We start from the raw sequence: 133,598 nt of genomic DNA, 5'->3' as shown, positions 1-133,598 counted from the left end.
CTCTAGAGGTGGGGGTGTGGGCGCTACAAACTCGTTCAGCTGCGCCCCTCCCTACCCAGGGCCCACCACTGCTCTCAGCAATCACCCCGGCTCCCGCCTCCCCCACCTTGGCTTAAAGGCTTCTAGAGCCCCAGTCCCAGCGTTGGGGCTCCGTCCAGGTCGTCAGCGTGACCCCGAGGGCAGCCCTGTCCAAGGCCCCCCAGTTCGCGCGGAACCCCCCTCCCCCGCCGTCGCCTTGGTGGGGGGGTCCCCGTGTTTGCTGGGTCTCCAGCTTTAACGTGAATAAGGGTAGAGTCGTTGCTGCCCCCTGGACCCCTGAAGACGCTGTGATCCTGCAGGTTTAGGGGGGCCAGGAATCAGCCTCTTGTGTGAGTTCCCTGTGAGGCCGATGTGGCCCCCAGACCGTGTTCAGCGGCACCACAGTGGAGAAAGCACACAGGAACACCTTCCACCCCCTCTCATGGCAGCACAACTGCTGTCTGCCCCCAGCGTCCCCAAGGGTCACAGGTTTTGCTGGCCCTTCCCGTGTCCACAGACTGGGGGTCATGTCTCCAGGCGGACCCAGGAGTCTGCGCTCACTGACCTGGGTTCACTGAGCTTCTATTATGTGCCCGCAAATGGCACATAGATGATGGGGGCGGGGTCAACCCCTGGGAGGGGGCACGGGCTGTCAGGAAGGAATCACGGATGGAGGATCTAGAAAGGCAGGTACACCCGGTGTCGAGTTTTCATAGCCTGTGTACAATTACTTTCTTTTGTAAAGGGTAGGTAAGTGTTGGGCCTCCCCGGTGACGCAGCGGTTGAGCACTGGATTGCGAAGTTGCCCGCAGCCTCTGCAGTGCCGGTTCAATCCCCGGCTGCTCCCTGGCCACCAGAGGAGGGTCCCACATGGCGCGCAGACCTCTCCTGCCGCCCGCTGCTCCCCTCAACAGTGTACCTCGGTCCTTCTGCCTGCTCTGCTCCCCGCTCTGGCTTTAGTGAATTCTCTCACCCTCCCGCGCTTCTGACTGTACCCAGTGCTTGTATAAATAAATAAATCTTTAAAAAAAGGGTAGGTAAGTGTTCAAGTTTATAAGCCAACAGTTTCCCTAACTGACATATTTGTTACATTACCATTAGTAATATAATTTCAATTTCCCTACATTCTGCTAAAATTATTACCAGGTTTTTTGGTGTGGCTTATGTTTTTGAACGCTTCTTGAAGGATGAAGTGGCATATTACTGTTTTTCCCAGGTATCTGGGAAAAATGAAGAAAATGTGAGCTCTATAGGTATATTATTCGGCCTTTAAGAAAATGGACGCCCTTCCAGTTGGGAAGAGGCAGCACCTGAAATCCTGTTCAGTGGAACAGGCCAACACCGAGATGCAAACACCGTATCATTACCCGTCAGCCCCACAGGGTGAACTGCATGATAGTGGAGCAGAAATGCCTCCCCAGGTGCTGGCTGTGAGACAGGAGGTGGGGTCAGGCAGAGGAAAGATGAGTGACTCGGGGTGACTCAGGTGTGGGGACCCAAAGTGCAGTAAGGGGACTTCAGCTAACTACAGCAGACATTACACCTGAGTGTAGCCCTTAGTGTTCCCCCCACAAAGCAAATAAACCGGCTCTATGTGAGGAGGTGGCTGTGTTCGTCAGCTTGTAGTAAACATTCACAAAGTAAAGTTTTATTTTTGGTAACTTTAGTTTCCAAAGTGGAAACCGTGCCTGCATAGAAAAGAGAGAGCTGGGTGGAAGGCTCTTGACGCAGGATTTAATAAAAAAGATGGAAATTAACACACCCAGCTACAGAGTCCTTTGCTCCCATTTATCTGCTTTTTCTGTTTTGGGGTTGTGAACACTAGCCTTGTAGAGGGGAGCACTCCCAAACTAATCCCCCTGATCTGGCCAGTGAAGGGAGAAGCCCTGATGGGATCAGACCTGGCCTCTGCCCCAGACGGGGAACTGGGTGGGGTGGAGGAGCTGATTTAGGGCTTCTGTCCCCCAACCCCCACCCCCAGCCTCTGGGTGCCTCCAATGCTCTTTCCCGCTGATGCCCACAAAAACTGCTCCTGGTGTTCACACATTGTCTTAATCTGTTTGGTGACATCTGTTCTCTTAATGCAAACAATTTAACATAAAGACAATCAGATTTTATGTGGTCTCCTGGCCCATCAAAACTCCTACAACAGAGAAAGGGAACCAGACCAAATGAACCCCAAGTCCCCCACACACAACCTCTTCCCTGCACAGACCCCACAATTCTGAGTCCAGTCATCTAACCATTTACTCCAGACAGAAGTGTCAGCTGAGAAACTAGGAAAACTATTGGGTTGTCGAAAAACTTTTTTTTCTGTTTTTCAAGAGTCATTTATTTATATAAAGGACAAAGATCAATCCATGACATATTGCCCATTTAGTTCAATAACCTTTTGCCATCTTTCAGTGAGCTTCATCATTCCTTGTTCATAGAAGGACTTGTCTTTATCGGCAAAAAACTGAACAAGGTGCTGATTTACAGCCTCATCAGAACTGAACGTTACACCGCGCAAGGAGTTCTGAAGGGAGCGAAACAAGTGGAAGTCTGACGGAGCAAGGTCAGGCGAGTATGGAGGATGTGGCAACACATCCCACCCAAGCTCCAGTAACTTCTGACAGGTGATCAAACTCGTGTGTGGTCCCGTGTTGCCATGATGGAACACGACTCCTTTATGATTAACTAGCTCTGGGCGTTTCTGGATAATGGATTCATTCAAACTGTCCAACTGCCGACAGTACACATTTGAATTGATTGTTTGGTCCCTTGGGAGGAGCTCAAAAAACACAACACCTTTAGAATCCCACCACACTGAGAGCATGAGCTTCCTCTGATGAACATCTGCTTTCGATGTCGTTTGTGGGGAACCATCATGTTGGGAACAAGACGGTTTGTGCACCACAGCGCTGTAAACAATCCACTTCTCATCACCAGTTATCAGTCGCTTCAAAAAAGGATCGTTTTCCTCACGTTTAATGAGCATATGGCAGATGTTTATACGTGCCGTCAAGTGAACTTCTTTGAGTTCATGAGGAACCCAAATATCGAGCTTGCTTACGTACCCCAGCTTTTTCAAGTGGTCATGAACACTTGAACGATGGATGTTCAATGTTTCTGCAATCTCTCGTGTCGTGTAACGTGGGTTTGACTCGATCAATGCCTTTATTTTGTCGTCATCAACCTCAGCGGGCCTCCCTGATCGAGGAGCATCACTGAGATCAAAATCACCAGCACGGAATTTCGTGAACCATCGCTGGCACTGACGTTCCTGCAGAGCACTGTAACCATACACTTTACGCAACTTTTCACAAGCTTGACGCGCGTTCTTCCCTTTACGGAAGTAAAACAGTAAAATATGGCGAAAATGCAGAGTTTGGTCCTCCATCTTCAACTCGGTGTCAAATCTCCAAAACAACCAAATTGCTCGATTTTTTTTTTTATTTTAGAATGAAGCTAGAACTGTCAACAGTCAAATGACTAGCAATAACATGGACGAGAATGACTCTAGTACTTCCAAAAATGAACTAGTGCAAGTGACACCTGTTCAAAAATGCGCCAAGACTTTTCCGACAACCCAGCAGACCCCAGTGAAAAAGGCCACCTGCCACACTGACCAAAACGCCCACTGGGCCCCGTGGGCTACAGGCAGTCGAGCAAGGAGGGTCCTGGGTCTTCCTGCTTCAAGGAAAACCCACCCTGTGTAGTTTTCATTCTAGGGAAGGGAGAACGGATGGTAAACACAGGAATCAACACATGTGGCTGTTGTTTAGGAGAAAAGCTAGTCGGCGTAGGGATGAACCACATGTTGAGTGCGCTTATTCACTGAGAAGGGGCAGCTTGGCAGAGACTCTAAGGAGGTGGGCTGTGATGAAGCCTCTTTGAAGAGCATCCTGGGTGAGGAATGGCAGGTCCCGAGCCTGAGGACAGGTGTGCTGGAGGGAAGGGAGAGAGAGAGGAGAATCAGATGATGTGGGGCCTGGCCTGTAGGGCCCTGGGGCCACCAAGTGTATGGTTACCCTGGGAGGGTCCTCAGCTGGAGAGGGAGGTGACCTGCTGAGGTGTTAAATGCACGGGGACATCTTCCTGGTTGGTGCAGGGGTTAAGTTGCAGTGCTATCAAGCTATCACCAGCCACTGCAGCACGAGTTCAATCCCCGGCCAGGGAGGTGGCCCACATGGCGCAGCAGACCTCTCCTGTCTCGCCCGCTGCTCCTCTCAGCAATATATTTCAGTCTGTCTGCCTGTCTGCTCCCCACTCTGTCTCTGGTGAGTCCTCTCACCCCCTTGCATCTCTGGCCTAAACCCCAGTTCTTGTATGCATAAATAAATTTTTAAAAGTTTTTAAGAAAAAGAATCCAGTGGACTCTTACCTGGAAACACTTACTGCAAAAAAATTTCGTTGGTGCACTGCTTTTTTTGTTTGAGAATTTAGTGGGTATTTGACCATGGCTGTCTTTTAGAACTTATGGAGAAAAGGGAGACACACAACTTGAGACCAGCTGAATTCAAAATTGCCTAGCAGCACAAGCCTCCAAGAGATGCTCACCGTAGAGGCAGCGAGAGCCCTGGACTGGCCACTGAGCTACAGCTGATGGGAGCCCACACCTGGCAACAATAAATTAGTTAGCCAAGTCCATTCTCCTTGCCTTCCTCAGTGTCTGAGGGATGAGAGAGAGAGAGAGAGAGAGAGAGAGAGAGAGAGAGAGAGAGAGAGAGAGAGAGAGAGAGAGAAAGTGTGTGTGTGTGTGTGTGTGTGTGTGTATGTGTGTGTAGCACTGGAGTGTAGGTCGGGTCGGAAAGGGGATGAGAGGTGTCACCAGAGACAGTGGGGTGCAGAACAGGCGGACTGACAGAAATATACTGCTGAGGGGAGCAGCGGGCGAAGGTCAGCTCTCTGGGGATGTCTGAGACTTAACCCCTAAGGGCACCAGGGAGGCCCCTCTTTTCATCCTTGACCAGAGGGTCTCCAGAGCCCATTCCCAGACTTGGGAGCGGGACCCCTCGGTCCACCGCTCCTACCCCCAGTGCGTGGAGCAGACGGTGGCGGCTGACTGTCCAGACATCAAAAGCAGAACGTGCACTGGACCGCCCTCTGCCAGGTACTGTGGCCTCAATATTCCGATCATCCATCTGACCCACCCAGATCCCTGGCTCCCACCTGCTCCCAGCTCCAGCATCCCGACACCCACCGGGCTTTCCTCTCCCTTGCCGCCCTTTGAACCCGCGTCGTGGGCTCTCCCGCGAAAGCCCCAGGTGCACTCAGGTCCCCCCACCCGTCACCGCCTTTTTCTGCGCTCCCGCCCTCCCGCGCCCAGTGCACAGGCTACTCTCGGGTCTCCTCACGCAGCTTTCCGCTCCCTCCGCGGTGTGGTCCAGCGCGGGGGGAGGGAGCCTCCTTCACCCCGCACCCACCTTAACCCCGACTCCGCAAGAGGAGCCCTGATTTACGGCGGAAGAGCCGCGGACTCCACAACTTCCTGGGGGAAACCGCAAAGGCCGGGCTGCACCTGCGCAGAAGGAATCTGGCCGCAGTCTTCCCAGAACCCCTTGCGGGAACCCCTACGCCGCACCGACTACATTTCCCACGAGCCTCTGCGCCGGTTCCCGCCGGCGCGAAAGGGGAAGTTTTGTTTACTGTGAGCCGGTCAACCTAGCGCTCTGTGGATCCGAGCTGACGGATGAGCGCCTCAACCTGGTTCATTATTAAATCCTGATTTCACCCACGGAAAGAGAATGTGCGTGACAGCGACAGTTAGAATTGCGATGAACTTCCATATTAAATGTGACCTAATTGTTTCAGTTTTGCTAGTGGTAATGGGTTCTAGAACCCGCATCTTTTTCTGCTGTCAACTAAAGTCTGGCTGGTGAAAATCACACTGTCTGCTTTTCATTAAACTACCTAAAACAGTATGGCAATTTGTGACTGCAAAATTAACATTTGCTTTATGTCCGTGGCTGGCGGGTAGAGGGGGAGCTGCAGCTCAACAAAAGACAACACAGCTTTTAGAAGAGCTACACCGCGTGCCTACACTCCAGAGGCCATCAAGGGGTCAATGCAGGGTGCAGTCAGAGATAGTGTGGAAGGACCTAGCGCCCAGGACCATCATAAGGGTCCACTGTTGGAAGTGCTTTGGGGTTCCCAGGCAAATTTGGTCAATTCAAATGACAAAGAGCATGATGAGCATTGGGTGTAGGGAGACAATGTTACCTAAGGAGCAGGTAAGGTGAAGGTCCCAGGAGGTAGATGAGATTGATTATCACAAGGGTAGCTGAGAAAGGCATATTAGGAACCTAACTTTGCTTGTAACTCTACAGACTGTTATCTCGGTCGTGTGATTGTGGGAAAGAGTGTGTGGCAGTTCCCAACAGGCACAAAAAATGGAAGCCCAGGAAATAATATCATGAGGTACTTTAGATAAACTGCAATTTACTGGATGAGAAGGGAACTGACAAAGCATAAGCCAGAAGAGCATTCCAGGCAACAGCAGACGCTAAACCTGAGGGCAAGGATGTGCCTGGAGTGTCTGAGCAGCTGGAGCAGGTTGTGTGCTTGGAAGTGAGAGATGAGAGGGTGATAGGAGAGTCAGATGACATGGTGTCCAGCTTTTGAGGACCTTTGGGATGACTGAGTGAGCTGTCAGCAGGAAAGGTTGGTGACTCAATAAGGTTTTAAATAATGAACTGAGGCGGCTGTGCTGGGAACAGCCTTTCTGTTTGTCTGTTGGGAGGAGGGGAGAAGTGATGAATGTTGGGAGGGGGTCAGAAGACCATTTCCTGCGCTCAGGAGGAAATAGGAAATCCTGCAAGTGCAAGGTGGCAGTGGAGGTGGCGATGACACTTCTGACACTGGACATGCTGTGAAGACACAATTGCTGAACACACAACAGCAGCAGCAGAGCCTTGAACCCAGCCCAGGTCACCTAATAGCAGCCCCTGTGCCATGTGTCCACTCACCTGCCTGCTGCAGAGGGAGCTCCGAAAGCGGAGCCAGGCTCTGAAGCTGTGCTCCTGCTCTGGGACCCTCTGAGTTTGCTGAAAACAGATGTGAATGTCATGCGTGTCACCGGAAGCCTTATGCTCTTTGGTGCAGTGAGGAGCTAGGAAGCCCTGAACTGACTGGGAGGCCCTGCTGAAGGAACTGGGCTCTCCAGGCTGGCTGGTGGTGGGGACTCAATGAAGAGGAAGGTCCAGGGATCCCCCACGCTCATGCTCTTCATCTGGAATAAAAAACAGCACCCTAGAGTGAGGGGCCTATGTTCAACAATGCACGGAGCATTGTGTGGGGGGGGGGGGGGGAGGCAGGATGGGCGGAGCGGTGCTCAAGGGTCACAAAACATAATAGTCAAAATCCCTAGTGTCAAGGTCCTTTGTGCAGTGGCAGGGGAGCGGGGTCTTGCCTGTCAGTCTGTCTGCCCAGCACCCCTCCCCTTAGGTCCTGGTGATGGAGGAACAAGCACAGGCTCTAAGCTGAACCAGTCTGGGGTTCTCTGTCCCTGGTCACACCAACTCAGGAGTGAGCACGTGACCTGAGTTGGACAAATCAGAATCCTTTCCTGGGACTTTGCAGCCTGGAGCTGAGGGAGAAGTCCTAGTCCACTCCAGTTGGAAGGGGCCGGGATGGCTGCCCAGAGCTGTGGTGTTTTTTTTTTCCATTACCTGGAAGCCTTCCCATCCACAGCCACTGGAGACATCTTTAAGTCGTTCCTAAGCCAGACCTCCTCCCACAGGGACACACAGTCCCTTCCTGCTGATATAGTTGGGCTGGGCTTCCCTCACTGGCAACCAAGAATCCTGATGAGTCTGGAGGCCTCAGGACAGCAGGCTGTGGGAGAAAGAAGTGAAATGTGCTCCGTTTCAGGCCTGGCGGAAGCGAGCAGCACAAGTGGGTGAAGGCAAGGCTGGCCTGATGGCTTGTGTCACCACGAGAGAAGAAAGCTAAGTGAGCCTGGGGGCTCAGCCAGTGTCCCAGGGCACACGCTCACCTAGCCCTTACCTGGAGGGCAGCTGCAGTTCTGGCCGCCCACCCCCCAACCGGCTGTTGCCCACCCACCCCTGCCCACCAAGACTTGACACCATTTGGAGGTGCTTCCAACACCCACTGAAGGACCTCACATTAGAAGCTCGGATGCGGGACTTGGAATCACTCTCCAGGTGACTCCCAACTCCCAAGAGTAGCCAGGGCTGAGGATCATTGCTCTGACCCAGTCAGGCAGATGTTTAGGGTCCACACATTATAGGTCACAGAGTTGGAAAAGACAGGATGGGAGATTAGTCAGGAGCCTCCTGAAAAGATTTCTGCGGCCATGGTTCACTGCTTCTGCCTCAGGAGTCTGACAGCCTCCATGCAATCCCAGCTCTGCTGAGCTTCCACTGTGTGACTGGGTCAAGTTACTTTACCTCTCTGACAAATGCTACAAGGTGCATGAACCTTGAAATCACCAGGCTAAGTGAAATGAGACTGACACAGAAGGACAAATATTATGTGATTCCGCTTACACAAGGTACACAGAATAGGCGAATTCATAGAGACAGAAAACACAAAAGAAGTAACCAAGCACACACAAAAAAAATAAAGGGAGTTGGGGGTGGGGAAGAAGTTACCAAGCACTGAGAGAAGGGGGCATGGGAATTAGTGTTTAATGAAACAGTCTCAGTTTGGGTAGATATAATTGTTCTGGAGACAGATATAAATTCACAACAATGTGAATGTACTTAATGTCTCTGAATTGTACCCAAAAAATCATTGAAATGGGGCCTCCCTGGTGGCACAAGGGGATAAGACACAATCTATGAAAGTCAGTGCAGCCACTGCAGCATGAGTTTGAACCCCAGCCAGGGAGCTACCCACATGGCACAGCAGACTTCTCCTGGCTCGCCCGCTGCTCCCCTCAGCAGTGTATTTCAGTCCACCTGCCTGTTCTGTTCCCCACTCTGTCTCTGGTGAATCCTCTCACCCCCACAACTCTGGCCTGTACCCAGTTCTTGTATGTATATAAATTTTTTTTAGATTTTTTAAATTATTTATGCATAGAAAAACTGGGGTACAGGCCAGAGGCGTGGGTGGTGAGAGGATTCACCAGAGACAGAGTGGGGAACAGAACAGACTGACTGACTGAAATACACTGCTGAGGGGAGAAGTGGGTGAGTCAAGAGAGGTCTGCTGCGCCATGTGGGTAGCTCCCTGGCCGGAGATCAAACTTGTGCTGCAGTGGCTGTGGATAGCTTCATAGGTTGCGTCTTAACCCCTTGTGCCACCAGGGAGGCCCAATAAATCTTTATTATTAAAAAAATTAAAATGTTTATGCCATGGGCCTCCCTGGTGGTGCAAGGGACTAAGCACAGCACTATGAAGCAATCCACAGCCTCTGCAGCACGAGTTTGATCCCCAGCTGGCCAGGGAGCTACCTACATGGTGCAGCAGACCTCTCCTGTCTTGCCCGCTGCTCCCCTCAGCAGTGTATTTCAGTCAGTCTGCTTGTTCTGTTCCCCACTCTGTCTCTGGTGAATCCTTTCACCCCCCTCCCCCCCACCCCGCATCTCTGGCCTGTACCCCAGCTCTTGTATGCATAAATAAATAAATCTTTAAAAAAAAAGATTTATGCTGGGGCTCCACGGTGGTGCAGCAGTTGAGCCCCATGCTGCAAAGCTGTAAGCGGCTTCTGCAGCACCAGTTCGATTCCCCGCTGGCCAGGGAGAACACCACATGGCGCAGCAGACCTCTCCTGCCTCGCCCGCTGCTCCCCTCAGCAGTGTCTTCATCGCTCTGCTCCTCTGCTCCCCACTCTGGCTCTGGTGAATTCTCTCACCCTCCCTCGCTTCTGACCTGTGCCCCAGTTCTTGTATAAAATAAATCAATCTGGGCCTCCCCGCTGGCGCAGCGGTTGAGCGCTGGGTTGCGAAGCTGCCCGCGGCCTCTGCGGCGCCGGTTCGATCCCCGGCTGCTCCCCGGCCATCGGAGGAGGGTCCCACATGGCGCGCAGACCTCTCCTGCCGCCCGCTGCTCCCCTCAGCAGTGTACTTTGGTCCTTCTGCTTGCTCTGCTCCCCGCTCTGGCTCTGGTGAATTCTCTCACCCTCCCGCACTTCTGACTGTACCCAGTGCTTGTATAAATAAATAAATAAATAAAAATTAATCTTAAAAAAAAAAAAAAAGAACAGGTTATATTTAAAAATAAAATAAAATAAATCAATCTAAAAAAAATTTATGCTATGTATATACAATAAAATAGTCACCTGATACTGCAATAGATATATTGTGGCTATGTTTCAAATGAATTAATAATATTTGTGAAATCTGTCCGTGTTCATTGGAAAGCTAAATAGTGATAGAATCCACACAAACAAGAATTCCTTGAGATGCTCAGTAACTTCTAAAGGTTTAGAACAACCAACTACTTGAGAACCTCTCATGTATGTACAGCTGAAGTGAACTTGAACTAAGCTGGCCCCACACTTCTCTGCAAAGATCTGCAAACTGAGGCTCCCTGGTGGTGCAAGGGGTTACAACACAACCTATTTAGCTATCCTCAGCCACTACAGCATGAGTTCAATCCCTGGCCGGCCAGGGAGGTTACACACACAGCACAGCAGACCTCTCCTGACTCACCCACTGCTCCCTCAGCATGTATTTCAGTCAATCCACCTGTTCTGTTTCCCACTCTGTCTCTGGTGAATCCTCTCACGTCCCACACCTCTGGCCTGTACCCCAGTTCTTGTATGCATAAATAAATAAATCTTAAAAAAAAAAAAAAAAATCTGCAAACTCCCAGGAATTGATTCTCAAAAATGTAGTTTCCCCTCACTAAAATAAATAGGCGACCTCTAGTGGAGATATAAGGTATTGCCTGACAGCGCAAATTTCTCAGCTGAGTAATTTGATTGAGTCCACTGGAATTCTATCGATAAAACATAGGTAGACATCCCTGCCTGAAAGGAGGGCTTTATCTCATCATATTAACTTTAAATACTGAACCATCCCTCCTCTCATGCACACTCACACACACAAATCACACACAGACACAACTAGACGCTCACAAGAGACACAGGCACGATCAGAGTCATCCTTACATACTCACACACAAACCCACATACACACACACACACACAGATACTGTCACACACTCAGAGACACAGCCCCACACAGGGACACCTTCACACAGGAAACACACACACAACACTAAAAACAGCAAATCATTAACAAAGGGGACTTAGCAGATGAACGCCACTATTTTTAAAACACTGTAATGGAAAATACGTTTGGTCCCAAAGTCATTAAATAAATGTTGAACAAATAATTAAGATGAATCTTGGTTTGGCAGAGCGCCCGATAAGAGGTCCATAATCCCTTAACGGAAGTCCTTGGGGACGGATGGGTTTCGGAACTCAGAAGAGTTACAATTTTAGAACAGTGATTGGGAGCCAATGCCATATATTACATAACACTGCCAGGGACCTGAGACAGCACCCTCCGCCTCAGACTTGTTAATGTACTTGCAGTAAAATGCACGGAAAATTCACACCAAAAGAAATAGTGTAAATAACATTATTACTGGACTTGCCACCATGTGAGACTGAGTCAAAATGAAAACACTGCCTCCCTTCTCCCTCCCAAAAAAAGTATTTCTGGTTGTCGGAACTTTTTGGAATTCAGAATTACGAATAAGAGATACAGGATTCTATTAGCAAATCCATCACAGAGAATCTATAAATATTTCTGTCTTCAATGTAAGTCTCCCACCCCAAGAGGGTGTGGGGGGTTGAGAGGGACAGCCTCACTTCCTCCACTCTCCCCCTCACTAATTCCACTCCAACCACTCTGGCCTCCACTGTTCCTTCAACTGCCAAGCACCTACAGCCTGAGGGCCTTTGCACTTGCTGCTCCCACTTCCTGGAGCACTGCCCAGGAGGTCTTTATGCCCCACCTTCACCTCCCATGGGCTTCTACCCAGTAACCAGCAACTTCCTCACTTTCTATCACCTTTATTCTGATTTATTTTTCCCTTTGTGCTTATTATTATCTGACCTAACTATTCCATAAACAGTTATCCAGGGCCTCCCCGGTGGCAGTGGTGCAGCGGTTGAGCGCTGGGTTGCGAAGCTGCCCGCAGCCTCTGCAGCGCCGGTTCGATCCTCGCTGCTCCCCTGCCACCAGAGGAGGGTCCCGCATGGCGCGCAGACCTCTCCTGCCGCCCGCTGCTCCCCTCAGCAGTGTACTTCATCAGTCTGCCTGCTCTGCTCTGCTCTTTGCTCTGCCTCTGGTGAATTCTCTCACCCTCCTGCGCTTCTGACTGTATCCAGTGCTTGTATAAGTAAAATAAAAAAAAAAAATAGTTATCCATTGAGGGCCTCCCTAGTGATGCAAGGGGTTAAGCACCGCACTATGAAGCAATCTGTAGCCTCTGCAGCACGAGTTCAATCCCCGGCTAGCCAGAGAGCAATCCACATGGCAAAGCTGCCTCTCCTGTCTCCCTGCTGCTCCGCTCAGCAGTGTATTTCAGTCAGTCTGCCTGTTCTGTTCCCCACTCTGTCTCTCATAAATTCTCTCACCTCCGCATCTCTGACCTGTACGCCAGTTCTTGTGTGTATAAATAAATAAATCTTTAAAAAAAAAGTTATCCAATGAAAGCCTAAGAGAGAGTAAGCAAGAGACGCTGAGAAAAACAGGGAGAAGGGAAGAAAAAAAAAAAAAAAACAAAGAAAGGGAAGGAGATGGGAAAGTGAGGGAGGCTGAGCCTAGGGGGAGATGTGGGAAAGGAAGGTGGGGCAGGAAATAGAAAGCAAGGTGGGGGGGGAGGGGTGAGCAAGATGGGAGGAGAAGAGTGGAGAGAAGAAATAGAAATCTGGGGTGAAGTGTAGCAGAGATGAGAGTCGGAGAGATACAGAATGAGGGACAGAGACAGACAGTATCAAGTGACATCAAGGAGAGACAAGAAACACACACAGATTAGGAGACAGAGAGACAAATACAGAAAGAAAGAGAAAGGGGGAGAGAAGGTGGAGAGGGCACCACAGAGATAAGAAGACAAAGAAAGAGATGAGGAGAAATAGGGCTGGGAGAAGAAAGCCAGAAACTAGAAAGAGGGGGCCAGTGTGAAGACAGATGGGAGCCCCCACTCTAGCTCACCCTTTGCTGGTGTCCAGGGCTCTGTGCTGACTTGATCTCCCTGTGGATCCAAGTTATGGTTTTTAAAACCCTGAGGCACAGGGCCTCCCTGGTGGCACAGGGGTTAAGCCTCAGTGCTATGACACTATCGCCAGCCACTATAGCACGAGTTCGATCCTCAGCCAGGGAGCTGACCCACATGGCGCAGCAGACCTCTCTGGTCTCCCCGCTGCTCCCCTCAGCAGTGTATTTCAGTCAGTCTGCCTGTTCTGCTCCCCACTCTGTCTCAGGTGAATCCCCTCACCCCCTGCACCTCTGGCCTGCACCCCAATTCTTGCATGCATAAATAAATTCACATAAATCATTAAAAAAAAGCAGAGAGATGGGACAGAGATGGGTGGAGAAAGAGAACATGCAAAGCTGTTTTAAGGGTTGTAAGTCACTGGCTTATTTAATCTTCAGAGTAACTCTGTGAAACAAATACTACGATTATCTTCATTTTACAGAACCAGGGAGGTTGAGTCTTTGGCTCAAAGTCATACAGCTAGTGAGAGGATCCGCTGGGATTTGAACCTGGGATTTTGGTGCCAAAGTCAGTGTCCCTAATTATCTGTACTAACTGTACTGGGCTGCTTGTTTCCAGTGTTCCCTTTAAGTCCGGAGGCACCCTATGAGAAGTAGAAGAGAGGAAGGAGACAGAGTGACCGCCATTCCCAGCTGTCCATGTCCACTTGACCCTGTCTGAGGGAGGAGGCTCAGCTTCACTCCCTTGAAAAAGCCTCTAGTTGGAGAGAGGAGACTGAAGAGAGAAACTGCCTCCTGCTGGTAGTATCCCATGCCCAGGGCCTCCCCGGTGGTGCAGCGGTTGAGCGCTGGGTTGCGAAGCTGCCCGCAGCCTCTGCAGCACCAGTTCGATCCCCAGCCGATCCCCGGCTGCTCCCCAGCCACCAGAGGAGGGTCCCACATGGCACACAGACCTCTCCTGCCGCCCGCTGCTCCCCTCAGCAGTGTACTTCGGTCCTTCTGCCTGCTCTGCTCCCCGCTCTGGCTCTGGTGAATTCTCTCACCCTCCCACGCTTCTGACTGTACCCAGTGCTTGTATAAATAAATAAAAATAAATCTTTTATAAATAAATAAATAAATAAATAAATAAAAAGAATCCCATGCCCAGCTCTGGACGTGGCCAGTCTTCTAGGTGGGAAAAGACTCATCTGCAGGGCCTCCCTGGTGGCACAAGGGGTTAAGCACAGCACTGTGAAGCTATCCACAGCCTCTGCAGCACAAGTTCAATCCCCGGCCAGGGAGCTACCCACATGGTGCAACAGACCTTTACTGACTCACCCACTGCTCCCCTCAGCAGTGTATTTCAGTAGATCCTCCTGTTCTGCTCCCCATTCTGTCTCTGATGAATCCTCTCACCCACTGCACCTCTGGCCTATACCCCAGTTCTTCTATGCATAAATAAATTTTAAAAAAAAGACTCACCTACATGTGACTTTTTCGGTACCTAGACCTGAGGTTCTCCATCTTCCTTTCCCCCAGCACTGCAGACCAGAGAGGTTGCATTAGTCTTGAAAGAAGACAAAGTGCTTTGACAGCTTGTTTTCCAAGGAGAGAGAAGACCCACTGCCACCCTGTGCACCCTCCTCTCTCACAGCTGCATCCTGGCAGCTCAGGCTAATGGCCTACCCCCAACATTTAAGTCTACTAAGAGCAACTCCTAGGACCCCAGTTCTTGCTGGAAATCATCCACCCCCTCCTGTTTCCTGTGCTGCAGCAGAAGGGCAGACCCTCTGCTTCTCTCCAGAAGAACTCTGCCCAAGAATGCTAAGAATTGTGCGGTCCTTCTCACTGACCTTCAACTACCCTGTCGCAGAGAAGGTTCTTTTCCCACCCCAACCCCAAAGCCACATGAAAGCGATGGAAGAAACACACACGCCCTCGCCCCGGGGAAGGGGAGAAGCCCACACAGACTACCCAGGGCAGGAGAGACAAAGATCAGACGCCAGGAAGGACTTCCACTCACAAACTTAGGAGGGAGGCACCTCTGCAGACAACACGAAAAACAACAGCACAAGGCAGTTGGGGTTGGAGTTTATTGTAGATGGACAGTCGGACATGGAGATTCTAGGAGGGTGGCGGCCTGTGGGCTCAACATTCTACGGAGGAAAGATCACGAGGCAGCAGTCAGGATGGGGTCGCCAGATGGTGGAGGACCCGCCTGACAGTGGAGAAGCTTCGAGGGGCGAGGCCCCGAGTCAGCCTCTCTTCGCCCCCCATTCTTCATGGTGATGGTTTGGAGACGCTGGGCGACGTCATGAAGAGGCAGCCCGGCCCCAACGGGGGAGGGCGCATCCGCGGTGGGGGTGCCGGGCCCTGGAGGGCCGGTGGTCCAGGCTGGGGTGAAACGGAGGGTTACCCCGGTCCTCGGCCTCCCGCGGCCTCGGGCGTCTCTCCCGGCGGCTGGCGGCCCGGGTCACTGTGGCGGCGGCTGCGCGGCAGCTCGAGCTGGGGTCGCGGCTCACCGGGGGCTCCCGGGAGGCAGGAGACCGAGGCAGCGGCGGACGCCGGGGCAGGCGGCGGGCCAGCGCGGGCGGCGCACGGAGGGGCCGGCGCGCTGGGCGGAGGGCCGGCCGGGCCGGCCGGGGGCCTCGTGGGAACCCAGATGAGACCGTAGTAGACGGCGAGCAGCACGGCGGCCAGCGAGACGCAGAGGAAGTAGGCGCAGACCGGGGCCAGGCGCAGCCAGCGGCCCCGCGGGCCCTCGCTCAGCCCGGCGCCACCCGGGCTCTCGCCACCGCCGCCCACGCAGCTCGTGCCCCGCATCCCCGCAGCCCACTCGGCCCCGCGCCGCGGTCCGCGAGGCCCCGCCCCCCGAGGCCCGCCCCCGACGGGGACCGCCCCCGCGCTGTGAAACCCGCGGGCCCAGCCCCGCCCCAGCAGCATGGCCACGCCCCCGCGCCCGCCCCCCCCTCGGTTTCCGGCCAGCCAGGATCAAGCGAAGGCTGAAGCACAGCGCCCTGACCCCACCCCACTTGGCCTTGGCCCCGCCCCGCTTTGCAATGCCGCTTACCATCTCAGCGGCTGGTCTCCGCCCACCCACTCCTGCCCGAATTCGGGATAACTTACGTCTCTTAATGCCCAGCCCTCCCAGCGCTTAACTCCATCCTCCTCTTTTCTGTCCTCCACACCCTCTACCCCGGCCCTTCGTAAAGGGAAACGGCCCCGCCTCCGAGCCCCACCCATTTGCCAGACTCTAAGTCCCGAACCCCCTTAGCCGCAGCCTTTCCCCGACGCCCTCCCCACCGCACTAAATTCCCTTTCTCCGAATTGCATTCTAATTCAGGTTTCGATTACCCCGGTAGCAGCACCCCACAGGGCGAACTTGCATCAAAACCTTCTCTCCCGACCCCACCCCACCGCCTAACGCCGTCCACCAAAATGCTGGTCCCGTCTAGGCACCCTAGCCACGCCCCACTCGGGACCGGCCTTCTTTTCCTCACTGGCGTCCTGGACGTCTACGCTCACGCCCTAAAGCTCCAGCTCTGCCCCACGCCTCAATCACACCCCTTCCCTAGCTCCTCCCCCACCACCCTCGATTTCTCCCTCTCCCTAATGCCATGGGGTCCAAGTGGGCTCCGGGAAGGAGACAGCATTGCCTGGAAAGCCAGACTAGACTAACCCCTCCTGCCGCCCCTTGCCCATCACGGTGGGGAAGCTTCAGTCCCCTCCCAGAAGAGTCTTCATGAATTCGGGGAAGCCTGCAAGGGGGGTGGGGGAGGGAAGACATATCAGGGGGGCGGAGGAATTAAGAACCCTTTCACCCACCTCGTGCGCCAAGGCAAAGCCCACCAAGCACAGCAATCCGACCTGCACCCGCCAGAAACACAGTTCAAAGGTTAGCGGAAGCACTGAATTTAATAGACACGGGCTATGGCCCAGTAATTAAAGTCATTGGGAAAAGTCACTGGCTATCTGCCATGCCCCAGATGTAAACTCCTGGAGGTGGGAGCCTCAGCCCCGGGACTGGCGCCGAGGTTCCCTTGGCCTCCATAGGCAGATAACTGGGGTGGGGGGGAAGGGAGGAGCATCTCAGCTACCCCGTTCCTTGGCTCTCTTATTTGTGAGACTGGACCTGGGTTCACAGTCCCTGGCTCCTCCCCCCTTACATTTAACCCTCTCCTGGCTGGAGTGTGGTGTGAGCAGAAGACAGAGCGAAATGGAGGGAGGTTAGTGCAGAGCGCGGAGGCCACAGTCGGCAGACTCGGTCAGCGGGCAGCCCCAGGTGGCTCAGCAACCACCACCACTTTGCAGAAACGCACCCTCTGGAAGTCAGTGATCTCCGCTGTCTCCTGGCCCTCAGGGACCGCCTCTGGGAAGAGAAGGGACCGTTAATGGTTGGGAAGAGTAACCCCCCCTCCCCAGTAGTCACCTGGACCCCTGGTTGTGGCCCTCATGCAGAGCCTGACCAGTGGGTCCACGAAGTATCAATACATACACTGTAACTGTCTACAACGGAGGAAATAATCTGGTAGAAAGACAGTGGGCACTTAGCCAATACCTGGCCCAAAGGGCAAAGCACTTTTCCACCTCACTGGCCTTCTAAATCTGCCCAATGGATCCAGTCCCGGCTAAGCTGCCTTAACCAACTGCTATCTGCCTGCCCTGCTATCAACCGCCCCCTCTTCCTCAGGTCCGCTTCCTTGACTGCCCCCAAATTCATGGTTTGCAACCTGGCTTCCCATTTCTGGAAAATAAGGGTTGGCCTCTTGCTCCAGGTTCTTTGGGCCCAACATTCTGAGTCTGCATTTCTAATTTACTCCATCCCTGACTCCATAAAACTCTTAATCTCACCCAGCCCACCCTAAATCCATTCCAGCCCTTCCCTATTCTTATTCCAGACCAATTTAAATAGCTAATCTTGCCCTTAACTCTGCCCTACCTCCTCCGTTTTACCTGGGGGTTGGCTTCTAAACTCTAATCCCATCCTAGATCCACCTGACTGCCAGCCCCTGGCAATGTGCCTGGCTCTGAAAGTCCTTCCTTCAGCTCCAACCCAACCCCGGTTCCACCCCACCCTCACCCAGCATTGGAGCCTCCCCCAGGTTCAGCAGCATGGCAGACCCTCACCACCACCATGGCAGACAACGCCCCCCTCCTCCCAGAAAGCCCCAGAGAAAGAGGAAGACAGGCCACCTCCACCAATTCCTTCTACTCCCCCACCTGGAGCAACCTCAGACCCCTCCTCTTCAGCTTTCTGGGATCCTGGGAGGCTGGGTCCACTTTCCGGGGAGGCAGGGGCTGGCCGGTCACCTCCTAGGAAGGGGGAGGCCCAGTCAAGCCCCTCCCCTCCAAACAGACCTCTCCCACCATGAGATCTAAGGCCCTGGGAAGTGAGGGGGTTCAAGGACACACTGGGGGAATGTTAGAGAACGCCAACTCTTTATTGGGGGGGGGGGGCTGCTGGTCTAAGCAGGGGCACGAACTGGGGTAGGCACTGCAGAGATGGTGTGGCCGGTACATAGAGGAGACGAGGTCAGTCCTCCCCAGCCACCAGGGTGGGCACACCGGGTCCCAGGGCCCAGCCTCCCAGGCCCGTGCACCCTCCAGCACACACACAAGCAGCAGCTTCATGCACTTTCAAAAGGCCAGGCCTCACCCGGAGAGAGGGCATCCGCCGGGTGGGCGGTCCGGGGAGAATTCAGCTCCATCTCTTCACCCCAGTCGGACACTGGTTGGTGGCCCCCGGGGGGCGAGAAGGGGCTAGAAGGCGTGGCAGGGGCCTGGGGAAGCACCAGGGGCTCCTCGGGTCTGGAGGGCACTTTGTCCACTTGCTCACTGGCGGGACTCCCGGCGGGTTCAGCTTCTTGGGGTTGGTGGTCTTGGGCTGGTTCTTCCTCGTCAGCCTCTTCTTCCTCCTCAATCTCCTCCTCGTCCTCACTCACATCCTCCCATTCTTCATCCTCATCCTCCTCCCCTTCTTCCTCATCCTCCTCCTCCCCCTCCTCCTCTCCTTCATCCTCAGGAGGCCGGTGGGCAGGGGCTGGGGTCTCGGGAGGCTGTGGGGAACACAAGGCAGGTTGGGGGAGGGCGCAGGTCCCGAGTGTCCCACACCCTCTGCCCAGAGATGACAGCCCGCTGTACCTGCGTGGGCATCTCCTCAGGGGTGGGCTGTGGGGCCTCAGGGGCTGAGGACACTATCTCCTTCGTTTCCCAACGGTCATCATGGTCACTGGAGGGGACAGAAGAAGGGGGTAAAGCCCAGGGGGCCAGTGGAAGGGGCTTCTCACCTCAGCTCCTCCTCTGAAAGCAAAATTCTACTTGGGGGGACAGAGAGGCCAGGGAACTTCCCGAGGACCCAGCACACAGGAGCACTGAGGAGCAAACAGTGTCAGTGACAGAAGAAAGAAAAGCAGGGGCCTCCCTGGTGGCGCAAGGTGATGAGCACCGCACTGTGAAGCAGTCCACAGCCTCTGCAGCACGAGTTCGATCCCCAGCCAGCCAAGAAGCAGCCCACAGCAGGGACCTCAGCAGACCTCTCCTGTCTTGCCCGCTGCTCCCCTCAGCAGTGTATTTCAGTCAGGCTGCCTATTCTGTTACCCACTCTGTCTCTGGTGAGTACTCTCACCCCCCACACCTCTGGCCTGAACCCCAGCTCTTGTATGCACAAATAAATAAATCTTAAAAAAAAAAAAGAAAGAAAAGCAGAGAACCAGGTCCCAAGCCTCCCAACCAAGTGCCTGAGCCACAAGTACCGGAGGCAGACAGGGCCAAGGTGGGACAGACGGAACACACACACGCAAGCGCGCGCACGCGCATCAGAGAACTACCAGTGACAGAGTCACACAGCACCTGTAGGCACGGGGGACTGCCTTGGCCTGGGGTCGGCTGTTCTTCCTCCTCCTGCGGCTGACCTCAGCTTTGTGCTGGGACAGGAACTCCCCAAAAGTAGGGGGTTTGGGAGGTCGAGCCCAGGCCTGATCATCTGCAACAGAACCCAGGAAGAGTCAGAGTTGGGGGGAATAACCCCTGATCACCCCCCATGCTGTTGCAGGCAGCTGCTCACCCCACCCTAGGTCCCCCCACTCACCATAGCGGTGTGATGGTTCCAGGGCAGTGGCTGGGCCATCCTTGAACCTGGGAAAGGGAAAAAGAGTAAGCAGGTGGCTGGGGGAGCATGAGGAGAGGAAGAAGCAGGGTCAGAATGAAGATCACTGACAACTGTGTCTGATCAGAATGTTGCCACTGATTAGAAGAACAGCAGGACTGGGGGATGGGTGAGAGTAAACTTCACATGGTAGTAAAAATCACAGCAAACTCAGTATTTGAGCCCCAAAACAAACAACTCCCTGCCTATCAGTCTTTCTCACCTCCCCAACTAGGTGGGTTCTTCTACCCAGCTCTGGCCTCACGGCCTTTGCACCTGGCTGGCAACCCCTGAAACACTGCTCCTCAGAGCTTCCAGTGGCTTCTTCCCCCACCTCCTTAAGGCCTCAGCTCCAAGCTCTTTCCTAAACCCCCAAGTGAAACAGTCACGCCTTAGCCATATCATCTCCCAACAACTGCCCTGCACGCTGCTAGGTGTTCACCACCGCAGACGTGAGCTCTTTTCACCACCCATCCTTCCCACTGAACTCTGAGGTCCCTGAAGGCACACTCTGCTATATCCCCATCACCTAGAAGCTTCCAGGACTCACAGGAGGGAGTCAATCAGTGTCTACTGATAAACCAACACAGACGTGTGCTAATCAGACACGGACAGTGCAGGCGATCACTCCATCGTTCTTCACCCTGAAAACATCTCCCCCAAAGCCCAGCGGTCCGCACACCGAGAGCAGCTACCACATCTGCGTGAAATATTCCTCATGCTCCCTGGGCTCAGCTCACACTGCAACCACCAGGCACACAGACCCATCCCTACTCTCTAGCCAGAGCCAATGGTCAAAGTCAAGGCGTGAGAAAGCTCCCCACGCCGCCGAGGGCAGAGGTGGCATGAAAAACTGAGTTTCCCTCCTCGACTCTCAGAACGGACTGTCTTTGCTGAGGAAACTGGCAGCCCATCAAGGACATCGGAGGCTTCTGCTTTAGGTCTGATGGGCTGTTACCAGGGAAAAAGGCAGACTTCAGATGACAGTGCCACCTGGACAGGTAAGAGGAGTAAAGGCAGAAACAAAGGTCTAATGGCCACTGGCAGTGCCTGTGTTGCCCCGCATGAAGATGCACCACCCGCTGAAGCTCGCAGTCACTGCCACCCCAGCAAGAGGGCTGCAGCCTAACTCAACGGGAAGCATTTCCGCTCACCCTCCATCTCTGCCAATGCCATGATCAGGGCTTCCCCAGTAGCTGCTGCCCTTGAGTCTTGACCCCAGAACAAACACACATGGGGGACTCAAGCCCAGCTGAAACCCCAGCTTAAATTCCAGCCTGGGTCAGTGAGCCAGGCCGACCTGCGACACACTACACTTGGTGCTGGATTCATGCAACCTTACCACAGCGATCAGAGACACAGGGGCACCAACGTCAAGGAATCAGACGTCAGGGATAAGGTCAAGAGGTCAAAGGAGGGCCTCCCTGGTGGTGCAAGGGGTTGAGCACCGCACTGTGGAGCAGTCCACAGCCTCTGCAGCAGGAGTTCGATCCCCAGCCGGCCAGGAAGCAGCCCACATGGCGCAACAGACCTCTCCTGACTCGCCCTCTGCTCCCCTCAGTGGTGCGCTTCGGCCGCTCTGCCTGTTCTGTTCCCCACTCTCTCTGGTGGATCTTCTCACCCCAGCATCTCTGGCCTGTATCCCAGTTCTTGTATGCATAAATAAATAAATCTTTAAAAAAAAAAAGATCAAAGGAGAGAAGGCTCACATCCCATCGGTCTTCTCAGCATCCCACTCCCGCCGCCACTGGCCAGTGGGTTTGCGGTGTCTCTGCAGCCGCTCCTGGTCGATCTTCTCTCTCTCCTGCTTCCAGCGCAGGTACTCCGACCGCTCCCGGCCCGTCATGGAGAGCGTCATGTCCCCGGCACCGCCCAGGCCGGCCCGGCGGCCCTGCCCACAGCAGACAGGTAGTCAGGGCCCTGTCCAAGCCCCACCCCCTCCAGCATCAGCTCAGAGGAGGCACCGCCTGCTCAAGGCCACACACACGAAGAAAGGGCAGCGTGGAGATGAGAACCAGGTCGGCGCAAGCGCCCTCTCCTAAGCAGCTGGGCTCTGGGCTCTCCTAAGCAATCTGGGCTCTGATTGGCTCTCCCGGCTGGGGCCTTCTTCACCTTCACTATCGCCTGCCATATTATCACAGCACATATGCACTTCTCACGGCCCCACAGCAGGACGCAGTCAGGGCAGGCACCTGCCTCATTCACAGCTCTGATCCCCACAGCAGCTAAGACAGTACCCAGCACCCACAGGCATCCCTATTACTAAGGTCAGGGACAACAGACAACATCAGAACAGACCCTACAGGTATGAAAGCGATAGTGGTGTGGCAGGGGCACAAAATCCACAGACAATTTGGGGGTGAAGGGCTGTAAGCAGGGACACTGCCTCTCCCTCCTGTCTCCTGGCTGGTGAAAGGAGACACCCCCTGCCCATACCTACCTGCCGCTCCTGCTCAAGACCAGAGCGCACCCGCTCAAAGTCGGGGCCCCCCCAGTTGCGCCCATGCCGGCGGCTGCCCTCCCGGCGGTCACGCTCTGGCTCCTCCAGGGGCCCACCACGCCGCCGGGGGTCATCCAGGAAGTTGCGCACAGGGTTAGGCTCCAGCACACCTTCCTGCGGGCAAGGGTTGGTGGGTCAGGGGTTCTACCCCCTACTCTGGGGAGGGCAGGGCCGCCCAGGCACTGACCCGCTGGTGGCGTTCATACTCGGCAATCTTCTCCATCTCCTCATTCATCTTCTCAATGTTCTGCCTGCGCCGCTCCTCCCACTCCTGGGGAGACAGACACACCGGCATCAGCCAACCCTGTGGTAGCTCTGACACACAGGCCGGAGACTGCTCTCCTCGGGCCTTGGCTGGCATCTGGGAATTCGACTCTGGGTGTCCCCAGCGGACAGTTAATTGATGAGGGGAGCAAAGGACCAAGGTCACATCTCGACTCCCCAACTCTACAGTTAGATGCTGAGTGCCTTCATCCCCCTGAAATCCGGACTCTGGGTGTGCACTAGACAGAGGGGGCTGAGGGGACCCGCCACCACCTGGATACAGGTCCCAAGGGAGCAGTCCTGGTCGGAACCCTCAACAGGTGGTCAGGACTCGTACTGAGGAGGTGAGCACCCAACTCCGGAGGGGAAGGACTCCTGGATTCACTCCATGCCCCTCACCCCTCTGTTGGTTTCACTGTGTCTCTTCAGGTACGAATCTTTCTAGCAAAACCCTGAACCTGAGTGGGCCTTGGCCCCCGACACACCATGACTGCCCCAGCAGTAACCACAACAGAAGCAGGCAATGTGGCCGGGGGCTGGGTGAGCCCACGAGCTGTTCCTACTGCCCCCATGGAGACAGGGGTTTAGACGTGTACGCGGCCAAGCGGCCGTAAGTGACGGCTTCACTTTTCACTCCCAGGGCACAGCATACGAGAGAAATAAACTTCCACTAGATTTCGGCCATGGGTTTGGGGTCTTTTTGTTACAGCAGCTTCAACATGTACAAATAAACATTAGGGCTCGATGGATGCCTGATGTCCCAGAAGTCACACAGTCACCTTTAAATCTGATTAGCATTCCCCACTAAGAGGGAGAACCCAAAAGCTTTCAGGGGAGACCAAACTGCCAAAGGTCAGGGAACTGACAGAGCCAGGTTGACAGCAAATTACAGTGGCCTCTAAGCCATTATGCTAGGAAGCCCCCCCACCCTGCTGAAGGGGTGACCAGCACGGTGGCAGCACACACCATAAAACTGTCACTGCACCCCACAAACCCAGGGATGGGGACAGAGCCCATGCACTGGACAAAATGTGCCAGACAGACAGACCGAGAGCCAGGAACAGAAGAGAAAGCTGGGGAGAGGAGTGGACAAGCAGGTACCACACAGACAAGGTAAAAGGCAGCAGGGCGAGCACATCCAAGCCCTGGTCAGTGGGGAAGAGAAGGAAACGCACGGATGGGGGGAAATCTGAAAAACAGGACCAACAGCTAAGTGCAAAACCACCCACTTGAGAGTGGGAACAGTCCAGACAGCAAGCACCTCAGCCAGGAGACTCCAGCCCCTTCACCTCTCCTACCTTGGATTTCCGGTCAGCAGTGGCGGCATCTCCAGCTCCAGAGAGATGAGGGGACCCTCTGCCCCGGCCCCTCCGGCCGCGGCCCCCAGATCCTCGAGAATGCTCCCCAGGACTGTCCTCCCAACTTCGGGATGCCCGGCCCATGCCTGCCCTGCCGCCCAGCTGAGGGGGAGGTCGGCTTCCTTTGCTGGGCCCAGGGGGCCGAGGTGTCCCAGGAGACCTCCGGGAGGGACCGAGGTTCCTATCCTGAAAAGGGAGAAAGTACAGTCACCGGGGTGGGGAGGCCCAGAGAGGACAGCTGCCCAGCCTAAGCCACCCACAGATTTGGGGCAGCCAGGAGGGCTCTCAGGCCCACCCCATCAGCATGCATCCCCAGCCCGGGGTCGAGCTCACCACCTCGACAGCTACATTCTCCTTTTCCACCATGCGGCCCTTCCTGGGAGCGGTCACTGCTACTCCCTCAAGCTCAGCCTTTTTGCGGTCCTCCTCAATCTCCTGGGAGCAAACAGAGGGAGAGGCACGTCAGGGGGTCCCATCTGCCAGCTGGAGTCCCACAGCCAGTTTCTCCCTCATCCGGCCCTGCCCAGGCCCCTCCTCTGCACTCTAAGACCAGAGAGCTGGTCACTCAGCATCTGAAGTGCTATGCCATGGGGTCCTGTGCTCAGGACCCTCTTGAGGGGCCCATCTCCATGGAAAAGCCAAGGGTTTCCCCTCAGCCTTTGGGGCCTAAGGGCCTGGCCTCATTACCAGCCTGACCTCACTCCCACCAAGTACCCCTTGCTCACCTGACCTCCTCACTGTTCCCAGTACATACCAGCCTCAGACCAACCTCCGGGACTTTGCACTTGTTCCCGCTGCAGAGAACACCCTTCCCCCAGTGATCCTTCAGTCCCTCCTCAGGGCTCTGCTCAGCTGCCCCTTCTCAGTGAGGCCTGCCTACCAGCTGACAGCAACCGACTACCCTGCCACTCCCTCACCCCTCCTCACTACCTGACATTACATATATTTTATTGTCTGTCTCCCCACACACACACCAGAATCTGGATATCTGACAGGAATATGTGTCTGCTTTGCTCACTGATATATACCCAGAGCCCAACACTACCTAACACACAAAAGAAACTCAATAAAATTATTTTTTATGATGAATGAATGCATGAAAGATGAATAAATGACGCCAACTCCTCCTCCCGGGTTCTATCTCAGAGTCAGTCCCACCACCGACCCTGCCATCTTTGACAGGGGGACCTGGGCCTCAGCCTGGGCCCTCCCTCCCCCTACCTACCACTGCCCATCAGTCACTTGGTACACTGTCTCCGCTCAGCCCTTCCTTGGTCTCTGTTCTCCAGTACTGTGTCCTCCCACCCACCACATACATCCATGAGGGTTCTTCCTAAACCGCTGCTCTGACCTGGGTCCACTCCGACTCAAAGCTCTGAACAACTCCCCAGTGCCCTCAGGAGAACATCCAAACTCAGTCTGGTGGTGGCATTCTGGGCCCTGCGTGTCCAGACACCTGCTGACCTCTCCAGGTCTGTCTCCCTCACTGACCCTTCAACTTTAAGCTCTGAGTTTTGGTACCAACTGTTCCCTCGGCCTGAAACACGTTCTGCTCTCACTTTCACTGACCAACATCTATTTACTCTTCAGCTCTCAGAATCCCCCGCTCCGAGCAGATATGTACTATCTCCCAGGTTGGGTCAAGAGCCCCCTCGGGGGCCTCCCCGGTGGCGCAGCGGTTGAGCGCTGGGTTGCGAAGCTGCCCGCAGCCTCTGCGGCGCCAGTTCGATCCCCGGCTGCTCCCCGGCCACCAGAGGAGGGTCCCACATGGCGTGCAGACCTCTCCTGCTGCCTGCTGCTCCCCTCAGCAGTGTACTTCGGTCCTTCTGCCTGCTCTGCTCCCCACTCTGGCTCTGGTGGATTCTCTCACCCTCCCGCGCTTCTGACTGTACCCAGTGCATGTATAAACAAAACAAACAAACAAATAAATAAATAAACATGCCTCTATTAAAAAAAAAAAAAAAAAAAAAAAAAAAAAAGAGCCCCCTCGGGGCTCCCACAGTACCCTGAAGTCTCCCATCACAACCTCTCTGGGTCATCGATGACAAGTGCTGACAACTGTGGGCCCCACCGGGCTGCAGTTCTGGCCAAGCAGGCCCAAGGCTGCTCGGTCATGGTGTCTCCCCAGTATCACTCAGCACAAGGCTTGGTACAGTGAACACCGTGTATTTGCGAATGGATGATGGAATGAGGGAATGAAGGACTGCCAGGCTACGGCCTTTGGCTTATTATCCTGATAATGATGGGGAGCCATGAAAAAGTTTTAAGGAAGGCAGAGGTGAGGGAAACTCACTGCGGGGAAGAGAGGGGATGGGGTCTCCCAGGGCAGGGCTAGGGCACCTGGTAGCGCCGGATGAGAGCCTCATTCTTCCGACGAAGAGCCTCGATCCTCTTGTCCAACTCAGCATCCTTCTCCTCCTTCGATTTCAGATCCAGCGTGGCTGCCTGGGATGGAGAAACAACTGAGGGAAATCCTCTACCCACCTCAGACCCATTCAATCCAGGGTCTGAGTGTCCGGCAAGTCCTCCTCCCAAGTCCCCTGCCCCAAAGCTCAGGTTTCCAGAGACCCCCCCCCAACTTTCCATCTCACCATTTCACTGGGTGGGTGGGGTCAGGACCCCAGCAAATCTCCCCAGCAGAATCTGGATTCACACTGGGGCTTCCTAAGGGCAGAGGAAACAGAAGGACTAACAACAACATCCCTCCACCACCAGCAATCTGCTTCCTCCTCTCCCATATACACAAACACATGCACCTTAAGAGAATTCTGGTCTTCACTCACTCCCCCTCTGGAAATGCTAGTGTCACCCTAGACAGGAAAAACTTAGATTCCACCTGCTCCTGGACTAGTAAGACTCACCTATTTCCCAGGTAGACACTGGAGTCACAGCAACCATGGGAAAGTTCTGGGCCTGCCCCACCACTGAAGGAAACATTGAACTGTGCTCAAAGGAAGACTGGGCCCACCTCCACACGCATGTACTTGGAGTTTAGATACATCCCCTCCCCACACTGGTACAGGAAAATTCTAGATTCAACTCCCAGGGCCCATTCTGCCGTCCCTCACATCCCCTTGAACGTTCTAAAACCCGCCTCTTTTCCAGGAAAGTTTCAGAAACATCCCACAACTACACATGCAAAAGAAAAAAGTTTGTATTTCACTCCTTTTGCTGCCTTAACACTCATAGAACATTCTAAGCTTAAGCTTCCCTCAGAGACGTCCTAGGCCGGCCCCCAACTTCCCGAGAAAGGAACCAGTGCCTCCCCACAGTCTCCCCCCACCTCCAAAGATTCCGAACCCAGAACCGGAACCCACTGGCGAGGCTTCCAGGGCCCAGCTCCACGTCCCCAGTGGATAGCCTCCCCTGCGCGGACGAAACTTCCAGGCCGGCCCGCCGCTTTCCAGGGAAGATGTCCAGCTTCCGTCCGGCAGTGAAGGCCACGGCCCCGCCCCCGGCCAGGGCAAACTTTCAAGTCCCGCCTTTCCCGCTAGACTGCTCGCGTCATTCATCTGGCCGCTTCCTAGTTTCCTGGCCAACCATCAGCCCCACCTCCGGGATCCAGGCAACAGCAGGACCCGCCCCCTCCTCTCGTGGCTATACGGCCACGCCCCGGGCTCGCCGGTAAAGTTTCTGGCCCCGCCCCTACGTGCCCAGGCCCATCTTCTAGTCACGGCCCCTGATTCCCGCCCCACCCCGCCTCATCGTGTCCATTTTCTGGCCCCGCTCCTGGAGTCTCGCGCTTTCGGACTCCGCAGCCGGTTTCCCCAGCAACGCTCTGGGCTGCACCTGGGGCTCCCGCAAAACTTTCTGGTACCACGCCCAGCTTTTCCCGCCAAGCCCCACGCCCCGCCCCTGGTGCCACTCTGGCCCCGCCCCCGCCGTCGCGTCGGCCCCTGGCCCCGCCCCTGACTTCCCAGCCTACCACCTGGACCAATTTCCAGCTTAGGCGAAACTTTCTGGCCCCGCCCCTAACGTTTTCAGCCCAATCCCGGCCCCGCCCCTGGCCCGCCGGGCAGTCTTTTGGCCCCGCCCATTGCCCCAAGGCAACTTTTCGGCTCCGCCCCAGCCGTCCAGTCTCGTTCCGGCTCCTCCCGCGGCCCGGCCCGCTCGGGCCCTGCCCACCCGCCGACGGCCCGCCCCGCCAGCGCCGCTCCAGCTTCCCATGTGGGCGTCCTGTCCCCGCCCCCCGCAGAGTACTCTGACCCCGCCCCCGCGGGCTGCTCGCACCCCGCCCGCGCCTGCTCCCGCTCCCCCTACGTGAAGCGTCAGGCCCCGCCCTCTCCGGGCGCGCTCCCGTCCCTCTCCCCCGGTCACCTGTCCCGGGGACCCCGCGGCGTCCGCGACTCCAGCTCTCTCGGCCTCCGCGTCCACAGCTCCCGGGCCGCGCGCGTCACTTCCCGCCCGCACCACGTGAAGAGGGGAAATAGAGAGGGTCACTTCCGGTCCTGCCCACCCGTTTCCGGAAGCCTTAAAGGGGCCGCACCCCACGGGCGGAGGCGGGAATGGGTCCCGCAGGTCCCCTAGGGTGTTCCTGAATTGCTGGAATGCACCTGGAATGCTGCTTTCCAGGGAAGAGACACACCATGGCACTCTGCTCTCTACCTGCTTCCAATAAATAGGTGTCAGGTTCTGGGGCAATGACTCCTGGAAGTCTGACTTGGTTTCTCTCTCTCTCTCTTTCTCTCTCTCTCTCTCAGCCACACACAACACACCAGCCAATGAAACCTGCAGTTACTTTTAGAAGGTTAAATTTTTCGACCACTAAAATGGTTCCTTCATTCTCTAAATGCTAGGCTCTGCGCTGAGGGGGATGATGAGGGGGAGGCTTGTCAGAGCCATGGCAAAGCAGACCCTGTCCCTGTCCTCAAGAGGGAAAACAAATGAACGTGAAATAACAGAAATGTGAGAGATGCCTTGGGAGAGGGTATGAAGAGGCCTGAAGGTGAGAGGAGGCAGCTGATCAGGAAAAAGACAGATGGCTGGTGCAAAGGTCCTGTGGTGAGTGGACTCCGTACATTCCAGATGCCTGTTAAGGGGTACATGCTCTAAAAGGGATCTGGCCTCAACATGCACAAAGGCAAAGGAAGCAGACTCTCAGGAAAGATTTTTTTTAAGATTTATTTTTATGTATGCATACAATAACTGGGGTGTAGCCCAGAGGTGTAGGAGGTGAGAGGATTCACCAGAGACATGGTGGGGAGCACAGCAGGCAGATAGATCCACTGAAATACACTGCTGAGGGGAGCAACAGGCAAGACAGGAGAGGTCTGCTGCCCATGTGGTTCATCTCTCTGGCCAGGGATTGAACTCGTGCTGCAGTGGCTGGTGATTGCTTGATAGAGCTGAGAATCTAACCCCTGTACCACCAGGGAGGCCCCTCAGTGAAAGATTTTTAATAGAATTGGTGTGCAGAGAGGATAGGAGGATGGAAGAGAGGAGGAGAAGGAGGAGGGGGAGGAGGAGGAGAAAGAGAAAGAAAAGAGAAGAAGAAGGGATTTCAAATTACAGCAAACTCCAAAAATTACCCGTCCCCTTGTGGGCAAACGCCAAGCCTAACAGGCTCAGTCTGAAGCAGAGCTGCTGCAATCTGAAAGCTTGCCACAAGTCTAAAGTAACTTCTGGCAAAGAACCACAAGAAAGGGGTTAGTCAGGTCCCAGAAAGCTGGGACAGAAGAAGAAAGTCAAAATTCGAAATATACCACATAACCCACAATAGAGGTCAAGATAACAGCTACAGATTATTGTCTCTGTCAAGGACCAGGAGCAGCCTCTCCACATGTCTCTCACCCACATGTCTCTTTTTCAAGTCTCTCCTCCCAATATCTCTACATTTTTCTCTTTCCAAATGTCTCCTCTCAGCAATACCAGAGTGCAAGCTGAATCCAGAAAATCAGGAGAACCCCACGCTTTCATGTATTCAGTTATAAGGCAAGGATGGTTGCTAAATTCTACCCCTAATTCCCAAGGACCGCAAATCAAGAAGTCAGGCTCCCAGCACGCTGGGAGTTGTAGTCCTAAGTGTCTATGATCTCTTCAGCATGGAGATAGCAGTGGAGACCATAAAAAATGCCGGGGTGGGGGGGCCTTCCTGGTGGTGCAAAGGGTTAAGTCTCAGCACTAAGAAGCAATCTGCACCCACTGCAGCACGAGTTCGATCCCCAGCCAGGGAGCTGACACACAAGGCACAGCACACCTCTCCTATCTCCCTGCTGCTCCCTTCAGTAGTGTATTTCAGTAGATCTGCCTGTTCTGCTCCCCTCTCTGTCTCTGGTGAATCCTCTCACCCCCCTCACACCTCTGGTCTGCACCCCAGTTCTATGCAAAAAATAAAAAGACTATTAGTATGACTTTTCCAAGAAATATTGCAAGACCAAAGGTTAATTCACAATTTTAATTACAGTCAAAAGGAACCGAGGGAGGCCTCCCTGGTGGCACAAGGGGTTAAGTCTCACACTATCAAGCTATCGGCAGCCACTGCAGCATGAGTTCGATCCCTGGCCAGGGAGCTAACCCACATGGCACAGCAGACCTCTCCTATCTCCCCGCTGCTCCCCTCAGCAGTGTATTTCAGTCAGTCTGCCAGTTGTGCTCTCCCCTCTGTCTGTGGTGAATCCTCTCAAACCCCTGCACCTCTGGCTTGTACCCCAGCTCTTGTGTACATAAATAAATAAAATAAATCTTAAAAAAAAAAAGAAACCAAGGGGTACCCAGCTTGTGTTGGGCCTGTTGACCAAAGCAAACAGTGAAGTGGGAAACCCTCTTCCGGCTCCAATTAAGGGGCTCAAGCCAACAGTCAAGACACAGCTGGACTGGCCGGGCAAAGAGGAATCCACAACAAGAAGTACCCTCTGGGTAAATCAGGAACTTTCAAGAAAGACAATCTTCAAGGTTTATGGCATTGCTAAAACTCCCAGCTCCCTGAAGATAGGGCTCCCACCAATATATAGGGTAATTTTCAGCAACTCTCCTTTTCCTCAGGCATAAAAGACATCAAATAGATACAATAACCCATACCTGCCCATCATTGAAATGATTGTCTTGCAAATCATATAATATCCTCCTTGAGAAGCTCAGAGTTCAAGGAGCTTTCCCAGAGCTCTCCAAAGGCTCAATCTTAATTCTTTAATAAACTCCTTGCCCTAACAGACTTAAGTCCAACAGGCCTGAAGTTTATACAAAGATGGAAACCCTCTGAAAAATAAATAAATAAGAGAACAGACTCCAAGAGTAGTCTCAGGGTGCCAAACGGGGATAACACCTTGGAAGTGAGGGGCCCAGGCTTCTATGCCATCGGCTTCCCCTAATGCTTCCCTGATGGCACTAGCTCAGCACGGAAATTGTGCCCATTGGCACTTCCCCAAACAGGATGGCTTCGGGCCATCTACAAGCCAGAGAGAGAGAGAGATGGCAGAGAAACCAACCCTACTGATCCTTGATCTCAGACTTCCGGTCTCTGGAATTATTAAAAAAATAATTTCTGTTGTTGAAGCCAACCCCGTCGGTGCTACTGTGTTCTGGAAGCCATGGCCAACAATAACAGCCCAAATCAGAAACTTCCAAATGCATGTCAACAGGCAGACTCACGTGGTGCTTCCTTCCTATGGAAGAATACTAGAGAGCCATGAAAATGAAGGGCCTCTCCCTTCACCACCCATGTGCAGGAATCTCAGACTTTATGCTGAGTCATCAAAGCTGACAGACACAAAGAAACATATATTCGAAGTTCTACAACAGGTAAGAAGACTTGATGCTGTTAGAATTCAGGATAATGATTATCCAAAGAGAAGTGACCCGAAAGGGGCCTGAAGGGAGCTCCTGGGGTGGGGGGTGGGGGGGCTTGCAATAGTCCATCCATCTCTTTCCAGGGAGTTTGACTCCATCCTGCCTTCTCGTTGGGCTTCGTGAGTTTTACCAAAGTATGTAAGTGATGCCTCTAGTTAAACAATGTTTGAAGGGATTTTGGAAACCAAAATTTAAAAGTTTAAAAAGTAATCTTAAAAGCACTTTGAGCTTATATGTGATATGGAGTTAAGTTCTGCCTTTATTCCGTAATTATCAGATTGGTAAGAAATTTGACAGCCAAGCGGGCGGCCTTTCGCGCTGCGTGTTTCACACCAGCCATCAGAGGGCGGTGTGGCGCACTCCTGCCGCTCCGACGCTGGATAAGCGCTCATTGAACAGTTAGTCCTTGAACAAGCAAAATTGTAGGGGCCAACTGCTAGTTTTCCACTCTGCGAAATGGGGATTGGAATGTACAGCTGTGCTGCAAGCATGTCCCTGCTGCGATGCAGCTCACTTTCTCCAAGGAGAGACCAAAAAGTAGCTAAACAAATGAGGCCATGTGAAGGGACAGATACAGACAGTCCAGGAAGGCTTCTCTGAGGAGGTGACATTTAAACTGAGACCAGAGGGGCCTCCTTGTTGGCACAGAGGTTAAGTCGCAGCACTATGAAGCTATCAGCTGCCACTGCAGCACGAGTTCAATCCCCAGCCAGTGAGCTGACCCACGTGGCACAGCAGACTTCTCCTGTCGCCTCCGCAGCTTCCATCAACACTGCATTTCAGTCAGTCTGCCTGTTCTATTCTCCACTCTGTCTCTGCTTGTGTCACAGAATGTGCTGCACTTTGCCTCCTATCCAACCTGGCTGGGCCTGGGACATTACAGCTGGTGAATGTAGTCATTATTTTTTCTTTCCACTCACCCCCTGCACCTCTAGGCTGAACCCCAGTTCTTGTGTGCATAAATAAATAAATAAATCTTTTTTAAAAATAAATTACATAAACTGAGATCAGAGGAAAGATTGGGGCAATTCAAGTGAATAAGGGGGTGTTCTAGGTGAAGAAAGAAAAAATAATGACTGCATTTACCAGCTGTAATGTCCCAGGCCCAGCCAGTTTGGATAGGAGGCAAAAGGCAGCACATTCTGTGACACAAGCAGCTCAGACTGAGGTAAAGACAAAATGAGTTCCTATGGCAGGCAGGGAGGCAATCATTGGGTCCTGCCTGGAGGAGGTGACACAAGACTGAAAGCTTAAAAGTCTCTCTTGGTGATTGAATGAATATTTGTTTTGTCATAACCTTTTATTTTTTTAAGATTTATTTTTATTTCTTTATGCATACAAGAGCTAGGGTGTATGCCAGAGGTGGGGTGAGGGTGTGAGAGGATTCACCAGTGACAGAGTGGGGAGCAGAACAGGCAGATCTACTGAAATACACTGTGGAGGGGAGCAGCGGGCGAGACAGGAGAGGTCTGCTGCACCATTTGGGTCAGCTCCCTGGCCGGGGATCGAACTCATGTTGCAGTGGCTGCTGATAGCTTCACAGTGCTGCAACTTAATCTTGTACCACCAATGGGACTCTTAAAACCTCCATTTTACAATGTATGACACCAGAGATGTTAAGTGAGTTACCTCAAGTCACCTTTCCAGTCACGATTTAAATTCTGAAAGATCTTTTGGACACCCAGAGCCCACTAGACCACTTTTGTAATTAATTGTTAGCAATGCTATGGTGAGGCAAGGCACCTAACCTTTCACTTTCTGTGCCTCAGTTTCCCCATATGTAATATGGTGCTAATTATGAGGATCAAATATGTGCGGAGAACAATGCCAGGCACACTACATGTGTCTGCTGGTATCACCGAATCCACAAAGAGCTCCTGAGCAAATGATGCAGATTGTGCTTTCAAAAGAAATAAATCTATTTTTTCAAGTACTGTATTTAAGTTCAAATTCCTACCACATCTCTCACCTCCAGCTCCTCTCTCTCGGGATGGTCCTTTCCATATTCAACAGGGTTAGATATGGAAAGAGGCACAGAGCTTGGCACACAGTAGGATGGGGTATGCGAGACTGCCAGGATGATGATGATGATGTGTTTCTGCTTCCTTCATTCTTGCAGCCGCTCATGCCAAAACGTGGGGCCCCCTAGATTCCTCTTCCGTCCAATCAGTTCCAACTTCAATAAGATCCCAAAGCCCCCACTCTGGTCCAGTTATCAGCACCCCCACCCTGAGTTATTACAGTCTTATTCTTAGGTCTTGAGCCATCTCCTCCAGGCAGGACTTGCGGATTGCCCCCCTGCCTGCCCCTATGCTCTTAGGAAGTTATCTTTTCTCCACCTCTTCCTAAACACCCTGCACTCTACTCTCAGCCTGCTTCCTATTTGACCGCCAGAGGACGCCTGTGAGAATTAAGTCAGTTCACAGCTCCCTACTGCTCAGAACACTCCTGTGGCTCCATCTCATTCAGAACCAAAACTGAAGTCCTCACCAGGATCTAAAACCCTTTCGAGCCTCACTTCCCACCCCTTTTCTCTTGCTCACTCTCTTCCAGTCCTTCCTGTGTGCAATTCAGCTCCTCCTGGACACACCCATTCTGACCTCAGAATCTTCCACCTGCCCTTCTTACTCAACTATCATTTTCCCAGGAAGACCTTCCCTGGTCACCCCAGTGATCAGGGCTACTGTCAACACCCTCGCGCCCCCCTCGCACCTTTTAACTTAAGTACGGTGTTATTTATGTCCATTGTCCAGAGTATCAACAGCTAAGGGCAGGGATTTCTGTTTGTTTTGTTCACTACTCTATACCCAGTGCCAGCAACATTGCCTGGCACAGAAGAGGACTTCGGGAAGTCTCTGGTGCTTGAAAGGACGGATGGATGGTTGCCTGGATGGATGGATGAAAGAATACGAAAATAAATGACCTCAGCCGTCTTGATGGTTAAAAGCCTCCGTTTCTCTCCACGAAGTCCGGAAGGACTCCATTCACCGGTTATGTGACCTTAGGAGGCCGACTTCAAGTCTCTGGCTTCAGTTTCCCCGTTTCAAATGGGATTTAAAATAGTCTCTGTCTCATGGGGTTGTTGTGAGGTTTACACGCATTCCTATTTGCAGCCTTCGCGAGCTGGTGACATCGTCAATATCCAAGGTGGGTTTTTTGCGCGGCGCCTGCGCTTCCGCCTTTGGCCGCCCGGGGGCAGCAGGCGCCCGGAGGATTTGCCTGCCCAGCCCGCGCGGGACGAGCAGCGGGGGCAACTCCGGCGGAGGAAGCTGATGAAATCCTAGCCAACTTGCAGTGAGCTCATCCAGCCCGGGCGCCTCCGGAAGCCGCAGGGCCGTCCGGCCTCCGCCTGGCCAGAGCGATAAAGCTCTGGTGCTGAACCAAGGCGGGAAGTCCTTCCTGAAGTCTGCCCTGCGTGGGGCCTGCTGCCAGAGGCCCGGGCCCGCGGGGAGGGGCGCGATGAAGCAGCAAATGGTCCCCGATAGTCTCAGCAGAATGCAAAGTGCATTCTGAGCATGACAGTGGAGAAGGGGGGGTAGGGAGAGAGACAGAGACTAGAGGCAGGAGAGACAAAGATGGGGTGACAGAGACTGAGGACGAGGAGACAGAGACCAGGAGAGACAACCCAGGGAAGTCACATGGAGGGACAGAGACGGGAAGAGACAGACGGGAGAGATGGAGACAGGGACAGAGACACAGAGATAGGGAGAGACAAGTTCGGGGGAGATAGAGGCGGAGACATGGGGGAAACTGAGGCACAGAGGCAGAAGTGAAGGAGCTGGAGCTAAGGGGACAGAGCTGTGGAGACGAGGTGGGGGAGTCAGTGGCAGAGGGGAGCCAAGAGCGGCGCTCGGGGTCGGGGCGGCCTGCCGGGGCGGGCCCTGCGGGAGGCGGGCGGGGCCCCTCCCCGCCTCCCAGCCCCGCGGCGGCGGCGGTCGGTTCCCGAGTTACCAAGTTACCGCAGGATTCGCGAGCTTCTCACTGGCGAGGCGGCGGCCAATCAGCGCGCAGCGCCGCTGTTCTCAGGCAGGAGGCGCAGAGCCGCGCGCACCTTCCCCCGACACCCAGCGAGGAGGCTGACACACAATCACAGCGGCTCACACGCGCGGGCCCAGGGACGCACGGCAGCCCCCCCAACACACACACACAACTCCAGTGCAATACACAGTGACAAACACCCACGGCGCCCAGGAGCACGCGGACACGCAAGATCTCAGGGACACAGACACAGTCCCGGGACACACAACCCTGCGCGAACCGCCTGCACGGGGAGCCCTGGCACTACCCGAAAACGCGGCCACACTGACGCCCAGCATTGCCCTGCCACATGCGATGTGCACGGCTTAGTCCCTAGGACACACAATGTCAGTGACACCCACAGTCACAGCGACACCTACATTACCCCACAGCTGATGGGTCCTGACACACTATCACAGTGGCACATCACAACAAGGACACATCCCAGTGACACACACCATTGCACGCACAAAATCTCATTCGTATACATACAGCTCCATGTACACACAAAAGCACACTGACAACAGCAACACCCAATTACAATGACACACAAGGGCATATGCAAGCCCAGGGATACAACCACCACAGCCCAGACACACAACCACATGGGCACACAGCATGACACTGATACCCACAACACTACTGTAACAGGACAATGAGAGTGTGTTCACAAACTCACCTGCTAACACACAACATTCTGACACATGCGATCCCAGTGTCACACAAACACAATCACACAGATACACACCATCCCCTGCCCCCAACAGCACATGGTCACAAACAACATAGATATGCTATCACACTCACTCGGCCACAACATCACACAACAGACAGCCCAATACACAGTCACATGGAACCTCTGATAGTGTGGCTTGGTGCCACAACCCCATCACACTGACACCCACACTCACAACAGCACATTGACACCACCACACACAGTGCACTTTAACACAACTACCACCCTTACATGCTGACCCCTGGACACACAGCACAAGCACACACACACACAGCAAACACACACCCATCCCTGTCCTTAACCCAGAAAGAGGTGCCATGTGGGATGCTGGGAAGAGATGCTGAATGGGTTTGTGTGTGTGTGTTTGTGTATGTGTGTGTGTGTGCTTATGCCTCCCCCTCCCGGTACTACCCAGGGGCGGGGCCGCGCGGCAGCGGCTGTTACCGGGTAAACTTCCCCACCCCCCCACCGCGGCCATTAGTCAACCCCCCCCAGGATGATGTCATCGCCTCATTCTGGAGGCTGAGTAATCCTCGACTCCGCCCCCCCCCCCAGGTACCAGGGTAGCGGTGGGCCGCACCTGGGCTCGCAGGGGTCCGGAGCTGGGAGCTCAGCTGCCTTGGTCTCCCAGCGGGGAGGGGACTGAGGAATCTGAGCCTCTCTGGCGTGGCCTGGGAGCTTACACAAAAACCCCTGGTTCTGGGACCCCACAGCCCTGGATCTCTGGTGGCCAACTGAAGGCTCTGGGAGGCTGGTCTTCCAGGCGCGGGGGGCAGGGCATCCAAGGGACTCCAGAACCCCTGCATCACTCTGAGGGGCTGGGGCCGCTCGCCAGGTGTCTTGGGGAGGGTGTCTGAGAGACTGGAGAGAGACTCCAGGATCCTTGGCACTGTGAGACCCGGGGGCCCTGGCGTGGCATCAGATGCCTGGGTCCTGGCAGATACCCAGCTGGACCCTGGGGAAAAGGACTGGGAGGGGAGGGAACCTGGCAGTGCTGCACCCCCGGGCCAGGTAGGTAGTGACCCTCTGGATAAACTGAACATTTGCAGGTCGATGATGACTGTTGAGGGCAGGGCCTTCCAGTCTCGCTGGGGCGAGTGAGCGTAACCCAGGGGCGCTGAGGCATCTCCAGGCCTGGGCGCCCAAAGAACCTTGTTCCTGTTTCCTAACTTTCCAGGATCTGGGGGCACCCTCAACCCTTGTTTCCTGAAGTTGGGAAACTGAAGCCCCCTGGGGGAGGGAGCTTGTATACTGCAGTCACAGAACTGGGCATGCTTAGGTCTTTTGGGGAGGGGCAGGGACACCCCTATTTTTTGGAATGAGGACGCGGACCCTTGGTCGGGGGGAGTGGATCCTGCTTAGAAACCACTATGCCGGAATCGAGGAGCGGCCAGCCAGCCCGTCTTCATGTGGTCAGGTCGTCCAGGTCTCTTTCTGGGAGGGGAACGCTTGGTCCCTGTTTTCATCAGGCCAACTCCAGCATTCCGTCCTGGGGGAAGGGACGGGATGAGCCGCCCGGGTTTCCAGCCCATCCCCAAGTGCCCATCCTCGCCCGAGTACCAAGCGGGGCGGAGAGGAGGGGAAGGTCGTTGCCCAGCCCCGGCCTCACCCCAGCTGGCCGCACGCTCGCCGGCCGCGCGCCCGGCAGCTCCCCGGGGCCCGGCTCCCCGCCCCCCGCGCCGAGGGCTCCCCTAGATCCGGGCGGGCGGGCAGGCGCGGCGGCGACCAATGAGCGCGCTCGCCGTCTCCGGGAGCCGGGCCGGCTCTGCCCGCCTGGCATTGGGCACGCGGTGGGCAGCGGCGGGCGGGGCCTGGGGGGTCCTCGCGCCTGGTTGGGCCAGGCTTGTTGCTGGGTAACGGGGCGGCGAGTTTCCCCTGGCAACGGCGGCGGGTACCGCTCACTGGCTGGCCGGGAAGGAGGGGGGGCGTGGGCGCAGGCAGGCCCCGCAGACCCCAGCAACAGCGCGCGGCCCCCGCCCCGCCGGGGAGCCTAACCTTCACACGCGCCGGCCGCTCGGACCCTGCGGACGCCGGCGCCCCCGCCCAGCCCCCACCCGGCTCCGGTCCAGCCGCCGGGGCTGAAAGGCCCGCTGCACCGAGGGGACACAGGAGGCCCCTTCCCCACCGCGGAAATCCAGGACTCAGGCCCTGCAGTGAAAAGTTAAGTCCTTCCCAACTCCCTGCCTGCGAGCTGAGAAATCGACTTCCCCAGAATGGCAGAAGGCTATAGGGAAGGTGTGGGTCTGCAGGAAAGTAGCCGGGACGTTTCTTTTCTCTCCCCAGCACTTCACGCGGAGCCTCCATCGGCCGGGCACTGTCCTAAGCGCGTTATCAGTGTTCACTCATTATGTTGACTCCCCATATACTCGGTCCTAGGGTGATCTCCTTTGCACCAATGAGGAAACTGAGGCACCGAGAGAGGAAGCCACTTGGGCAAGGTCATCCTTTCTCTCTCTCTCTCTCTCTCTCTCTCTCCCACACAAACACACACACACACACACACACACACACACACACACACGCCCTTTCCCGGGTCTGGCTGCTTTATCATTTCACTGCCAATGTCCATTTGAGAGACTTTCACATTCAAAATGAGAAACTGCAGATCAAACAAAACATTTTAGTGCATGGACCCAGGGCTGGGGTTTGAGACTTCTGCCTCCACCTGAAAGTCTTAACTGGATGTCCTTGTTTGGATTCTGAGTTAGTGATGGGGGGCGGGGGGTATGTGTTAGTCACCTCTTAGGCCCCATGCTTTGGTTTTATGGACCTCACTGCCAATTCTTATGAAACAGCGAACTTTACTGTCCCGACTCACAGAAGAGAAAACTGAGACAAGTGCCCAAGGACACACAGCCAGGTGGTCAAGCTAGGGGTTCTATCTCAGGCCATCTAGACCCATAGTCCATGCTCTCTGGGGGGGGGGGGCATGCAGACTTTGGGAGGATCAGCCACTGCCGTAGGGGGCCCTGATTTCACTTAGCCAGTGGTTCTCAAAAGGGGGAGGGAGTATTTTGCCTCCCCCAGAGAGCATGTGGCAATGTTTGGAGATGATTTTGGGTTGTCAAATAGGAGGGGATGCTACTGTATCTAATGGGTAGAGATCCAAGGTGCTGCTAATCATCCCACAAAGCACAAGACAGCCCCTCCCCAAAACAAGGGATGATCTGGCCCCCAAAAGAGCAGAGATTCAGAAGCACCTCCTCTAAACCAAGCCTGACCCCTCCTCTCAATCACCCCACCAACTCCTCTCATTTGCTCTCTGTCTGGTCTCTCCCTCAGTCTCTCTCAGACCCCTTCCACTTCCCTGATATGAGTCTCCCAGTTTTTCTGCATCTCTGTTGACCTCTGCTTCTCACCCTCTATCAGAGGTATCTAGACCCTACAAAGTTTCAGAGTCCCTTCCCCCTCCAGGAAGCAGGGGCCAGAGGCAGGATTGGAGGGATGCCCACAATGCTGTTCCAGGAACTTAGGGGAGGGCATCCCTTGATTAAACTTATTGGGGGTGGGGGGGTGAGGAAGGATGTAATTTGGAAGACGGAGATAGGACTTTCTCCTTATGCCACCAGGATAGGTCTCAAAAAGGCACAAACTTTCTTTTTCTTTTCCCACAGTTTTTAATTTTCATTTGCCTCTAGAAGAAACAAACTTTCCATTAGCCACAGTCCACACCTCTCCCTGTTGTCTCTCAGTGGATTAATTTCTCTGATATATTTAATAATGGCTCTTGAGTTTGAGACTCCTAATCTGGGATGATAGATCTCAACTAGGCAGAGGAAAGGATCTTGACTGGTGACAATGTTTAGGACCTGGTAGACTATTAACCCTCCCCCACCACTACGCAGGAAGCCAAATTCCTGCTGACCTTTGCACTCATTTTCTTCTCAGAACATTCCAGCACAGCTGGCCTCTGGTGTACAATCCTACATGGGGTAACTTGAGGTCCCTGATCCGTGATTTAAGGGGCACAGGCTAGACCATGATCTCTTCTCCAACTTCATCACTGTCAACATAGAGCAAACACTGACAATAATGGGTTATCCTAGTTATAACAGCTAACATTTATTAGGCACATACTACATCCCAGACTTGGCACTCAATGATTTCCATGCACAATCACCTTTAATAAATGTGTAAAACAGCATTTCTCTCAAAGAAAGAGGGCGGGGGGGGGTGGGAATTGTATGGGGACTATAACCAAGATGAAAATGCATATATTGTGCAAACATGAAAAATGATGTAAAAATATATAAAATTAAAATAATAATAAAATATAAATAAAATTAGGAAAAAAAGCATTTTGCAAACATCTTTACATTCAGTTGACAATCAGAAATATACATTTTCAAAACGGAGGTATAATCAACACGTAATACCATACTAGATGATTTGATACAAAATACACTCTCTTTGTGACTTGGCATATATTCACAATATATAAACAAAATTTTCACAAAATAGCACTTCCCATGGACTTCATGAATTTTTGAAAATGATGCTCTCAGGCCTCCCTGGTGGCTCAAGGGGTTAAGTCTCAGCACTATGAAGCTATGGGCATCCACTGCAGCACAAGTTTGATCCCTGGCCAGGGAGCTGACCCACATGGTGCAGCAGACCTCTCCTGTCTCCCTGCTGCTCCCCTCAGCAGTGTATTTCATTACATCTGCCTGTTCTGTTCTCCACGCTGTCTTTGGTGAGTCCACTCACCCCACCCCCACAATTCTCACCTACATCCCAGCTCTTGTGTGCAAAAATAAATATAATAAATCTTTAAAAATAAATGAATAAAATGATGCACTCTCTCTCTTTTTTAAGTCTGGTCAAGAGCCACTCAAGTTGCAAGTAGTGGAAATAGACAATAAAGAAATCTGAGGGAAGGAATTCGGTGATAGAAGTGTGCCAAATCTCCACTATGGTGGTGTCCCAGATTGCCTACAGTTGTCTACAAAACTCTACAACTAAAATGAGTGGACTGTATTGTTTTTTAGATTTATTTTTATTTATTTATGCATACAAAACCTAGGGTCTAGGCCAGAGGTGTGGCGGGTGAGAGGATTCCACCAGAGACAGAGCAGGGAGTAGAACAGGCAGACTGACTGAAATACACTGCTGAGAAGCACAGCAGGAAGACAGGAGAGGTCTGCTACGCCATGTGGGTCAGCTCCCTTGCCAGGAATTGAGCTCATGCTGCAGTGGCTGGTGATAGCTTGATAGTGCTGAGACTTTAACCCCTGTGCCACCAGGGAGATCTCAGAGTGGACTGTATAAAGTGTAAATATATCTCAATAAAGTTGAATAAAAACAGTAAGACCCATGAAAGTGATTTCAAATCCAATGGTTTGCTCATGAACCACAGCTCGAAAACCCTGGAAGGACTGGGAATGAATGAATCAAGGAATGAATGAATGAAAGGAAGGAAGGAAGGAGGTTGTATTAGTCATCAGTATTTAAAGTAGGGAGCAGAGTTTGAGAATCTCCCCTTGGTTCTGTCCAGACTACTTTCCCAGCACTCAGGGTCAGGCACTCAGGTGACAGGGTCAGGTGTGGCTTGTGACAGTGGAGAGGGAAGGTGAAGGGACACAGCCCCAGGCGCCTGAGGGAAGGAAGGACCCCAGGGTCACCCTGTCAGTGAGGAGGAGGGAGGGACATTGGGACCCTGAGAAGAGGAAGGGAACTGAAAGCAAGAAGCCAGGGTGAGCTTGTGTGCAGGGGCTGCCCGGGCATGTCTGTGCCAGGTGCTGGGGGTTCCTTCTCGCCCCAAGTCCCCCACCAGATTGGTGGCGCCTGTGGTCAGTTGTGGATGCTCCGGAGTGTGTCCAGACAGGGAGCCAGCTAACCACCAGAACTTGTCACAGGTGTGACTTCGTGGCTGTGTGTAGGGGTCAGTTTCTCTTTTATCTGATGTGATCCTTGTCTGTGAAGTCAATTTTGGACTTTTTGAAGGCGCCGGCTGTGAGTTGGCCCGGGTGTGTTTGTGTGCCTCTGGGAGTGCATCTAGACAAAGCAGCGTGTCCAGATGTCCCTGTGACGTGTGAGTGTGTGTGTGTGTATGTGTGTCTGCTATCAGGAAGTTTGTATTTTGTGAGATGCCTTCAGCCTCTCTCTGGGGGTGCCTGTCACTGGGTGTGTGGTGTGGGTGGAAATACTTATTGGGCTTGTGGGTCCACGTGTACTCATCAGTGTAGGGGTGTGTGTGCTCGTGTATGTGTGTGTGTGTCTGTCATTGTGTCAGTCAGTCTGTGTGTCCGGTGACCCAGTGAGCAAGTTCTGTGCTTGTATCGAGGTTTGGGGGCGTATGGGGGGGTGTGCATGTCCCATCAGTGTGTGAGTTGACGTGTCCACGCCCCTGTCCAGGGTGTGCATCTGGCCACTGTGTCCTTGTGTCAGTGTGTCGCCTGGTCCCCGTGGCCCTGTCAGCACGTGACTCTGTGTCCCCGGGAGCGCCACTCGGTCAGTCCGCACTCCGTTCCCGGGGTGTGCGCGTGGGCCCCAGTCAGTGGGTCAGTGTGTCACGGAGCGTGTCCGGCTGTCCCGCGCTCCGGACGGCCCCCTGCGCGCCTGGTGCTCCGCGCCCGGGGCCAGGCCCCGCCCCGCCCGGGCTGCAGGGAAACCCCCCGCGCGGAGGTAGGGGGCGCGGCGCGCGCCTGCAAGTCCTGACTTGTCCGCGGCGGGCGGGGCGGCGGCGTCACGCGGGGGCGGGGCGTGGGACCCGCCGGGCGGGGGCGGGGCGGGGCGGCCGCCAAGCGGCCGGGATCCGCGGGGCGGCCTGAGACGCTGCGCGAGCCACATGCAAGCGGGCGCCTGGCGGCGGCGGTACCAAAATCAGCAGCGGCGGCCAAGAGGCGGACGCGCCTGCGGCCCGAGCAGCAGCAGCAGCAACCGCCGCCGCCACAGCAGCCGCCACTGCAGTTAGAGCAGCAGCAGCAGCAGCAGCAGCAGCAGCCACAACAGCAGACGCCGCAGCGAGCGGCGCTCGGCGGGCGCGCCCTCCTGAAGGAAGCCGCCCGCCCCCTTCACCGCCCCCTCTGGCGTGTTCATGCCCCCGGGGTGAGTGTGCGCACCCCCAATTCCCGCCCGCGGAGATTGGCCAGGCCGGGTGGGCTCCCTGGAGGAGGTGGCGGGAATGCTCTCGGAGAACTGTGGAGGCGCGCTGCCTCCCAATCAGGGCCTCCCTTCCTCTGTCCCTTCACCCCCTCGAGGGGCTTTGGATTGGGGTTGCTGGACTGGGGGGGCACTAAGGCGGCCATCGCGGGGTCCGGGAGCGCAGGTGCCTCAGCGGTCTGGCGGGTTTGTTTACAAACAATGGGGTGAGGACTCAGCAGCGCCCCCTGGTGGCCAGTGCGGCCCCGGGGAAGAGAGGCGACCCAGGCTGCCCTGGCCGGGGCAGTCCGGGAGGGGCGGGGGGGGTCACGGCGTGGAGGGGCGGCCACACCCCGGGCGCGCGCCCGCTGGGGCGGCGACAGGGGGCGGCTCGCGGGCCGTGGAGTCTGCGGCTCCTGCGGGCGGGGGCTGCGCCCCAGCAACAGCCGGTTATTGGCCCCGCGCTCGCCTGGCGGGCGGGGCGGACGCACGTGGCGGCGGCGGGGTGGGGGGGGCTGTGACAGCGGAGGGGGGCGTCTGGGCCCGCCGTGGGAGCGCGCGTGTGCGGGGTGGTGGATCTGCAGGTGTCTCGCCTGGGTGTGTGCGTGTGTCTGCCTCCGAGTTTGTGCTGGGGTCTGCAGGGAGAGGTGGTGCCAGTCCAGGGGAATGTTGGGGCTGTGGCCCGTCGGGGTGTGTTCGTGAGTCCCCCCTTGTGTTTGTGTGGGGCTCTGGTTGGGGATGCCAAGCCTGAGGGGTCGGTGCTGTTTATGTGTGGTGTACCTGTGTGTGTGTGTGTGTGTAGTTGTTTGTGTGCGCACGCGCAGGTTCTCTGTGAGAGTTGTCCGTGTGTGCTGTTTGGGGGGTGATCCATTGGGTCTGTTTTGCCTGCCTGAAGGAGTGTGTGGTTGTAGTGGGCTTGTGTGTTGCTTGAGTGAGCTGTGTTTGTGTGTTTATCTGCGTGTGTTGCCCGATGTGCTGTCTGAGTGTAATCCCGTGTGTGTTGCCAGTGTAGACTGGCTGCGACTGTCTGTGTTTATCTCCAGGGCATGTGTCTCAGGAAGCGTTTGTGTTGGTGTGCCTGCTTGGATGCCCGGATTTGTTTTCTGTCCAGGTGTCTGTGTGAGTTCAGCATGTGTGTGTGTGTGTGTGTGTGTGTGTGTGTGTGGTAAGGGGCTGGCTCAGTCTGTGTTTGGCTTGTGTGTCTGGCTTCGCTGTCTGGGAATGGAGGACCAGGCTCCGCAGGGTCTGTGCAGTGCATTCGGTGGATGTTGCTGGCAGCCTCCTGCATGCGGCTGTGTCTGAGCCTCTGTGTGTGTGTGTGTGTGTGTGTGTGTGTGTGTGTGTTAGGTCTGAGGGGCTCGTCTCTGTCATCGGCTGGCTCATGTGTGTCATGTGGGCTGCGTGTGTGTAGTGTTTATGTCAGTCACGTGAGACCAGTGTTTTCTGTGGGTGCTTTAGGTGTGCGTGCTGCCGGGGCTGTGTGGGATTAGTTAGCGGTGCAGGGTGTGTGCGTGTGCACTCTGGGACTGACAGTTGGTGATGGTGTTTTGGGGTGGGGGAGGTTGGGTGCTGTCTGCTGCTGTGTCTGTGTCACTGCTGCCATGGGTGCTGATGCATCTGGGTCTGATGACATGGGTCCCTGCGTGCCTGATATCCATGTCCTGGGTCTGAGAGTTGGTGACAAGTAGGTGTGTTCCGGTTGCATGGGTGGGTGGATGTCCACAGATGGCTGGATTTGTGTTGAAAAGTGTGTGGATCTCATCTCGTGGGGGTGTGTATGTGGGGGGAGGGGCACGTGTCTGAGAAGTGTGGCAGTGCCCATTTTGTGTGTTTGTGCTTTTAATGGCTGTCCTGTGTGTGTGTATGGGGGGACTACATCATTTGTGGGTCAGGGTGTGAGATTCTGACATGGTGTGTGTGTGCGGGATTGGAGGGGGTAGGTTGTCAGCCAGTATATGTTGTGTGTCGAGCTCCTTTGATGGGCTGTGTGTATGTGTATGTCCATGTTTTGGTCAAAGTGTGTGTGTGTGTGTCCTGTGAACTGAGTGGCAGTGTCCAAGACGGGACCCAGCTCAGTGTTTGTGTGCAAATGAGTGATGGGTTGGCCAGTCCTGTATGAGTCCCTTATGAGTGTGTATTGTGTCCCCTTCACACCCCCTCCCCAGTCTTCTCCATCTGGGTGCTGTGTGAGTTGTGCGGTGGTCAGTGTGCCTGGCTGCCGTCTCTCACTGTTTTCGAAGTTAACCCCACCAGCCCCTGCCCTGTGTGAGTCCGTCGAGTCTGGTTTGTGATGGAGACTGTCATACCCACACACAGCAGGCACACCCCTCCACCTGGGTCCCGTGGAGCCCTGTACTTGCTGTGAGAACTCTGGTGGCTTCCCTGTCCCCCTTGTGCCCATCACCATGTTCAGGGAAGGCTGACCCAAGGGCCAGCCCCTGGTTGGGTGTGTGTCTTATGGGGCCATCTGGGTGTATTGTGGGCGCCATCCTGGGCTCCCTCCCCCCAATGTGTGCTCATGGCTGGGTGCAAGCATGGGGACCAGGGGAGGGTTGTGTATTGGGGCACTTGGCTGACCGCAGCCCTCTCCCCTGTCTTGCAGGCCTCAGGGAGCACCATGGCCCGAGCACGCCAGGAGGGCAGCTCCCCGGAGCCCGTAGAGGGCTTGGCCCGCGATAGTCCACGACCCTTCCCTCTCAGCCGCCTTGTGCCCTCGGCTGTGTCCTGTGGCCTCTGTGAGCCTGGCCTCCCGGCAGCCCCCGCTGCCCCAGCCCTGCTGCCAGCCGCCTACCTCTGTGCCCCCACTGCCCCACCCGCTGTCACCGCCACCCTGGGGGGCCCCCGCTGGCCTGGGGGTCCCCGCAGCCGGCCCCGAGGCCCGCGCCCCAACGGTGAGTGCCACTAGGAACCAGGGATCATGGATGCCCCGACCCAGAGGAGCTGGAGAAGTGGGAGCCAGGGGGGGGAGAGAGAGAGAGAATATGAGTGTGTGTGTGTGTGTGTGTGTGTGTGTGGTGGTGGGGGGAATGGCCGGCCGGGCCGGGCCACTGGGAGGGTGTGGCCAGTGTGGTCTTTGTGTTGCAAGAGGCAGGAAGACGGAGTGGGAGGCTGGGGGTGGGGGGAGGCCGAGTGGGAAGTCCCTCCTGGAATCTGACTGCAGTCCCCCAGCTGCAGCCCACAGCCTTTTCCGGGCCTGGAGCAACAGCTGTTTCCCAGACAACCCCCCCCCCATACCCAGTCTGGGTCCCCTGGAGCCCCCTGAAGATTGCAGTCAGAGAAGAAGTGGGCAGAACAGGCATACAGTCACCTAGGGACTTTGGGGGAGAGATGGGGGTGGCCTTTTGCCTTTATCTGCATCTCTTAGGCCTGAGCCGCCCACTTTGCAGTCCTAGGAGGAGGAAGGAGGGGGGAGGGGCCTTTGTGTTGGGAAAGTGTGTGGGGGGGTGAGTCTTGGGGAGGGAAGGGTTAAAGGTCCCCTGCCTGATGGACTGTTAACCCTGTGGTGCCTGGCTAGCCCTTTTGTGGATTGGGAAGGATAGTCCTGGCTTCCCTCACCACCCCGCCCCCATCCTGTCCCTGCAGCCCAGGAGGTGGGGAGAGAGAAAACTTCCCTGGCTCAGTTTCCTTGCAGCCTGGGAAGAGGGGACCCTATCTCAAGACCAGAGTCACAGGTGTGGAAACTGAGGCCCTGATTGTAGACCTTAGGGCACCCTCCAGCCAGGACCTGGTATGATGGGAGAGCTGCAGAGAGTTCAGGCGCTCAGGAGGGGGTGGGGGCTAACCGGGCATCTCAGGCATCCCAGCCCCCCCAGGCAAGGGCTCAGAGGCAGCCAGTCTGGCCTTCTTGTCTCCAGGCCCCTGCCACATCCGGAGGTGTGGCTTCACTGTGGTTGGACACGAGACCTGAGGAGACCTGAGGCTTGTGACTCTAGTGTAGTCAGTTGCTGTATCCCTATGTGACCTTGGACATTACTTAGTATGGGCCTCAGTATCTGCATCTGTCAAATGGAGCAGGCAAACTTTGGCCCGGTTTTTGCATAGAGGGACACAGGTCAGATAAAGAGGAAGGACCTCTAGACTAAGTGGGGACTGGGGTGGCTAGATACATGAGCCCAGAGAGGCTCCCCAGGACCACTTTTCATTTTCTAGTGCCTGGGGCGGCAGGAGCTGAAAAATCTGGCTCTAAGAAGGGAAAACAATCCTTGGAAATGAGGGGAGGGGGCGGAGAAGAGAAATCAGGCGCCTGGAAAGGGGAGAAGCAGGGCTAGGCTAGTGGTTCCTCGGGGACACCTCTGGGTCTGCAGGGCTGGGGTGCTGACCACGCCCCTGGCTTTTCTCAGGTTCTCAGCCCTCACTGTCGCTCGCCGAGCAGCACCTGGAGTCGCCGGTGCCCAGCGCCCCAGGGGCCCTGGCGGGCGGCCCGACCCAAGCCGCCCCGGGAGTCCGGGGGGAGGAGGAGCAGTGGGCCCGAGAGATCGGGGCCCAGCTGCGGCGGATGGCGGACGACCTCAACGCGCTGTACGAGCGGCGGGTGAGTGCTGGGGGAGTAGACGGCAGGTGGGACTTCCCGCCGGGGTGGGGGGGGGCTGCGGGCGGCCCCGCCAGATGTGCGGCAGCTGCTGTCCTGCGCGGCGGGGTCGCGCTGGGGACAGGCAGGTGGGGGACGGCGTGCCCGCGGAGCCGCCGAAGGGCCCGCAGCGGTGCTGGCGCGGGCCGGCCGAGCTCCAGGGCGGCGGGGAAGGCAGCGGCGCGCCCGGCCCGCGGCCGCGGGGACTGAGGGCGGTGCTCGGCGGAGCGGCTCATATATCCCCGGCTATTTATAGCCGGTGAGTCAGCAGCGGCGGCGCGGCCGCGCCCGCCCCTCCCAGCCGCCCGCGCGGCCGCCGCGCGCCACACGGCTTCCCGGGCGGGGCCGGGAGGGGCGGGGCCGGGAGGGGCGGGGCCGGGAGCCCCGCCCCAGGCCCCGCCCCGCGCCCCGCCGCTCGCCCGCTGGTGGAAACAAAATACTTGAAGCCTACAGCGGAGACTAGAGCATCGCAAAATGCGGGCACCGACCACCCGGCGCTGTCCAATCTGCACATTACACCGCATTGCTGGCTTTTTCAAAAGAAAAACAAAAACCGGAAGTTGTGAAGCCCCTTGCTTCCCTCCCTGCCCCTTCGCTTTTGCCCTCTTCCCAAGGAAACCTCACGCTGGCCTGTCCGTTCCTCTGCGGGTGTAGATTAGTTTACTGTGCATTTGCCAGGCCCTAAACGATGCTTGGGCTCGCGGGCATATGTAGCTTCTCAGTGACATGTAGTGTGTTCCTTTCCAGATTCCCCCCTCTCGGTATCAGGCTTGAGATTTATCCACGTGGAGAAAGGAGCTTTATTTTCACTCCACCCACCATGATCAACATAGCATCCCTGGGCCCTTTCCCTGGAGAGTGAAGTTTTTGTTTTTTTTAATGTCTTCAGTTTTATAGACTGACTTTTTCTGCTTCCAAAGGATGCACATGTGCAGGTGCCCAGCCTGTGTGTCTCCAGAATCCATCCCTGAGCCTTCCTAGGAAGTTGCTAGCTTGCTCACCACGGTGGCTGGGCCCAGCCATCCCCCACTGCATTGGTGGTGGTGGCCGCCTTTTGAATTTAGGCTAGTCTGCTGTGCCCACATCTCCTGGCTGTAAGAGCTGATGGGGAGTAATAAGGAGCCCCCCACATTTGGGATCACTGGGGGAATTGTTTATCAGACTTCCTTGGTCTCTGAATTTCTTCTTTCCCATTTTATGGGGACAAGATTAGGCAGACCCTGCTTATTAGCACAGGGCCAGCCCTTGCCCTCAGCATAGGCAGCAGAGGGCAATCGCTATTCACAATTTTTTTAGTGTTGCCTTTAATTTTTACTGGTAGGAGGACTTTAATGGTATCTAGCTTTCTTCCTTCCCACTTTTCCCAGTATTTTGGAGCAGAGAGGTCCAAGAGGCCTCCCTTAGCTTTCCTTCTGCCTCTAGGAGAGGGCAGGATTTCACTGAGGTCACACTGAACCTGCCTTGGCTGGGACATACTTCCCTAAAGCCAACACGTAGAGGGTGAACTTCCAAGTTCCCCTTCCACAGATTGTTCCAGAATGGCTAAGACTGGACTCCCTGCTCTCTTCTCTCCCCCTCAACTGCCTTTTAGAGGAGGATAGGAAGGACGACCAGCCCGAGTCATTTGCCCTGTGACTTCGGTTGACTGTTCGAGAAAGCAGGGAGAGGAGAACGTAGCTCATGTGCTGAGCATCTTTCTGTACCCGGGCCCTGTCTGTCCACGCCTTCTCATCCTATCTTCCGGTTCCTGAGGAGGATGCTGACCTCCAGAGAAGTGAGGTCACTGGCCCAGCATGGTGAAGGAACTGGGATTCCGACCCCATTCCCATTAGTGGTACCTAACCACAGGGCTGGCAGAGGGTGTAGCTGTAGCTGGCCCTCAGGACTGTACACCTGGGCCACAAACCCACTCTAACTCCCTCCTCTCTCTCTCTCTGTTTCCCCAGAGACAAGAGGAGCAGCAGCGACACCGCCCCTCACCCTGGAGGGTCCTGTACAATCTCATCATGGGACTCCTGCCCTTACCCAGGGGCCACGGAGTCCCTGAGATGGAACCCAATTAGGTGCCTGCACCCACCCAGTGGACGTTGGGGACTTGGGGGGCAGGACCCTTCCACCTCCTGACGCCCTGGCCAGCGCGGGGGGGCATTTTCTGCACCATGTAGCATACTGGACGACCAGCCCTGCCCGTCCCAGGGGCGGGCCAGTGCAGCCACTCCAGACCCAGCCCTGGCCTAGCCTGGGGGCACGGACGGAGATGTGGACTCCTGGGTCCCTGGCCGAAAAGCCAGGGGAGAGAGGGCTGACGGACTCAGCCTTGGACTTGGCGTCTGAAGGCAGCGGTGACCGAGGGGGTGGGGACTGAGCCGCCTGCCTCTGCCGCCCACCACCATCTCAGGAAAGGCTGCTGGTGCTGGCTGGCCGTTCCAGCTGCAGGTGACACCCGGAGGGTCTCCCTCTGGGTGCTCCTTCACTTTGGGCCTGGCCACAGGCCCCTGGTGCTTCCCCCCCTCCTCCCGGGAGGGGGCCCGTGAAGAGCAAATGAGCCAAACGTGACCACTAGCCTCCTGGAGCCAGAGAATGGGGTGCGTCTGATGGCTGCCCCAGCCCAGGGCCCAGCCATCTTCCCTGAGCCAGCTGGCAGGTGGTGGGCATGCCTGTCTCACCTTCATCTGGGGGTGGCCAGGAGGGGCCCAGACTGTGAATCCTGTGCTCTGCCCGCGACCACCCCTCGCCCCCATCAATCCCATTCATAGGTTTAGAGAGAGCACGCGTGACCACTGGCATTCATTTGGGGGGTGGGATATTTTGGCGGAAGCCACCCCAGCCTTAGTCCCCAGGACAAAGTGCTGGGGGCAAGTCGGGGAGTCAGGGAGGGGGGATCTCAGAAGAGGGAGGAGTCTGGGAGCGGGGAGGGATGGCCCAGCCTGTAAAATACTGTATATGCGCTGCTGTAGATACCGGAATGAATTTTCTGTACATGTTTGGTTAATTTTTTTTGTACATGATTTTTGTATGTTTCCTTTTCAATAAAATCAGATTGGAACAGTGGATACTCTTTCTGCTCTCCCTTTCCGCTGTGGGCCCTGGTATGAGCCTCTGTGATCCTATTTTGATATATAGAGCACCTCTGGGTGGCAGAACTATGCCCTCCAGGAAGGCTAGGGGGTGTGGTGACACCACCGTGCCCAGTTTCACACATCCCAATGCAACACCCATCCAAAGTAAAGGGTTTGTGGTGCTCCATGTGGAATTTATTCCCACCAGATAAAGCACATCCTGGAGGCTTGATATTAACTCATGAATGACCTCCAGCTTATTCAGGCAGAGGGGCATGTACATAGGGAGAGAACCTGGAACAGAGACTAGGAAGGATCCCTAAGGCCCAGCTTATTGCCCGGGCACACAGAAAGCCTATGTTGGATCAATGTAACAGGGTGTTGCTGCTACCCTTTCTCACAAAGGGCAACTGCCTGGTGCACTCCCCCAAACAGGACTGCTGGGAACACAGGTTCAGATCCCAGCATTGCCCTTTCCTGGCTGTCCTCACTGGGAAATGGCCCTTATCCTAAAATGGAATCCCCACTTTGGAGAGGCATTTGGTATTTGGCAAAAACTGTGTCAAGCGGAAGACACAAAGTCCTCAGACCTGATGCCAGCACGGGCCGGCCCAAGGGCCTCCCTTGGGAGCAGAGGTGCATAAATGTCTTGTATTTGGTAACACACAGAACTCTACCTGCCCCCCCCACCCCCATGGCTGTGGAAAGGGTTGATCTACTCCAGCCACACAACAGGATAATAGCAGTTCCCTGGAATGAACTAGAACTGTATTGATCTGAACAAAGAACAGGGAATGGTGAGTAAGTGGTAAAATGATGGGGTGACTGGGTGTTGTGGTATTATTTTCTGTCTTTTTCTTCACACTTAATTGCTTGTACTTGGGTCCAAGGCCTCCTGGGGTGTGTTCACACCAGCTGTCTGCCAGCAGAGCTCTGGTTCTCACTGTGGTCCGGGATGCCTCCTAGAACAAGCTTGTCCCTTTCCTAGAGGAATCAGTTCTGCTGTCTTCCACTGGTGCCCTGTTAGCTCCCGTTTCCCCTCTCCTGGCTTCTCAGATTTGAGTACTTTTTAGAATTCAACTTTAGTTTGTCTTTTGGTATTTCAGGACTTTGTTAGCACCAGCTTATACACACACAACTCCTCGAAGATTCTGTAAGTTAGCGCTGGACTGCTTCACTTGCCATAGGGAACTGCAGCTGTGTGGCCCTGCACTGTATAGGCCCATCTTATTTTACTGCACTTCGCAGAGGCTGTGCTTTCTTCACATTGCAGGTTTGTGGCAACTTGCATGGACCAAGCCTATCAGTGCTATTTTCCAACAGTGCATGCTTATGTGTCTCGCACTTATTGCCTTTGTTAAGGTAGGAGGTTGTTTAGACAGAGGCTACTGCACACTCATTAGGCTACACCATAGTGTAAGTGGAACTTTTTTTAAAATTTATTTTCATTTACTTAGGCATACAATAACTGGGATACAGGCCAGAGGTGCAGGGGTGAGAGGATTCACCAGAGACACAGTGGGGAGCAGAACAGGCAGATCCACTGAAATACACTGCTGAGGGTAGCAGCGGGGAGACAGGAGAGGTCTGCTGCACCATATGGGTCATCTTCCTGGCTGGGGACCGAACTTGTCCTGCAGAGGCTGGCAATAGCTTGATAGCACTGAGACTTCAACCTCTGCACCACCAGGGAGGCCCCCATAAATGGAACTTTTATATGCAAACTGAAACATTCACAGGACACACTTCATGGCGATATTCACTTTATAGGGATAGCCTAGAACTAAACCCTCAGTATCTGCTAGGTATGGCTGTAGCTGTCATCTGGGTCACATCCATATACATCATAAATTCCACAAGGCAATGTCATGACTTTAGCTTTAAACAGTCATTATCTATTTTAAGGAAATTAAGAGGAAAAAATAACCTTTTAGAAAAACCTTCCCACTTAGTTACCATTTCGAGTTTTCCAGTGTATCAGAGGTTCCAAGTTTGTCCTGGGATAATTCCCTCTAAAGTCGGAAGAACTTCCATCAGCATTTCTTAGTGTTATTTCCGCCAGTGACAAATTCTTCATTTCCTTTTATCTGAAAAGATCTATTTTAACATCTTGAAGGCTACTTTCATTGATTATGAGCATTGGGTTGACAGTTTAAAGATATTGGTTGACTGGTGGCCTCTGTCCTTCCTGATGAGAAATCCAGGGTGTCATTTGAAGCATTTTCCCCTGTTTGTAATGTATTGTTTTTGTCAGGCTGCTTTCAAGATTTTTCATGTCTCATTTTCATATTGATTACATCTAGGCAACTTTCTTCACATGTATCCCTTTTGGATTTGCTGCATTTTTGAACCTTAAATTATCTTTCATCAAATTTCAATGTTTCAGGTCACTATTTACTCAAATATTTTTTTGTTCCCCATTCTCTCATCTCCTGGGACTCCCATTACTTGTATATGAGTAGATTTTGACAGTGTTCCACAAGTTCCATTATTTAAAAAAAAAAGAAAGAGTCCCTCATTTCTTGGACTGGATAATTTCCATCAATCTACTCCCTCTTCACTGGATCCTTTCTCTGTCATATCTGTATTAGGTATACCAGTGCATCTTGTCTTTTTTCCTTGAAATAGGTCACATTTTCCTGATTCTACGTATATTAGGTAATCATGGATCATGTCCTAGATATAAGAACATCATGTTGTAGACCCTCTGGATTCAGTTACTTTCCTCCAAAGGGTGTGAATGTATTTGCTTCGGAGGACAATGACTCAAACTCATAAACTCTAACTGTCTCACTGGGTGGACAGCCTGGATCCAGTTCACTTCAGTCCTGCTTTGGGTCTGCCCCACACACTCATAGTCCAAGGGTCATCAGGAGCCTTTGGTCTGAACTCACACACACAACTTGGGGTTTCCCTTCCCTGGAGCTGTCCTTTCCAGATTAGGCTGCCAGATTTCTGGACTCTGTCCTCTGGCTCTTGAGTGTTAGCTTCCAGATGCAGTGGTAGGGGTAAGAGCCCATGCTCTAGTTAAAGCCATGGAAAAACCAAACACCAGAGAACTCACCCTATGGGGGGCTCCACTTGCATCCTCCATGCCCCTCTAAAACCTATCAGCTTCTGTTCACTCTCCAGGGCCTCAATGTAGCTTCCCCCCCAATTCCCCGGCCCATTTTGTCTAGAACTTAGTTACTTAGGGCTTCGGGGTAGCTATCAGGAATGTATGCCAGAATAGAAACAGAACTTCTGACTTTCTCATAGAACTAAACCCATTTTTTTTTTTTTAAGTGCTTAAAGTATGGAATCCTACGCCACTGCCTCTACATGAACAGAGGCAGAGACTCAGTGACAGTCAAGTCCAGTGAAGGTCACATTCTGTTAGCAATGTCCAAAGGGCTCTGAGAAGAACAAAAGGAACTTCTTGTTCCAGAAGGAAAGGAAACGCCTAAAGTCATCTCTGTGGCCTTCGCTCTTGGAACCAAGGTGCCAAGATGGCCCACCACTTGGCAGAGTGGTGACTCTTGGGGACTCAGAGGACCTGACAACGAAGCCTCCACTAAACCACCATCATTTGCAAACACAACTTGTAGCAAGCAAATCCCAAACTTGACCAACCAGCATTCCCACCCACCTTCAATGCTCCCATCCTGCAATGGTTGCTTCTGGAAAGGGAAGACTTACTTTCCATTGTTTATGTAGTTTTTTCCTTCCTTAAAAAACAGGACTGCGTATCTTTGTAAACTTCAACTTTGTAATACAAGCATGTATTATCTATCCAAACAACAAATGCAACATGAAATGCTCCCACCCTACAGCTTTTTGGAAAGGATCAACAGCTCAAAATTCACCTGCATACTCAAAATACAACCCTGGCATCAAGCTTGGGGGAGTTTTTCCCAGTGTGCACAAAGGAAACAAGCTCAACATCACTCAACAGTGGACTGATCAGACAATTTATGGTCCGGCTGTAGTTTTGGAATTTGATGCACTGATGAGAGTCTCCAAGACATAGTGAGAAAAGGCAAGTTGTGTACAAATAGTTATTTATGACTATCATAGTAGGTAAGGTTGAGCAATTTCAACTCACAGAACGTATTCAATCATTTAATCTCCACATATCAGTAATATACTATGATTATCTCCATTTTCCACATGGGGTAACTGAGGCACAAAAGGTCACTTAGCTATGTGATAGCGTCTGGGTTTGAATCTGACAGCCTGGTGGATTTACTCTCAATGGCAGCCAGGAATGACCTCTACGAGGCTATGTGAAAGTAGAGACAACTAAAAACATACAAAAAGCATCTCCTGTTTCTCTCCAAAATCCCAAGTTTAATTGTGAAGTCAGCTACTCAGGTTACACTGCCAACACTGAGCTGCCATTCCATATGATAAGCAGGAGGAATCATTTCGCTGTTACACTGATGTATTGCTTGAATGTTTTACTACGAGCTTAAGAAATCAAATGCACCTGCCCTCTTGGAGCCAGCAGAAGACGCCCCCCCACCCCCAGCACTGAGACAAGCTGCAGTGCCACTAAATGAATGTCTACTAAGTGCCCCACCTAGAAGTTCCCCCCCGGCCTATACTGCATCCCTGACTTCCTCAGTCAGGCTGTTTGCTCAGATACAATCGGGTACGGCGATATCTACTCGCGTGGAGTTGCTATGAGAGTTAAAATAACCTAAAATATAAGCATTCTGAAAGGTACTAGAGGCAGGCAGTGTAGCATGTTACTATTATTGTTAAATCCTTTTGACTAGCCAAGGAGAACCTAAGCCTCTAGTGCCCCACCTGCACAGAACCAATATGACACAGCTTAACAGACACACACACATTTATATTTACAAAAAAATATGCAAGAATCTGGCAAGAATGGTCTGCACTGCAAAGGCAAATGGCAGAATGTGGGGCTAAGAGGGGCCCCAGAACTTTTAAATGTGTTTTAATTTTTTGCCTTTGCATGTATTTTTCTTTTTTTGGGAGTAGCACCTGCTCCAATAAAATGTTCGGTCTGAGCCTTCAACACATTAAGCACTTAATGAAGTTTGCCTACTACACATACCAGAGACAGCAAGAGCAGGGTTTGGAGGGGAGAGACCTAACATTCCCAGAGACGGTGCCTTCCTCCAATGGGTAAAAGCAAGCATCCCAAACGTTTTTCTTATCTGCACAGATCAGCGCCTCCTTCCCAAGGAGGTACTAGAAATGACAGGATTATCACTGCACACTTCCTGAAGACTTAGGGAAATCCATTTTTATGATAATACCAACATGCAATATGGGAGAATATGAAATCTGAAGAAAAGAGAATAAAGACATTTCTTGCCTGCGGCTGGCAGTTTCCAGCTCCACCCCCGATTCCCAAGGGGTCCTGTCGGGATGACTCAATCTCTGCCATTAGAGGAACAGGGTGGAAAAGTTTGAAAAGCTTCAGCGAAGACTCTGTATTGACAATATTGTTTTTATCCATCCAGACCCACCTGCTCCCCCTTGTGACCAAGGCCGCTCACTGCAATGCAACTAGCACAAAATTTCAAAGACCCTGTAAGATTCAGGTAACTGCTGACTTTGGTGTCCCTGATTCCACACCAACATGGCCTACAAAGGGCCTCCAGCAATGCAGGTCTAGCTTCACCTAGGGAAGGAGCAGAGGTGAAGGTGACCGAGAATTGGGGAATGGAGCACCTATTCCCAGTGGAATCCTTTTGTTCCTCCACACTGACAGTAGCAGGATTAAAACAGAAAGAAGCTGCTTTATCCATACCAATAGGTCAGCGCCAAAGCACACACGACCAGACTTCAAGGAGAAACAAGCAAGGGTGGGGAGAACTGGGACACACGCAGGCCACCGAGTGGAGGAAAATCTGGTGTTTATCTGACCCCTACCAACTGTGGACTCGAAGGATGTTACTTAAGTGTCATATGACTTTATAATGGAACCTCATTATAAGGTTCCACTTTCACGCGGAACCTGCCTAGTTAAATAGATGGCAGCCTCAGCATCACCTGATTCACGACTTTTCCAATATTATTATGCCTGTCATTGAGGACAGGTATTATTGGACTGAATTAGTCAACAATTGGAACCAGAAACTTCAACACATTCTAGAATTTGAGCAATCTAACTTGCTGCAACACCCAGAAAAGTGGTGGCAAAGATGACGGAGGGGAGGAAGATTTGAGTCATGTTAAAGCAGTCCGTGATATTTCTTCAGGTTTAAAAGGGCATCTGGTAGGATCACACTCTATCAGAGGAAGAAGTTTCTAGCATAGAAGAAAAACAAACAAATCCCAAAGCAAATAACTTTATTTCTATTATTCCTTTTTAAACAGCCAAGGAAATCTAAAACATCTAAAAAACACAAACATCTGCGATTCAGGGGACAAATGAAAGACCCACACAGCCCTTAAAGCGACAGCCTCCCACAGCGGTCTGGGCGCAATGGCTAAGGGGCTCTGCTAACTAAGGCCAGGCTCCTCCTTCCTATCTGGGCCCCAAAGAATCAGCATGCCGGGGGCGGGCCCTGGAATCTGCCTTTTTAAACAAGTTTTCAACTAATACTCGATTTGCAAGGTCTCGCCCTAATACCCAAAGGGACTTGCTAACATTTCCTCTCTTCCAAAATCCAGGCTGGAACTCAACTAATCCTAAACTAAAACTCAAGAGCAGCACACCAGATGCCACCTGTTGTTTTTCAGGACTTCAGACTTCGGAGGAAATACATTCCACTGTTTTCCCTCTCTAAGAACACCTGTCTGTGCTTGGAACTGCGATCGCACTAGTGTTTCCTCAGCCTGGGCCTTGGTCCCCACCTGTAGTCAAGCTCCTCTACCTGACAGTAGGCGGGGAATAAAGCCTACGAGGTGGCAGAGGCCCCTGGGCAGCACGCATGCTGCTCCTGGGAGCGGCCCCAACAGTGAAGGAACCATCAGGGAGGGAGGCATCAGGGACTTTCATTTCAGGTGACTGCCACTGAGGGGAGCAGAGTGGAGTGGGCAAGTCCTGGCTGGAACTCAGTTCCAAAGCGCCCAAAGGGAGGTGGCCAGTGGCCACATCCAGGCTTAGCAGCCGCTAGTGCTAGAAGTAGAACCCCGCACACCTCACTGCTTGCAGGAAATGGTCTGTATTCAATTTTCCCTCGCCTGGAGATGCCTATGGGGCTAGAAGGGGACAGGGAACACGTGGGCACACGGTGGGTCGCATCCGGTTGCCAGGTCTTGGGTTCACTTGGGGCCAAGGCACTCGACAATGCCATTCCCCTTCATGCCATCAAAGAAGAAGAAATTGTTGTGAGGAGGGTCCCTTTGAGACAGGGCCTGGGAGAAAAACAAGAAGAGGGTTCAGCTCAAGTGCTTTAAAAGGGATAAAATAGAGAAAAAGAGAAATGAAACACAACATCCCAAAACCAGCTCCTTGAAAGCTGTGTGGGCAGTGGTTCTCAACTGAGGTTGATTCTGCACCGCTGGGCTAGTCTGGCTCTGTCTACAGATAATTTTAAAATGAAGCCATGTCTCTTTGCTCTGCCCTGTACCAGGTGTGTGTGTCCTTGGGCACATTATTCAACTTCTGTCCTCGCCGGGTAAAACAAAACTAACAGCTGTATCATCCTAGGCATCAGGAGGCGACATGCCTCAGCTATCTATACCTACACCAGCACCAGCGGGGAGGAGCACTGCTCAGCAAATGACTGTTCAACTGACAAAGGCAGCGAGCCAGTCCTTTGTCACCTGAGGAGCACACGGGGATGCAGAAGACACTCTCCTGCAGGGGAGGATTCAGCCTGCCTTCCACGGACAGGCCAAGGTGGGCGCCAGCCAGAGGACCTGGGACATGCTACTCAGCCATGGAAATGGAGATTGTCTTGTGGGTTCAGCACATTTAGAGATGGGGGTCAGACTCCCTGAAATCCCATGCTAAGTCATCTGGGGGAAGGCTTCAGAGATGCCAGTGAGTTCCCCACAGGGCTCTTAGTCCAAAAAGGGTTACCACTGAAGAGGAGGCCATCACCTAAGCAGGCTGCTGGCAGGGATCACATGTTCCCTGAAGGTGTGTCATCTTCAGGAAGGACCCCTGCTGCAAGAATAGGAATGTGCTCTAAACACCCTGAACCTCTCCTCGTGAGGGGCGCACTGACGCCATCCAGGTCCTCACCTGTACAATGGAGACAATCATACCTACTCTGAGTGGCTGTCACTCAGTCATTCGCCCAAGGGACAAGTAGTGAGCATCTTCAGGAACCAGGCAGACATCATGCTGTACTAAGGATTCGCAGGTTCCTGCCATGTGGAGTGTGGAGCAGAGGTTTGTCCCCCTGGGAATGTGTGTGAGGTTACACATAAACAGCATGTGTCTGCTACAAGTTTTGGTGAAAATGAACTGCAATCAAGCTTATCATGTGCAGGGAACACAGAAAGTGGGTGCTACCGGTGACAGAGGCAGGGGTCCCTTACCAATAACAGAATTCCAAGCACTCAGGTGGAAGGGCCAAAGAGCCGATCCATATACTCCTAGAACCTAGACCCCAAGTTACAGAAATGTGTTTTAACACATTTTCTCAGCAGAGGTGTGGCTGTTACTGTTACATCTAATACAGTAGGCGGGGAGGGTCTGTAGAGAGGATGGTTTCAACTTAAGGAAGCAGGATGCGACAGGAGACAGCTATAACGTGTGGTGTCCAGAATGACAAAAAGAAGGAGACAAAGATGATTCCAAGGGAACACACTTCCACATGAGCCCTCCATCTCCAATGTTTACTTTCCAAGGGTGGTCAGATGGCCTCCCTGGGGAGCAGAGGGAGGTCTGTGGCCTCAGATTAGGGACCCTACTGCCAGCTGGCTGAAGCGTGGAACTGTGTTAAGCAAGGGGAGTGGTAGGGACAAGATAGCAGGGCGCGGGGTGAGCTGGGGGTAAAAGGTAAAGTGCTTCCCAAGCAAGATGGGGATGAGGAGATTCCAAACACACCCAGCAACCAAGAATGCAGAGTACTCAGGCTATCCGGGACAAACAGAAACAAGATGCGGGGCAACAGCTGCGTCCAGCAGGCAGGAAGGAGGGGGCTGCATTAGGGTCAGAACTGGGACGCAGAGGACCCACTACAAACAATGAGGTTAAGGCCACCTGCCCCCAACCCCAACTCCTTTCTCCATGAACCCAGAGAGCAGCTTCTCTGTGGGATGCACAAAAGGGAGGTCAAGGGTGCAGGGACAGTGTCCACAAGTGTGCAGAGACAGAGCTGCTGGACAGGGGTGGGGGTGCCGTCAAGGAGCAGCACCTGAGGCCCCGAGGCCTCATGGCGACAATCGCAGGCTCAGAAACCAGACCACTTGGGCTCAAATCCTGCCTCTGCCACTTCCTGCACCTCAGTTCCTCCTTGATAAATTAAGGGTTCCAAGAGCTCCCACTTCCAATAGTTGTGAGAATAAAGCTGAGTTTATCCACGCAGGAATCATGACCTCCGTGTGGTACACAGTGGGCAAGGACAGTACCCTGACCACGGTTGCTGCTGTCATTCTAGGGCACGACACTTGCTCCCGCGAAGGCTTAGAGCTTTTCCTTCCTGGCACTCTCTCCTGCCAAGTCCGTCTGCAGCGGTCTCAGAATCCTTCTCAAGTCCCATGGCAGCCACTACCAGCTTCTCAGATTGGGCATACACGAACAGAAACTTTCACATCACTCTGAGCTAAGCAGAAGATGGAAGCAAGGAATATGTAGCCCTCGTGTGTGTTTCTTCCTCTCCCTTTCATATCTCCTTGGGGCACCCTACAGTCATGACACAGATGGGTAGGTTTGGGGAAAGAAGAATTTGGTCCAGAGAGGATCAGGAAAGAGGAAGAAAGAAAAAAAGGAGCCTTCATGTGGAGGAACTATCAAATTGGGTCATATGTCTAGAGAGCAAATTACAGATCCAGAAAACAAGGGAGTGAGCACTTGGTCTCCAAATTATCCTCCTAAGCTCGACATTGATGTGCAAATGGACATGGGAAACCAATGAACTCTGCCCCATGAAGGAAGGGGACAAACCATCACTGTAAGCCCACCAAAGCAGTTAAGCATGTGTGAAAGGCGAATTGAACACGCTTGGGGCAAATACCAAAGCGCCCCCAAGAAAGTAAAATATATTTGGGGCTATGTTCTAGTTTTAGCAACCTGCACGTTCTTCTCGGAGAGACTCACAAGGCTGTGCTAGTTATTGGCTGAGTGACGCCTGGTGAGACACTTCCCCTTCTGAGAGGAACAGTGATCCTACCTAACTCGGTCATAGGGCACAGTGCATAGAACCTTCTGGGCTCCTAGCAGAGAGCACAGGATCTGAGGGCACTGCCTTTCCTCCTCCTCCTCTATAAAGCCACAATGGGTGCACTTACAGGAGGGAGTTCTGCCATCATGGCCATGGAGAGAACTGCGCAAGTTGAGGACAATAGCCCAGGTTCTGCAGTTCCTTCTCAGCGCCTCAGTGTCCTCTCTTTAGATGGGCGCAGGGCTAGGGCTTGTACCCCAGCGCTGTGAGGAGACTACCTGGCCAACAGCACAAGCAACGTAGTGCCTGTGGGGCACTGTGCCCATCTCTGGGATCACCAGATGCCCACCCTGGATGGGACGAAGGAAGGAGAAGGGCGGGGCATAAACAAAGATGAGTGGGACCAGAGGAAGCAGGCAGCTTTCTGGGTTCTGCCTGTGAGCACAACTACAAGGTTAAGACAGAGTAGGCCGGCTCTCTTCTATATTCCTCAGTAACTTTTACCTTCACAATTTCCTGGGCCAGTATCCCTCCAACCACGGCACACACTGGGACCATCTCAGAGAAGCAGTACCTGCAAGAGAAGACAAGCGAGATGGAGCTGGAACACCAAGAATCGGCAGGACATCTGGAAAAGGGCAGCAGCAGGCTGGGCCAAATGAAAACATCTTCTACCAGGAGAAGTCAGTTCAGATAGCCACACTAACCCAGGTGTGAGCAGTAAATCTGATCCTGGTGTTAGTAGGTGGCTGGGAAAGACCTCTGAACCGAGGTAGCCAGGAATTCTCACTTTTTTTTTATGTTTAAGGAAAGACTAAATCTGTGCTTCCTAAAAATAAGGTCCTACAAATACCAGATGTGTTACAGTGCCCCGGTCACATTCTCTCAATTCTCTTTTTACTCATAATGGGCAGTGGGTTCTATATGCTATTCCTAGACAAAAGCCAAGCAGAAGGCCTGTGTTAACATGTAGGAGGCATGGGAAATTGGGGCCTAAAATCAAAGCATGGGGGAGAAAAGGTCTGTTACCCACAGATACCAGTCCTTCTTGGTAAGGGTAGGGTATCCAGAGGGCAAATTTTAGCTGATACTGTCACCAGGCCCTCAAAATGGACAATTCTGGGGAACAAAAGACTTTCTTCCTCAAGTGGAAGTGTTCTCTGCCAGTTCCCACCCCTGAAGACAAAGGTGTTTTTTTAAGAAAGCAAAGTGGAACATGGAACCCTACACACCAGGACACTGCCCCCAATCTTCCCAGATGGGCAGATGCCTGTAAATTTTTAAAAGTACATATATCTAAACATAGATGATTTTTTAAAAGACTTATTATTTATACAAGAACCGGGGTACAGGCCAGATGCACAGGACGGCGAGAGGATTCACCAGAGACAGAGCGGGGAACAGAACAGGCAGACTGACAAAATACACTGCTGAGGAAGCAGCAGCGGGAGAGACAGGCGAGGTCTGCAGCGCCATGGGGGACCCTCGCTGACCAGCCGGGATCAAACCAGTGCTGCAGAGGCTGCGGACAGCTTCACAGCGCTGCGCTCAACCGCCTGCGCCACCAGGGGAGGCCCTAAACATATATGATTTTTAACACAAGTAATATTAACTATTACTCATTCTGCTTTGTAACCTACTGATGGATATTAACCTAAGCTAGATATTTAAATAAATCTTATTTATTTTTATTTATTTATTTTTATACAAGAACAGGGTACAGGCCAGATGCGCAGGAGGGTGAGAGGATTCACCAGAGACAGAGCAGGGAACAGAACAGGCAGAATGACGAAATACACTGCTGAGGGGAGCAGCAGGCATGACAGGAGAGGTCTGCCGTGCGATGTGGGACCCTCGCTGGCTGTCCAGGATCAAACCGGCGCTGCAGAGGCTGCAGACAGCTTCATAGTGCGCTGCTCAACCGCCTGCGCCACCAGGGGAGGTTCAATAAATCCTATTTAAGATTACAATCATGTGGGCCTCCCTGGTGGTACAAGGGGTTAAGATGCAACCTATGAAGCTATCCGTAGCCACTGCAGCATGAGTTCACTCCCCAGCCAGGGAGCTAACCCACATGGCGCAGCAGACTTCTCCTGTCTCCCAACTGCTCCCCTCAGCAGTGCATTTCAGTCAATTGGCCTGCTCTGCTCCCCATTCCGTCTCTGGTAAATCCTTTCACACACACCCCCACCCCTGCATTTCTGGCCTGCACCCCAGCTCTTGTATGCATGAATAAATTAAGTCTTTTTAAAAAAATCCATTCTATTTCTTTCCATAGTCATGAACATTTGAAAACAAAAATCAGGAGTTTCATTTATAATAGCATCCAAAAGAATAAAACATCTAGGAATAAATTTAACAGCAGATGTGTAAAATTTATACTCTGAAGATCACTGCTGAAAGAAATGAAAGACCTAAATAAACAGAATGATAGCCCATGTTGATGTGTCAGATCTTAATATTGTCAAGATGGTAATACTTCGAAAACTAATCTGCAATCATCACTGTATCAAAATTCCAGCTGCCCTTTTTTTTTTTAAGATTTATTTTACTTATTTATGCATTCAAGAGCTGGGGTATAGACTGGGGGTGGGGGGTAGGGGAGGTGCGGTGAGAGAATTCACTGGAGACAGGAGTTGGGAGTAGTGGGCAAGACAGGAGAGGTCTGCTGCACCATGTGGGTCAGCTCCCTGGCTGGGGATCGAACTCATATTGCAGTGGCTGCTGACAGCTTCATAGTGCCGAACTTAATTAACCCCTTGCGCCACCAGGGAGCCCTTCCAGCTGCCTTTTTTATAGAAATGGAAAAATTCTAAATATTTATTTATTTATGCATACAAGAACTGGGGTACAGGCCAGAGGTGTGGTGGGTGAGGGGATTCACCAGAGACAGAGTAGGGAACAGAATAGGCAGATCGATGGAAATACACTGCTGAGGGGAGCAGTAGGCAAGGTGGGAGAGGTCTGCTGCGCCATGTGGGTTGCTCCCTGGCCGGGGATCAAACTCCTGCTGCGGTGGTTGCAGATAGCTTCATAGGTTGTGTCTTAACCCTCCCCACGCCACTAGGGAGGCCCAAGAAATGGAAAAATTCTAAAAGCCGTATGTGCATGAAAAGAAACTGAATTACAAAAACAACCCTGAAAAAAGAACAAGTTGGAAAACTCACATATTCTACTTTCAAAACTTACTAATAGGGCCTCCCCTGGTGGCACAGGCGGTTGAGCGCAGCGCTGTGAAGCTATCTTCAGTCTCTGCAGTGCCGGTTCGATCCCGGCCTGCCCGTGAGGGTCCTACATGGCACGGCAGACCTCTCCTGCCTCGCCCGCTGCTCCCCTCAGCAGTGTATTTTGTCAGTCTGCCTGTTCTGTTCCCCGCTGTGTCTCTGGTGAGTCCTCTCACCCTCCCACAAATCTGGCCTGTAACCTGTTCTTATATAAATAAATCTTAAAAAAAAAAAAAAAAAAAGCTTATTAGTAAAAGCTATAGTAGCAAGAGAGTGTAGTCTTGGATTAAGGACAGATACACAGACCAAACAGAGTGCAGAAATAAAACCTTACATATACAGTCATTTGATTTTTGACAAGGGTGCCAAGACCATTCAATGAGGAAAGAAAAAGTCTTTTCAATAAGTGGTGCCAGAACAACTAAATCTCCACACACAAAGAATTAACATGGACACCTATCCTATACCAGGTGCAAAAGTTAACCAAAAAATAGATCAGAGGGCCTCCCCGGTGGCGCAGCGGTTGAGCGGTGGGTTGCGAAGATGCCCGCGGCCTCTGCGGCGCTGGTTCGATCCCTGGCTGCTCCCCGGCCACCGGAGGAGGGTCCCACATGGCGCGCAGACCTCTCCTGCCGCCCGCTGCTCCCCTCAGCAATGTACTTCGGTCCTTCTGCCTGCTCTGCTCCCTGCTCTGGCTCTGGTGAATTCTCTCACCCTCCCGCGCTTCTGACTGTACCCAGTGCATGTACAAACAAACAAACAAATAAATAAATAAAAACATGCCTCTAAAAAAAAAAAAAAAATAGATCAGAGACCAAAGTATAGAAATCAAAACCAGTTTTAAAATGAAAATAAATCTTTATGACCTTGGATGAAGCAATGGCCTGCTAGATGTGACAATGAAAGTTCATAAAAACTAAAAAATTGAACTTCAAAGGCTATACCATCAAGAAAGTGATATGGCAACCCATAGAATGGGAGAAAAAAATTGCAAATATTCTTGTATCCAGAATATATAGCGAACTCTTACAATTTAACAACAAAAAGATAATCCAAATTAAAATTGTCAAATGATCAAATCAGACATTTCTCTAAAGAACACATACAAACGGCCAGTAAGCACAGGAGGAGAGGCTGGACGTCCTTAGTCATTAGAGCCATGCAAATCAAAACCACAATGAGATATAAGTTATTGCCCACTGAGGCAAAAACAAGGATGTGGAAAAACTGGAACCACATAAAGTGCTAGTGGAGCAGTAAAGTGGTGAGGCCACCGTAGAAGACAGCTTGGCATTTCCTCAAAATGTTCACCCAGAGTCACTGTATGAACCATCAACTCCACTCATGTATACTCACCCAAAAGCAATGAAAATACAAGTTCACGCAGAAACACACAATTAATGTTTAGAGTGGCTTTCAGTCATAACTGTCAAAAACTGGGAACACCACAAATATCCGTCTGCTGACTGTGGTGCATCCATACAACGGAATACGACTCAACAATAAGAGCAGAGCTGTGGATTCACACAACAGGGAGGAGTCTTAAATACACTAAGTGAAAAAAGCCAGCCTCAATAGAGCACACAGGCTGGATGATCCCATTCACATTACGTTACTGGAAAAGGCAGAAGCAGAGAGAAAGAACTGGTAATGCTTGTGTGTGGGGAAGGGACTGACTACAACAAGGCGTCATGAAGGGATTTTTTTGGGTGATGAAATTATCGTATCTTAGTTGTGGTAGGGATCACATGACTCCGTGTCATAAAAATTCATGGAGCTTTAAAGCATAAACAAAATATACCCTCACCAAACTGTATAACAAGAAGGACTACATTTTACTTTTTATTTTAAAAATATACACCTTGAGGAAATATTTCAAGAATGAATTTTATGTTATTCAAATCTAAATAATAAAAATTAAACAAGACAAGGGCCTTCCTGGTGGCGCAAGGGGTTAAGACGCAACCTATGAAGCTGTCCGCAGCCTCTGCAGCACAAGTTCGATCCCGGCTGGCCAGGAAGCAACCCACATGGCGCAGCAGACCTCTCCTGACTTGCCCACTGCTCCCCTCAGCGGTGTACTTCGGTCAGTCTGCCTGTTCTGTTCCCCAGTCTGTCTCTGGTGACTTCTCTCACCCCCCGCATCTCTGGCCTGTATCCCAGCGCTTGTATGCATAAATAAATAAATCTTTAAAAAAAATTGAATAAGACAAGACAAACATCACCCCTAGAAACAGCCAGACAAATCAAGAATATGAGATATTCTACAATACAAGAGGTTTGGACTCTTAAAGAAGTGGTAAATTGTTCTAGATCAGGAAACAGAAAACCTTTTTCTGTAAAGACCCACAAAGTAAATGCTTTTGGCTTTATAGTCCATATGGTCTGTTTCAACGATTCAAGTCTGCTGTCATACAGTTGTAAAAATTCTACAAAAGCTGTCACAGATAATACATAAATGAGTAGGTGTGGAATAAAACTTTATTTACAAAAACAGGTGGCAAGCCAGTTTGTCAACTCCTATTCTAGATTTTAAAAGATGCAAGAACCAAATGCAACAGATGAACTCAGATGCATTCTGAAGCATCATGTCATCATTACGTCCCTCCCCCCAAACAAACAGTGAAGTATTAACTGAATCTGAGTGGTTTAAAGGCGGTCACTTCTATAGTCTTCTTTCCATTTTTCTGTGCTTGACATTTTTCTTAATAAACATTTTTAACCTATGTATCATACTGCGTTGTACTATATCATTAACTTTTTTTTTTTTTAAAAGATTTATTTATTTATTTATATAAGCACTGGGCACAGTCAGAAGCGCGGGAGGGTGAGAGAATCCACCAGAGCCAGAGCAGGGAACAGAGCAGGCAGACTGACGAAATACACTGCTGAGGGGAGCAGCGGGCAGCAGGAGAGATGTGCGCCCTATGTGGACCTTCGCCGGGCTGCCGGGGATCAAACCAGCGCTGCAGACGCTGCAGGCAGCCTCGCAACCCAGCGCTCAACCGCTGCGCCAATGGGGAGGCCCTATATATCATTAACTCTTTAATGCCTTTCCAATCTCTTTCTCATAAATATGATAATGAGCATTTCCTGTACATAGGTTTTGCACACAATATTTCTTCTTTAAAAAAAAGATTTATTTTTATTTATTTATGCATATAAGAACTGGGGTATAGGCCAGAGGTGTGCAAGGTGAGAGGATTCATCAGAGACAGAGTGGAGAGCAGAAGAGGCAGATTTTACTGAAATACACTGCTGAGGGGAGGCCCTGCACACAATATTTGTTTATTATGAAGGAGCAGAATTATTGGGCCAAAGAGGGAATTTAAATACTCTTGATACACATTTCTAAACCGCTTCCTAAAAAGATTGTACCTTTTTCCAACATCCTTGCTAACATCAAATATTAAATATTGTATTTTCCAAAAATCTACAAAGGATTTTATTGATTTTACATCTGCCATGACAAAAAACATAGAAGATGATATAATACCAAATGGCCAGTGGTATTCTCTAGGTAATGGAATTATAAATGATTTTAATTTTCATACTCAAATTTATTCTGTGCTCTGAATTTTGCATTGCACATATATTGTTTCTGTAATTAAAAAACAAAAGGACAAATATTCTATGATTCCACTTATATGGGGTTAATATAACAATCAAATTTAGAGACAGAAAATACAGTAGAGGTTACCAGGAGCTAGGGAAGGCAGAAAGGGAAACATGTTTAACAGGGACAGGTTTTCAGTTTGAAATAACACAAAAGCTGTGGAGAGGGATGCAGTGATGGGTGCACAACAATGTGAATGTACTTAATGCCCCAAAAGTATACATTAAGAATGGTTAAAATGGGGGGCCTTCCTGGTGGCACGAGAGATTAAGTGTCAACACTACGAAGCAATCTGCCACTACTCACCTCAAGTTCGATTCTCGGCCAGGGAGGTGACCCACATGGTTCAGCAGACCTCTCCTATCTCACCTCCTGCTCCCCTCAGCAGTGTATTTCAGTCAGTCTGCCTGTTCTGCTCCCCACTCAGTCTCTGGTGAATCCTCTCACCCCACTCACCTCTGGCCTATACCCCAGTTCTTGTATGCATAAATAAATAAATCTTTTTAAAAAATGGTTACAAAATGTTCATCATAAATGTTTTCTAATTGTGAAAAACTATAAACAATTTGAATACCCACCAATAAGGTAATAGTAAAATAAATAAACAACTATCAGAAAATGAAACAAGTCTGAGTGAGGATTTGGACCCATGTTTTTTTGACACAAACAGATCCACGGTACGCTGAAAAAAGAAGGCTCTCATATGGAGAGTATGATCTCATTTTCATGTTTTTAAAGAGAAAAAATACAAGTAAATATACACAGAGAAGTCTGGGAAGGCTAGACCCTGCCATGCTAGCCATGGCTACTTCTCAATGTGAGACTGTGGGTGATGATCCTTTTCTTCTCTTTTACACTTCCTGGCAACGGCGTCTGTTACTTTCATAATCAGAAAAGCAATAAAGCTCTCTGAAAAGAGAGTAAATAACATAACATAAGGACAGTGCAGGCCGATCACAGATGAGGGAGACGGAGACTTGTGCACAGCTCCTCTCAAGTGAGCACACTCCGCGTGGAGCTGGCAGCGGGCAATTTGTGAGGGTAGCTCAGCTGCCAGACGGCAGCTCATTTCCTCACCGGCACCCCTATCCCAACCCAGTCTCATCTCCACCTATGCACAGACTGACTTCAAGAGGCCACCGGACACCTCTTACTTAAAGGGCAATACAGTGGGAGCGCCTAAGCACACGAGGACTTAGATATGAGAACGTGGTTTCTGCAAAGAAGGGAAGAAAAACACTGGAGAGAAAATCAGGCAGCACTAGTTAGGCTGTTAGCAGTCAAGCTGTGGCTTTCTCCTTCTGGGAAGCCAGGCCTCAGCCACTGCCGACAAGGCAGAGGCAGGCTGTTCATCACCCTAAACTCTAAATGCCCAAATTAGCCACTCGGTTGCATACCCACGGCCTGGCAGGCCTGGCACCAAGCACCAGGTATGCCTGGCAGGGGCTGCTGAAATCTGAGCCCAGCAGGGTCAGCCTCTCCTTCTGCTGCAGAGCAAGAGCAGGGAGGCAAGAGCAGACTCCGCTGGTGTGCCCCCTCCACCAAGAGAGGCATGCCTGGATGTTAGCAGGTACCCCGCCCCAGCCTGCACTGTCCTTAGCCAGAGGCATCACTGCGGCAGCTTGCAAAAGCAAATTGAAGACCACTGCCTGCTTCTCGCTGAATGTTCAGTAGATGATTCAAAGACCAGTGCTGACCCTGTGTCTAAAGAGGGCCTCAGCCACAGTGCTGAATTAGGGGAGGAAGGGGCTGGGAATCAGCCACAGACGGAATTAGGGGAGGAAGGGGCTGGGAGTCACTAGATGCTGAAGAGAACCTAAGGTACTGTGAGAACCAGAGAGTAGCAGTGCACTGAGGCCAAAACCTGGACAATTGACGGCAACTTTCTGAGCCTCAGTTTCTTCATTTAAATAATGGGAAAATAGGAGCCTTCCTGGTGGTGCAAGGGTTGAGACGCAAACTATGAAGCAATCTGCAGCCACTGCAGCACGAGTTCAATTCCCGGCCAGTCAGGGAGCTACCCACATGGCGCAGCAGACCTCTCCTGACTCATCCACTGCTCCCCTCAGCAGTGTACTTTGGTTAATCTGCCTGTTCTGTTTCCCGCTCTGTCTCTGGTGAATCCACTCACCCCCCACACACACCCACCCCACACACCTCTGGCCTGTACCCCAGCTCTTGTATGCATAAATAAATAAATCTTTTTAAAAAAGGGAAAATAATAATACACACTTGAAGGGATGGTTGTGACATATAAATGTGGGGGTGGACATCAAGCACAAGAAGTTTTCCACAAACTGTGTGGTTGTTTGGGCCTTGGGCTAGTCATTTAATTTCACCAAGCTTAAACTTAACTTTCCCTCACCTATAAAAAGGGAGCTGTGAAGAGACCATGTATGTAAAGCAACTACCACCACACAGTAGCTGCTCAATAAACACAGCCATCATCATTACTGCTACAAGCTGATGGCACAGCAAAGCAGTCTGGAGTTGCCCAAAGACAATGAAATGAATGGCAAATGTGCACGGGGATCCCATCAAATCCAAAACCTGATTGCGTGCTTAAGAGCAAAAGACCGGTGGGCCTCCCTGGTGGCGCAAGGGGTTAAACACAGCACTATGAAGCAATCCGCAGCCTCTGCAGCACAAGTTCGATCTCCGGCTGGCCAGGGAGATACCCGCATGGCCCAGCAAACCTCTCCTGTCTCGTCTGCTGCTCCCCTCAGCAGTATATTTCAGTCAATCTGCCTGCTCTGCTCCCTGCTTTGTTGCCGGTGAATCCTCTCACCCTCCCGCACCTCTGGCCTGTACCCCAGCTCTTGTATGTATAAATAAATTAAAAAAGAAAACAAACAAACAAACAAAAACCCAAAAGAAATATAGACAAAGGAGTTGACTAGATACTTCACCAAAGAAAATATATGAATGGCAAATAGGCATATGAAAAAATGCTCAACATCAAAAAAAAAAAAAAAGAGAGAGCAAAAGACCGTTCCGGAGGGCGAGCATGCGGGAACAAGAGATGCTTCTGCTGCTGAGGGTGTAAGAAGATGAGGAGCCATTAACAGAGGGCAGTTGGGCGGTGTCTACAAGAGACAAACCCTGCTCTTCTAACCTGCCACTCACTGAGTCACACGTGAGGTCAAATACAACAGCCGAAGGTGCAAACACAAGCCTGACCAGCACGCAAGTCAGCAGGTCCGATAACCTCTACCGCTTTGGGATGGAATACAACAGAGATGCGGAAGGGAGGGAGGAGACTACAGATCTGCCCGTGTTCCCAAAAGATAATGTAAAGTGAAAAAAAGTACAGAATAGCATACAAACTTCATATGGCCTTGAATTTTAAGCAATGTGACTATAAAATGCAGAACCTCCCCCTCTTTTTCTTTAAAGAGCCATGCAGAAGTTTCCTTTCTTTTCTGTAAAGATTTTATTTATTTATGCATAGAAGAACTGGAGTAGAGAGGTGCGGGGAGTGACAGGATTCACCAAAGACCAAGTGGGGTGCAGAACAGGCAGCTGAAATACATTGCTGAAATACACTGCTGAGGGGAGCAGTGGAAGAGACAGGAGAGGTCTGCTGCGCCATGTTGGCCAGCTCCCTGGCAAGGATCCAACTCAGGCTGTTGCAGTGGTCGCACTGCAACTTAACCCCTAGGTACCAGGGAGGCCCCCCTCTCTATTTTTCATATACTGTTACTATACCAGGGAGAAGCAGAGGCCTAGGAGACTTAGCAGCATGAGACAAAGGCAGCTATCCTCAGAGCTTTGGGTCTTAATAAAGAGATTCCCAAATTAAGGTGAATACTAAAAACAGTTATTTATCAAGCCAGGCCTAACTGATGAATACTGAGACCAACCTGACGAAGTCTTCCGGGAGCAGATCAGGACTAACACCCAGGGAATCGAGCACATCATTCCGAATCTGGAGCAACAGCTCCGAATCTTCCCCAAAGGTATCAGAAGCCGGATCTCTTCCTTTATCTGTGCGGAACTTCAGGAGCACTGGAAAGGAAAGAGAAGTCACATTAAAAGGCAAATCTCGGGCCTCCCCGGTGGCGCAGCGGTTGAGCGCTGGGTTGCGAAGCTGCCCGCGGCCTCTGCGGCGCCGGTTCGATCCCTGGCTGCTCCCCGGCCACCGGAGGAGGGTCCCACATGGCGCGCAGACCTCTCCTGCCGCCCGCTGCTCCCCTCAGCAGTGTACTTCGGTCCTTCTGCCTGCTCTGCTCCCTGCTCTGGTTCTGGTGAATTCTCTCACCCTCCCGCGCTTCTGACTGTACCCAGTGCATGTATAAAAAAACAAACAAACAAACAAACCAGCAAACAAATAAATAAAGCATGCCTCTATAAAAAAAAAAAAAAAAAAGGCAAATCTCATAGTAATAGATGCTTAGTGATGTTTGTAGCGTCTAAATTTTCTTTTCACTCTACAGAAAATAGTGCATTAATTAAAATGTGGATCAAGTAAAAAGTGAATACACTTTTCATTTATTCAACAAATATAGTCAGAAAGGCAATCAAACTATTAGAAAAACGACTAAAATTATTGCAATGAGTGCCATGAACACATCACAGAAGACCTGACATCCCCTGTAGTATGGTGTCAGCTAAGGCTTCCCTGAAGAAATAACAACTGAATGAAGAGTGTGTGAGTCTGGAGGGGGTGGGAAGGGCTTCAAACAGAGGACGAAGGCCCTGCAAGGACCCAGAAGGGAGGTCAGCAGTGGGAGGCTGCATTCTCGGCAGCAATGCAGGAAGGTCAGCCAAACATTCACTCACCAGCAGGTCATTATAAAGGAAACCTCCCTTAGTACAATTATGTCCAGAAACGGATATTGAATTTTGGTTCAGATATGGCAGCAAATTAGAGCCACTGGATAAGGAGACCCTTATAACAAGGTTTCAGTTGTTTGCCAACCAAAAACACAGTGCGAATGGTGGGCCAAGCACAAGCCCTTTCGGCGACCGCGACACCCTTTCCCCGATGTTCCCTGTGCTGGATAGGTGGCACTCTTGTTCCCCACAGGTTCCCCTGCACGAGTAGAGGCAATACTCCTCCCATATCACAAACTGCTTCCCAACAGAGAGGAGACACATCAATCCCAGGGAGCTCTGGGGCAGAACTTCACACCTGGAAGGAGCTTTACAGTTTACCAAATGCTTCCATTTAAGTCTCTTCAGTCTCTGCTGATTGAAAAAGTGAACTGACTCTGCAAATGACATTCTACCAGTACAAGGGAGCCATCCCTGAAAATTAAGGTGAACTGAAAACTCAGGACAGCACTGAGTTTTAAAAAGGCAAGTAGTTGGGGGCCTCCCTGATGGTGCAAGGGGATAAGTCTCAGCACTAGGAAGCTACCAGCAGCCACTGCAGCACGAGTTCGATCCCAGGCCAGGGAGCTGACCCACATGACGCAGCAGACCTCTCCTGTCTCGCCCCTGCTCCCCTCAACAGTGTATTTCAGTTGGTCTGCTTGTTCTGCTCCCCACTCTGTCTCTGGTGAATCATGTCACCCCCCCACACCTCTGGCCTACACACCAGTTCTTGTATGCACAAATAAATTTTAAAAAGGCAAGTAGTTGAAAACCCCTCAGACTTTCTACTTGCTTATCTTTTTTTTTTTTTTAAATAGAGGCATGTTTTATTTATTTATTTGTTTTGTTTTGTTTGTTAGTTACGCATGCACTGGGTACAGTCAGAAGCGCGGGAGGGTGAGAGAATTCACCAGAGCCAGAGTGGGGAGCAGAGCAGGCAGAAGGACCGAAGTACACTGCTGAGGGGAGCAGCGGGCGGCAGGAGAGGTCTGCGCGCCAAGCGGGACCCTCCTCCGGTGGCCGGGGAGCAGCCGGGGATCGAACCGGCGCCGCAGAGGCCGCGGGCAGCTTCGCAACCCATGGCTCAACCGCTGTGCCACTGGAGAGGCCCTCTACTTGCTTATCTTTTTGAAAGATTTATTTACTTATGCATATAAGAACTAGGGGTAGGTCAGAGGTGGGGGGGGGGGAGGGCGGGAGGAGTTACCAGAGACAGTATGAGCAGCAGAACAGGAGAACTGACTGGAATACACTGCTGAGGGGAGCAGCAGGTGAGACAGGAGAGGTCTGCTGTGCCACGTGGGTCAGCTCCCTGGCCAGGGATTGAACTCATGCCTCAGTGGCTGGTGATAGCTTGATAGTGCTGTGTCTTAACACCTGCGCCACCTGGGAGGCCCTCTACTTGCTTTTTTAAAATTCTTACACATAGTTCAGGCGATGAACAGCCCACTCTCCAACAAGTATCTCAAATTCCCTCTTCAACCAGCTGACCCAGCACTTGCTGGGTGCCTAGCAGAACCAGGTGCTAAAGCATGATGGCAGGTGAGCAAACGAATCTTGGTCTTTTGAGCATAAAGCTTTTGGGGGGACACAAGGAGCCATGACAGATGGTTCCAACAAAGCCCAGGAGAAGCTTGTGAGTGAGTTATCAAGTGACCCAAGAAGAGGACAAACCACAGAGGCCAGGTTAAAGAAGACATGGTCTGTTTCTGAGCTGTGCTTTCCTCACTGCCAGCGTCAGGGAGAGGCCCATGGTCTGTAGTTCTCAGGTAACTTTCACATTCCCAGGACAGGGCTCCACACATTGGAAGCCTTTAAACAAACAAGCAAACACACAAAGAAATCCTCAGAACACCTGCTTGAATATTCTTTTCTGCTGAGAACTTTTCTTCTGCTTCCCGTCACGAGCACAACTCCTGGGACCCTCAATCTATGTGACCACTTGGCAGGCAGCTCAAAGCCAATGGCAGTCCAGACCTGGCTGACAATAATCTGCCATCACACCGCCTAGGCCTAACTTCTAACTTTGCATATATGTTGCTGGAATCCCAACTTGCAGTAAATAAAGGCAATCAAATAAGCCTTTGGGGGCAAGATGCAGAAGGAATCGTTAATCCCTGTGCAGAGCAAGCCTCTTTTCTAACACTGTCCTGTGAAGACAAAGAGATCTGGAAATCTGCTAGTCCAACTGAAGCAGAGGCTACTCCAGACCAACAGTACTGAGTATCAGTGTTGCCTGAACAGATGACAGAGGCGATGCCAAGTACAAGCCACTCCCGCACAGGCCAAGGCCTAGTGGCTACCATGTGGAATGTGAGCCAGGAAGCTTGACTTCCAGCCACGGAGCTGGTGGACAGCAGCGGGGGCCCATGCTGGCTGTCTCTTGTGCAGTCCTCTCATTTCTGTGTCAGTGGGACAGAAGTACCAACTGTCATGAGGGATGTAGAAGAGAGGATAGTTTTCCCAGTCCTCACCACCAAGTTTTTCAACTCTTGATTAGAAAATACAATTCTTGGAGCAATTCTCAAACCATTATTAGTAACAGCAAAAGAAACTGCCTACTATGTGTCAGGCACGGTTTGAAACATTTTTATACACATCATCACTCATTGATCTCTACAGTAACCTGGCAAGGTTGCTGGGTACTATTAGTCTTCTACTGTGTGAAGAAACTGAAATTCAGAGAGATTAGTGGCTTATTTAATGTAACTGCCAAGAAGGAGTGGGATGGAAATGCCACTTAAATCTGGCTTCATAATCATTGCTTCTTAACCTTCATCAAATGCAAAAAAAATGGCAAGCCCATCAGGAACGCAGTGTAAGTGGCCTGGCATCTTGCCTCAACCTCAGGAAGACTTGCATTCAACCACACTTTTGTGAGATGCATTTTCCAGATGGGCCTGCCTTCTCTTAACGAGATCAATGAGTAAGAAGCAGAGGCGGAGGCCACAGAAAACCAAGCCATCCATCTTCAGATAGTAAGACCAGTTTCATCGCAGAAATAAGATGGCACTACGCGCAAGCACAAAGGCTGCCAGCAGCTGGCCCTGATGTTTCTTTGGGTCCCTTGCCTACTCCTGGTACAGGCCGCCTGGATGAGGGCCGGCAGGCTGGCACCGTCCAGATACCTCGCTGACCACATCTGAAGTCTTCTCAGGGCCTCTGGGAAGGGGGCCAGTCAGTCCGGCCACTCATTTGCAGAAAAGCAAACAGAAGCTGTATTTTTCTCTCCTCTTCTAATGTCAGCACTCCAGTTCGCAGGGGTGGAGGGGCAGCAGGAAGCCTGTGTTCTAGACAGGCCGCAGCTTCAGAACTGACCTAGCCCCTGACAACTTCTTGCTTAGTAAATTCTCTTCTTTGTTGTGCTTTCTGCCCTTTCTAAATAGCCAGACACACACACATCACTGTTAACTCGGCACTTCTGAAAAGCACTCCCACCAGCTCCGGAGTCTAAAACTGCCCTGCTAAGACCCAACACTGTCAAGGAAGGAGAACTGCTCTGGCAGGATGACTCATGGAATCGCATCAGAACGCCGCACAGAGCAGAGCCCTGGCTTGATCAACTCCATTGGAACTTTTGCATTAACTCTGGCTGCTCAGTCCAGGGGGATGACATTCATCTCCAGAGACGACGGCCAGTTGGTATTTCTGCTTGAGTTAAAGAATTGCCCATGTTAACAGAAAAGCAAATTGAAAAAGAAAAATAGTTTTTCATATGTTAAAAGAAAAACTGCACAACTGAACATGCTACTTTTGGGGAAAAAAATTAAAACCCAAATTCAATCCGAATCAGTATCAGATTAGTGTTACAAGTTTATAAAACAGTATTATTAATCAACTGTGTTTCTTTCTACTAACTTGTTACATTTAAATGTTATGATTAACTCTTGGAATGACCTGGAATTTGGCTCCACTCCTGGATTACTTGAACGTCCAGAAAAACCAACAGTACAGTTAGTTATTCTCTCAGTAATAGCCCAGCTTCCAAGGCAAAGCACTAGGGTCTCACTTTCAATGCACAGCTCATTCTGTAACTATAAGCTGACCGCCGACTTTGTGCCAGGCCCTTAGCTGGGCAGGGGAGAACAAAATGGACACTTTGCCCTCTCAAGGGCAGTTAGTGAGAGCCATGAAGAAATTCACAAACGAGTTAACAGGAAGAGTGAACTACAAAAAAAACGCTGGGAGAGAATTATGGGGGAGGAAGGAATGGGGTGGCCCATCAGACAGTTCCCCACCATCAGGTGGAGCTGCCTCACTGTCACTGGTACGCCAGTCCCAAACAACTGGCCCTCAGCACAGCACATAGACAGCAGCTCTCTAGGGCTAATTAGACCGTCCCCTTCTGCAAAGCCCTTGCTGGTCCTGGGCAGTTTCAAAGTTGGCAGGCAGCAAAGTGGGCAATGAGGAGCCTGGCTCTAAGTCAGACTGCCTGGGCTGTGGCCCTTTTGCCACCTACTGTGACCTTGGGCAAGTGCCAACAGACTGTAGCCTCCTCTGTTAAACGGGGCTCATTAGAGCACCTACAGGGGTGTTTAAGGGAAGCACCTAGGACAGCGCCGGGCACAGCATAAGTGCTAGGGGAATGATGGCACCCCAGAACAGTCACCCTTTCTCCCGGTTGCCATAAACCCGGCACGCACGTCCCCTAGAGAGGTTGACATACTTGCTCTGGTGACCTGTGTGTCCTGCAACAACTCATACTGGAATTCCATATTTTACTGTGTTACCACAACTAATTCTGTTGTAAGCTCTGGAGACTGCACAGTCTCCCTAATTCTCTGCTCCCTGCTCTTTCTGTTCATGGCTCTTAAATCTCAGTTTGTGATTTCACCAGCATCTGTGAAAATTCATCTGTACCAGGACTGACTGTCACTGCTAGATTTTAAGCTCCACGGGGCAGAGACCCTATGTTCATTACTACCTGTTTAATGCCTAACACAGAGCTTGCTCCACCGTAGACACTGAGAAAATATCCATTCCATGGGAACCCTCAATGTTTGGGAAAGAAGGAAAAGTTGCATGAGAGGAAGAATTTTCACAACAAAGTGACAAGAGATCCTCCTATCACAGATCCAAAGCAAGCCTGCTCTTTTACTAACTGAATTATATACTGTTTTCAAGATACCCAGAATGGATCTGTTTCTTATCAAGTATTTACAAACATACTACACACAGAACACGGAGCAAGAAACAAACAAAAACATCACACCGTGCCTGCTGTCAAGAGAGAAACAAGACAGAAGTTTGATTTCAAGCCCATACCTGAGGACGGAGGTGCAGAACAAGCAGCCGGAGGTACAGCTGAAAGAGGAAGAGCTGGGCTGGGGAAGGCGCAGTCCCTTCAGGGAGCCACTTGGATTTTAGCACCACCAGCTTCTGGCCTTTCATGATACCTGGTCAGATGTCCCTTAAAGCAGCTCCACACCACTCCCCTCCCTGCCTGCACTCACCTCGCTCTTAGTTTTTCTCTGTAACCCAGATACTTAAAAGCATGTATGTGCATGTGCTCATTCATTCTTTCTTTTCACCCACAAACATTTTCTGAGCACCTTCTCTCTATCCCTACCCCCTGCTGAGCTGTGTTGGGTACCCAGTGACCCAGACAGCCCCCTCACAATCCAGAGGGCACACCATAAGCCCCTGCTTGTCACCACAGCGACACACAGCTTTGATCTCTTCCCAGAGAGCCTCACCTCAAGAGTGGCCTCCCCTGAACACTTAGGCTGAAAGGTGTCTTTCTGAGCTACCCTTTAACCTCCCCCATGAAATCTATTCGATGACCTCAGCACATAACAGCTGAAAACAGAGGGAAAAACTATCTCTGGTTATTTTCACCTCACACTCTTTTGGAAAGATTTTTAGGCAGCCAGATAAAAGCTGTTGATGGGGGAGGAACGAGAGGATCATTTCTCAGAATTGCTCTGAAAATGAAATGCCATTTTTTTCTGCCTAACAAATTCAAGACCCAGCCAGATGACTCAACCTCAGCAAAAAGGCAGAAGCACCGGCACCAATCAGCCCTGAGGAGGCGCGAGCGCTCAGTAACCATGTGAAATGTGGTATCGAGGACCTTTACACAAGGCCCTGACCCCTAACCAATGGTACAGATATAAAAGGTCACTATTGTATTATTTATATCACAGAAAACCTGAAAATAATCTCACCCAGTAACAGGATGACTACATAAAGTATGATATGTACTACAAGTGGAATATTGAAATTATGCTTTACTAGACCTTAATCATGTTTTTTCAACACTGAGATTTCAAAAAAGGGTATATAATATCCACTATTTAGAATGAGCTTTACTATGTAAAAATCAAATACAACAGAACAAGGTTAAGAATCACAATGGACTCAAAAGGCACTGTACACAATGGCAACCTCTACGTTATGCTGCCTCCCTAGAAGCAGAGACAAGACAGAAGACATGCCAGATAAAAAGAAAAGTCTGGGCCTCCCCGGTGACACAGCGGTTGAGCTCTGGGCTGCAAAGCTGCCCATAGCCTCTGCAGCACCGGTTCGATCCCCGGCCTCCGGCGAGGGGTCCCGCATGGCGCGCAGACCTCTCCTGCCGCCCACTGCTCCCCTCAGCAGTGTACTTCGTCACTCTGCCTGGTCTACTCTCCGCTCTGGCTCTGGTGAATTCTCTCACCCTCCTGCGCTTCTGACTGTACCCAGAATAAAATTAAATAAATAAATAAATAAATCTTTAAAAAAAAAAAAGAAAAGTCTGACAGATCTGGCTCCCCATTCCAGAGCCCACCACTTTAGAATAATGCAAACCACTCACTTAGACTGCCCAGCAAAATATTCAGCATCTCCTCTCAAAAATGTCGATTCATTCCTGAGCCTGACTCTCACCTTTAAAGTGGAACGTTCTGAACAGATGGAAAGACTGTAATTTACAAAAAGGTAGGGACAAAACAATTCTAAAATGTAGAAGGGGAGGACAAGGATAGAGCTCCAGAGACTTCTGCATGGCCACTTATTAGCAGCCCAGTCAACCGCAGCCCCGACTCACAGAGCTGTTCTGACAGAGCCCTCTCCATTCAGACCCACCGTGCCCTGTCACCAGCAGCAGGGAGAGAGGGTCTTTTCTCCAGCCTAGCACTTGAGTGGCACATGACCTTGACTCTGGGCATCTGCTGCTCTCTGCCAACCGCTCTTCCCCAGAGAAGATGGCACAGGACATCCCCGTGACTGTTGTCTGACAGTCAGAGAAAAGATGTGAGGCTTTAAACAAGAATTGCAGCTGGGCTTGGGGCCCGAGAGCAGCTCAAACACAGGCTAAAAACCGGGGGTGGGGAGATGTGGGTCTGCAAAGAAAAAAACAAGGCAGGTTGCTGACAATGTTGTCCATTATTGCAATGTGGTCTCGGTGGGCCTCAGTTCCCCATCTGCAAGGATGGAGTTAAGAAAGTGTCACGGGGCTCTTGTGAGTTCAGATTTAGAAAGGGGACATAATGCTATTATTGGTAATGCTAATAATCAGAGTCTGAGCACTTTGAGAAATGCAGTGTTGGGGGATGCTGACACAACTTACTAGGTTTGGCAACTCTGGACAAAGGACTTAGTCTCTCCAAGACTCAATTTGGGATGAAAATAGGATGATTGTAGTAAGACCTGCTTTCCTGGGGGCGCTGTGGACATCTGATGTGACTGTGATGCATGGAAATACCCATCCAACAATCACTAAAGCACAATGAGCACCAGGCCCCCGCCTAGGCCTCAAGAGCCTATGGGGGAGGTCAACTGTTCAGACTGAGAAGGGGAACAGAGGCCTAAGCAAAGTCTGCTCTCTCACCAGACTCTGCTGACAGCTGACTCTGCTGACTGCACTTATGGGTCACCCCTGCCCTTCCCCTCACCTCCTCCCTGCTGCATGGCAGAGCTTCTTCCTTTCTGAATGACTGTGGTCTGTATTCTCTACCACTGATAAGGCAGTGGCACCCAAAAACCCCCAAATAACAACAACTAAGAAAAACAAAACCCACTGGTTTTTGCTTTCTCCCTCCCCATGAATTATTTTTAAACATTTGTGGTCATGACAGCAGCAAATCAACATGCTCTTGGCTACTGACCATTATCAGAACGTACTGCCCCGTGGCTGTAGCCTCCTTGGTAGTTCCTGTCACTGCGAGACACCAAACACCCACTGGGGACACCTTGCCCAAACAGCAACGGCTGCCTCCAGTCTGGTTGGCAAAGGTTTCAAGTTCTAAAATTAGACGTTCCTTCTGAAGACAACAGATCACCAAGTCCCGCTGAAGTCTAGAAACAAAGTCCTCTAAAAGTAGTAAGAACACAGTGGTTGGGATATGATAGAGGAAGGCGGAATCAAGGGAACAAAGTTTTCTACAATCTTTCTTTAACAGTAAAAAAAATGTGTCCATCGTTAAAGAACCTTACAAAAGATTCCACGTAGCAATAAGGAAAGAAGAGGTATAAAAATACTAGAAAGTTCTGGAAGAACACATGAAATGGCAATCTCCGAGGCATCTGACCAACGTTCCAAGAAGATGCTGTACAGTTAAAAAAGGGAAAAGACAACTACCCCTAAAGCACTGCTGTCCTCTACATGACCACTGGAGTGGAAGACAACCACTACCTCCTCCATTTCAAAGTGAGAACACAGAGGTCACACAGGGAAGGGAACTCACAAGGCCAGAAATATATGGCAGAGTAGAAACCTAAAACTTCTTTCTTCTAAATCCGAATCAAGGCTTGGGAAAGATTGACGGTGGGATAAAGCAGATGTGAACACCAGACACATGTGGCCAGATTTCTGAAACAAGACTAGCCACCTTAGGAAAATGACTAATTCCCCCATGGAGGGTCCTATGTCTGACCTCACCAGGTCCTAACAGAGATTTTAGCAACTGGTTATTAATAAGCCCTTGTGCCCCAGACTTGGTAGTCAAAAGTGGGTGCACGCCCCGATCTTTTGTATGATTTCGGCACAGTGATGCAGGCTAGTCTGGGGCTGTCTTGTGGCACAATGGGAAAAGTCGTAGGCCAGCTATCCAAATCAGTACCACCTCAATGGCTTTATATAGGTCTAAAGAAATGAATGAAGGTGCAGGTGAGAACTTCAAGACGCTTCAAAGATGGGGTAGGTGGCTGTAGCAATCAATTAACCCACATTTGCCAAAACCCTTGCTCTGCACCAGGCCTATGCTAACCGTCAGGAGGAGGCAGGGGCCCCTGCCCTCTAGTCAGTTCCATTGCCCAGAAGATAGTTTGGTGTTACAGAGGAAAGAAAGCCAATTCAGATATGGGGAGTTGGATTCCTGGAGCGGACAGTGGAGCTGAGCGAGCAGTGAAGGCAAGTGGAAATGGTTGAAGCAGGATATTCCAAGTGAAAGGAACAGAAATGTGTAGAAAAGACTGGGGTGACAGATATTTGGTGGACAGCAAGTAGTTCAATATAAATGTAGGGCTCTAGGAGAGTAGACAGAGGCAGGAAGGAGTAAAGGCAATCTGCAGGCTGTAGGTCTGAACACCAATCCAGAAATGTAAATTGTCCCCTGAAGATGAGAGAATCACGGGAGGATTTTAGTTTTTTGACAGATCAGCCTGGTAATTGAATATAGATTAGAAGAAGGAAAAGGGTGGTGCAGGAGTTAAGTCGCAGCACTATAAAGCTATCCGCAGCCACTGCAGCACGAGTTCAATCCCCGGCCAGGGAGCTGACCCACATGATACGGCAGACCTCTCCTGTCTCCTGCTGCTCCTCTCAGCAGTGTATTTCAGTCAATCCGCCTGTTCTGTTCCCTACTCTGTCTCTGGTGAATCTCCTCACACACACCTCTCCGCACCTTTAAACTGTACCCCAGTTCTTGAATGCATAAATTTAAAAAAAGAAGGAAAAGACCAGCAGAAGCTGGCAAAGGGGCTAAGCGAGGGATGAGGGATGGCTGTGGGAGAGAAATACAGCGGAACTCATGGTCAGAGAGGAGGCATCTGGTTGATCCACTCCCACAGAGACACATGTAGTTATTTTGATTCAATAAATTTGGGCTAGACCCAGGGAATCTGTATTTTTCAAAGGCTCCCTGAGTGATTCTGCTAGTCTACCAGTTAGGGAGGCACTGACTGGAAGAATAAAAGCCTAAAAGTCAGGGCCCTGGATATGCTACGGCAGGTCGGCCCCCACACCTGTCTGGCTGTGACATGGTCTGCGCCGTGTGTGCTCTGCTGGCTCCATGTACATGCTTCTCCTCAGCCTGCAAATGTTTTATCTCTTTTACCATCTAGCAGATACCTGCCCTTCCAAATCTATCTTGGGTGTCTCTTCCTTTTTGTCTCCTCTTCCCAACTCCCAAGAGATGGCCCTTGTTCCCTAAGCTCCTGTAAGTTTGTTTTTGATTATTATGGAATCACACAAACTGAAAACCGGCTCAATCGATACGACAGCTTTCTCAATGCCCCTCTGTTATAGCTCTCCTCACAACGAGCAGAATTATTTGCTTGTATTTTTCATTGGCAAATGAAAAATCCTCTGAGGATCCCAGGCATGGGATGTGGCACATAGCAGGTGCTCAAAAAGTGTTTGGACAGAGATAATTTCAGCTTTAATCCGCAGCTCAAAAATGGCCCAAGTACTTTTCCACCACTTATCAGAACAGCAACTGACAAATGAAGATTGCCAAGGGTTCTCTGCTAAGCAACTCTCATTTTGAGATGAAGTCCGTTTCTTCCTGCTCTGGACTAAACCTGCATGTTATTGTTCAGGCTGGTGACTGAATGCTGTTTCCATACTCGACCAGATTATTTTTAGCACTCCTGTTATGATAAACTCACTGTAACCTCAAAAAGAACAAATCAAAGTCAACTTTTTGCCACAGGAAATCAGCTCACACTTAATGTTTTGCAACATGCCATGGGAGAATAATAAAAAGATGAGACCTTTTGCTCACACATGGCAAGGCCAGCTCTCAAGATAGTGGAAAAATGCAGCAGGAAACATTCAGTCTGGCCACTATCTTATTAAGTAAACTGGAAAAACACTCAACACCCCAACAAGGCAAACACGCACTGACCGGTAAGGCAGCTGCTTCACAGGAGGCAGAACTGGGAATGCGGCAGCAAGGAACACCCGCATGTGAGGAACAGGGAAAGTTGGCATAAAGCCTGGTGGGTGCCCTGGGAGCACGTAGGCAAGAAGACTTGCAGGGGTCGCCAGCGGGCATGTGGCTCTCCTCTAAAGTGGAGCAAAGACGCAGACAAGCATCAACTGGTCACACATGTTCGGTATTTATTTATTGAACACCTTCCATGTGCTCCATCAGGCATGGCAAGACACAGCCTGGTTTGCGCAGGCCTTCTCAGGCAGGCACCACAGCCAGGCACCCTGTCCCACTAGGCTCCAAAGGCATCGTCTGGCATTAGTCATGTTCCTAGAAAGGCTCTGAGGGCCAAGCAAGGACTGGGAAAAACGGAAAGCACCTGGCATTCTTTTCAAGATGCGGCTGGTCACAGATAATGTACACCCCAAGGAAGATGACAGCACACAGCCAACAAGACAGATGAGGTCACACTATACATGCCCCAAATCTTTCCACATCACTTTCGGCCATCAAATGAAAAAAAAAAAATACCATCAGTTCAGTTACACACACGCAAGCATGATTATAACTGTTAGTCATGGTTCAAGAATATACTCAAGAAATTCTTAATGTAGTTTCCTGGAAAACTCGAAGAGGGGAAAATGGGAAGGATTTAATGAAGAAAAAAATTTTTTTACATCCTTGTGAACCATTTGATAATTTTTACTATGGTATTTTTTCAGTAAAAAAAAAATTCAAATGTTTCTTAGGGAGGAAAAAGATGACTGTCTGGGTCAGAATTCAGATGCCCTTCGTGACAGCCTCAAAGCAGGGTTTCTGCACAGCGGTGCTGATGTGCTGGTTTCCTGATCTGAAATTGAACAACACCCCCTAGTTTAGAGGGGTGTCTTATAGAGCACAGTCCATGGGTCAAACATACCTTATGATCTAAATCAAATTTTATAGTGCTGAGACTTAATCCCTTGCGCCATCAGAGAGGTGCTTTTTCTGTGTCATGAAACTGTCCACTGCTCCAGTCAGATCGCACACTGACTGGTATGGCAGACTGCCCAAAAAGAAAGTTTAGTATCAAACCTCAGGACTAATTGAAGGATATTGAATTAATGAAATGAATTAATGAAATAATTCATTAAATAATAATAATTAATGAAATAATTTCCATAACTTTAATAGAAATACAATGGGCGGCTTGTTGGGTACAAATCATATTTCAATAAAAAAAGTATATATAAAAGCAAAAATCAGAATCAGAAGACACAAGAAAGAAATGGTATTCTTTTAGATTCATGATTAACAATGAGAAGAGATTTTAAAAACAGCTTAGTCTTAGTACTTTATAGGTGTGAAAACAAAATCTGAGAGAGGCAAGTTGACTTATTTATTTGTCCCAGGTCACAAAGACATGTGAGAGTCAGTACAGTGGACAGAAGGCAACTTCACATGTGGAAGCCACTATCTCTCCTGGAAAAATCCAATGATGTCAAATTATAAAAAAAAAAATTCAATTTATATGAATGGCCAAGCAGAAAATTGAAACAAGTATTCCTCTGGGTATATTCAAGAACAAGATGCTACACAGAAAGAAAAAGAAAAATACCAATGGTCTCACTCATAGCATGAATCTAGAAAACTTAAATAAGGGACCAGGAAAAAGAATATAAGAAAGAAAAAATCAAAATCAACAAACAACTATGAACCAGAGACACTCTATGGGGGGTGGGGGGCGTGAAGGGGAGGGATTGGGGTCAAAATAAGGGGGTCGCAATTGTATGGGGAATATAAAAATTTTTTTAAAAATTAAAAAAAAAAAAAAAAAGAACAAGATGCTACACCTACAAAGAGTTAGCTTAATACAAGCAAGGGTTTCTGAGGACCTAATAACCAGGGACAGAGGTCACAAGAACCATTTCTCTCTGCCTCAGAATCTTAGTCCCGCAGACAGCACAACCCTAAATTCAAGAGAGAAATTCCCAGAAGCAACCCTCCCAAGCTCACTGCATTTGGAACACTCCTTGGGGTTCTAGTTGCAGCACCTCTGGAAAGACAGCAGAGCTCAGAAGGGAGCACAAAAATCATCAGGACTGTGCACGTGGCAACACACAAGAGAGTTTAGGATTTGTCCTCTGCTGCAGAGAAAGGTTGAGGGAAGGTTATATTGCTTACCAAAAAATCAGGGATGAGCACTGAATGTGGTATAAAAGAACTTTAAGTAGGAGACTTGGGTTTAGACCTAAAACCATATGTTGTATAGTCGTGGTGAGTCACTTCCCTTCTAGGCCTCATTCTTATCATAAAGTCTAATTACAATAAGAAGTGGGCTCATTTTGCGAGCCAAGTCAGAGTGACCACAGGCAGCGCTGTTCAAAGGATTTCGAGGCTCTGGGGAAAGTGGCCTGATGGTTCAGGCGTGCCAGCCAACAATAAGGCTCCTTCAGCCACGTCTGCCACAGGCGAGGACTGGAGGAAGAGTAGGAAGCACTTATCTGTCCTCCTTGGATGGAGGATGTGTGTGTGAGACTATTACAGAACTAACTATATGTGTAAAAAGGGCTGAGACGGTACATTTTATGGTATGTGGCTTTTATCAAAAAAAAAAAAAAAAAAAAAAAAGTCCATGACTGTTAACTAATGAACATACAGCTTTAATCACCGAATCGAAAGCTCTGAAACTTGAAACTGAAAGATAATTAGTACCACATAGAAGAGAGAAGTAAACATATGCTGTACTATCAACAAACTGTTGCAGGCAGAGAATGAAAGCCCAACAGGACTGTTGCTGCTATGATAACACCTACTCAAGTATGGAATTTAGGGGAAATTGGGCCAATCTTGTAACTTCTATAGTTACCAAGTACACACTCATTGCCAAACCCCCAAACACAACGTGGTGAAGAACACAGGTCTGCAGGATGTGCTGTGTGCGAGCACTGTGCATCTGTACCACGCAGGCCTCACAAAAGCCCTCTGAGGCAAGTGCTGTTAACAGCCCGGCAGGTGGGGATGTGATGGTGTCGAGGAGCTCATGCTAGTGGCTCAGCCTCTATCTCAGAACACGGCAGAGCCAGCACTGAAGGCCAAATCTGTTTTGATTCTAAAGCTCCTGTTCTAAAGAACTGTGTACCACTGCCTGTCACACAAGTCACAACATTATAGTTACTGCACCTTCCTCACGACCATGAGCCCCTGACCCCGGTAACTTGATGGTACCAGAGACATCCGGATTAAATACACTTTTCCCAACACTGTTTCCAAAGTAGTGGCTTTTGACTCTCATCTCAAGGATGGGATCCTGAGGGCAGGGACAGCCACAGGCCTGGGGCACCAGTCTGTGCCTTTTAAAATACCTAAAAATGGGGAACAGCAGCTACTTCTTTTGCTGCTGCTTTACATACACACATACACACACACACACACACACACATGCACACACCCCTTTGGTCTTTTTCTTAATTTTTCTTTATAGTCTTCTTTTTGTTTTTTACTAGCTAGTTCTATGAACAGGGTAAGGATCCAACGTGCTACTATCCACCCTGTGCTGAGGAAACAGAGCCTTGATGCTATAACTGCCTGGCATTTCTCACAGCGTTTCACTGATTATAGACTTCAATGACCTGAGCGGTTGAGGCCCAACCTCCTTCCCCATCTATAACCTGTGTCCTCTTGGACAAAACACAGAGCCTTGGGCCTCCGTGGTGGCACAGGAGTTAAAGACACAGCACTATCAAGCTATAGGCAGCCACTGCAACATGAGTTCAATCCCCAGCTAGGGAGTTAACTCACATGGCGCAGCAGACATCTCCTGTCTCCCCACTGCTCCCCTCAGCAGTGTATTTCAGTAGATCTGCCTGTTCTGCTCCCCATTCTCTCTGGCGAATCCTCTCACCTGCCCCATGCCTCTGGCCTACACCTCAGTTCTTATATGCATATATCTTTAAAACAAAACAAAATCCCAAGTCTCTCTGGGTCTATTTTTTTCTCATCTCAGGAGACCAAACTGGAAATAATAATTCCTACCCAAACACCTCTTTAAGAGTGATGTGACAAGAAAATACTCTGGAAATTACAAAGGGTTATCAGGGTTTCTCAACCATAGCCCCACTAATATTGGGGGCAGATAACTCCATCATAGGGAGAGGGCCCCTGTCCAGTGCCATGTGCCATGCAATACTCAGTGAAGTCTCTGACCTCTTCCATTAAAAGCCAGAACACCTCTCCTTACCTCATCTCCAACTATCAACAACCCCAAATCTCTCCAGACACTGTCAGTGTGCCAGGAGGGAAAAACTGCCCCTTGTTGAGAACATGGAATAATGTTAAACTTAAAAGTCAGTCAACTTCTTTAACACACAGTACCTAGAAATTCTCAGGTCATACACAACACGTTTGCAAATTAATGTCTACTTGTCTACTTCTCACTAAGGGCTCTCTAAGTGACAGGCGCTGAGCCATTAGCTTCCCCCAGTGGCCCAGGTCCCCTGCTCACACTGAACCCTCACGGCATGGGGAGCTGCTCTAACACCAGCAGGCACTGCCTGGTTGTCCCGGCCTAGTCCATCAAGGAGGTGTTTCTTCTCTCTTTCTCTCTCGCTCGCTCTCTTTCTTTCTATCTATTTATACAAGCACTGGGTACAGTCAGAAGAGCGGGAGGGTGAGAGAATTCACCAGAGCCAGAGGGGAGAATACAGCAGGCAGACTGATGAAGTACACTGCTGAGGGGAGCAGCGGGCGGCAGAAGAGGCCTGCGCGCCATGTGGGACCCTCACCCGGTGGCCGGGGATCAAACCGGCACTGCAGAGGCTGCAAGCAGCCTCGCAACCCAGCACTCAACTGCTGCGCCACCGGGGAAGACCTCAAGGAGGTGTTTCTGAGCATCACTAGACTCAGTTCTATTTGACCCACTTCATTATTTCTAACAAACGGAGAGCTTTAAAGTTGTTCCTTTCTCTGTCCTCAGTCTGGTTAACAATACTTATCTGGGAAAATCTTTATTCATAGAGCATAAACTTTAACTTTCACTGAGCTTCTGACTAATTAATAAAGAAATCTTATACAGTTTTATGTATTGCCCTTTGAATTGATATATAAAAGGTCTGGAGAGGGAGAATATTTTCAAAACTACCAGAGTACTTACCATTTGTCCGAACTGAGGGGTTAGGGGTGGAGAAGGATGGAAGGGGGTTGAGGGTTACACTTGCAAGGATGTGGGTTGGAGTCTGCACAAAGGGAAGAAAGGAGTTGGGGATGCAGCTTCAATTCAGCCCTGGGGAAAGGACAGCTCAAGAAGGCCAAATGCGACCCAAAAGTGCTTTGCAAATTTTACAAAAAACAAGGCCTCCCTGGTGGCACAAGGGGTTAAGCACTGAACTATGAAGTAATCCACAGCCTCTGCGGCACGAGTTCAATCCCCGGCTGGCCAGGGAGAAACCCACATGGCGAGGCAGACCTCTCCTGTCTTGCCCGCTGCTCCCCGCAGCAGTGTATTTCAGTCAGTCTGCCTGTTCTGTTCCCCACTCTGTCTCTGGTGAATCCTCTCACCCCCTGCATCTCCTGCCTGTGCCCCAGCTCTTATATGCATAAATAAATATTTTTTTAAAAAAAATCACTCTTTCTCTAAGTTTCCCTGAGGATGGATATAGTTGTGCAGAGATTCTGAGTTAACCAGGCGATGAAACAGACACTGGGGACAGGTGGGTAAGTAAACCCAGTATTTGGTACAAACACCGTGCTACATGCACTGTGATGCAGGGAGAAGTTGGAAAGCACACATCTAGAGGCACAAAAATGCCACAATTTTTTCTTTGAGCTTTTCTGGTATTTTCTGTAACAAACATGGCTTATTTTTACACTAATTAGCAAACCAGTATTAATTTTATACTCACTTGCCATGTAACTTTGAGAACATGAGTAAATAAACTTTCAGTACCTTGTTTGTAAAACATGGATAATAACAGTACCTAGGGCCTCCCTGGTGGCGCAGGGTTAAAGTCTCAGCACTATCAAGCTATCGCCAGCCGCTGCGGCATGGATTCAATTTCCGGCCAGGGAGCTGACTGACATGTCGCAGCAGACCTCGCCTGTGTTGCTCGCTGTTCCCCTCAGCAGTGTATTTCAGTCGATCCACCTGTTCTGCTCCCTACTCTGTTTGGTGAATCTTCTCACCTCCTGCACCTCTGGTCTATACCCCAATTCTTGTATGCATAAATAAATAAATCTTTTTAAAAAAAAAAACAAAAAACAGAGTTCAAGGATGAGTCTCATAGCCACCCACTTTGCTGGCCACTAGAATAGCTAATGCGGGACTCAACTCAGGGCAAATGTCTAGAAGCCTATGGACTCTGCAGCCACATTCACAGCATCACAGACAAAGACCTCACTAGGGGGTTCTGCTTCAGGTGCTGCTCACCTTGAAGGAGAAAGTAATCCGAAGTTGTGCGCTTCAGAGCTGCCTTTGCCTTATCGCTGCTCCAGTCCACTTCCAGGGCTTCTTTAACAGAGCAGAAGACCACCTTCTGTTTGAAAAAGGAGACACAGACAAAAGTACTTAGCAGCGATAAAACACAATGGCTTGAAATCACAAGGCAGAGCAGATGTCATGATTTAAGGTTTATTGTTCATTAAAATAAATGTAAACGGAGGCCCATTCAAATGCAATAAACACCTATTATGTACTTACTATGGGCACCACTGGGCACTGGAGACGCAGCAAGGCAGGACACATCCTCCCTGCGCTGAAGAAGACAGAGTACAGCCTCCAAAGACCTAGTTCTATCCTGGCTGTATGTACTCTCCAGAAATACCCAGGCGACTGAGCAAGAGTGTGTCTAAACATATTCAACGAAATATTTTTTGTAACAGTAGGGGGAAAAAGCAATGGTTTGGTGATGATGATGGGCAATACCAAAAAATAGCAAGAAAAACAATAAGTAAACGGGGATGGAATGAAAGTTCCAGGCTGTGGAAATGAGTGTTCACAAATGTCCTGTGGTAGGAGGAAGTATGACTAAAACCATTAAGCTAAATCAAAAAATTATCCTGAAAATTGCCATGACACCTTTGTACTTGCAAATATTTTTTTTTTTTTGAGATTTATTTATTTATACAAGCACTGGGTACATCAGAAGTGCGGGAGGGTGAAAGAATTCACCAGAGCCAGAGCGGGGAACAGAACAGGCAGACTGACGAAATACACTGCTGAGGGGAGCAGCAGGCGCAGCAGGAGAGGTCTGCGTACCATGTGGGACCCTTGCCAGTGGCCAGGGATTGAACTGGCGCTGCAGAGGTTGTGGGCAGCTTCACAGCCCAGCGCTCGACCGCTGCGCCACCAGGAGAGGCCCATGTATTTGCAAATATTAATAACTGAATATAACTATGAAAATGGCTTGCCATTCCCTGTTCTAGATAATTCAGTTCAAAAGCCATTTGCTGGGACTGAGGAAGGGAAGAGAAGGATGTGAGCTGGGCAGCCTGGTTGGAGGAGAGAGTAGACAAGGTACAAAGGGCATCCCCAGGGAGTAGCAATGGGATAGTGCTAACAGCTATAGGCTTGAAAAAAGTAAATAAATTGAGGCTCAGGAAGAATCGAGTCCCTTGCAATGAGACAAGAATCGAATTCAAAATGTGAAAAGAACTGAGCTCAATTTTCAGTAGTACATCAGACAGCTTAAGAAATAAGTGTAGGGCCTCCCTGGTGGCACAAGGGGTTTAGCAGCACTATGAAGCTATCTGCAGCCACAGCAGCACGAGTTCAATCCCGGTCAGGGAGCTGACCCACATGGCGCAGGAGACCTCTCCTGTCTCACCTGCTACACCCCCTCAGCAGTGTATTTTTTTTTTTTAAAGATTCATTCATTCATTCATTTATTTATTTATTTATTTATTTATGCAAGCACTGGGTACAGTCAGAAGCGCGGGAGGGTGAGAGAATTCACCAGAGCCAGAGCGGGGAGCAGAGCAGGCAGAAGGAACGAAGTACACTGCTGAGGGGAGCAGCGGGCAGCAGGAGAGGTCTGCGCACCATGTGGGACCCTCCTCCTGTGGCCAGGGAGCAGCCAGGGATCGAACCGGCGCTGCAGAGGCTGCGGGCAGCTTTGCAACCCAGCGCTCAACTGCTGCACCACCGGGGAGGCCCCCTCAGCAGTGTATTTCTATCAGTCTGCCTGTTCTTTTTTTTTTTTTTTTTTTTTTTAGATTTATTTATTGATTGATTGATTGATACATACAAGCACTGGGTACAGTTAGAAGCGCGGGAGGGAGAGAGAATTCACCAGAGCCAGAGCGGGGAGCAGAGCAGGCAGAAGGACTGAAGTACACTGCTGAGGGGAGCAGCGGGCGGCAGGAGAGGTCTGCGCGCCATGTGGGACCCTCCTCCCGAGGCCGGGGAGCAGCCGGGGATTGAACCGGCGCTGCAGAGACTGCCGGCAGCTTCCCAACCCAGCGCTCAACCGCTGCGCCACCGGGGAGGCCCCAGTCTGCCTGTTCTGTTCCCCACTCTGTCTCTAGTGAATCCTCTCACTGCCCCACACCTCTACCCTATACTCCAGCTCTTTTATGCATAAAAAATAAAATAAATCTAAAAAAAAAAAAAAAAAAGGAAAGTAGTAAGTATAGTTGTGTGTGTAGGTGTGTGCACACAAACTTTAGCTAAATCCACTGAGAAGATCTGAGCGTGACAGTCTGGTATCAACGAGCACACCTAACACCTCTACCTTGGTTTCTAATCACCATTCCTCACTAAGAGAAATGTTTCTCCTTGCAGAAATAGCAGATTTCAAAGCTGGGGCAGTGAGAAGTTAACTAATGAAATTTGATGAGGAATGAGAGATATTTACACATCTTAAAAATACTTGTCCACAAAATGTTACAGTTTCACACAGGGAAAAAAGGGACTGTTATCCAAGGAGTCAGACAGAAATTTTACTCAAGTGATCAAAGGGGCATGTGGAAGCCACATACCAGACCCCAGGATGTGATAAGCAGCAGGCATGCCTTGATATTTCTGCCAAAGATGTGTAGCTGGGATCTAATCATGAGAGAACATCGGAGGATCCAAGCTGAGGGACAGTTTACAAAATAACTGGCTAATAATCCTTAAAAGTGTCACAGAAATCATGATACACAGAAATCATGATACACTAGATACCTTTTGCCATCAAGAGCATGATTGGAACAAATGCTAATACCTGAAAGGGAAGTGAGGACTTGGAAGGCTTGGTACAGTGATGTGAATTTCTTGATTTTGAGGGCTGGTGTGTTTTATGCAGAAAGCCTTAAGAAAACACAGACTGAAAGAACTTAGGAGTGACAGGGCATGGGTTGGCCTCTTACTCTCAAATGGTTCAGGAAAAAATGGTTCTCAGTATTAGCTACTTTTGCTAAGTTTAAAATGGTGTGTGTGCACACATAAATAATTTCAAACTAAGGTGTGCCTCTTCCTTTCTTCTCTCACTCTACACTCAGACCACACAAACAGGTATTTGAAAAAGAAAGACGACAATGGTATCATCTAGGAGGTTAACTGAACCAAGCTCTATCAGCTACCAGGCAGCTTACATAGCTTGCTACAAACTGAAATGGATCTGAAAAATGAAAACATAAATTGCCAGCGAAAGCTGAAACAGTCACGGTTTTTGAGGTGGCCGTCTGCCTCCACATAATTATCCCCTTGGGATTGGGGTCCACTGTAAAAGCTAGTATACAAGAGGTTTCTATTGCCCTCAAACCTTCTGGCCAAGGGGTCTGTTTGACCTCAAAAGATAAGTCATTTAGACATCCTAGTGCCATTAACGCCTGGTAACATACTGCCAGGTCCCCTTTTCTGAACAAGACTTACAATACAGGTCAATGCATTAACAGTGTGGGGAAGAACACATCAGAGTGAGCAAACAAAATCTTATCAGATGTAAAAAACTACCAATATCTTAATTCAGAGTTTTTGTAGTTTGTCAGGCTAAGTGTCATGCTAAGAATGTACTAATTTGTTAGACCATCAGAAAACAAATGAAGAGCAAATGAAGAAGTTGTATTTCAGACTTTCCATCCCAGGCAGGTCTGCCTCGAATACTTTCTTTTTTTTTTAAAGATTTTATTTATTTATTTATTTATTTATTTATTTATTTATTTAAGATTTATTTTATTTATTTATGCAAGCAGTGGGTACAGTCAGAAGTGCGGGAGGGCGAGAGAATTCACCAGAGACAAAGCGGGGATCATAGCAGGCAGAAGGACTGAGGTACACTGCTGAGGGGAGCAGTGGGCGGCAGGAGAGGTCTGCGCACCATGTGGGACCCTCCTCTGGTGGCCGGGGAGCAGCCGGGGATCAAACCGGAGCTGCAGAGGCTGCAGGCAGTTTCGCAACCCAGCGCTCAACCGCTGCACCACCGGGGAGGCCCAGCCTTGAATACTTTCAAGGCCTGGGGCAAGAGCACAATTGAAAACTCATAAATCAAGTCTACATATTCAGTTATAAATCATACTAGCAAGTTATTTAATAAAGTATATTCCTGCCTTGAAGTATTCTCCGCCTTGACAAATACACCTTTCTTCAGCACCACCTGGAAGGCCAGGTTCAAATCTTGATGGTTCTGTGAGAGTCCTGGAGAGTTCTGTGCCACAATGAGGTGTACTGGGAAAGCAGGCCCCCACCTTTCCCCTCTCTGGCTGTCCTATTAAGCACAAGGCTTTGCAATTGAGTGAGGCCACCATTCCTTCCTTCGCCACCGCCACATCTACCCCTCCGGCCTAGGCGTGCAGGTGCTGTGGCGAGGTCCACACTCTCGAGGCAGATCAGGAAAGAAGCCCAAGGAGGCTGAGAGGTGTCCAGGCACGGGAATACAGGCATCCCAGGTATCCAAAATGTGGTTTAGAACTGGGCGCAAAGACTAGGCAGCTACATCTCACTGATCCCATGGAGTCCTCACCCTTCGAGGAGACTAACTTGGAAGAAGGTCAAAGTTTTTAGTCCTTTTTCCACCCCAAGTAACGATTGACTGTCTTGCCATTAACTTATAACCCTAAGCAAATGACTTTCTCTCTCTGAAGCCTGTGTGTAGCAGCCAACTTTCAAGGGCAGGAAGCCTCAGTGACCTTGGCTACAATGTGTTCTAGCATCTCCAGTCACAGGGGACAGAGGAGAGCCCCAGACCAACCGGATTATTCTTCCTGGAAATTCCAGATTAGTGGAAAGGAAAACACAGTAACAGTAAAGTCCAAGTCCTATGACTTCTAAGGCTCCCCAACTGCTGTAGTCTTTACCCTTCTCAGATCGCAGCAGTTATTCGATGCTTCCTGTACTAGTCCAGTTTACCTCCAATTAATGTCTTTTTTTCCTTCAAACTGTGAGTGACTTGTCATTCAACAATTAAAAATAAAATTACAATCAAGTCACCTAATCAGATGCAATTAGTAAGAAAGGCAAAAGGTAGTACTTGCCTTACCCACCTCGTTAGCACTGGATTTAGGAAGAAAAAGCACTTGACACAGCTCTCAGGGAAAGAAGGGTCTTTCAGAGGAGACACCCAGCCCAGTGGCTGCCGGGTAGTAGCACCACCTTAATGACTTCAGGAATTCATTCCGCGCTGGGTTCAGCATCCCTCCACCTAGAACGCCTAACCCACTCCCCTCCGCTACTCCTTTCCTGAGAATTTCAACCTGACATTCTAGTTAAGGCTAACGAGCCCTCGCACACATTCACTGATTCCTCCTCACATGGGTATCCGTGACCTGAGGCCAGGACCATGGTGAAGGCATGGCGCTGGAGAGACAAGGCTGCCAATAAAGAAGTTTCATGTGTTGAGAGGGTCCAACCTGCTTTATGTGCCACTAACCCCAACAGTAAATATGAACAACAAGTCTCTCCACACCGGCTACCTGTCACACTGTGGGTGGTGCTGAGCCATGCAGCACAGCAGGGAAGTACATTAAGCTCAGCTTAACCAGAGATGGGTTCAACACTTTACGACCAGGCATCAAAAGGAAAACCAACACAGCCATTTCAGACTGCGCTCTCCAGGGTAGACAGAAAGATTTGGGGAGTGCTTGTGAAAATACATTGAGTGACATGAGCGAAAGACAATACATATATGGAATCGTACTCGCAGGTTACCACATCGAGGTACAGAAAGAATACTGAAAAGAGTGTTTCCGCCATGAGTACTTAGCAGGGGGTTCACATTTTCTCAGCGGGCTCTGTATTTTCCACATTTGGGACTGTGAACATGTTTCATTTTTTAAATCAGCCTTAACATCTGTAACAAGGGATATAGTTCTGTGCCTCCCTGGTGGCACAGGGGTTAAGTCTCAGCACCATGAGGCTATCAACAGCCACTACAGCACAAGTTCGATGCCCAGCCAGGAAACTGACCCACATAGCACAGCAGACCTCTCCTGCCTCGCCTGCTGCTCCCCTCAGCAGTGTATTTCAGTAGATCCACCTGTTCTGCTCCCCTTTCTGTCTCTGGTGACTCCTCTCACCAACCCCCTCTCCCACCTCTGGCCTACATCCAAGCTCTTGTATGCACAAATAAATAAATAAAAATAAATCTTAAAAAAAAAAAAAAAAAAAAAACCCCAAAGGATATAGTTCTGGATGGAAAACTGAATGGAAATCAAAATTGAAAGAAATTTCATAACTACAGATTTCTCGTCCTAATTTCCACACCAATTCATAGGAGGCTATAGTCTTCAAAAGCACTCTAACAATGACAACCACAATCCCGGCCGGTTTTCACACTCAGCAGAGTGGCAAGTGAGCCCCAAGTTACCAAATGTTGCTGCTAACACATACTGCTGCTGGTTTTGGAACGTAAGTTGACAAAACTACTTGGGAGTATTTAGCAGGGTCTGGTAAAGCTGAGGATACACATACCCTAGTTTTCCTCCTGAGCATGTAGCCTAGAGAAATCACACTTTACCCAAGGAGATATTATACCAACACACACACAGAAAACACACTGACCACAGCACAATGTGTTGATAGCAAAAACTTACATACCTGAATGCCATCAATACAAAAATGGATAAATAAACAGTAATGTATTCACACAGAAAGGAGGTCCTGCAGAGATGTTCAAGAGAACTTGCTGTGATGATGGAAACGCTGTGTCCGCGCTTGGCGATACCTGTGCCAATAGCCACATGTGGTATTTGAAATGTGGCTATTGAGACCACATTGAGGCTATTGAGAAGAAGTGAATTTTTATATTTCTATTTAATTTTCATTTTAATGGCCACATGTGGATAATGGCTACCAAAACGGACAGCAAAGCTCTAGAACTATATACAAGCATAGATGGTCTCACAAACAGAATATTGTTCTTAAAGAGCAGGTGGCAGCACACATACAATATGAAATCAATTTTTAAGCAGTTAAAAAGCATACAGAACAATTCCATATATTACTTGGAAATACGGACATATGTAATAAGAAGAAATGTGTGGAAGGAGAACCTCAATTAAGGATAGTGGTGCTTATGCTGGGGATGGGTAGCCTAGGGGTCTCCACCACACCAGTGTTATTTCATGTTTTCAATTCGGTGGCAGGTCCACGGTGGTGACCACTATCATACTGAATACCTGCAACATCACAGAAGCTTTATTTAACTGTTTGGATTTACCAACACATTATAAAACACTAAGCCAAGCAGGGCTGTATCTGCCCCTTCAAGGTACCCTATTTAAATTCACTCAGCTATACCTGAAGCCCAGGGGTGAAGGCACAGAACAGACTGGTTCAATGCTTGGAATGCTTTTGTTTTTCATTTGGATGATGCTGGTTTTAATATTATGTTCCATAATTTGTTCTTAACATAGCAGATATCACAGTAAAAAAATACAGACAGGACAGTGCTGAGATGCAGAGAGGGACTCCCCTTCCCTCATCCCAAGAGCTCAGAACTTGTTCACTGTGAGGCAAGGCACCAACAGCACCCACTCCAAACCCCACCTCTATCTACCTAGAAAACATGCTATTAGCATTCCAAGCTCTCCTCGATTTGCACCCCTCCCCCAAATCAAGTGATCCTGACAATTTGCAGGGTTTTGAACCTTTCTGGCCTGAAGGATATGGTCTAGACTCAATGAGTAATTCGATACCTCAGTTCTAAGTACTCCCCAGCAAGCCCCTCATCCTCTCTGGAACTGTTCTTAGCTCAGCTCAAACGCCTGAACTACAGGGCCTCCCTGGTGGCACAGGCAGTTAAGCGCAGTGCTGTGAAACTGTCTGCAGCCTCTGCAGTGCCAGTTCGACCCCAGCAGGCCAGGGAGATACCTACAGAGCACAGTAGACCTCTCCTGTCCCACCCCCTTCTCCCCTCATATCCTGCAGAGTTGTCACATTATGCTGCAGGAATAGCCACAACTACACCAAATTAGCATTTCTTGAATATGACTGTGCTGGGCACTGTGCTGGGAATACAGAAACAAAGCTGCCCTGCCCTCATGAAGCTTAAACTCTAATGGGAGACACTGACAAGTAACCTCAAAGGCAGTCAGTGTTTTAAGTCAAGGTACCATGTAAAAGAAAAACTAGTCATCAGGAATGTTTCTTCAAGGATAGGAGTGAGAGGATAAAAATGTTAACAACTTGCTTAGAAGGGGGGAAATCAAAATAATGAATCACTACCCAACTGTGGAATTTCACAACTAATTCATGAAAAGTTATTAAGAGAGCCCAAATTAGCCACCTAGTATTTCAGAAGCAGAGGTAAAAGTAAATCTATTTCTAAAAAAAAAGTAAATCGATTTCTTAGCACATCACGAACAAATACTTTGTGTTTCATTTTTCAAGAGCTATTACAGGGAGCAACCCTCACCAGGCACCTATCCTTGTCTGGAACCCTAACATCTATGAAACACGAGCAATAACCACAAGTGAGCACGTTGTTGGCCTTTTATTCTGAAGGTTTTCCCAAAATGATCCCAATTTTCACATATTTCATCCCACCAGCCTCATAACACTTCAAATCATTCTAGAAACTCCAAGAGGATTCACTCTGAAAGCCATGGGGTGAGTCTGTGCTGTTAGCCAGGTGCAAGGTCTCTGCCCTCCTGTTTACTTTCTTTTATGCAACTGCGTGATCTTGAGCAGGTCATTTAACTTCTTAGTTTCAGCATTAGCCGTAAATAGAGACACCAGGACTGGAAGTGCTCCCCTGCACTAAATACGGCGCCTTATACACAGTAGGCATTTTGCAAATTGTAGATGTAGAAAGAACTGGCCGTCTTAAGTGGGGGATGCCACAGCAAGAATCACTCTATCCTTAACATTTGTGCTTACAGTTAACCCTAGTTCCTGTGACCAAATGCTGGTCAGGGCTTGGGCGCTTAATAAACTGTCCTTTACCTGACAACTCTCAACAATCCTTCCTTTGGGAAATTGTTTTGGATACTTCCTCACCACAAAACCACCGCTCCCTCCTGTATCTATTGTGCATTAGTGTCTGTATGAGATTTGTGCCCAAGACTTCATTCTGATGAAATCTGTCTCATGACTTCGCCTGGGCTCCAAAGGAAGCAAACAAACCGCTGCTGAGCCTCTGTCTCTGGGCTAGGCCTCTTCCCACTGCTTTATTTATCACGATGGCACCTGTGCTAGAAAGGCCGGTGTCTTCCTAGACGGTGTGAAAACCACAGCTCTGTTTTTCCTCTTTGTTTTTTAACGTTTCTAATTTAGGAGCACAATGTGTACCTTGAAGCAAAAGTGGCTTTACAACATTTGGTTGAACCTAAGGAAAGGGGGAGGGGAAGGGAACCCTCACCAGAAACCTTCACAGGAAACAGGAAGTGGCTGCTTCCCCACCCCCATCCTGCACGCTGAGCATAGCCCATGAAGTTATTCTGTACAATTTAGGTCAAAGGACAGAATCTGAATCAAGGATTTTTTGAATTGGAAGAAAATTCTGGAATCATGGAGCAGTCTCTGGAGGTGCTTTGTCACAAGGTGGCCAAGCTATGGCCCAACCCAGTTCAGTCTAGTCCCTCCACAGAGCTCTTGATGAGGCCGCACAAAGACAAGGTTTGGAATCCCACAGATTGTCATCAGGAATGCACTGAATGCCTCACAACTTTAAGGGCTGGGGGTTGGAATCCAAGCCTGAATTGTCCAGGGGAAACAGCTGACTAACAATGTCAGCTGGGAAATATTTTGATACCTTCCTATCGGGGCCCATGTAGGAAGAGGCTGCACAAAGAGCTCTGTGCCTGGAGAGCCCTAGGAATGGTACGCAAGTGCCTGCCGGGCTGCCCACATTCTCCTCATAGCTAGATAAAGTGGCTCCCCAAAGAGGTTTCCAGATCCACCCCAGTGAGCACCATCAGAATTGACTCCAAGGGAAACTTCCAGCTGTGAAGGGCTAACAAAGCTAGGGCTCTCTCTATTTGAATGTGAAAGACCCGCCTCAATCAGAGAAGGCCCTTAAGCCATAAAACCCTTCACACCAAGGCCAAGTGTCACACTTGTAAGAGGGTGTGATTTATAAATTGACAGCACCCACAAAGCTGCTTTTGTACTCCTCCTCAGTTAACAATTTATTGCCCCCCCCCACCACCACCACCAAACTCACGGAGCTATTCAGATAAAGCTTGACTGGGCCTCAAAAAGAAAGAAAGGAAGGAAAAAAGAAAAGGACCCAAGTTTTGGCCAAAACACCAATGTTCACTCTGGATAATTATGGTCCTGTGAATAGACACTAAAATTAGGGTTTAATAATTCCTCTGTATCACACTCACAGCATCGAACTGTTCCAATACAAACATAAAAAGAAAATCTCCAAGCAGCCTTGCTGGAAACTTGAAGAGTTCCACTTTTGTGGTTTCTGCAGTCTCTTTTGTGGTTTCTGCACTCTTAGAATCCCCCCTTTAGAGCCATTTTAACTCCAAGCTCTGACCAGCTGTTTTTCTTTCTCAACAATTAAATCTACAAAGCAGAGAGTAAATAGGGCTTGGTCATGTCTCTCCTTTCAGTTCAACAACACTGATTCTGGCCAGCTACGAAATCAGGAGTCTTGTCAATTCCCTTCCACTCCGTTCTACAGAATAACTTGAAACTACTGCACTGAATATAGTCTAAGCCCCAAATAAAAACTATTGGGGGGAAAAAAAATACACACCTGATAAGACTGGTCAACATCAAGGCCTTCTTGGTGGGGAGGAAAAAACTTTTTGAAAAAAAGCAGAACAAAAGCAATTCAAGTTGGACTCTCTCTTGCCCCCTAAAGACCTTCATAAACAGTCTATCAATCAGAAATGAAAATTTTTTTGTACAAAAAGTAATGGCCTTTTGTACAATGCTGATAAACTGTCAGTCTGACTCTGCTCCCTATACAGGAGGTCCAAGGGTGGCCACGAGTTGAGTCCCACAGGCCAATTCTTTTTAACCCTCACAGTGTTGCCAAGAACAGCATTCAAACCAAGGCAAGCAGGAAAACCAAGGGAGTTAAAGATTTGGGACCGAGTATATAAAAAAAGCCTACATATCAGATTATCTTGAAAAGCCTACATATCACATCTGGCATCTGGGTCCACATGCCTTCCTGGCAACAGCTGGCTGGCACTAAGCAGCAGCTGCCCCTCCACCCCCCTTTAATGGGACAAGGCTGGCCCAGTCTGCTGAGGTCCCTCCTTTCAAAAGGAACTATCTTCTATCCTTTGCCCTTGGGATTGCCTGTAAACTCACAGGTCTCACGTGTATTACTTCTGTGTGCACTCAAGCACGCATGCCTGCACGCACACTGCATACATACCTTTTTGACCATGGTTGTCTCAGGTGAATCAAGTTTTGCTCTCTTGGTATCAGGCCCATCTTCTACTCCTTGGCTAACTTTGGCAACTTTGGTTTTCTCCCTAGAAGATAACAATGGAAGGAAATCGAGTTCTACCCTAACACAAAGACCATCACCAGCTCACCGTACAAGGTGATGATTAAGAGCAAAAGCTTTGCAGTCAGACAGATCTGGATTCAAATCCCACCTCCATCACTGATCACCTGATGAGGCAGTTACCCACAATGTAGGAATAACACTGACAGTACTATTACAAAATAAATAACATATATGGCTTAGCACAGGTTCCTCCCTAGTGGCCCGGGGGTTAAGTCTCAGTGCTGCTGTTTTAGGGCAGCCCTGATACTGAATGGGGTGCCTGGCTGTGGGTCCTCACCCGCGCGCTTAAAAGGGACTTATTAATACTCCACTACAGGCACACACAAAAGGTTAATAAAAGGTTTATTTACAAGGGAAAAGGAAATAAGGAAAATGGACAACTCAGGGAGAAAATAGGGAAATAAAGTCTTTAATGCGTCCTACCCAATCCGCCGACCTGGAAACCCAAAGGCACTCTCAGAGCTGGCTGGATGCTGCGAGCTGGCGGAGAGCCAAAATGGGGGAACCCCTCCAAAGCCCACGTTTCTGGCTTTATACCAACCTGGCTGCTTAACTCCACCCTCAGGTCCCAGCCACCTTTCCTCTGGTGGCGATGGGATTTGGAGTTCCCAGTGTCTTTGGCTTCGGCCTGGGGTGGGGGTGGAGTCCACAAAGCCTGTATGGAATTAGCTTTAGGACATCCTTTCCCCCTAACACTACCACCAAACAGGCCCACCACGATGGCCTGAGTTGGATCCCAGGCCAGGGAACTGACCCACATGGTGCAGCAGACCTCTCCTGTCTCCCCCACCACTCCCCTCAGCAGTGTGGTTCAGTAGATCCGCTTGCTCTGCTCCCCACTGTCTCTGGGGAATCCTCTCACCACCCCTGCACCTCTGAACTGCACTCCAGTTCTTCTACACAAAAATAAAATCTTTTAAAATAAATAAATGACTTAGCACACTAACAAGCATAAAGTAAGCGCTCCACAAACCTTGTTTTTTTCACTGGAATCAGGAAATAGTCAAATTCAATTCCACTGCCACGGGGAGTTCACATTAAAATAATATGCCCACGGCCTCCCTGGTGGCGCAAGGGATTAAGCAACGTACTATGAAGCCCGCTACAGCACAAGTTCGATCCCCAGCTGGCCAGGGAGAAACCCAAATGGTGAAGCAGACCTCTCCTGTCTCACTCGCTGCTCCCCTCAGCTATGTGTCTCAGTCGATCTGCCTGTTCTGCTCCCCACTCTGTCTCTGGTGGATCCTCTCATCCCCCACATCTCTGGCCTGTAACCCAGCTCTTGTGTTGATAAATAAATTTTTTTTAAATAATAAAAAAAAATAAAATAATCTGCCCATAAAACACTTGTGTTGGGCATCCCTGGTGTCCTAAGGATTAAGTCTCAGTGCTATTACTGCTGGGGCCTGAGTTGGATCCCTGGCCAGGGAGCTAACCCACATCTGGCACAGCAGACCTCTCCTGTCTTGCCCACTGCTCCCCTCAGCAGTGTATTTCAGTAGATCCACCTGTTCTGCTCCCCACTCTATCTCTATTGAATCCTCTCAAACCCTACCACCATCACACACCCCAGTTCTTCTAAGCAAAAACAAACAAAAAAAAAAAACCCAACACACTAGTATTACTAGAGATCTTGAACATGTTTGTCCTGCCCCCATCTTGACTTTATAGGCAAAACTCTTGCAGACCAGGGAAATATCAGTTACTTGCCTGAGAAGCTAAACAAAACAAGCAGTTCTTGACTCTTAGTAGGAAGAGTCACCTACCACAAAGGTTCTCGATTTTTCATTAGCAATAAGGGTGGTCAGAAAATACAGCCAAAAATACCAACCCATATAGGTTTACAATACTGGGATAATCTGACATCTATCATCTAGAAGCTACAAGTTCAAACCACTGCAGGTCCCATCATGTGAGAATCACCAAGGTCTGCAACCCCAGTGTTCAAAATGAGAAGACACGGTCTGTTTGTTCCATCAGAGCAGTCTCCGGACCTTGGAACCTTTCCAGGGTAGACTCTGGCTCACTGTGCTCCAGAGCTAACTGCTAAACTTTTGTACTCATTTTACTATCTATTGACCTGAAACATGCAAGCCCAAACGGGTAACACATTTTTAAAACCCAAGCAAGATATCCCCCTAAACAGAGAGTGAGGCTTCACCTGAAGTCCAAACTGATCAAATACCCTCCAATTCTAAACACATGATAGACAGTAATCTATTAATGAACTGGCTTCTGAATGTTCTAAGTATTGCAATAAAATGCCTCCTTTAAATGGTTCATTTCTGGGCCTCCCAGGTGGTGCAGGGGTAAAGTCTCAGTGCTATCAAGCTATCACCAGCCACTGCAGTATGAGTTCGATCCGCGGGCAGGGAGGTGACCCACATGGCGCAGCAGACCTCTCCTGTCTCCCCACTGCTCCCCTCTTCAGTGTATTTCAGTCAATTCATCTGTTCTGCTCCCAAATCTGTCTCTGGTGAATCCTCCCCACACCTCTGGCCTGAACCCCTGTTCTTGCATGCGTAAATAAAAATAAATCTTTTTAAAAAAAAGATTCATTTCCTACCAGTGAAAAAAATGTATTTTGAAATGTTCTCTTCTCCAGCCTCTCCCAACACTTACTCTACAAATTCATGCTCTCCAAGATTGGCAAATGTGTATCCATGGTAGCCAAAAACATCTCCTGTAAAGAACTTGATGCTGTTTTTGTGACAGATCTGGTCAACTTTAATTATGACATCTCTGGAACAGCAAGTCAGACATACCTGCAGAAAGAAATTGGCTGGGTGTGAGTTTTGCAAACTGTGAATCACTGCCCTGATGTCTAAATAAATCTTAATGAAAAGTCACTCTGGGCATGTCTAAAGCCAGTTTCAAACTGGTACAACAGGTTCTTTGGATCCTATGGTTGGAAGACAAAGGAAAACTTAGAGGTCTCAGTGTGCAGAAGATGTAAATCATGAGACCGCCACATCCCGCAAACAAAACGAACTATATTTAGCTGGAAAGTAAAAGTCATTCACTGAATTTGTTTTTCCTAACGCATGAACATACAAAAAAAACACATTTCATACTTTTCATGAAAAGGAAAAAACAGCTATAACTTAGTAGAAGTTATTTCTAAATTATTAAACCTATTAAATTCTGAATAAGCCATGGTGAGAAGCAAACTTTTTTAAATTTATCCAAACGTCACATCTTTTTAAGGGGGTATTTCCCCCTTCTTTTGATTGATACGTTAAGATAAAGATGATAAACAAGTCCTGTTGAGATTATTTTCCCACAGTTTTCAATGTGAAACTTTATCTGAGTTTAAGGACAAAAGAAAAGGTTACAGACCAGTGACCTTCCATTGAGACTGAGACAATGAACCCGTGATTCACTCAGTGGAATTATCGATGTTTCTCTGGGGCCTCTAGGTTGTCTCCCAGTAAGTAGAGAGGTATTGGAAATGGTTACGTTTTGCTCACAAAACACCATCTTTTTGAGAAAGGGTTTGTGATCGGGGCCAAGAAGACAACTTCTAAACAGAATATGTTTTCTTCTGAACATAGAGTTGGAAAAGAAATCACAAAAGGATTTTTTCATTTGATAGAACCTCTTTGCTCATCTGGCATCCTGAACGTTGAACTAACACTAGCAGAGTATGTATGCCCCTGCTGTCATTCAAATGATGGAGCCACCCAAGGAAACATCAAATCTAAAGGGCAAGAAAGTCACAGTTGAACACACCACCAACTCACCAGTGGAGCCCTGTAGAGTCAAAAGTGAGAGTAAAACCTACAAGCACCAGTCAAACACGAGCCATCATTGTGGCCTGTGCACATGCATTATATAAGCCCCAATTCCCACTTCTCTCAGCCTTCTAATTGCTAGACGTTCAAGGGACACCTAAAATAAACCAAATGTAGTTACTATGGATAAAGAAATGAAGACTTATATCCAAATCGAAAATGTTCCAATACCTGGAATTACAAAACAGACTTAAGGGAAAGAAAAAAAAAAAAAAAGACAAAATGCACAGACGATTCATCATTACCAACCCATTTTGAACAGATGCACATATGAAATATAACAGTGTGAAAAACAAACTACCCAGCCCAAATTCTAACCTCTCATGTAATGGGCCTTTCATTTAAAAAACAAGTATATCATCTGTGATTGTTTCACAGTTATCCAACATTTGTTAAGCTTTTCCAGGGTACAGGGAACCATGTCTGAAAGGTCACAGACATTGAAATAGAATTTAACTTATCCTTTCACCTCTGCATAGATTTGGCAGTGAAACCAAATGAGGTTGGATATGCCTCATTTGGCTTATGACTACAGTGATTCTGTCTAGTTATCCATGGCAACATGGTCAAAGTGGCTGTGTGAAAGAGACAGAGACAGACTAAGATCAGGTGTGCTCTTTTTTAAGACAAAACACAAGCTGTAGTTTGATATTTGTAACCAAAAAAAAGTCTCTGCTACAGAAATTAATCACCAACTTGTTAAGTTTGGGGAGAAAACATTTGCAATAAAAATGCATCAAGGCTATGTGCAAAGGTTCTGGAAGGAAGGCAAAGACATCAATGATGAAACCTGCTTGGGGAACATATGCCCAAAGGAAACCAGCAGACAGGCAGCAAGTCACAAACAGATACAGCGGATCCAACAGACTGGATCTACAGACCAACACAACATACGACGGCAATATATATTTCAATCTACTAAGGCAATATTCTAAGCCTACAGAACAGAACCGTTTATAAACTTGTGTGGAATAAAGTTTAGAATATGAGCTTTCAAATGCACCTAATATACACAAAACTAATGCTTTGGTTTACTTAATTCCCACAGTAGATTTTACACTCTTTGTGAAACTTACTGCGTCAAACTGAGTGAAAAACGATTCAGGTTTCTTTTCTATATTTTCAGTGTCCACCTTCACATCCACCATGGGGTTGAGATTCTGGGCTCTCTCCAAAGAGGCTTCAGCTCTGTTTCTGCCAACAGATCCAGTACGGATGAGGAACTGAGCTCCGGGATCTTCTGGAGATACCTACGGATAATTTTTTTTCTTCAATACTTGAATTTTGGGGAAAACAATTGTTAACAACGACAAGCTTTTCCATTTCAAAAGGTTACTAAGTTACCTGTAACCTAATTTATTGCTGCAGGAATCTGCCTAATGCAGACTGCCTATACGCTTCCTTTCTGAGGCTTTACAATAGAGATAAACTATTTCATGTTCCTGGGCATTGATGGTGAAAGAGCACCCCCTTGTGTTTATAAAGAAAATGCATTCTAAAGAGAAAAGTTCATGTTTTCTTCTTTCACTTAAATTTGTAAAGGCTGACAAGGTGACTGGTAACCATCAGTGATATCCACTATGTGTCCAACACATCTACTATGTGTCTTAAGCATTCAGAGGAAAACACACATAATTTAAAAGAATGTAGCCCTCTGGCCTTCCAGTGATTTAAAATCAGACCAATGCAAAAAATTAAACACAGGGTCTCCCTGGTGGCCTAGGGGTTAAGTCTCAGTGCTGTCACCACTACTGCCTGAGTTTGATTCGTGGCCAGGGAGCTACCCACATATGGCTCAGCAGGCCTCTCCTCTGAGATGAATGGGGCATGATGTTAACAACAGATTGTCAGCAGCGCAGAACCCCAAAAATAAGAATCACGGGCCTCCCCAGTGGCGCAGCGGTTGAGCGCTGGGTTGCGAAGCTGCCCGCAGCCTCTGCAGCGCCCGATTCGATCCCCGGCTGCTCCCCGGCCACTGGAGGAGGGTCCCACATGACGCGCAGACCTCTCCTGCCGCCCGCTGCTCCCCTCAGCATGTACTTCGGTCCTTCTGCCTGCTCTGCTCCCCACTTCGGCTCTGGTGAATTCTCTCATCCTCCCGCGCTTCTGACTGCAGTGCTTGTATAAATAAATAAATAAATCTTTAAAAAAAAAGTAAGAATCACTTGACCAACCAGTAGGATTACAGATCCCACACAGATGAAGTATCTCTTCACACACTAAAACTGTCAAATTGAACCACTCATCTCTACCTATGACCTCACCACCTTCACTAAGACTGTTCAACAGGATGGGCCTCCCTGGTGGCACAAGAGGTTAAGATGCAACCTATGAAGCAATCCGCAGCCACTGCAGCACGAGTTCGATTCCCGGCCAAGGAGCAACCCACATGGCACAGCAGACCTTTCCTGACTCCCCCGCTGCTCCCCTCAACAGTGTACTTTGGTCAATCTGCCTGTTCTGTTCCCCACTCTGTCTCTGGTGGATCCTCCTCCCACCCCCCGCGCCTCTGGCCTATACCCAGTTCTTGTATGCATAGATGGGTAAATCTTAAAAAAAAAAATAAAATAAAACTGTTCAACAGAAGGAATCTCCCCACTCTCCTGCCCACTACCGACAACACACATATCCTTAGTAACCTGTCGCCAAGAAAATGAACGGGTCCTGCTCCCATTCAAGGCCAACCTCGACCTGTCCTGTCCCGCTTCTTCAGGGATCCTATTACGTAGCAAAAGGCTGTATATCAGAGGCTGTATATACAGCTGTATATACAGCAAAAGGCTGTATATCAGAGTGGTTAAGGACAATTCAGACTAGATTCAGGCTAGATTCAAATCTTTGACTCCAATCCTGGCTCAATCACTTACCGCGTGACCTTGAGCGAGGTCGGGGGTCACATGTAGAATGAGGATGTTAAAACAATGTACTTTCGCTTCACTCTTCTCAGTGTTGACTATTACTATCTGCTCCCCTGCCTCTTAGTTCCTGCCTCTCCTCCTCCCTCGCTGGACATTCCACTCTCTATATGAGCCCCACGAGGTACAGCTGTCCCCAAGATTCCAGCTCAGAATCACTCCTTTTTACCAGTTTGTGTACCAATATGTACAGCTCCTATTAACACACACACACACCCCCCACACACAAGCACTTTTAGTTTCGACCAAAATCTGCTGTTTTTCTAATTACTCAGACTGGCACGGATGGGCTGCTTTCTGACCCATCTGTGTCTTATATCAACCTGCCTATAGACATTTCCTCTGGGTCCCCACAGGTCTCCAACTTTTGCTGTCCACTGCTGAGGCCATCCACCACCCATTCCATCACCTATCCCAAAAACCTGGTCTTCAAATCTTTGCTATTTCCTCCATAGCAGGTGACTGCCAGAAGTCAGACAACCTGGGCCTGTCTGTACCATGTAACTATGGAGACATCGGGAGACTCAGCACTTTACTTTTCCCATCTTCTTATCTGTAAAACAGGGAGGACAATCCCTACACCTTTTGTTGTGAGGACAAAAGGAGTCACTACGACTACAGTTCTTAGAACCTTGCTCTGCACCCAGCAGTAAGCATCAGCTACTGTCCTTATTCCCTCACTTTCCTTATGCCCACATAACAACTGTACCCACCTAAGTTTTTCTCACCTCAGTACATGTCTAGCTCTATCACCAAAGACCATGACTTCCGTGAAGTCACCAAAGCAGCCATCCACGTGGTCTTCTACCATGTATCTGGCACCAACCATAGTTTACACAATAACTAGTGACCTACATAAAGACAAAGCTAACCAGGCCACCACTTGACTCTGGTCAATGAATGTTCACCACCCGTAGGATTAAGTAAAAACTTATGGCAGAGGGCCTCCCCGGTGGCGCAGCGGTTGAGCGCTGGGTTGCGCGGCTGCACACGGCCTCAGCAGCACCGGTTCGATCCCCAGCCGCCGGGCGAGGGTCCCACATGGTGCGCAGACCTCTCCTGCCGCCCGCTGCTCCCCTCAGCAGTGTACTTCGTCACTCTGCCTGTTCTGCTCTCCGCTCTGGCTCTAGTGAGTTCTCTCACCCTCCCGTGCTTCTGACTGTACCCAGTGCTTGTATAAATAAATTAATTAATTTAAAAAAAAAAAAAAAAAAAAGGGCCTCCCCGGTGGCGCAGCGGTTGAGCGCTGGGTAGCGAAGCTGCCCGCAGCCTCTGCGGCGCCGGTTCGATCCCCGGCTGCTCCCCGACCACTGGAGGAGGGTCCCACATGGCGCGCAGACCTCTCCTGCCGCCCGCTGCTCCCCTCAGCAGTGTACTTCGGTCCTTCTGCCTGCTCTGCTCCCCGCTCTGGCTCTGGTGAATTCTCTCACCCTCCCGCGCTTCTGACTGTACCCAGTGCATGTATAAACAAAACAAACAAACAAACAAACAAATAAATAAAACATGCCTCTATAAAAAAAAAAAAAAAAAACTTATGGCAGAGCTTACCAGCAAGCCCTTCATGACTTGGCTCTTACCCACAAGCCGCCCCACCCCAATGCTCTGGATTTCAACCTCTAAAAACACCAAACTGCTTCTTAATTACTATATCTGCCATGCTATTTGTATTAATGCCCCCTGCCTAAAACAGCCCCTCAACTTGATAAACCTCTTCTTGTTCTTTTTTTTTAAAATATTTATTTATACATACAAGAGCTGGGGTGTAGGCCAGAGGTGGGGGGGTGGGGAGGTGGGGGGGTGGGGGGGCGGATTCACCAGAACAGGGGAATGGGAGCAGAACAGGCAGACTGACTGAAATACACTGCTGAGGGGAGCATCAGGGAAGATAGGAGAGGTGTGCTGTGCCTGTGGGTCAGCTCCCTGGCTGGGGATTGAACTCATGCTGCAGTGGCTACGGATAGCTTCATAGTGCTGAGACTTAACCCCTCGCACCACCAGTAAGGCCCAATCTCTCCTTGTTCTTTAAGACTCAGCTCAGGTCAGAACTCCAGGATGCCTTTCCTGTCTCCCTGCCAAAATCTGAATCGGGGGGCTGTACTAGTTTCTGAAAAACACTTGAGGACGGGAACCAAATCTTGTATAACTTTGCATCACCAATACCTAGCATACTGCAGGGTAGCCGGCAGATGTGCTCTCAGACACTTGTTGATGTAGACAAAATGAAAAACTCTAAAGGTGGGGCAAGCTATCAACATCCTCATTTTACAGATGAACAAACAGTCTCTAAGAGGTAAAGTCCTTTGCCCAGTTTGAGGAGACGCAATTTAAGCACAAGCCTGCATGATTCCAAAGCCTCTGCAATAAGGAAGCGCTGTCTCCCTGGAATGTTTCCAGTCAGGGGGGAAAGTACAAGCAAACTGCAAAGGGCAGAGCAGCCACAAGTGCTGATGAACTAGTCAATTTATGAGGAGGGAGTCAGGCTGAGTAATGACTAGACCAGGTTACATGAAAACAGTGGTTCTAACCCTCCCTATTATTTTTTTGTTTTGTTTTTGTACAATGTTTGCTTTTTTTTTTAAGATTTATTTTTATTTATTTATACAAGCACTGGGTACAGTCAGAAGCGCGGGAGGGTGAGAGAATCCACCAGAGCCAGAGCAGGGAGCAGAGCAGGCAGAAGGACCAAAGTACACTGCTGAGGGGAGCAGCGGGCGGCAGGAGAGGTCTGCGCGCCATGCGGGACCCTCCTCCGGTGGCCGGAGAGCAGCCGGGGATTGAACCGGCACTGAAGAAGCTGCGGGCAGCTTCGCAACCCGGAGCTCAACCACTGCGCCACTGGGGAGGCCCTAACCCTCCCTATTAGATACACCTGGAAAACTTTTTTTTTTTTTTTTTTCCAAATAATTCCCCAAAAAAACTAAATTTCAGGAGTGGGGGCCTCCCCTGGTAGCGCAGGCGATTGAGCGCAGCACTGTGAAGCTGTCTGCAGCCTCTGGAGTGCCGGTTCGATCCCGGCCGGCCCACAAGGGTCTCACATGGTAAGGCAGTCCTCTATTGTCTCGCCCGCTGCTTCCCTCAGCAGTGTATTTCATCAGTCTGCCTGTTCTGTTCCCCGCTCTGTCTCTGGTGGATCCTCTCACCCTCCCATGCATCTGGCCTGTACCCCAGTTCTTGTATAAATATTTTTTTAAAAATAAAAAAAAAATGCAGGAGGGATTGAGAACAAGTTAGGCCTCACAGAAGAAGGCACACTAAGTCCTCAAGGTGTCCATTCACACAACCCTGAGTGGCAATTATTGCTGTACTGGTGCAGTGGGAGAAAGGCCTCACACAGCCCTCGAGGTTGCTACTTGGCCATTCCCCATTCTCAGACTCCCCCAACCAGCTGGGACATCCCAACCCCCATGTGGTTTCATTTTCCAGCCAAATGTCTCCAAGTTTAGGAACCTTTCTTGCTTAGGTCTTGCTCTTTCCCAGTTTACACTACAAATTCTCCCTCCTGTGTAGTGTTCCTGCCTCTAGGGGGCAGTGTGGCTAGGGAGATGTCAAAGCAGGCAGCGCTTAGGCTGTTAACAGGGCAGCTAGCTTGCAGGAATTTTTTCCTCGGAAGTTTCAAATTCATATCAAAGCTCAACTTGTAACTGTGATATTAAGTGAACCACCAATGATTCTCTTCATCTTGCAGTGGAACTTAATAATGTATTTCTCCTAAAACCCCAAAGAAGGTACACTGTTATAATTTCATTATCGTTTACTTTTGTTCAATCTACACCTCACTCAGTGCTCTACTCAGTGAGGACCTTGTTCACTGTCAAACAGACATCATTAATATGTCACATGCCAATCTCTGAAGTATTTTACCTAAAAAAAGATTTCTAGACTTTATTTTAAAGTACTGTCCAGGGGACCTCCCTGGTGGCACAAGGGGTTAAGTCTCAGCACTATGAAGCTATCGGCAACCACTGCAGCATGAATTCGATCCCCGGCCAGAGAGCTGACGCACATGGCACAACAGGCCTCTCCTGACTTGACTGCTGCTCCCCGCAGCAGTGTATTTCAAGCTGCCTGCTTATTCTGTTCCTCACTCTGTCTCTGGTGAATCCTCTCACCCCCTGCACCTCTGGCCTGTACCCCAGTTCTTGTATGCATAAATAAATCTTTTAAAAAAAATTATTCAGGCGATTTATTGGCACGAATTGGAAAATCACTCCTCTAGTCCTCACAAACACCCTCTACACAGGTAGGCAAGCTCAACAAGATGACAGGCATCGCCAATGGCCAGCCACCTAGGATGCAGAGGAACTGGAACTCAAGCCCAATCCACACACTGTCATTCTCCATCAAAGCCACCCTTCCTCTCAGAGGCTCCAACAGTTCAAGCAGAACTCACACAATCGCCACATGTTTATACTGAAGAGGAGAGATCGAAGGGGACTGATGAGGTGGCTGAATATCTAACCTGTTCATGATCCAGCATGGTCAGTCCCTTCACTCCCGCCAGGATGAGATTCTTGGCAATTTCAGCCCCGAGTCCTTTCATGCCAACAAGAAGTACCCGGGAGGCCCGCAACCTGTAAGGCAGATAGTAGTGTCAATTAAACAGAAACAGAGGAAGTTTACTGAATCACTGAAAAACAGAATAAGATAAAGTAACTGGGAAATACTTTTGGTTTTCACAAAGAGCCCTGAAGCACCATGGCCACAAATCTAGGAGACAGGCCCCAGTCCTTCCAGCAGAGAACCAGTCATTCAACAAATATTTATTGAGCACCTATGGTGCCAGGCACCCTGTACAGTATGGACACAATCCCTGCCCTCCCAGAGTCACACTTTGTGAAGGAAACAGAGAGACAAGAAAGTGTTATAGGACAGGGAGAGAGGGGCAGCCCAAACCCCGCAAACCTGCCTATTCTAAATGGGTTCTGCCATCCGCCGCATCAACAGAAAACATAGGAGACTTTAAGGGGAAGGAACTTTAATAAAACTAGGAAACAATACAGGTAAGGCAGAGTCTAGTTTCTAAATAAAGCACCCAAAGTTACCCGTCCCCTCGTGGGTAAAAGTCCATCCAAATGGGACTGGCCCAGAGCAAGGCCCCAAAGCCTGCCACAAGTATAAAGCATCTTCCAGTGGGGACCCACAGAAAAGGGCCAGAAACAACCAGACAAGCCCGGAAGGAAAGGAGCAAAATCAACATCAAGATAAAGGCTGCCATTGTCCCCTCCCCACAGGTCTCACCCACATCTGTGTCACCCAGTCCACAACCAAAAGACAAGCGCAGTTTCTTCAAGTGTCTCTAGGCTCCATGTGCCTCCTCCAGGTCTCCTGGCTCCACCCTGTTTCCTTCCTCAGTCTCTTCTGCAGCTTTTCCTCTTCCTGCTCAGCTCCACCCTCCCTTGGGTGGGGCAGGGAACCTCCCCCTTTCCTGGGGACCACCCTGTTGCAAAAGCATGCGAAGAAGTGATGTAAATGAAGCATAAGGATAGAGATGATGGAGGATGCTACTCTAGTCAGGACAATCAAAATGGTCTTTTTTTTTTTTTTTTAAAGATTTATTTATTTATGCACACAAGAACTCGGGTACAGGCCAGAGGTGGGGGTGAGTGTGTGAGAGGATTCACCAGAGACAGAGTGGGGAACAAAACAGGCATTTCGACTGAAACACACGGCTGAGGGGAGCAGCAGGCGAGTCAGGAGAGGTCTGATGTGCCATGTGGGTAGCTCCCTGGCTGGGGATCGAACTTGTGCTGCAGTGACTGCAGACAGCTTCATAGGTTGCGTCTTAACCCCTTGCGCCACCAGGGATGCCCGATCAAAATGGTCTTACTGAGGAGGTGCTGGGCAGAAATCAAAATGAAATGAAGTACTAACGTATATATTCGGAAGACAAGTATTCCAGAGAAAACAGCCAGTGCAAAAGCCCTGAAGCAGAGGCACATCAGGCAAGTTGCAGGCACGTGGAGGACAGAGTAGCTGAGGAACAGTCAGCAAAGGGCAAAACAGCAAGGAGACTTGCAGACAGATCAGGGCTCACATCATAAAGTGGCTCCCTGACCTTGTGAATAGTCTGGATTTTATTCTAAGTGTGCCTGAAAGGCGTGGGGAAGGGAGTGCAACCGGGTGGGTGGGAGTCAAGTAAGATGAGAGGTGGTGAGAAGGATACTTTTTAGGCTACAATATGTAAGGGGAAATGGCAGCACAAAAAAGGGTCTAGCTAGGAAATGTTTGTTATGTCTAGAATGTGGCAGTGGATGAGGCAGTTAGAAGCTGGGCTATCCCAAGAAGCTTGGACTTAATTCTAAGGTCAGTGAGCGGCAGTACAGGTCCACAACTATCTTGTCTGAAATCCTCTGTATCAGAAGTGTTTCAGAATCAGAATGCTTCAGAATTGCAAATGGAAATAAAGCATTTACATTGTATGTCAGGAGACTGCATCAGGATCATAGGCTACAGTACCCTATAATCAAACCCATTAATATTTCTGCAGCAAATGTATTATTATTCACAGTGAAAAGAATTAGTAAGAACTAAGAATAGTCTCACATAAATTCAAGTTCTGCTGACCAATAAGTTTGTTACTTATTTGCTCATTATAAAATGAGTCTATCTCAACCAGTACCAGTAACAGGGAGAACATGGAGAAACTCTCTTCCAAAAACGGTTCGAGTAATTATGGACACTTGCCTGTAATTAGACCAGAAGTCTTTAATGAGAATGCTGACTGATAAAACAGAACCCCACACTGCTTGATACTAGCAGATTTGGAATGTCCTGCACTGATACCACCAACGGGTAACCTGGAGAGAGGGGGAGAAGACTGACAGTATTTCCCTCAAAGGCATTACATCTGATCTCAGCTTCTCCATTACTGCTACTCTTCTAGGGGGCCCTCCCACTACCAACCACAGGCAAGCAGACTCAAGTCTTCCTTTTTTCCCTCCCGTGACAACCCTGCTAGAGCAGGAGAGACAGGGCTTACCCCACACAGGCAAGGTAAGGAACAGAGATAAGGAACAGCAGGTTTCTTATCAGATTTGTAATATTGTATCAGCAAGTAAGAGGAGGAAAGTATGCTGCTTTGCCCAGGCTAGGATTCCTTGAAACAGCACATATAATAAGCAGTGTTTCCAAAGAGAATGTAGCGCGCATATTAAACTTTTGACATCAGAAAGGTTGAGTGCCCTGATGCCAGAGGTCTGCTGCCACTTTCGGTCTACAAGCTCTCCCTTCACCTGGCCCTAACACTTCCAAGTTCTCTTTTGTTCGGAACAGCTGGGTCTTTTCCTTTTGGCTACGCAAGTACCTGGAGGACACAGCTAGAAAGGCCCAGCTCTCTTCTGCAAACCTGCCTCTTCAAACATTACCAATGGTCTCTTAATGTCCAACCCCACTAACTTCTCAGGCTCTGTTCTCCTTGAATTTCCTTCAGTAATGGGCACTTGCGATCACTAATAAATGCCTTCTAGGTTTGACTCCTGAGTTTGAATCCTGACTCTATTACTTCTAAGTGGGTGAACCGGACAAACTGCATAATCTCTCTAAACCTCAGTTTATCTATGATTAAAAAGGAGGTACCAGTTCTGACTTCACGCCATTTAACCCCATTGGAACCTGGTGAAATGTGTGTGCAAAACCATCTAGCATAATGCTGGCCTATAACAGACAACAGTTACTTGAGCTTACTAAACTCTTCAATCCCCATTACTTAAATATAAAAAGGGTTCAGGGACTCCATGGTGGTGCAGCGGTTGAGCGCTGGGCTGCAAAGCTGCCTGCAGCCTCTGTAGCCCCGGTTCGATCCCCAGCCGCCGGGCGAGGGTCCTACATGGCGCACAGACCTCTCCTGCCACCCGATGCTCCCCTCAGCAGTGTATTTCATTGGTCTGCCTGTTCTGTTCCCAGCTCTGGCTCTGGTGAATTCTCTCACCCACCCACACTTCTGACTGTACCCAGTGCTTGTATAAATAAATAAATAAATCTTTAAAAAAAAAAAGGGGGGGGGGTTCAGCAATTTGATTTGATTCTGATTTTTAAAAAACCCAACAGTGGAAAAAAAAAAAATCTATCACTGGCATTTAAGGCCATTCAATACTGGCTCTATGCTACATCACCAGCCTGAACTCCCACTACTGCCAGAACACTCACTCCCAAAAGCTTCATCTGCCCACCTGCAAACTCCAAATTGCAATGTTCTGCACACCTGAAAGCACCACTGCCCCCCCGACCCCCAGCCAGGCTTTGTCCCAGACTTCAAAATCCCCCTCCAGTGCGATTTTCTCAGAAAATCCTTTATCAGGGCAGATGCAAGGAAGCACTCCATCCTCTGAACTCTTAGTGCAACTGCACATTCAACGCCACCGACATAAGTCAAAGCTAGCCATGTGGCTACTCCACGATACCTACATTCCTACAGAGCTCTACAGGCTCAGACAGCTTGAGAGGTTTTTATTCAACTGCCATCAACACTGAATATCAAATTTAAGTTTTTAAATCCTTAGCCATGCTAGGGGCCCTAAGACTACAAGCTTATTTATGACTCAATTACATGAAAAGCACTTAAAATAGTACCTGGCACATAGTCAACAGTTAATGAATGCCAGCTATTATTATTCATTCTCTGGTGCAGCAATTCCCTTTCTAGGAATCAACCCTACAGGAAGACTCGAGTGGGCACAAAAATCCACCTACACACATTCACGACAGCATCGTCCATCTACTTCCCTCCTCCTCCACAGACACCACCCTAGTCTGAGTCACCATCATTTCTCACCCACAAAATTACAACAGCCTGGTGTCCCTGTTTTCATTCTTGCCCCCTACAACCCACTGTCCCCACCTCAGGCAGAGAGAGCTTTTTAAAAAGATTACAGCACTCTCCTCAGATCTTCAGTTGCTCCCTATGCAAGTTTCTTCCTGAAAGATCTATGTACCACTCCCATCTCATCTACTGTCTTCCTTGGTAACTTGCCCACAGAAAACAGCATAGTCACTCCTGCCTCAGGACACTGGCACTAGCTGTTTTCTACTTCTTTCCCCAACTTTTCACATAATCCATTCTGTATATCTCAAGTGTCCCCTCCTTTAAAAAAAAAAAATCTATTTATTTATGCATACAAGAGCTGGGGTGCAGACCAGAGGTGCAGGGCGGTGGTGGATTCACCAGAGACAGAGTGGGGAGCAGAACAGGCGGATCAACTGAAATACACTGCTGAGGGGAGCAGCGGGCAAGACAGGAGAGGTCTGCTGCGCCATGTGGGTCAGCTCCCTGGCCGGGGATGGAACTAGTGTTGCAGTGGCTGTGGATAACTTCATAGTGTTGGGACAACCCCTTAGCCACCAGGAAATCCCTCAACTGTCCCCTCCTTTTAAGTCCACACTGGTTGCCTCATCCAAAGTAGGTCCAGGACACCCTCTTCTATCTGGAATCATGCTACTTGTTTATATGTTCACGTCCCTGTCCTCCACTACAATGTAAGCTCCAAAAACCACTGTTTCCCTAGCATCTATGACTGCGTGTGACACTTAGTATACTGTTGCTCAAATAGCAGTTGAGTTAATAGATACACCAGAAGAAACCCAGTGTCTTTCAGCAGAATTATGCAAATCTGGTATGTCATAAAATAATAACAGCTAACACTGAACACCATGTGGCAAGCAAGCTCTAAGCTCTGTACTGTATTATGTCATTTGGTGCTCACGATAATCTATGATTACCTTGCTATCCCAATTTTGCAGCTGAGAAAAAAAGGCTCAAGAAGTTAACTACCGAGATGAGAAAGCATACATTTAAAAAAATAAATGAGGAGGGGCCTCCCTGGTGGCACAAGGGGTTAAGCACAGCACTATAAAGCAATCCACAACTTCTGCAGCACAAGTTCAATCCCTGGCCAGGGAGCAACTCACAAGGTGCAGCTGACCTCTCCTGACTTGCCCGCTGCTCCCCTCAGCAGTGTACTTGGGTCAATCTGCCTGTTCTGTTCCCCACTATGCCTCTGGTGAATTCTCTCACCCCCCCCCCCATCTCTGGCCTGTGCCCTATGCATAAATAAATGAAATTTAAAAAAAAAATGAGGAATGATGTAAAAAATATATAAAATAAAATTTAAAAAAAGAAATTAACTACCTTGCTCCAGGATATACAACTAGAAAGTAACTAATAATCAGCAAGAATATAAGGGCAACAATAAGGTAGGGCGGTTACAATGACAGGCTCTGAGGCCACACTGCCGTGGTAAACACACTATAGAAAACTAGGCAGCCATTAAAAAGAATAGATAATAGCCGCTAAATAGCAGTTAACACTTTAAATTAAACAATAGCTGTTTGCCAAGCACTGTTCTAAGCAATTTATATGTATTAACTGTGGAGTACTATTAGTAGTCTCATTTCACAGATAAGGAAGTTAAATGGGGTAGACAAAAAATGCTGCCACTACCACCAGATTTCCATGCACTATCCCCTGGGACCCGTGAATAAATCATCCTACACGACAAAAGGGACCTTTGCAGATTAGATTAAATTAAGGATTTTGCCAAAGATGGAAGAAGAGATAGGGAGATTACCCTGATTACCTTGGTGGGTCCAATAATCACAAATGTCCTAAAGGGGAGACAGAAGGGTCAGAGTCTGAGAAGAAAGACTTGAAGGTGCTACGCTGCTGACTGTGGGGATGACAGAAAGGGCCCCATGACAAGGAATGCAGGTGACATCTAGACACTACAAAGGCCAAGCAAACATTCTTCCCTAGAGTCTCCACAGGGAGCAGAGCTCTACCAACACCTTGTAGTTCAGTGAAACTGACTTCAGACTTTATTAAAAAAAAAAAAAAAAACTTTTTTTAGGGCCTCCCTGGTGGTGCAAGGGGTTAAGACGCAGCCTGTGAAGCTGTCCGCAGCCACTGCAGCACAAGTTCGATCCCTGGTCAGCTGGGGAGCAACCCACATGGCACAGCAGACCTAACCTGACTCGCCTGCTGCTCCCCTCAGCAGTGTACTTCAGTCGATCTGCCTGTTGTTCCCCACTCTGTTTCTGGTGAACACACACACACACACACACAACCCTGGCCTGTACACCTGCTCTTGTATGCATAAATAAATCTTTAAAAAAAAAAAAAAAAAGGGCCTCCCCGGTGGCGCAGAGGGTTGAGCGCCACACTGTGAAGTTGTCTGCAGCTTCTGCAACGCAGGTTCGATTCCTGGCCGACCAGGGAGAAACCCACATGGCGCAGCGGACCTCTCCTATCTTGCCTACTGCTCTTCTCAGCAGTATATTTCAGTCAGTCTGCCTGTTCTGTTCCCCACTCTGTCTTTGGTGGATCCCTTCACCCTCCCGCGCCTCTGACCTGTACCCCAGTTCTTGTACAAATAAATCAATCTTTAAAAAAAAAAAAAACCACATTAAAAAAAATTATACATCCAGACAAGACTTTTCCAAAGTGGTTACCTGTCCCTCAATATCACAAATAATCATAAGATGACACTGTGACCCTTCTGCCCTCCTCTTAAAAGGGGCCTTCTGATTATTAGACCCACCCAGATAATCTACGGTAATCTCCCTATCACACCCTTCATCTTTGCACAATCCTCAATTTAATCAAATCTGCAAAGGTACATTTTGTCATGTATGGTGATTTACTCACAGGTCCCAGGAATTAGGATGTATGGACACAGAGTCCACGGGTAACAACAGTAGCAAAGTTACCCCTCAGAGGGCTCCCTGAGTACCAGGGTAGAAAGCTAGGTAATGACACAGCTGCAGCACCTCATGGAATCCTTGATTATGGTTCTTCGCCATGTTTCTTTCTCAGAAAAAAAGCATACACACTCTCTACATTGCACAGTTCTCCCCCTAAAGTCCAAGGGCCTCCACAGACGCTGGGTGGGGCCATGCCTGCCTTGATAAAAGAAAAGGCTCAAAAAAGCATCCATCCAAGTTCTCACAACTCGTGAGCAGCCAAAGTTGGGATGATAATTCAGTTCTGACCACAAATGATGACTTTTCCTCCCCCATGTTGCCTGTACACAGTCAATTCTAAATTTTTGCTGACTTGCTCTCCTATCTTTACCTTCCGCTGCAGAATACCTTTTTAATCTCTAGGAAGGAAGGAACCAGAGCGTTCACACATCTTTGGTTTTGTTTTGTTACAATTTTCCCTTTTTTTAAATTTTATTTTTGTGTAGAACTGGGGTACAGGCCAGAGGTGCGGGGGGTGGTGAGAGGATTCCCCAGAGACATAGTGGGAGCAAAGCAGGCAGATTTACTAAAATACACCGCTGAGGGAAGCAATGGGCAAGAAATAGGAGAGGTCCGCCGTGCCATGTGGGTTAGCTCCCTGGCTGGGGATCAAACTCAGGCCGCTGTGGTGGGGCGTCACAGTGATAGCACTGAGACTTAATCCCTAGGCCACCAGGGAGGCCTGCCTTCACATACCTTTGAATTGACAATACACAGTAAAATCAGCCACGCCAGTGTATTCCTTTCCTGGTTAAAAATTCTTAAGACGACCACATTCACATTCAATTCACACTTATCGAGAGTCTAATGTGGAGCATAAGTCATGCAAAAACCTGGTCTAGGGTAAGCACAAAGTCCCCAAGGCCGGAGCGAGGGCGCTTTAGCAGATTTGAGAAACAGAAGAGATTCAGGCAAGGCCAGAAAAGGCAGGACATAAAAGGCTACAGATTTTATTCTGAGTATAACAGGAAACACCCCTTGAAGCAGAGAGCATATGATACTTGTTTTAGTCAGCATGCCTCCTCATGGAGGATGATACATAATGGAGTCAAGAGTGGAACAGGAGGGCCTCCCCTCGTGGTAGTGGTTAAGCGTTGGGTTGCGAAGCTCCCACAGCCTCTGCAGCGCCAGTTCGATCCCCGTCCACCAGGCGAGGGTCCCACATGGCGCGCAGACCTCTCCTGCCACCCGCTGCTCCCCTCAGCAGTGTACCTCGGTCCTTCTGCCTGTTCTGCTCCCTGCTCTGGCTCTGGTGAATTCTCTCACCCTCCTGCGCTTCTGACTGTACCCAGTGCTTGCTTGCATAAATAAATAAATAAATAAATCTTTAAAAAAAAAAAAAGAGGGCCTCCCGGGTGGCGCAGCGGTTGAGCGCTGGGTTGCGAGGCTGCCCGCGGCCTCTGCGGCGCTGGTTCGATCCCCGGCTGCTCCCCGGCCACCGGAGGAGGGGCCCACATGGCGCACAGACCTCTCCTGCTGCCCGCTGCTCCCCTCAGCAGTGTACTTCGGTCCTTCTGCCTGCTCTGCTCCCCGCTCTGGCTCTGGTGAATTCTCTCACCCTCCCGCGCTTCTGACTGTACCCAGTGCTTGTATAAACAAAACAAACAAACAAATAAATAAACATGCCTCTATTATAAAAAAAAAAAAATCATTTATTTCCCATCATTTGAAAAAAAAAAAAGAATGGAACAGGAGAGATCAATAAAGAGACTGTTGAGGGCATATGAGAGGTGATGGGTATGGCTTCAAGTGAAAAATGTAGATAGAAAGGTGGATGAAAGTGTGAAAAACAGGGCAAATTGATATTTAGTGTGGATGACAGATGAGTTGTAAGTGGAGCTGACACAAATTGTGGACAAAGGGACAGAGACAAATAAAGAACTAGGTTTCTAGTGTTTTCAACCCAATTAACAGTGGGAGCATCACCACTTGGCAGATTTAACTGTTTTCTCCTTCTAGAAACACTCTTTTAACTACTAGTCCAGTACTTTCCATACAAAATACAATCTTGCCCCATCCAACAGCCCATTTACTTATGTAATGTCTTGTCAGAATCCAAAACAGAACTTACGGCTGCTGCCCCTGCGTGATCTACTTGGGGAAAACCTGCTCTTCCTACAGTCTTCCTCACCCATCTGGACTCCTGCTTTACGTGTGCCTTCTGGCAGCTCCTATTTCCTACAGTTTCCCTTCTTTTATTGCTGGTGATTTATATTTGTCAGTAACTAACTATAATTTACTGAACACTTTCTGTGTGCAGACACTGTTCATCCATTACCTTATAAAATAGTTTCTATTCCTCCACTTGATAAATGACAAAACTAAAGCACAGAGAAGTTAAGAAATGTACCCAGGGTTAAATAACTCAGAAGTTCTGGAGCTGAAAGTCATATATAACTAACAATCATTGCAATAAAATTGGTCCCAATATGAAACAACCAAGACTCCCTTCTAGTATGTGGTACTTTTATGGCAAATTTGTATCTACAGAAGCAAATGAAGTTCTTTTGAACAGTGCAGTGCTGGGAAGTGTCTAAAATAGGAAAATAGTTGTAGTCCCTTTTTTGAAAATCAAAATTTCAGAACTGAAAGAGACCTCAAAGATTTAGACACATTCATCACTCTTTTATGCAGATGTGGAAACTAAGGCCAAGAAACTGTGTGACTCACCCAAAATCAGAAAGCTAGTTAGCAGAGCTAGGAATTGGATGCTGGTTTCATGATTTTCTAGGTCTTCACATTGTACAATCACTTCATTCACTCAACAAAAACCTGAATGTCTATACAATGGCAAACTCTGGACATTAGAGAGACTAGTCAAACCCCAGATCTTAATTACCGGGCATTTAAAAAGGTTTGCCCTCAGGGAGCTTATAATCTACTCTCCTCTTTCTAGTCGTTCTTCCTACATCTATTTTTTTTTTTTTAAAGATTTATTTATTTATTCAAAAAGCACTGGGTACAGTCAGAAGTGCAGGAGGGTGAGAGAATTCACCAGAGCCAGATCTGGGAGCAGAGCAGGCAGAAGGACCGAAGTACACTGCTGAGGGGAGCAGCGGGCGGCAGGAGAGGTCTGTGCGCCATGTGGGCCCCTCCTCCGGTGGCCGGGGAGCAGCCGGGGATCGAACCGGCGCTGCAGAGGCTGCGGGCAGCTTCCCAACCCAGCGCTCAACCGCTGCGCCACCGGGGAGGCCCCTACCTCAATTTTAGACATGGGAGAAATTATTGCTGAGTGGGAGGAAAGTAAGACATGTATTTGTTGTGAAAAGCATGCTGAAGCACACATTCTGAGAACACACATAGGAACCAGGTTCAGTGCTTGTCTTTATGTTAATTTGACTGAAACAATGAACTACGATGGAAAATGGACTGTCATAGTAACAGCAGGGAACCCTAAGTTAATGAATCAAGTCCTTTTTCTACAGGGGTGACCTTGGAGTCCCTTCTTTGGGGTCCCTTCTTTGAACTTCATCCATGTAACGGGCTAGGCAGCAAGATAAGCAAACTCACATGCTCACAGGGGCCAGAAAATTCTGTGGATGAGCTTAGTGGAGCTGACAGAAACAACAGTAAATTAGAGGACCCAGATTCTATAGAGGTAGCCTCTACTTAGCCCCAACCAATGTGAGATCTCAGGTCTTTTTTTAAGACAAAAAACATTAACTATGTGAAATTACCAGATTTGGGTGTATGTGTGGGGGGTGGGGAAGAGACAGATGCATCCTCCTCTCCGCCCCAATTCTCATGAAGGAAAAAAAACAAACATAAATAAAGGTAGGAAAAAACAGTAAGCATTTTGCCGTATTGGCACTAACCATACGGCTACATCATGGCACACCACACCTTTAGCACATATCTCTAAAAAAACGACATTGTCGGGCCTCCCTGGTGGCGCAGCGGTTGAGCGCTGGGTTGTGAAGCTGCTGCGCCGGTTCGATCCCTGGTTGCTCCCCGGCCACCGCAGGAGGGTCCCACATGGCGCGCAGACCTCTCCTGCCGCCCGCTGCTCCCCTCAGCAGTGTACTTCGGTCCTTCTGCCTGCTCTGCTCCCCGCTCTGGCTCTGGTGAATTCTCTCACCCTCCCGCGCTTCTGACTGTACCCAGTGCATGTATAAACAAAACAAACAAACAAATAAATAAACAAAACATGCCTCTATTAAAAAAAAAAATGACATTGTCCTTCATAACCATAACAAATCATACCTATGGGCCTCCCCTGGTGGCACAGTGGCTGAGCCCTGGGCTGCGAGGCTGCCTGCAGCCTCTGCAGCACCGGTTCATTCCCCGGCCACAGGCGAGGGTCCCACAAAAAAAAAAAAAAAAAAAAAAAAAATCACATCTAACAAACCATAACAAATCACCCCTAAGTAACATTTAATAGCACCATGTATTCAGATATCCCCTAATGTACCTAAAAGTGTTCTTTTTGAACCAGGATCCAGTCAAGGTTCATACATTGCTTTTGGATTCCCTTCTGTACTGCTGTTTTGTTTGTTTGTTTTTTCTGTACTGTTTTAATCTATAGGGTTTTTTTTTTAAAGATTTATTTACTTATGCATATAAGAGCTGGGGTACAGGCCAGAGATGTGGGGGATGAGAGGATTCACCAGAGACAGAGTGGGGAACAGAACAGGCAGACTGACTTAAGTACACTGCTGAGGGGAGCAGTGGGAGAGACAGGTCTGCTGCGTCATGTGGGTAGCTCCCTGGCCGGGGATCAAGCTCATGCTGCAGAAGCTGCGGATTGCTTCATAGTGCGGTGCTTAACCCCTTGTGCCACCAGGAAGGCCCCTAATCTAGATTTCGTTTTTCCAAGACATTAACTTTTGGAAGAGAACCAATGCAGCTGTCTTATAAAATGTCCCGACATTCTGCACAGCTTATCATTACTTCACTGATGTCCTTCAATTTGTTCCTGTTCTCTAAAAGCATGCTTAGGGGGCCTCCCTGGTGGCACAAGGGGTTAAGATGCAATCTATGAAGCTAACTGCAGCCTCTGCAGCGCAAGTTCGATCCCCGGCCAGGGAGCAACCCACATGGCACCGCAGACCTCTCCTGGCTCACCTGCTGCTCCCCTCAGCAGTGTGTTTCAGTCAATCTGCCTGTTCTGCTCCCCATTCTGTCTCTGGTGAATCTTCTCACCCCCTGCACATCTGGCATGTGTTCCCATTCTTGTATGCATAAATGGGTGAATCTTTAAAAAAAAAAAAAAAGTAAAAGCATGCTTAGGGTAAAAGGTATTAGGCAAGAAAACTTCAAAGGTGATGCACTAAAGTTCCTATTTCATCATATCAGAAGACATTTTTTTAAATTTATTTATTTATGCATACAAGAGCTGGGGTGTAGGTCAGAGGTGTGGGGGATCCACCAGAGACAGAGTGGGGAGCAGAAGGAAGATCCAATGAAATACACCGCTGAGGGGAGCAGGGGGGAGACAGAAGAGGTCTGCTGCACCATATGGGTAGCTCCCTGGCCAGGGATCAAACTCGTGCTGCAGTGGCTGCGGATAGCTTCATGATGCTGAGTCTTAACATCCTGCACCACCAGGGAGGCTCAGAAGGCATATTCTTGATAATTACCTCTTGTTTGAATATTATCTTGGCCTTGTGAATTCCAAGTTATTTTGGGAGAATTTCATGTTATTAAATATTTCTAAATAAGGCTTTCTTTCTGATGCTCAAATTGTTCCAAACCTGGCCAATTCTCTAGATTTTTTTTTTTTTTTTTTATAGAGGCATGCTTTATTTATTTGTTTGCTGGTTTGTTTGTTTGTTTTGTTTATACATGCACTGGGTACAGTCAGAAGCGCGGGAGGGTGAGAGAATTCACCAGAGCCAGAGCAGGGAGCAGAGCAGGCAGAAGGACCGAAGTACACTGCTGAGGGGAGCAGCGGGCGGCTCCTGCGCGCCATGTGGGCCCCTCCTCCGGGGGCCGGGGAGCAGCTGGGGATCGAACCGGCGTCGCAGAGGCCGTGGGCAGCTTCACAACCCAGCGCTCAACTGCTGCGCCACCGGGGAGGCCCCAATTCTCTAGATTTTTAAGTGTTAGCAATTCATTTCAAAAAGTTAAAACCATGTAAAGAGATCAGCCCAGTTTTTAACCTCTAGACTGCATAAGTTCCCTTGAAGGCCCTTTTATTATTATTATTCTCCATCCCAGTTCTGACAATTTGGTCCAACATTACAAAGAGTCAGAGAAAAAAAAAAAAAAAAAAAAAAAAACTTTTATTAGCATTCTCTGCCAGTGGCTGGCTGCCTTCCCCTTCACAAAGGAACCACAGTCCTCAGATATCTTCCCTACCCCACTTGGAGTTCCCTTAGAGGAACTATAATAATAAAAATACATCTCGATAAACATCTAAAATTAAATTCAACACTGATTCCTTCAGCAAATCCTGTCCCCATTACCTTCTAATAAATCCAGAATACATACTTGACCACTTATGTCTCAAGTGGATTATTCCAACAGTGTCCTCGCTGGAACTCCTTTCCACTTCTGCCCAACTTCACCCTATTTTCCACAAGCAAGAATGTGCCTTTTAAAACACAAAACAGGGCCTCCCCTGGTGGTGCAGCTGTTGAGCCTCTGCAGCGCCGGTTGGATCCCCAGCCGCCAGCAAGGGTCCCACATGGCATGACAGACCTCTCCTGCTATGCCCACTGCTCCTGTATTTCGTCAGTCGGCCTGTTCTGTTCCCCGCTCTGGCTCTGGTGAATTCTCTCACCCTCCTGCGCTTCTGACTGTACCCAGTGCTTGTATAAATAAATAAGTCTTAAAAAATAAATAAATAAAATAAAACACAAAACATAGACGCAACTATGAAGCTGTCCGCAGCCTCTGCAGCACAAGTTCAATCCCCAGCCAGGGAGCAACCCACATGGCGCAGCAGACCTCTCCTGTCTCCCCACTGCTCCCCTCAGCAGTGTATTTCGGTTGATCTGCCTGTTCTATTCCATACTCTGTCTCTGGTGAATCCTCTCACCAGACAATTCCCCCCACACCTCTGGCCTGTACCCCTACTCTTGTATGCATAAATAAATAAATCTTTAAAAAAAATAATAAAACACAAATCAGGGCCTCCCTGGTGGTGCAAGGGGTTAAGATGCAACCTATGAAGCTGTTCACAGCCACTGAAGCACAAGTTCAATCCCCTGGCTGGCCAGGGAGCAACCCACATGGCACAGCAAACTACTCCTGACTCGCCCGCTGCTCTCCTCAGCGTCAGTCTGCCTGTTCTGTTCCTCACTCTGTCTCTGGTGAATCCTCTCACCCCCACACCTCTGGCCTGTACCCCAGCTCTTGTATGCATAATTTTTTTTTTAATTTAAAAGGAAAAATTTAAAAATAAAACACAAATCAGATTATGTTACTCCTATGCTCCATCATCGACTTTTCCAGCACATTTAAAATGTAAAACTTAACTCACTCGGCTCCAGCCACCCTTTCGCTAATTTGTAAAGCAGGCTCTGGCCTCCATGATTTTACACTTGGCTCTTCTCTGTGCTGGGAAGTTTCTTCCAGGTGGTGACAAGGTTCTTTTCCCTTCAAGGAGGTCTGAGGCTCCAAGTATGCCCTCAGAGGCGTTTCCTGGCCACCCTATGGAAATAACTCTACCACCTCACCATCCTTTATAATGATAATCTTATCCTACTTTATTTTTCTCCCTAGCACTTGCATTACCTAACATCATGTTTCTCGGTGCTTATTGTCTTCCCCAGGAGAATGTAAGCTCCCTATGGGCCAGGAGTCTATTAGTTCCTGGTATTACATGCTCAGGGCCCAGAACAGTGCTAAGACAGGTGCTCAGTAAACATTGGATCAAGTCAATCCCCTCGTTCAAAGAACTCAGTCTCAGGGGCCTCCCTGGTGGTGCAAGGGGTTAAACCTCAACCCTATGAAGCCATCGGCAGCCACTACAGCATGAGCGCATCCCTGGTCACAGAGCTGACCCTCATGACTGCTCCCCACTCTGCAGCTGCTCCCCTCAGCAGAGCATTTCAGTCGATCCGCCAGTTCTGCTCTCCACTCTGTCTCCGGTGAATCCTCTCACCACCCACCCCGCACCTCTAGCCTACACCCCAGCTCTTCTATGCACAAATAAGTAATTTTTTAAATTTAAAAAAAAAAAAAAACAACTTAGTCTCTGCAACTATTCAAGGTTGGGTACGCCCAACCTGTCTCCCGGCCTCTCTAAACACACCCCCACACCTAGACGCTAGCAACCTCTTCAGGAGCTCCCCGCCCCAGCCTCTCGAGACTCATACTTGAAATAACTTGCTCCAGAACGTTTCAAAAGCCCTCATTCTTTCAGCGTGGCCCACCCCTCAGAAGCCACAGGTATGGAACCTCGCGTCGGTGAGGGTCGCCAGTCTTCCCCACTGTCCAGCCTAGAAAACAACGCCCAGTACCTCGGAATGAATGAACGACGCCCCCCGCCCTGCATCCTTTCCGCGCACCCCCGGCCCCTCCCCTTCCCTGAATGCAAGCCCCCCCGCCGACCCGAACGCCGACGCGGCTCCGCGCGGGCGTCCGACTCCGCGTCAGCGTCCTGCCGACTCCTCAGGACCCGCGGCTCCCGCCCCCTTTCCAGAAGCCTCCGAGCCCTCGGAACGACCCTCGGAACCACCCTGGGGCACGTCTCTGCCTCTGAAATCTTCCAGAAGCATCCCCAATCACCCCCTGCAGTCCTCGCCGAAGGGCTCCCGGCCCCGGCGCAACATTCCCGCCTCGCCTCTCAGATGAGACGCTCCCGCCCCGAGGCCGCGGACGCCTCAGGCCAGGCGCCCGCGGCGGCCCCGCCGCCCCACAAGCCGCTCTGGCCCTGACCGTTTCTGGGCCTCCAATCCCCAGAGACGGATCTGCCGGTCATACTGCGCCGCCTCCTCCTCGCTGATGCCGCCGCCGGCCTCCTCCTTCTCTACCATGGCGCCGGCTCTCGCAATCCCCGCTCTGATCCCGCTCAGCCAACCGAACTGCCGCGCTGCGCGCCGCCAACCGCCGCCGGCCCCGCGCCCGTGGCCGCGTCTGCGCCTGCGCCTGCGCCAGGATCCGCGCCTGCGCAGTCCATTCCCTGCGACCCGGCCAGACTGAGCTGCTTGGGACCACGTGGACCTCCGGCGCCTCAAAGGCGGGCTGACTACTGACGGTCACGTGACAGGCGCCAGCCAGTCCTGGCCCGGAATTGCCCGGCATGTGGCCCGTAGGTGATGCCCAAGTGGTCCTGTGGGCGGCTATTTTTTTTTAATTTACGCATAGAAGGACTGGGTGTAGGCCAGAGGTGGGGGTGATGGTGAGAGGACTCACCAGAGAGCGAGTGGGGAGCAGAACAGGCAGATCTATTGAAATACACTGCTGAGGAGAACAGCAGGGGAGTCAGCAGAGGTCTGCTGCACCATGTGGATTAGTTCCCAGGGAGGCCCCTGTTGTAAACTTTAAACTTCTTGGTTTATCTAAAGCCTAAAAGTCGGGGCCTCCCTGCTGGCTCAAGGGTTAAAGTCTCAGTGCTATAGAGCTATCTGCAGCCTCTGCAGCATGAGTTCGATCCCCGCAGGCCAGGGCTCTACCCACATGGTGCAGCAGACTTCTCCTGACTGGCCTGCTTGTCCCCTCTGCAGTATGTCTCAATCAATCCACCTGTTCCGTTCACCCCTCTGTCTCTGATAAATCCTCTCACACACACGCACCACTGGCCTGTACCCCACAAGGGGGCCAGGATCATTTGGGAGTCATCTTGGAGTCTGGTTATCATACTCTGCACTAGGCCCTGTGAAAATAAGGTGAACAAAAAGAAAACCCTGTGTGAGGGGACAGTGTAGTAGAGGAGGCAGGCATTACTTTATCACTCAAAAAATTGTTCACTAATTCATGTGTTTAACAAATATTTATTACATTCTTCCTATCGTTTGATTTTGTGCCAGGTCTCTGGGGCTACAATAATAAAACACGGGCTTAAGTCACAGCACTATGAAGCAATCCGCTGCCTGCAGCAAGAGTTCAATCCCCGGCCAGGGTGCCTCCCCTGTTGGCGCAGCAGTTGAGCACTGGGCTGCGAAGCTGCCCACAGATCTGCAGCGCCGGTTTGAACCCCGGCCACCGGTGAGGGTCCCACATGGAGCGCAGACCTCTCCTGCCACGCCCGCTGCTCCCCTCAGCAGTGCAATTAGGTCCATCTGCCTGTTCTGTTCCCCGCTCTGGCTCTGGTGAATTCTTTCACCCCTCCCGCGCTTCTGACTGTACCCAGTGCTTGTATAAATAAATAAATAAATAAATCTTAAAAAAAAAAAATCCCCGGCCAGGGAGCTGACCCCCAGGGAGCTGACCTCCTGTCTCACCTGCTGCTCCCCTCAGCAGTGTATTTCAGTCAATCTTCCTCTTCTGTTCCCCATTCTGTCTCTGGTGGATCTTCTCGCCCCCCCACCTGTACCCCAGTTCTCGTATACATAAATTTTTTTTAAAGATTTATTTATTTATTTATACAAGCACTGGGTACAGTCAGAAGTGCGGGAGGGTGAGAGAATTCACCAGAGCCAGAGCGGGGAGCAGAGCAGGCAGAAGGACCGAAGTACACTGCTGAGGGGAGCAGCGGGCGGCAGGAGAGGTATGCGCGCCATGTGGAACCCTCCTCCGGTGGCCGGGGAGCAGCCGGGGATAGAACCGGCACTGCAGAGGCTGTGGGCAGCTTCGCAACCCAGCGCTCGACCGCTGCACCACCAGGGAGGCCCTCAATCTTTTTTTTGATATGATCAAAACAGGCACACGCCTGCTATAGAGGCAGTCCCAGTCCAGTGGGAGAGAGAAAATTATGGCACAAATGTGAACAAATAGAAAGTTGAAGTGCTATTGCAACAGGGTGGTCCCCAGGAAAGGGGGAGGTTCCCTGCCCCACCCAAGGGAGGGTGGAGCTGAGCAGCAAGAGAAGAAGCTGCAGGAAGAGACTGAGGAAGGAAGGAAGCAGGATGGAGCCTAGAGACACGTGAAGAAACTGTGCTTGTCTTTTGGTCGTGGACTGGGTGACACAGATGTGGGTGAGACCCGTGGGGAGGTGACAATGGCAGCTTTTATCTTGATGTTGATTTTGCTCTTTTCCTTCCGGGCTTGTCCGGTTGTTTGTGACCCTTTGCTGTGGGTCCCCACTGGAAGATGCTTTAGACTTGTGGCAGGCTTTGGGGCCTTGTTCTGGACCAATCCCATTTGGATGGACTTTTACCCACGAGGGGACGGGTAACTTTGGGTGCTTCATTTAGAAACTAGACTCTTTGCCTTTCCTGTATTGTTTCCTAGTTTTATTAAAGTTCCTTTTCATTAAAGTCTCATATGTTTTGTGTTGATGCGGCGGATGGCAGAACCCATGTAGAATAGGCAGGTTTGCGGGGTTTGGGCTGCCCCTCTCCCTGTCCTATAACACTATGGGGGAGAGGAGGGAGCTATAGGTATCTGACTTAGTGTAGGGATTGGGACAGGACATTCTGAGATTGTAAACTTTCAGCTAAACTTTGCAGAGTAAAGAAAGGTTAAAACTAACAAAGTAAGAGGAGAACCCCAGGAGGAGAGGATGGCAACTGCCAAGAGCCAGAGTTTAAGTTTATTCTCTGACTTTTCCTGAGACTGTCTGCCTAGCCCCTCATCCTGTCACCCCCAGACACTGTAGGAAGTTTAAAACATGTCCAAAAATCCTTTGACTTTTTTTTTAAATATTTTTTATTTATTTATGCATATAAGAACTGGGGTACAGACCAGAGTTGTGGGGGGGTGAGAGGATTCACCAGAGACAGTGAGGAACAGAACAGGCAGACTGACTGAAATACACTGCTGAGGGGAGCAGCAGGCCAGGCAGGAGAGGTCTGCTGTGCCATGTGGGTAGCTCCCTGGCTGGGGCTCGAAAACTTGTGGATAGCTTCATAGGTTGCATCTTAACCCCTTTCACCACCAGGGAAACCCTGCTTTGACATTTTTAACTGATATGGGGTGGGGTTGGGGGTGAGTCATTTAGTATAATGTCCATGAGATTCATCCCTAAATTCCACATATCAGAATTTCCTTCCTTTTTAAGGATGAATATATATTCCGCTGTAAGTACTGCCACATCTCATTTATCCATTCATCCAATTAGAGATTTTTTGGTTGCTTCAATCTATCTTTTGACTGTGGTAAGTAATGCTGACATGATCAGGGGTGTACAAATACTAGAGACCCCTTTCTTAACTGTCTTGGCTTAAACCCCTGGGGCTGTCTGCTTTTGGGTAATAGCTAACCAGAACAGCTGCCCAAACAGAGACTTTGTTACTGCCAAGGGGTGGAGAGCAGGCATTCAGTGGTTCAGGCTCTCAGGATTACATAATTACCTCCCCCCAGGTGACTGTTTGCCAGGCAGTGGTTCTCAACCCCACCTGCCCATTAGGATTATCTGGGGAGCTTTGCAGCAAATACAATGCCCAGGCCCCACCTTCAGAGACTCTAATTAATTGGTCTGGGGTAAAGCTGAGACATTGGGGTTTTTACAAAATGCTCCCCAGATAATTCTAAAAGGTGGTTAAGGTGGAGATACACAGAACAAAGATCAGTATGTTGGTTCATTCTAGTTTTAATTATTTCCCTGCTCTTCCTTTTAGGCCCACATCACCTTTAAATCTCAAAGACACTGGATTGTGCTCTGGGTAACTTTGGTCACTCTGTACAGCCTTTTTT

At 49.8% G+C, this 133,598-nt stretch overlaps 4 protein-coding genes across 10 annotated transcripts; 1 reads left to right on the top strand and 3 right to left on the bottom strand.

The window, feature by feature from the left end:
• Nucleotides 1–3,416: 3,416 nt before the first annotated feature.
• Nucleotides 3,417–15,941, bottom strand: INAFM1 (InaF motif containing 1). Of its 2 annotated transcripts, XM_037516857.2 has the most exons (5): nucleotides 15,142–15,941; nucleotides 14,601–14,659; nucleotides 7,671–7,836; nucleotides 6,969–7,231; nucleotides 3,417–3,947 (listed from the first exon to the last, which is right to left on the bottom strand). In XM_037516857.2, exon 1 carries the CDS (start codon nucleotides 15,939–15,941, stop codon nucleotides 15,531–15,533), a length of 411 nt encoding a protein of 136 aa, XP_037372754.1. In that variant the 3' UTR covers nucleotides 3,417–3,947; nucleotides 6,969–7,231; nucleotides 7,671–7,836; nucleotides 14,601–14,659; nucleotides 15,142–15,530. The 2 variants fall into 2 exon arrangements, with proteins under 2 accessions (XP_037372754.1, XP_054553241.1); XM_054697266.1 differs by having other exon boundaries at nucleotides 14,601–15,941.
• A 224-nt stretch (nucleotides 15,942–16,165) lies between these two features.
• Nucleotides 16,166–28,782, bottom strand: CCDC9 (coiled-coil domain containing 9). Of its 6 annotated transcripts, XM_054697265.1 has the most exons (15): nucleotides 28,702–28,782; nucleotides 26,976–27,048; nucleotides 26,725–26,829; nucleotides 24,718–24,819; nucleotides 24,325–24,570; nucleotides 22,950–23,033; nucleotides 22,703–22,876; nucleotides 21,972–22,153; nucleotides 20,206–20,252; nucleotides 19,968–20,100; nucleotides 19,260–19,347; nucleotides 18,775–19,174; nucleotides 18,339–18,431; nucleotides 17,438–17,487; nucleotides 16,166–16,876 (listed from the first exon to the last, which is right to left on the bottom strand). In XM_054697265.1, exons 2-15 carry the CDS (start codon nucleotides 26,976–26,978, stop codon nucleotides 16,859–16,861), a joined length of 1,725 nt encoding a protein of 574 aa, XP_054553240.1. In that variant the 5' UTR covers nucleotides 26,979–27,048; nucleotides 28,702–28,782; the 3' UTR covers nucleotides 16,166–16,858. The 6 variants fall into 6 exon arrangements, with proteins under 6 accessions (XP_054553240.1, XP_054553238.1, XP_054553239.1 ...); XM_054697263.1 differs by lacking the exon at nucleotides 16,166–16,876 and having other exon boundaries at nucleotides 16,906–17,487; XM_054697264.1 differs by lacking the exon at nucleotides 16,166–16,876 and having other exon boundaries at nucleotides 16,906–17,487; nucleotides 24,721–24,819.
• A 15,156-nt stretch (nucleotides 28,783–43,938) lies between these two features.
• BBC3 (BCL2 binding component 3) lies at nucleotides 43,939–51,614 on the top strand. Its single transcript, XM_037516853.2, has 4 exons — nucleotides 43,939–43,969; nucleotides 46,605–46,893; nucleotides 48,343–48,533; nucleotides 50,516–51,614. Exons 2-4 carry the CDS (start codon nucleotides 46,620–46,622, stop codon nucleotides 50,630–50,632), a joined length of 582 nt encoding a protein of 193 aa, XP_037372750.1. The 5' UTR covers nucleotides 43,939–43,969; nucleotides 46,605–46,619; the 3' UTR covers nucleotides 50,633–51,614.
• A 6,270-nt stretch (nucleotides 51,615–57,884) lies between these two features.
• On the bottom strand, nucleotides 57,885–129,929 carry SAE1 (SUMO1 activating enzyme subunit 1). The gene is made up of 9 exons (XM_037516851.2): nucleotides 129,741–129,929; nucleotides 113,641–113,752; nucleotides 107,343–107,516; nucleotides 105,095–105,237; nucleotides 102,335–102,434; nucleotides 91,003–91,108; nucleotides 72,570–72,714; nucleotides 62,371–62,440; nucleotides 57,885–58,945 (listed from the first exon to the last, which is right to left on the bottom strand). Exons 1-9 carry the CDS (start codon nucleotides 129,836–129,838, stop codon nucleotides 58,853–58,855), a joined length of 1,041 nt encoding a protein of 346 aa, XP_037372748.1. The 5' UTR covers nucleotides 129,839–129,929; the 3' UTR covers nucleotides 57,885–58,852.
• Nucleotides 129,930–133,598: the final 3,669 nt, after the last annotated feature.

The sequence above is a fragment of the Talpa occidentalis genome, unplaced genomic scaffold (assembly GCF_014898055.3).
Source record: "Talpa occidentalis isolate TD23 unplaced genomic scaffold, MPIMG_talOcc4v2.1 talOcc4.17, whole genome shotgun sequence".
In the NCBI taxonomy this organism is placed as follows: Eukaryota; Metazoa; Chordata; class Mammalia; order Eulipotyphla; family Talpidae; genus Talpa; species Talpa occidentalis.
Note: the sequence above shows the minus strand (reverse complement) of the source record. Positions and strands in the feature narration are given on the sequence as shown.

Coding starts and splice junctions, on each gene's coding strand:
- INAFM1 (XM_054697266.1), bottom strand. CDS start 15,941: ATGCGGGGCACGAGCTGCGTGGGCGGCGGTGGCGAGAGCCCGGGTGGC.
- CCDC9 (XM_054697263.1), bottom strand. Junction 24,820..26,724: donor CTCTCATCCGGCGCTACCAG/GTGCCCTAGCCC, acceptor GTTTGCTCCCAG/GAGATTGAGGAGGACCGCAA. Junction 22,154..22,702: donor GTCTTGAGCAGGAGCGGCAG/GTAGGTATGGGC, acceptor TGCTGTGGGCAG/GGCCGCCGGGCCGGCCTGGG.
- BBC3 (XM_037516853.2), top strand. CDS start 46,620: ATGGCCCGAGCACGCCAGGAGGGCAGCTCCCCGGAGCCCGTAGAGGGC. Junction 46,894..48,342: donor CCGAGGCCCGCGCCCCAACG/GTGAGTGCCACT, acceptor GGCTTTTCTCAG/GTTCTCAGCCCTCACTGTCG. Junction 48,534..50,515: donor ACGCGCTGTACGAGCGGCGG/GTGAGTGCTGGG, acceptor CTGTTTCCCCAG/AGACAAGAGGAGCAGCAGCG.
- SAE1 (XM_037516851.2), bottom strand. CDS start 129,838: ATGGTAGAGAAGGAGGAGGCCGGCGGCGGCATCAGCGAGGAGGAGGCG. Junction 113,753..129,740: donor GGATTGGAGGCCCAGAAACG/GTCAGGGCCAGA, acceptor TCTGCCTTACAG/GTTGCGGGCCTCCCGGGTAC. Junction 102,435..105,094: donor GGAGAGCATGAATTTGTAGA/GTAAGTGTTGGG, acceptor GTTATCTTCTAG/GGAGAAAACCAAAGTTGCCA.